Below are 144,179 nucleotides of genomic sequence, written 5' to 3'. Positions count from 1 at the left end.
GACAAAGCATTTGGATTTTATTCTATTGGGAAAAGAAAATCATCAGAGACAATTGTATCTTTTATACTAGAGTTCTGTAAAGGTCCTAATATTTAATAATTGCTCTTAAATTGTAAATATTAGAATAAGCAATGCTTGTGCAATGAACATGATATAAACTAATTTATATTCAAATAATTTAATTTAATGACCATGTACAGAGTAAATGTCTTAGGAAGACAGAAATTTATAGTGGTTATCTAAAAATATAGAAAATTCTTATGAATAAGAATACCAGAAATTATCAGTCTTAAGCACTAATCTGATGCTTCTGACACTATTCCTGATAACATTGTATTGCTGTTCAAACAATGTAGAATTGAAAACTCCTCATTCAGCACCATGAAGCACCAGGAATAGTAAAAGAAAAGTCAAGAAATACAACTTTATTTTATAGATGGAGCAGAGGTAAGTCCTCAAATATATCAGAATTTTGGACAATCCTGTTAATGGTCACTAAACTATAGAAACCTTTGAATAGAGTAAACTGGGAAAATATTTATGGAAAGAAGGAAAGCATTCCTTTAAGCAGAAATTCAGACACTACAGAATAGAGTAGTAGTAGTTTTAAGCAGAATGAAGAAAGTGAAAATTTGAATCAATTTGACCTCAAAGACAAAGAACTGATTTAAAAGAAATAATACAAGTTCAAGCAGAAATAAACAGATGGGAATATATTAAACTGAGAAGCTTCTGCACCTCAAAGGAAATAGTGACTAGGACAAAAAATCCACCCACAGAATGGGAGAAACCATTCAATACCCATTAGATAAGGGGCTAATATCTAAGATATACAAGGTACTGACAAAACTTAACAAGAAAAAAACATCTAACCCAATCAAAAATGGAGAGAAGAAATGAACAGACACTTCCTCAAAGAATAAATACAAATGTCAAAAAGGCACATGAAAAAATGCTCCACATCACTAAATCACTAGGGAAATGCAAATCAAAACAACTATGAGGCATTATCTCAAGCCACAGCGACTGACAACATCACAAAGAACAAGAACAATAAGTGCTGGTGGGGATGTGGAGAGAAAGGAGCTCTCATTCACTGCTGGTGAGAATGCCATCTAGTTCAGCCTTTATGGAAAACAATATGGAGATTCTCAAAAAGCTGAAAATTGAGCTCCTATATGATCCAGCTACCCCACTGTAAAAAAAAAAAAAAAGGATAAAAACCGGGGCCAGAGAGATAGCATGAGGTAAGGCATTTGCCAAACATACATAAAGACAGTGGTTCGAATTCCGGCATCCCATATGGTCCCCGAGCCTACCTGGAGCGATTTCTGAGCATGGAGCCAGGAGTAACTCCTGAGCAATGCCGGGTGTGACCCAAAAGCCAAAACAAAAAAGAAGAAAAGAAAAGATAAAAAGCATACTATCATATCAATTCATATGCAGAGAAACTTTTGACAAGAGATAACACCCATTTATGATAAAAAGCCCTCAATAACATAGAAGTGAAAGGAACCTTCCTCAAAATGGTAACAGCTATCTATGAAAAGCCCAAGCCCAATTTAAAAAAATTAAAAGCATTCTCACTGAGGTCAGACACAGGAGCTGACTGTCTCTTATTTACACTTTTGTTCATCATTGTATTAGAAGTCAATAAGGTAAGAGATAAAGTAAAAGGAATCCAAAAAGGAAAAGAGGAAGCCAGCTATAGATGACATTATTTTTAGATAATATGATGATATCCATTGAAGATCCTAAATAGTTCACAAAGAAACATAAACTGATACAGTAGTTACTGGTTATGAAGTCAATACCAAAAATTGTATTTCTTTATACAAAATATAATCAGAGGAGAAAGAAATCAGTCTATTCTATTTTAAAAATAAAAGATAAATCCAACAACAACAACAAAAGATTAGAATCTGAAATCATAACCTGGGAATTCTGAGCATCTTTCAAGGTTCATTTGGTATTTCAAGGTTTCATAGGCCTTTGGTCACAAAAATATGTAGTATTTTGGAAAAAATACATTCCAAATAAAAATATTTTTACAGTAAGACAAAAATAGTGTCAAAATTCATTAAATGCTTAGGAATAAACCTAAAAATATAGGTGAAAGACTAAGACCATGAAAAAAAATTTAAATACTTAAAGAAATTAAAGAAGACCTAAAAAAAAGGAAAAAACAGTCCATGCTCCTAGATTAGAGAAAATCAATATTATCAAAATGACCATTTTTCCTATATTATGATGTAGATTTAATGCAATTCCTATCCAAATTTAGGCAACATTCTTCAAGGCCTTAGAACCACTACTATAAAGTTTGCATGGAATCATAAAAGACATTGGATAGCCAAAACCATACTGAAAATCAAGAGACAGGGAAGCATCTCATTATTTAACTTGAAGCTGTACTAAAAATAATACTGATAAAGACAGTGTGATATTTGAACAAGGCAGACTTTTGGACCAGTGTGTCAGAATAGAATATCCAATGACAACTTCTTAGGTATATAGTCAACTAATTTTTGACAAAGGAGCATGAGATCATAAAAGATTATTATAATAAAGACAGCCTCTTCAACAAATGCTACTGGGCCAATCGTATAACCACAGTCAGAAATTAATGTTTCCTACTCAAAAGTTAACATATATATGCATATATAAAGTCAAAATATATATAACATATACACAAACACACATACATGTGTGTTACACAAAAGTCTACTCAAAGTGGATCAAAGACCTTAAGTTAGACCTGAATCTATAAATTAAATTGAGGAAAACATAGCCAGAATGATCCAAGACACAGACCTCAAAAAAGCCTTCAATGACAAAGGCTTCAGAAAGAAAACTGAAAAAAACAGGGCTTCATCAAGCTAAAAAGTTTTGTATGGAAAAAAGTAATTGGGGCTAAAAACTGAAAAACAACTAACTAAATGAGTGGGAAAAAATGTATGCATTCAACACATCAGATAAAAGTTGACATCCAGGACATTGAAAGTACTCATAGAGAGAGTACCCTACCCTACTTCCATCAAAATGGGAGAGAAAATAAAGACATATCTCTAAGGAATACTAACAGATGACCAACAAGCACATGAAAAACAATGCTCATCATCACTTATTAGGGAAATACAAATTAAGATAGCAATGAGATGTTATGTTTCACCAGTGAAAATGGCACATATCAAAAAAACCTGGGAATAGTTTGTTTTGGTGAGGATGTGATGAAAATGAAATTTAATCCACTGCTAGGAAAGTTTTCTTGTTCAACCCCTCTGACAAACAGTATGGAGAACTCTCAATAAACTTATTTGTACATTAAGAGAGGCAAAATGAGTTGGGGGAATAAGTAACGGAGAGAGATAAGTTATGTTTGTCAATTAAAGAAAATATTTTCTATTTTAGTGATAATGCTATCTGGAAATTTGAAATGACAACATATTTAAGGCAGGGATAACAGTAAGTAAAAATTAAAAAAATGGGAGATTAATGTTGGAGTTTTTACTCATTTTTTTCTTCTGAGACAAATTGAAAATAAAAAAGTAAGAATAAGGGAAATTAAAGACATTCCCCATAACATTGGGAGGATAAATGTTCATTTTTTTTCAATGAATTTTCATTTTGCAACTGAATTTTGCTAGGCACTCTTTTGTGTATCCAGTAGTGCCCAAGAATTACAACATATAAACATATACAATTAAAGCAGATAGAAGCTTTAAAAAAGTGATTGCTGTTGAAACCAGCCTTGCAAAAAAAAAAATAACATTGAAAGATTATTTAAAGGGCAAAACCACTTCACTAAATTTGGTATTGAATATGATAGCTGTGATTTTTTATGGTTGCCCTATTGTAGATCAAGAAATATTTATTTAGGGCAGGAGAGATAGCATAGCAGAAAGGGCATTTGCCTTGCGAGTGACTGACCAGGGTTTTAGCCCCAGCATCCCATATCCTTTCCTAAGCACTGCCAGAAATGAATCCTGAGCTCAAAGCCAGAGGTGACCTTGAGCACCAACAAAAACAAGAGTTGTTTATTCTTATCCTTCTAATGGATTTTACACACTTGTAATAAGAAGTCACCATTAATTAATAATGAACAGTTTATATATGATAAGGTGGTGTTTTTATACATAAATTTATTACAATCTTTTATAGATTAATCAAACACTATAATATAATGTTTTTATAACATTATGTTAATATTCACTTATTTTGGATAAAGTACAATTGTATAATTTTATAGCCCAATTCAGACTTTCTCCTTAAATTTTGCTTAATTTGGGGCCAGAGAGATAGCATGGAGGTAAGATATTTGCCTTGCATGCAGAAGGACTGTGGTTAGAATCCAGACATCACTTATGGTCCTCCGAGCCAGCCAGTAGAGATTCTGAGCATAGAGCCAGGAGAAATCCCTGAGCACTGCTGGGTGTGATCCAAAAACAAAAACAAAAACAAAATTTGCTTAATTCTCTTCACTATTAATATAATATACATTTTAATGCAGTTTTTCTATTTTTGTACCTTTCAAAGTACCATTATCAAAAAATTAATTATTATATTAATTTTAAAGTTAATATAATGAAGAAAGTTTTTGAAAAATTACTATATTCATTTTTATTGATTTAAAATATTATGGAGGTTCTGCCAGCATGGCGTTTGGCTGCCCTCTGCCATGCCAAAAGCCACTTTAACCAGGCATAGGAAGGGGTGTGGGACATGGGTCACCCCAGCACCCCTCTACCTCCTTCCTCCGGTACTCCAGGGCTTTTCCTGGCCACATGGCTGGTCAAGTCAGCGAGGTGGGTCCCTTGGAGGAGCTGATTGGTTTTCCTAGGCATTCCCCATTTCCTTCCCGGCTCCAAAGGGAGGGTCTGAGGGTGGGGGCTCTGACCTTTCGGCCTTCTAGCTCAGGAAGGATCTCCTTCCATCCTGGGAGCCAGGAGGTTCTGCCAGCATGGCGTTTGGCAGCCCTCCGCCATGCCAAAGACCTCTTTAACCAGGCCTAGAAAAGGGTGCGGGATATGGGTCACCCCAGCACCCCTCTACCTCCTTCCTCCAGTACTCCAGGGCTTTTCATGGCCACATGGTTGAGCAAGCCAGCGAGGTGGGAATAGCAACACAATAAGTTCTGGCATTAGGACTTACAGGGAAGTTTCCTTATTAAACCTTTGCATTGGAACTTTATGACAAATATATGGATATCATTGTTTCATCTGTGTGTCATTATCTGAATGCCATCCAGGAGCTCGTTTTATTCCTTTACTCCCTCACTCCCATCTCTTGTTACCCCACATTTAACCATTTTTCTGTACTAATGATTTTTGTTTTGGCCAAGGTGGATTACATATCTTTCACAGTAATTTTTTGGGTGGAGTCTGAAGCTTCAGCAGGCAACGCGTCATGGCAAGGTTTCATGCTGTAGGTTTTTTGGCCAAGATAAGGTGAAGATGCAGCCTCAGCTGCCCCCCATAGCCTTCTCTCTCCTTCCTCCCCTTCCCCAATGTTATTTCTGGACACCTGCTCAGGATCCCAGCAAGTGGGTTTTGGTGAGGTGCAATTTAAAAAAGACCCCAGGCTTCCTTGCTTCTGCAAGGGGCTGGGAGGGGACTGGTGAACTTTCAACTTCCAGCAATTAGGAAGCAAACGCCTCACCTCTCGGGAAATCGGAAGCTTGAGCAGGCAACAAGGGGAGGACATGGCTTCATGTTCTCTTCGCTTGTCCAAATCACAGACCAAAGTGGTGTCTTGGAAACACCCCCCTCCCTCTTGACTATTTCTAAAACATAAAAGGGACACGTGTATCTCCTTTGTATATGTCATATGTATTCCCTTAACATCTATAACTCTTTTTGAACATCCTCATATAGTGACAATTTTGCCCACTGGATTTGTTATTTGATTGTTTGATTTTCCTCCTTTGAGATCCGTTTTATAAGCAATACTGGTAGAAGAGTATCTCTGTATAGATTTCATGTTTGAACCAAGTTACGGGGAATGTTGAACTTTATTCGTCAGCCCCCAGATGCACCAACAATATCTTGTGGCATTGCTTCTCTTTTGCATAGGCACATTAAAGTGGGAAAATAATACATATGCAAACAAGTTCTTATCTAATAGAGATGGGAACACAAATTTGGTAATGTAATTAGGCCTTTTACCCTGAACATTGGCATAATGATTTGGCTTAGGCCTCAGAAGAATGGGCATCACCCACACACACCTGAACAATGGTACCATCTATGGAAACAACCACAATTGTCTATATAGACTCTATAACATTACCAGGATCCAAGCCCCTACCAGGGAAGTCCTACCACTGCTTTGGCATTGACTTACTCCAAAGAGTGCTCCCAACACCCAGACGACTCAGCAACAGTCTGCATGAGGCAAATTGCACTGTATTTAATGGTATGCTGAAACTAGAGGATGCTCCACATCAGCCTGACATCGATGAAAAAAATGCACAGAATCCAGAGTATTTAAATATAAGAATCTGATACCAACAATAGCTAAAGTGTAAAAAAGTTTCACCGGGACCTTGAGAACGACTTGAGTTGGATGGACTGGTATGCCTGGAACCCAGAGTCGGTCTTATGCCAATAAACTTCTGGGGTGAGGCCTTTTTGTAATCAGGTCAAGGATTTTTTTCCATTTTCCCAATATTCTGGACCTATGCAAACAATGGCGATTGCCACTATCACACCTTTAGTATATTTTTTTACTCTTATCCTTTAAGAAAAAAAAAAAACAACTTACTGAACTTAAAAAAATATAACTGTAGTAGAATGCCTGTCTGGAATATAGGCAGGGGATGGGAAGGGGGAGGGGGTAATGTTACACTGGTGAAGGGGGGTGTCCTGGTTATGACTGTAACCCAACTATGATCATGTTACTTAAAAAATATATTTAAAAATATAAAAATAAAATATTATGGAGTTTCAGGAGTTTAGCACTATTTATTTATATGTATAACTGTTACCACTTCCATAAAGAAACAGTAAGGAAACATAAAATGGTCAGTCATCAGAACAGAAGATTTTATATACAGAACTGTGCTTACATGAAATATGAGGGGGGAACAGGTAGGAGTTCTTGGGACACTGGTGGAGGGAAATGGGTGTTTATTGGTGTATGTGATGTTAGGATAAAGTATTCATAAAAAGTATGATTAAGAATATTGTAAATTCAGATCTCTCAGAAACAGTTAAAAATTACACCCAAAATATCTGTAGGTCATACAAAATTAGAAATAAATTATATTTGACTGAATTTGGGATCTAACTTCTTAAAATAAATGATATCCCAATATGAAATAACTTATCTTTCACTGATTAGGCTTAGAAATTTGCAAAGAAGAGAAATTTAGATCATTTAGTGTTAAAGATAAGATAGTACTTGACATGTTTGAGCACTAAGTTTAGTTTGGAATAGAAAGCACACCCAAAATGGCGGTTCAGCTTGAGCTACTCGGAAGAGGTGAAGGAAGATGGGTGTGATTAATGTGGGAAGCAGGCTGAGTGGGAGTGAGAGTGGGAAAGATAGAAATAAGGTGATTCAGAAACAGAGCATTAAATTTTGCATATGGGGCGGAGGATTTGTATGTGATGATGTGGGCAAGGATGTAACTATGATGCTAAGTAAAAAGTTCCAACAAGAAGCTAAATGACAATTACCCATAAATTTGTTAATAAAATGCTATAGGGCAGCAATCCCGTTGCCTTATAGAATTTTTATAATATTTATACAATTATCAATGATACATAAATTAGCTAGATTATTTCTAAGGATACAAAATATGCATACAAATAGAGATTCAGAATACTTTTAGAGGTTTTTTTCTTACAGATCTGGTTGAACCATATGGCATGTAAGGGTAAATTTTCAATTATTTGTAAGTCTTTATCATATTGAATAACTCATTTACTAAGAAGATTTCAATGTAATGAAATTGCTTTCTTTAGAATTACTCTCAGGTTTTTAGTTTTTGTAAATGTGCTAACCCTAATTAAAAATCAGTCCAACAATTAGGGCTAGCACACTAGACCATATCTCTCAGGCATACATGCCATGTGCTAGAGTTCTCAGATTTCAAAGATCATTTTCCTTTCTTTGATTTCCTTCTCAATTGAACTTCCTGTTTGAAATATTGATTGACTCATTTCTTCTCACTATTGCATCTCAGGAAACTGTCACCCACATTACACCTGATAGTCCCAGCTGCTTTCTTCCCACTCAGTTATTCTGGATAGTTCCATAAATAACTCCTGTTATCTAGCCTTTCTGTTTTCCTCCTGACACAAGTAAACCTTATCATATAAAACAAATAGATATGTACTTTACTTTCAAAATACTTCCATAATTACTTTTTAAAAATATCCAATAATGTGCTAAAGCTGAAATGTTTTAATTTATGTACAGATAAGAGAGATCAAATGACTTTCCCAAGATTGTCTATCTTTTCCAGAAAATAAAAGTGACCAATGTGAAAATTTAAGGCTCTGATGTCAATTATCATTTCCAAGACCAATATGCTTTTATAAAAAATATGGTGCCTTTGAATTGAAAGAAAAATATTGTAACCATCGTCCATTGCAACTTTCCATTTATTGCTAATATCTCATGCTTAATATCTTTAATTGGAAGAGTGGGTGATGATTGGGCCACATTCAGCTGTACTCAGTTCTTCCTCCTGGTGATAAATGTAAGACCATATGATGTGAAGGATCAAAGTAGGATCAGCTGCAAACAAGGCACAGATTTTTACCCTGGTCTTCTACTATCCATATATTTGAAGTGGTGGATCATAAATATTTATGGCATTATCTCCTCTGTTAGTCTGCCTTGAAGTTGGCCTTCTCATCATTTCTACTCAGAAGTCTCAGTTCACTTTTTGTAGCCATTTAGACCAAAGGAATCCGCATCTGATATCCTAGTCAATTTTGCAGGACTTTGAAGTACTCCTTTCTGTGTATAATTTTGTTTTTTTTTTTTATTTTCTCTATTACATATTTCTTAGATCCTTTTGTGAAAATTACTCCCGCCTAGATATATGTCTTATTTCATTCAGTAACCAATCTATAAAGTAGGTACCCTTTTCACAATTTTAAGCACAACACTATAAATATTTCCTATTATGTGGATTTAGAGGAGGATTCTTTAAACTTTTCTGGCCAGAGTCCCTTTCAGACCTTGTCACCTTCCTGTGACCCTCTTTTCTACTTGTTATTCTATAGTCTTGTGTTTGTCCCCATTTATATTAATTTTACCTATGGTCACTTCAGAGTATTCTGGGGACCCACAGGAGGCCAATGGCTCCCTTTAGAGAAACCCATATTTAGAGGACATTGAAGCTATCACGATGTGCTTCTATAAAAGTCTCAATTTCATGTTAACTTTTTAAGGTAGAAAATGATGACTCACTTAGATTCTATTTGATATTTTGATGAATGAGCTTGTTGTAGTCTATAGTAATTGCATAGATCTTATAGAATTTATAGAGAAACATGTAGTAGAAACTAGCAAACTGGGGTCAATGCCAGTAAAAGATTCCTTGAAATTTAAGAATTAGATCTTTACTATGTAAGATAAACTACAGTAGTTTTAGATGCTAAATTAATTGTTTATAAAATTAATTTGACATTTAATTTGTAAACAATGCTTTATACTTCGATGTTTATTTTTACTTTAAATTATAAAATAAAATTACCTTGTTTTTAAAGTAAAACTAGATTTTGTTTGTCATTTACTTTAAGAATTATTCTTGATTTAGTTATTTAGAGCCATTCTTTATAATGTGAGAGCTAATATTATCAATAATTAATATAAAATTATCATCAAATTAATATTTAAATGCTTTATTGTTTTGTTACATACATGTAATGTTTGTATATAGCTTTAAAATTATTTCCCCAAATAAACCTGTTTAAACAATACTTCATTTTATGGGGGAGCACAAATCTACATTTACTTTCCAATATAAAAATTAAGCAAATGTATTGTTTTATTCTATTAATATATATTATTCATAGATTTTAGTTTACTTTATACTTCAAAATTAGTTAAGATCTTGGAGCCGGTGAGGTAGAGGTAAGGTGTCTGCCTTGTAAGCACTAGCCAAAGAAGGACCGCGATTCGATCTCCAGCATCCCATATGGTCCCCCCAAGCCAGGGGCAATTTCTGAGCGCTTAGCCAGGAGTAACCCCTGAGCATCAAATGGGTGTGGCTCAAAAAAACAAAAAGAAAATAGTTAATATCTTGAGTTTTTTCCCCCTCAGTGGAAAACATTAGTATTACATAAAGAAAAAAAGATAGAAAGTATGTATACTGTTTTAAATATAATTAGCTAACATAGAAATTAATGTTTTTAATAATCATATATTACCCTTAAAGCTCATATATCCCTATTTTTCCTGAACTCACTGATTATCGACTTGCTAACAGAATGTATTTTTATCTGAATTTCTAAAACCAATATATAGAATCCCCAAGGTACACCTATAAATTAGTCTCACCACTATCATTTATATTAACTTTTCAGGTATGAGATTTAAAAGTAGCAAATCATCTACACTATGAGCATGTTTTCAAAACAACCTAGTTCATAAATATTGAATGTGTGTATAAATAATATGTATACAATGAATAAGGGCATAAGAGAAAAATAAAATCAGCACATGGATTCTTTCCCAAATTTTCTATGAAGATCATGATTTAAAGTATCCAGTTATGTCCATTAAAAATATAAAGACTAGGGACCTGCAAGGTGGCACTAGAGGTAAGGTGTCTGCCTTGCAAGTGCTAGCCAAGGAAGGACCGCGGTTCGATCCCCCAGCATCCCATATGGTTCCCCCCAAGCCAGAGAAAATTTCTGAGCGCCTAGCCAGGAGTAATCCCTGAGCATCAAACGGGTGTGGCTCGAAAAAAAAAAACCCAAATATATATATATATATATAAAGACTAGGGGCTGGCGTGGTGGCGCTAGAGGTAAGATGTCTGCCTTGCTTGCGCTAGCCTAGGACAGACCGCGGTTCAATCCCCCTTTGTTCCATATGGTCCCCAAGCCAGGACCGATTTCTGAGCATATAGCCAGGAGTAACCCCTGAGTGTTACCAAGTGTGGCCCAAAAATCAAAAATATAAAGACTGGGAGCTGGAGAGAGAGCATGGAGGTAAGGCATTTGCCTTGCATGCAGAAAGTCAGTGGTTGAATCCCTGCTTCCCATATGGTCCCCTGACACTGCCAGGAGTGATTTCTGAGCATAGAGCCAGGAGTAACCTCTGAGCGCTGCCGAGTGTGACCCAAAAACCAAAAATAATAAATAAATAAAAACTAAAATTTTTCTAAGATTAACTTAAAAGATGAACTAATCTATACCAAGCATTCAAATAATTCAAGATTAAATAGATTTAATATTTATGTATGGTAAATAAAGGTGTTCCTGTATGTATGACAGTATTGAACAAATTAAGTTGTCTAGATATTTAAAGCACTATTACTGATATTAGGACTTTTATGGGCATGCACTCAGCTGCCAGGTTTTCTGGACTAAGGAAGATATGTGGGAGGTTGCCTGCACTAACTTCAAAAAGCCCTGGTGCTATCAGTCTCAAAATCAGTGTACTTATAGTGTGATTAAATTGGTGTCCCTGTAGGAATCCTAGAAGGTCAGTGATGAGGCAGGGCCATCGGGGAAATGGTGAGGCAGTGCCATGAGAGAAATGGTGATTGTGAAAGAAGGCAGAAAGCATGGCTGTTGCAGGGCTGGAGCTTGGCCCACCCTCTCCTCCTGAATAACAGGACTTCTGTTGCATGGACCAGTGTAGCCATAATCTTTCATGGTTTGGTTTACATCTCATTTGAGAAGAGTGAGTTGGCCCAGTTTGAACATAGTGACCCACATTTGCAACTTTATGTGTAATTCTGTTTGCTCTATTTTTTAGCTTCATTTTTTAGTCAATAAAAAATGAGATAGTATATAGGTAGTTATATTTTCAGATAGGATTTACAACATTAAATGAGAAAAACCTTAATTTGATGTATTTTATGTATATGTTTTATAAACTATCACTCAAATAAAAATATAAATAAATTTTGTCTTATAAGTTTGCTTGAGTCCTTGCATAAGTGATGCCCTTTCATTCTGCACCCTGCCTTATGTCAGAATTTACTGTTTATATTATTAAAAATGTGTTTTATCTATCTAAACTTGATATAGATTTATATACCAGAATGTTCCATGCTTAGTAGGCTTAATTCATTTTGGCATTATTTTGTACAAAAATTTTACATTGTAGACTAGGTAATGTTTTTTGTTTCTTTCACTCCACATAATTCCTCCAAGATTCATCCAAGGAGCTACCTCTTATCTAAAGTCAATAGAGACTTAGTTCATTGGGTTGAGCTACATGAACTCATTCTGATTTCTGACCATATGGGAAAACTATTTCCACATGTTTGTAAAAATTAAAATGCAGGAATTCTGACCTACATTCTGACTTTCTGTTGCCATGATACCATAACAATACTGGGGAATGATAGTTTTGAATATGTAATCCAGTGAGAGCATAGACATACCATATTAAGGATGGATACTTTTTTATGCACTTGGATTACATAAGGCAGATTCCCTACCCATTTCAGGATGCCCTCACTGACTTATGAGCTCTCACATACCCAACATTTTTCCTGTGTGACTTACTAAGTTTAAATATCCACATTACAATTTAAAAGTCACTAATAAACAGGGCTCTGTGACAAAACTCTCCCCTATTGTTAATTAACAATCCATTTACTCCATTTAAAGGGCAGTTACTGGCATTGGGGAATCTTGTATACAAGTCCTCCTGCTGCTTCCTTCTTGTCCCTGTGTAACCCTGGACAAGTCTTGAGCTGTGTGAGCCTGTACTTCCTTATCTGAAAATAGAAATAATGATAGTTACCTTTCAGGTTTGTTATGAAGAATAAGATGAGCAGATGCAAAGTGCTCACTACCCTGGATTATGTGTAATAATTCTCCATAGCTATTAGTGCCAGTGCTGTTCCTTACTACTGTTCCTTATTTGTTCTCTGGTGACTCTAATTTCTCACCTAAGTTCTCTTCTATGCCAGTTCTTGCTTGCTCATATATCTTGGGACAAAGGTGAATGCATTTGGTAAGTGGTGAACAGTCTCAGAATTTTTAAGCAATACTATGGAGATGAAAGCTTTTGATAGAGAAGAGACAGTTAAATGAGCAGAAGTTTAGCCTAACAGATGGGAATCAAGTTCTAACAACTTTGTTGTTGTTGTTGTATGCTTATTTTGGAGCCAAGGATTACTCTGGCTCTGCACTCAGAAATCTCTCTGGCAGGCTCAGAGAACCATATGAGATGCCAGCGATTGAACCAGGGTCTGTCCATGGTGGACCACATGCAAGGCAAAAAAGCCCTACCCCTATCACTCCAGCTTCTAACAACTGTTGTAGTTATAAAACTTTCTGTGACATAACTGAATGAGGAGAAAGTAGAAAGTCTAAACAGGCCAATCAAAACTTTCTGTAATCTATCTTGACTGTGGCATTAAATATCTTTTTAATTAATAATTATTTAATAATTAAGACAGAATTATTTAATGCTATAGACCACTTTTTAAAAAGTGGCATTCCCATTGAATTTATTACTTAAACTCAAATGTTTTAAACTCTCCCAAAGGAAATTTTTTCATATTTAAAAAGAAAATATTTAAAGTATCATATAGAAGCTAAAAACTGATTGGAGTTCAGTGCATGACATTTGAATCTTCACATTGCTATTAATGTCTATAAATTATAAGGCAAGTGAATTTTCCTGTCCTTTTTCTTTTAAATCTGTAATTTATAGTTTATACTGTTTCTGTGTTATAATAACATAAATTATAGTATATTATCATTTGTAGAATTGGTATAATGGTGCTCACTTCACTGGATTATTGAAGGCATTTTATTTTATTTTATTTTATTTTTATGCATTCATTTTGGAATTTTTTTTTTTTTTGGACAACTCTAACCTGTGCTCAGGACTGACTCCAGAATCTGTGATCATAAATCACTTCAACTGATACTGTGAAACCATATACAGTACTGAGGAGCAAAACAAAAGTTGACCATCTACAAGATGTTCATATGTAAGTCCATATGTGAGCTCTCTGGTCCACTTTTGAGGGTATTTAAAAAGATGAGGTAGGTTTAAACATAAAATAGATAAAACTAGATACCATAAAGAAACATAATTAAAATAGAGTGGCATTATAATAAAATTGAGGAAAATATAAACCACAAATATCAAATCAGCAGTTTACTGCTTTATAGGTTAAAGTATAAGAAAAATTATTAAAATATATTTAAAGTTTATGAAATCTATTTAAAAGAATGCTTATTTTTTCTCCCTAAAATAAGGAAAATGAGAAATTCTCAAGTCAGACAACAAAATAGAAAATAACAATATTCAAAAAATTCATGAGGTCTTAGTGAAAACTCTTGATTTATGGACCTTGCTGTCTATTAAGACAGTAATAAAAATGAAAGATTAATAATGATATGATTCCAGATCTATGGAATAAAATTAATTATTACAGAAAAATGTCTGTGGTTAGGGAGTTATGTTCTTCTTTTTTGGGCCACACTTGCTCACACTCAGGGGTTACTCCTGGCTATGCACTAAGAAATCGCTCCTGGCTTGGGGGACCATAGGGGACACAGGGGGATGGAACCACAGTCCGTCCTAGGCTAGCATGGGCAAGGTATACGCCTTAACTCTAGCACCACCTCTCTGGCCCCGGGAGTTATGTTCTTTAAGACAGATTGGTAAAAATATTTTAAAGAAAAATTGTAAAGAAAGGTCTGAGAAAAAAATGCCTTAAATTAAACTTTATGTAGGAATTATTTACTCACAAACTAGGTTAAACAGCATAAAGATTCTCAGCTAGAAAAATATTGGCATGTTAGAGAAATAGAAAAAAGGTCCTTAGTACTGGAATATTTGAGGGGAAGATTAAGTACAAGAAGAAGGTAGCATTGGAAAGATTCATTAGACCTTAGACCACATCTGGAAGTTTGTATCTAATCCCTAATGTGAGCATTGATAGAAAATAATCATAATTTTTATATAGGTAGTTTAATTTATTTAATTAATATTTTTCAAAGTTAGCTCCAACTACTTTGTGAAAAAGTTGACATGGCATGAGAATGAAAGCAAGGAAACTGATGAAGAGTGGAGCACCAATCACCTTTAGTAATGACCTAGTTCGGTTGGTAGTGGTAAAGAAATGGTCTAGAGGGAAAATTGGAAGAACTAATTAAATGATTAGAAAGAAGTCAGATAAGAAGTGTTGACTCTGGAGCAGAGAAACTTAATTTAAACTAGAGACATTTACTAGGATAGGCTATAGTGATAGAGAATTAGAATTCCTGGATGGAAAGTCTAAAAGCTGCACTGTGAATATTCTTTCTTGGTTAATTTACTTTTACTTTTAGTATATGCTTACATTGTTCTTTCTTTTATAGTTATGCAATTTCCAATCTTATATGATAATGTTAGTACATTTGATCTATAATTTATTGGCATAAAGAATTAAAATTACAGATTAAAGATAAATATTTCTAAGCTATTAGTAAGCTTTGCATATTGCGTTTTGAAATGGTCATACCAATTCACACTTTTGTTGTAATGTATAAACCATGATGATTTCTATATCATGTTATTGACAGCTATCTCTCTTTTAAAGCCTTTCAATCCAAATTGACTCTATTTCCTGTCATTAAATATCTAGGTACTGCTCTTTAGCCAGTTCTCAGTATTTCATATGGGAGAAAGAAGTTGATAGAGGGTTAGCATAGATAGAAAAAAGATTCAGTAATATAATAACTGGTATTTATTGAAGCTTAACATTGCCAAAGCCAATTAAGTAATTTATATATTAACTTATCTGATATTTGTTATTTAATTGATAAATATCTATTCAGAATTTCTATGTGAGTAAATTGAGGAAACAAAAAATACAATAAATTTCTAGAGTTTATAACTGGTGGAAGATAAGCATTTCTTTTCAAAATCCTTACAATCATTCTATTCTAATGAGCAAATAAAAGGCATCTGATTGGTGAATGTCTTATTTATATAAAGATAGAATATATGAATCAGATATAAGGTAACATGGCATTTAAGGACAAATGTAGTTTTTTTTGGGGGGGGTTGGGTTGTGGGTTTGTTTTTTTTTTTTTTTTTTTGGTTTTTGGGACACCCAGTGATGCTCAGGGATTACTCCTGGCTAGGCACTCAGAAATTGCTCCTTGCTTGGAGACCATATGGGACATAGAATCCAGGTCTGTCCTGGGTCACTGCATGCAAGGCAAACGCCCTGCCACTTCACTATCACTCTGGCCCCTTTAAGGACAAATGTGATTTGTATAAGTCAGTGTTGATTTAATTAGCACTTGGTTGAAAGAAACTTTTCTGTAAGTTAGTCAGAAAGCCACTCTCATTATCATTGTTACCAGCAGCTATCAAATTCCTGTGTTAAGCTCTGTAGGTATCACCAGCAATCTTTATGTTACAGTCGCTCTTAATTGTTGGAATTAGGTAAAGTAAAACCTATGGAGTGGCAGACTAAAGTAGAATTATTTGCTTCTTCACAGCTTTAAAATCCTCATTCTTTTTATAGTGACTAATGGAGGAACCAAAAATAAAAATCCAGGATGCTAAATATATAAGGACTCTTAGAACTTGATAATGTATATACATACATACCTATATAACTAATGACTATAGCTAGCTACATGTAGCTATTACTTACTATTGACCAAATTATGTGGACTCTGAAAAGCAGGTGTAAGCATAAAGAATTTTTTCTTCACTTTTGTTTCTTCATTTTTATTTTTTTCACCAACGTGTCAGTAGCTAAAAGTATTTTAAAATTTCAGGAGTCTGGCTCCTAAACTTGTATGTGTGAAGTTGTCACTCCTCACATCACCAACATTTTAGTACCACCCCACCATTAAAAAGACATCATTGTTTTTAATTCTTACCTCGTCTCCCTTTTCCCTATGACAATCTTTATAGCATACACCAAGTCTAAGATTAAGTGTGGTTCCTTGTAGCTTTGTTTGCTTTATTTAAAAGGTGCATAAGTACGCACAGTTTCATAATTTAATCTTATACCTTTATTAAAATTATACTCCCATCCTAGGTTTCAATTGTTTTATTCATGCTTTTCATGACTGCACCTTAATTTATTTTCTTAAAAAAATTTTTTGTGAAGAAATATAGATTTTTTTTTTATTAAACCAAACTTAGAAAGATGTCCCTGTAGAGAATGAGCAGAAAAGGATCAAAGGAGAAGAAAGACTTGAGAGAGAAAGACTAGAATGACTTACAGGAGAAGGTTTGTACAGTTTCTCCAAAGTATTGACAGATTTTCTTTGCATATAACCATCCTGAGGAAAGTCTTGCTTTGTTGATCATGTCTTTATAATGTCATCGATTCCACTGTAGTGCCACATTTTTTTTTGTTTGTTTGTTTTTGGGCCACACCCGGTGACGCTCAGGGTTTACTCCTGGCTATGCGCTCAGAAGTCGCTCCTGTCTTGGGGGACCATATGGGACGCCGGGGTATCGAACCGCGGTCCATCCTAGGCTAGCGCTTACCTCTAGCACTACCATGCCGGCCTCAGTGTCTCATTTTCTGAAGGGTCCACTTGTCTCTGTGTGAGGCTCTGGACTTCTGCAGCTGGGGAGTGCTTCCGTTTCTTTTCTCCAAAGAGCTAAGAATTTTTTTCTTTTCTTTTTAAATTGTTTATGTTTACTATTTTTATTGCAACCATTGTGATTTATGAAGCTCTTCATAGCTGGGCTTCGTATATGCAAAGTCTCAGAGCCAATCCTAACTACATCCCTCCACCAATGTTCCCAGAGTGCATCTCATACCACCAGTCCCGCCTCCTCCAAGCTTGCCCGTTTTAAAGTTTAATTGTCATAGTTTGAATTTCTTGATTTCATTGTTGTTGACTTTGCCTTGGATATTTAGTTATGCCCTTTTTAAACCCCATCAATGCACCTAAGACCATTTGACCCCTGGCCCCATCCTTTCATATTTGTGTTTCTCCTCTATTCCATTTCTTTCCTCTCCTCACTATACTCTGGGGCCAAGGGTGTTTTGAGACAACTCTCATTTAGACCATTACATTTCATCATGCAGTTATTCTCAATACCAGACATAAGTGATATCATTCTATATCCTTCTTCTTCTGGCTTGTTATTTAACATAATATCTAATAGTTTCCTCCATGTTGCGGAAAATTCATGATTTAATCAATTCCTTACAACTATGTATTATTCCATTTAAAATATGTTCCATATCTTTGTGATCCACTAGTCCTCGGGTTGGACATCTAGGTTGATTTGAACTCTTATGTATTGTACTTACTGCAGCAGTGTGTTATTTGGTCTTTTGGATGAATGTTTTCCTATCTGGAAATAGATACCCCAAAGTGGTACTGCTAGGTCATACGGCAGCTCAATTTTTAGTTTACTGAGAACCCTCCATACTGTTTTCTATAGGATATTTATGTGTAAGAGGCATAGTCTTCTTGTATTTAAGTTTCTTCAGAGATAGACAATCTGTTCTTACGGTTTATTATTTTCCCAAAGTACTTTACCATGAACCCCTTTCTTACTTCAACATTTCCCTCTAGGACTTCACCTCTTAAATATTTAAGAAGTACATAAATATTTGGTAAATAATGGTGAAAGTTTGTCTTCTGTTAATTTTCATGTTGATAAAAAAGCACAGACCCTGACTATGTAATGAGTTCTTGTTCCATATCCTTGTCAGTATTTGGTACTTTTCTGTATTTTTGGTCATTGTAATAATTATACGAGGGCACTTTATTGTTATAATTAACATTTTCTGATAAGATATGATGTGCATCATCTCTTCAGATTATTATTTATCATTTACATATATTTTTGATACGGTGTCAAGGTTTTTGTTACACTTTCTTTTAATTTTCTTAAGTTTATATTTACTTTTTTCCTTTATTTTAATAATATATTTATTTAAACACCGTGATTACAAACATGATTGTAGATGGGTTTCAGTCATAAAAAGAACACCACCCTTCACTAGTGGAACTTTTCCATCACGAATGACCCATCTCCTCCCTTCATCACCCCCGCCTGTATTCGAAACAGGCTTTCCACATTTTTTAATTAAATTCCTTTTTTTTGAATTTTAAGAATTCTTGTATTTTTGAATAACTGTCTTTTTAATGTAAATGGTTTTATTTAGAAACAGATAGGTAGGGCCGGAGAGATAGCATGGTGGTAAAGGCATTTGCCTTGCATGCAGAAGGACTGTGGTTCGAATCCCGGCATCCCATATGGTCCCCCGAGCCTGCCAGGAGCCATTTCTGAGCATAGAGCCAGGAGTAACCCCTAAGTGCTGCCAGGTGTGACCCAAAAACCAAAGAAACAGATAGGCATTTGTTTGCATTATAGAACATAAAACTTGGTTTACACTCCATAAAAAATAACCAATATCCAACCGAATTCAAGAAAGCTCTTCTTCACAAGACACAGTGTGGGTGTGTGGCTATTGTTGACCAGTTCAGTCTTAACTGAACCTAAGCACCATATATAGGGGCACCAATAGAGGTTGGCTGTCTTTTTCTTTCAGCAGTATACAATTTTTTCTCCCAATCTGAACCATCTATTCTAATTCTCTTTCAATTGTCTTTTGAAAAGGAGAAAAATCTAAGTTTTAATTAAATTTATAATTTATGTGTTTCATACCTTTAGTAGTTTTGTCTAAAATGACTTCTCTATATTCCAAATCATCTAGGTTTTCTTTTAGAAATTTTATATTTTTGCATACACATTAAATCCTATGGTCTATTAAAATTATTGAGGCTGTAATATCTGTCTAAAATCATTTTTGCATGTGACAACTTATTGGCAACAAATGTGTCCTAGGATTTTTCAAATATTATATAATCAATTCTCATAAGACCTCTATAAAATAGCTTACTCTCAAGTCAAGTTTCAAGCATTTAGCAATTTCTCTTGCTTTTATGACTAAATAATGGTGAGTCTAGGATCCAGAACTTGGTATAATGTCTAATTTTAAACTACCAATCTTCTTTACTTGCCATGCTTTTCTTAAATGGTAAAGGAATGTAGATATGCATATATTAGATACTTACCTAAGATTTTAACTGATGTAAATAATTGTAATTAAAATGTTTTATAAAAGCCAGAATGAACATCTATAACATAAGTTTCTTTGCAATATTATTGTTAAATGTAAAGGTTTTCAAATTATTATCCCTTAAGAGAAAAAATGAAAAGTTCACTTTATCATAACTATAATTGTGCTATAAGCACTTTACTTTATTAGTAGATACTGTAAAGAGTACAAAATGTTGATTCTTTGTTACATGCACAACCATAAAAGCAACACAATCAATAGCTCAATTTAATTATTATAATTGTGTCAATAAAGCCAAATAAATAAAGCAAATAAATCCATACTCTCTATGTAGTACAGACTATGAATAGAAAAATGTATGCTGAAAGAATTTAAGTGGAGACTGACAAGTCCTATATGTTAAAATAATTTCTAAGCCACATTTATTGTATAATGGATGATGTATGTGTATTTTATATGAGTTATGTAGCTGGGTATGTATAGCTAATATGTGGTACATTTGGAAAATTAACCTAGTAAAGTATTAAGAAAAATATTTTAAATGACATTATAAAATTAATGTGTGCAAATAAATGTTCAAAATTTAAGTAATAACATATTAATTGCAACCATAATAACGTTAAATGGGATTTCTAGTATGTGTGCTTGAAGAGGTGAGAGGGAGTAATAGTTCCTGAATTCTTTGAAGCATCTGGAACTCTCTTCTGTTTAGATTTTAATGATGGGAAGATTAGCTCCTATGAATAACATTTAATCATAAATTAGGAAGAAACTTATGGATCAGTTTATTATACTTCCTCCTTTCATAGCAGTGTAAACAGACACTGTGAGGAAAATTTTCTTAGATTAGATTTTTTGATGATGGAAGTACACTATTCAGTTCTAAACACACCTGGCATGTACCTTGTACTTAATTTCGTTTTCATAAGTAATTGTTTCTTTGGAGGAATGCTGAAAGAGTTAGCTTCATGTTTATGTCACTATTTGTATTCAGGCAATTTGATTTAAGAGTTGAATTGTCTGCCTCAAATGCATTTTAGAATAAGACGGGATGGGAACAAATTATTAACTAAGTATAAATAAACATGAGTAGTCATGGATAAAATGACACTCTTAAAAATCTAAGGAAATTCTATATGATGTGTTATACTTAATGAATTCACATTATAACTTGGCTTTGGTGAGTCTGAGTGATATTCAGAGCTCTATGGTTTAATTCTCAAAAATAACAAAAGAGTGCTGGTGAACTATGGATTATAAGAGGAAGGAAATAATTTATTGGCTATCTTATACCAATTTTTGGTATGATTTCATTTAACTCTATTTCTCAGTGTATTCAATGACAAAAAATGTCATTTCTTCTTTTTTTTTTTAAGTTTTTGGGTCACACCCCGTGATGCTCAGGGGTTACTCCTGGCTATGCTCTCAGAAATCGCTCCTGGCTCGGGGGACCATATGGGACACTGGGGATCTCACCAATGTCTGTCCTGGGTTAGCCACGTGCAAGGCAAATGCCCTACTGCTGTGCCATCACTAGGGCCCCTCTTTTCTTTTAAATGATGTGTTGATGTTGAGATATGTAGCTAGTGGGGGAGTTAGTTAGAAGTTAGTTAATGAAAGCATGTCTAATTTCCCTCTGTAGTTATAACATTTAGAGTGGGCAGAATTTAGGCTTACTTGCCTACAAAGTGAGAATATTATTACCTTATTAATGGTACAAGTAAATAATAAGTAGTATTTCTCCTTATTTAAATAAATAAAATATATTTTTTAAAATGTGCACTTATTTTAGATATATTTATGGGGTCATAGGCTGCTGGGACTTTAAAGACAAGAGCCAGTATAGCAGAGTCTCAAATATCATTATTTTGTTCAGCACAGTCTCATTATAACAACAGTAAGAACAAAAATTTACTATGCTATATATATATGTTTTTGTAACCACAATAAAATAATAAAAATTACAAAGAAGAAGAAAGGAGATCCTTAGAGGAAACCCCCCAAAAACTGGTCCAAAAACAAGAACATTTTAAATAGATGGTCCACTTGGATACTGATAATGTGCTAACAAACTTAAAAGCCAAAGCACTAGAATGTTATTTTGTTTTCTAAGGTCTTGATATTTCATTATAATTAGTCAAAAAGTCACAAAGTCTCAAAGGAAAAAGGAAAACTGAAGTGCATTAGACACTATTTTTGCTTTGTTCATTAAGTTCACGATTTTGAATGTCATATTTTGTAGAAAGGTATTTCAATTTGAGCACAATATTTGGAAATCATACCTTTACCTCTGGAAACTATATTTACTACTAGTTATTCTGACTCCATATTTTCCTGGCCTTAGCTACTTCTTTTACTTCTTTTCCACGACATGTATGTTCCTTCTCTCTGTAATAAATTTACTAAATTCTAATAAAGGGGTTGTTTAACCAATATAATATAGATTGCTCCTATTTGGCAGAAGTACTTGTGCATGGAATCTTCAGCCTATATGTTGACTGTTCATGGGCTATAAAAACATTTCTCTGCAACAGTAAGAACAACCAAAAGCTATTTTCTCTCAAAAAAGTTGGGAAGGCAACTTAAAATAGACTTTCCAGGCAACCTTAAAGGCAAAATATAATTGGCATTATTTGAAATTATAAAAGTCATTAATCTTTTGTTCATATTGGACTTATATAAAAGATCTCTGTTCTAAGAGGCATAATATTTGTTTCATAAATTATTTAATTCCTAAAAGTAAGTCAGGTGTTTAATTCTACCTGCTTAAATTTGTCCTTAGTCAAAAACATTCAAAACAAAATAGTTGCTAATTATTATCATTGCATATAGTCCTAATTATTATAAATATTAATTTTAATAGTAAACAATATTTAATTTATGTATTAATTTAATTCAATTACAATAAATAACATATATTAATATGTTGAATAAAGTTCTGATCTAGTAGACAGACTTCCTATTTTTGGTATTTAAAAGTCATGAAATAAAGAAAAATAAGTTTGATGATCCAGGGTGTTTTTTACATTTTGGATCTCAGTTTTCCTTTCTCATCGCATTGATAATTATTTGCATTTAGCTTTTGATTCAATGCGATAACATTGTTTAATATTTTTTCTCCAGGCCCACTTATGTGGACCCTAATTTCTATATCTATCCAGGTGTTCAGACCATTTCTCTTAAAATGTGTCAAATGTTCTATCCTCTTCTCTGACTATTTCAGTTGGTAATTAATTTGATTCAGTTCAAACTCCCAGCAACTTTTAATTTCAAAGCAGAGCTATATTGAGTTATGTTTCATTTAAATTATGATTCTTGGCATTTCATTGTCATTAGTTTCCATAAACTTTGACATCGATACTTCTTAATGATTTAGTGAATTGATGAATGAGATATTTTGATGACAGATATGAAAAGTAGACTTTAAAAATAAAGAATGAATCCTTGGGGGAAATTAAATATATGTCTAACAGGTGGAATCTCTGTTTTTGATATCATAATCCCCCAAACACCACTAGATGCTTCACTTGAACAGTACTGAGCTGAGTATCAGTTTTAGTGGGCCCTGGGCTTCCTGATCATTGCTTGGATTACTCAAAATAAATAAAAATTAAGATGGTTCTTTGGAGAAAGTGGGTTTAGTAGTAGAATACTCACCTTGTGACCCTAGTGTATGTGTTATAGCCTCTGGACACCAAAAGGTCTGATGCAGGTGCTCCCTGAACATCGTTGGGCTTGAATATTACTGGAAGTGATAATAAAAAAGTAGAGTAGCAAATCGAAGTAGTTTAGTCCGTAAGAAAAATTACTAATCTTCATAATATGACTATATCTTACACTAGATTCAACAACCTTAGAGCAGTTCAATATAGGAGTAAATAGATCAGTAAGAAAAGACCCACTCTTGGCATTATTATGAACTTTAAGAATAAAATGCCTTTTTTATTTGTATTTGATAATATATATATATATATAACATACACAGTTACTTTTTCCATGTATCCCCTGTGCATAATTCTAAAATTATTATACTTATGATTACAAAATTATGATCTTTTCATGTAACAAAAGGGTTTCTGATTGAGAAAAACTGGTCTTTATATCTCTATCTTAAAACGAGCACTTCTCTTCACATATGTTATGGTCATATTTAAGATTTTACTGGGAGGAAAAGATTTTATTTGAACAAAACTTATTGCTTGGAAATTGATTGATACAAAATTAATACAAATACAAAATATAGCTCCCAGAGAAATAAATGTAAAATTATGTTTCAAATTAATTATGTTTAATTTAAATTTAAATAATGCTGAAAGAAAGACATTCAGAATTGGGGAGGGGGGATTGGGCCACACCCGGTGAGGCCCCAGGGTCACTCCTGGCTATGTGTTCAGAAATCATCCCTGGCTTGGGGGACCATATGGGACTCCAGGGGATCAAACCAAGGTCTGCCCCACTGCCTGTGCTGCCACTCCAGCCCTCATTTAGAAATATTTTAAAGAAAAAAGTAACCTTAAAATTTAGAAAGCAGTCTTTAAAGTGTAAATTTGAGGCAGTCTATAATTATGATAGTGAATATAGCCAGAAATATAAATAGATCTTTAGAATACAATTCAAACTTAAATCCCGCAGTAGCTTGGCAAATTTTCCACAAAGGTAGGAGACAACTGAAAAAGAGACCTTGGGAAAGAAAGGGTTTTAAACTTGGGTATCAAAATTTGACCATTATGGGGCCGGAGAGATAGCATGGAGGCAGTGTTTGCCTTGCATGCAGGACAGTGGTTTGAATCCCAGCATCCCATGTAGTTCCCTGAGCCTGCCAGGAGTGATTTCTGAGCTAAGAGCCAGGAGTAACTCCTGAATGCTGCTGGGTGTGACACAAAACAAAACAAAACAAAACAAAAAAACAACAAACATAATTTAACCATTGAGATATGGAAAAAATTATGTCTGAAACCATGTAGAGAGGGGAATAGAAAAAATATTCAAAATTCAATATTTCACTTGAAAGTGATCCCATCTCTAGTCAAAATGATTATTGATTATTTTAAGATTATTTTATTAATTTCATACCCAGGTAAATATTTGATATTTAAAATTAGAAAATAAACGGGCTGAAGAAATAACATTACTTGGTCTGGCCCAAATTACTCCCCTCAAAAATATTAGAAGTGGGGGGGAATATATTAGAAGTAAAGAAATGTCAGATTATTTACAAAATTATTGATTATTTTCTCTGGAATATAGTAGAGTCCATATTCTATTATCAACTATCTTACCAGAAAATAATTAATGAATAGTTTACATCAGTTCTACTGATCAGCTTACAGCAGAATTTCTGAACTTATTCTTGTCATATTGGACTGGATAAGTATTTACTGTAAAGTGGTGAATGTGTTGTCTTAGGCATTGCAATATTTTTAACAGTATTTACTAGATGACATAACACATCCCAAATTTTGGCTGAAAAATATTTTCAGACATTGTTAAATGTCCCACTGAATAAGAAATAAAATGTCTATAGTTGAGATAGTAAGAGTTAATAAATGTATAAGCTAAAGAATCAAGTGTATGAACTTCGATTGAAATGGTAAAACCCAATTCTTTACCTCTCTTCCCAGAAACTAAAGTCAGAGGACATTCAGAATATCTGACATAAATAGGCTGCGTTTTTTCCATTGCACCAAGACTCTAAGATGAGTGATTGCTCTAACTCCCAAGAATTGTTTTCCAGTTCATCTTAGCCAACCAGTTTGTTTGGGTAACTAGACAAGGTGGAGTGTATTTCCACACCCACAATGAATCTGACCTGATGCTGGAAGCCACTCTCAGCATAGTGGCATTTTCGATGCAGACCACACCCAGATGACCAGAACAAGTATTTGAAATACTAATTTTACTAAACATTTCCTGTATTAAATAATTTGGAGGAAAAGATAGGCATAATACTTTTTCTTACTCCCCACTCAACTCACTATTTTTGTGTTTTAGTTTTCAACATGTAATGAGATGAGTTTGCCTGATAAAGACAGAGCTGAGACAGCTTGAGGCAGACAGTACACCAACCTGGACCAAAAGCAGAAACCAGCTCTTGCTTAAGTAACTTTCAGCTTAAGGAAACCTGTTACTTCTATTGTTTAATATATCTTTATAACAAGAATGCTATGTAGATGAGTTTATTATTTATATTTTGTAGGTTATTTTGTAAGTTATGAAATGGGTTTAGAGATATAAATAAAATGGTTAATATCTTTACATAGTGCATTGAATTTATATTTTTATTTATATTTGGGGGCATACTGGGTGACACTCAGGAATTACTCCTGGCTATGCGCTCAGAAATTGGTTCTGGCTTGGGAGACCATATGGGACGCAGGGGTATAGAACCATGGTCCCTCCTAGGTTAGCCGTGTGCAAGGCTAACACCCTATCACTTGCACCAATGCTCCGGCCCTGAGTTCATATTTTATAGAACCTAAATCTTACTCCTTTCTCTTCTTTCTTTTTCTTTCTATCTTTCTTCTTACTTTCTTCTTTTCTTTCTTTCATCTTACTTTCTCTTTTTTCTTTCTTTTCTTTCTTTATCTCTTTTTATTTCTTTTTCATTTTATTTTTCTTTCTTCTTTTTTTCCTTTTTTTCCTTTCTCCCTTTCTTTCTTATCTTTTTCCTTTCTTTTTTCTTTCCTTTTCTTTCTTTCCTTTCTTATTCTTTTGGAACCATTCCTGGCAATGTTCAGGATTTACTTCTGGTTTTATACTCACTCCTGGCCAGTGTTGAAGAGACCCTGAATAAAACCTTTCAGCATCATGCAATACCAATCCCCTGCCTACTACCCTATCTCTCCAGTTCCTTATTACTGATTAATAAGTGAATTAGAGGTCAATAATTCTGGTCTGAAACCACATCAATCCAATAAATACAGAGTATAATCATGTTCTGGATATTATAGACTTTTTTTTTGTTTTTCAGGCCACACCCATTTGATGCTCAGGGGTTACTCCTGGCTAAGCACTCAGAAATTGCCCCTGGCTGGGAGGACCATATGGGACCCCCCGAGATTGAACCGCAGTCCTTCCTTGGCTAGCACTTGCAAGGCAGACACCTTACCTCTAGCGCCACTTCGCCAGCCCCAAAACTTTTAAGATAATATAATACATATTCTGACATGTATATGTACATGCATGTGTGTATAAAATAGCAGAATTAATTTTAGTAAAATTTTATATTTAGAAAAAAATTTGAAGGTACCAAGATTTACCATATGTCCCTTTTCATATACATACATTTTTCTTTGTCAATATTTCAAACATTAGAAATAAGAATATTTAAGACATCAGAAATAATCATTATAATGCTAAAATCTTTATCATTGATATAATTGATAAACTTACATTTGCACTTTATTACAGACTCCATAGTTCATAGTTACATCTATTCTTGATATTTTATATTCTACATAGGTTTAGTATAATATTCTATTCTATACTTAATTATCATACAGAGCTGTCTCTTTTTAAAATCCTCTGTGAAAGGGCCAGAGTGATGGAGCAGTAGTAGGGTGTTTGCTGTTTGCTGACCTTGGCTGACCTAGGATGGACCGTGGTTTGATTCCCCAGTGTCCCATATGGTCTCCCAAGCCACAAGCAATTTCTGAGCTCATTAGCCAGAAGTAACTTCTGAGTGACACCAGTGTGCCTTAAAAACAAATAAACAAAAATTCTCTGTATGGCAATACTTTTATTACATTGGTTATGAGCTTGATGAAATCATTTATTTGTTTTACCTTCTTTTTATCTTCTTTTCCATTTTGTTTCACCTCCTGAGTAGTTTAGGAATTCAGTCCATGTTCATAGTTTGGAATCAGCTACACTTGAGAACTGAAATTAAAACACAGACTCCCTGGTCTCAAGTCAAATACTATGTTGACTACATTCATGAACATGCTACTGAGTTTAAGGCATAACAGGGACTGATAAAATAAGCAAAGGTAGTTCTAGTCAATCTAGTTTTCATTCTCAGATAGACAAAGTATTTTCTCTTTTAAAGAGGATAACTGTTTTACAGTGTAAGACCTTAGAATGAACTATTTTATTTTATGACCTATTTAAAAAGGTGTCATGTTTTCATGGCTCAAATGACCTCTCATGTGTGGCTATTGTTTATTAAAGTTGACCTAATTCTTTACAAAAGTCTCACTGCCTGGGGATAATAGCTCCTAAAGGAATTTTGGATGTTTTACTAGAGTGAATAAAAGATTCTATCTTTATCGTACAGTTTATTTCTAATGTAGCTATTAGATGCTAATGTTTGTCACTCCTAATAGCAAACACTTGAAAAGATATTAAAAAGGGTTTCTCCACTTTGATCTCTAATAAATAGATAGGGAAGACTAATAATAGGTCAATACTGTACTCTTCTTGCTCTAATGACCATCTGATTATCTTAAACTAATTACTTATCTCATGGCAACCACTATTACAATTTTGTTTAGTGGTCAACAAATCAAGACAGAGAGTCTGGGTATAAATTGTCATAGTAGCAAAGCAAAGGTCCAGCTTTAATGTCAAATAATATTAATTTAAAAGTCAGGCCAGAGCAATAATAGCACAGTGGGCAGGGTGTTTGACTTGCATGTGGTTGACCCTGTACTGACCCAGGTTTGATCCCTGGCATCCCATAGGTCCCCAGAGCCTGCCAGGAGCGATTTCTGAGAGCAAAGCAGCACTTTATATATAAATAAGTATATTATTTATTAAGCAACACTTTATTTCTAAGTAATATCTACTTTATGCTTCTCAAATTAACTTTATTTTGTATGGCTTGAATTGTTACTAATAGTTGCTGCTTTAGTTTTTATTCAATCTTTTTAATATGTTCAATAACCCTGTTAAGTATCTGATAGCTTTGTTACTTTCATGAAGTAAAAATGCTCAGTTTACATATTTCTGAAAAAAAACATAAATGTTGTATGAAGCTGATCAGAGAACTGATTTTCTCTGATCTTAATAAATGTTTCAGAACAAGATCTAGAGAAAACAAAAATTTTAAAACAAGTTTAAATGAGAACTTTTGGAAAATAAAAATCACTCCAATTTCCAATCAATATAAATCACTGAATCTGTAGTTAGATCATATAGCTCATAGAAAGGACTGTTGAAGGAGTATAGTTTATTTTTAAATTACAGTTCTTTTTCAGAAAACTTAAAAATTAGTTTTTTGGAAAAATTGCTGTTTTAGTTTTTTTGAAAAAGGCAGGTAGATAGTGGGTTTTATAATAAAGACAATATGGGATTTGAAGAAGTGACTCTACCATTAACTCTAAAATCACCTAAAAGCATTATTGCTAGACTCACCTTGTGGGCACAAGAGCTGAATGAAGTCTTATAAGATTCTCTCTGATGCCAGCACAAACCTAGCAAAGACTGGATATGACTTCCCAGAGAGAATCTCCAAGAAGAACAAAAGTTTTTGGTAAGGGCGTAAAGGTAGAGCACCAAAAGTTTTCATGTCATTCTCTTGATAACTAATTCTTTTCTAGGGAGAAAACCCAACATGGGAACAGCTTGGGAGAAAACTCTATAAAAGCAACTTTGCAAAGAGCAATTGAATTATAGATGCAGCTTGGTGACTACCTGGTGGGGCTAATGATATATGAAGTCTGTACCTGCAGGTTCAGCCAGCGTTTCCCAGTTACCTTCTGTGAGACCGTGGTGAGTTCAGGAGAAGTGTTAGATTCTTCTTCCTTTATCACTTCACAGAAATTACCTGTAGCACCTCATCTGAAACTATTGACTTTCGTTATCCTTTCTAACACTAAATCATATCACTATCTTTGTGCTAGAATATTGAACTCCAGGACCTCAGACCCTGTAAACTATGCACCCTTGGGCCTTCACTCAGTTTTAAATTGTTTTAAGTTTTATTTGTGCAAAAAAAAAATCTTAGCAGATTAGAAAAATAAAAATGAAAAATAAGAAATTAAATTAAATATAAAAATGCTCATATTTTTGTAGTTCTATTTATATTAATATATAAACCAAAAATACTTTTAAACACATTTTAATGATACACTCTATTCAGCAACCAATCCTAGTTTGCAAGCATGACTTGAAAATCTCTTTCCCCTCTTCCCCAGACCCAATTCTCTCTGATACTGTAAATAAAACTACTTTCTCTAAAGAAATAAAATGACATGATATTGAATGGATTTTTTGTCTAAAGTAAATTTATATCAAAGTAAAATTTATAATGAACAAAATTACACTATGAAGACTTATAAGTGTTTTTACAATTGCTTACATAATTACTAGCACAATTGAAACACAGAATGGTTCCATTGCCCCAGATCCTTCTATTTTCACATTTTCAGTAAACCCTACTCCTTAATTTCCTGTTCTTGGTAACCTATGATATGATTTTGGCACTCACAATTTTTCATTTAAAAAAAATCAAGTGACACCCACAAATGAAGTCACCATGTTCAAACTGGGCCAGCTCCATAGATTTACTCTTTTCTTGAACAAGATGTTAACCAAGCCGTGAAAGATACTCTGTCCCACGCAGCAAAAAGCAGCTCATCTCTAGAGAAGAGGATGGGCCAAGACCCCACCGTTCTGAAGTCACATCTGTTTCCACCATCACCCAGAAGTACTGTTTCCCTGATGGCCTGCCACATCACTGATCCTCTATGATTCCCTGCAAAGACACCCATATGACCACACGTTATGTACACCGGTTGTGGGCTCATATAACCAGGACTTTTGTGCGAGCAGTGTGGACATCCTCCCCTTTATCTTTCTTCTTTGGGAAAGTCTGGCAGCTGTAACTATGCCCACAAATGTAGTTGCCATGTTCAAACTGGACCTTCTACCAGGAGACCCTGCCGGCTAGTATATACCCCTAAAATTCATAGTATCAAAGCTTTGCTTTCTGGACAAATTCATTTGTTTTATGCTGTCATCCCTAAAGGAGCTCCCTAATTTAACAGATGACATATAACAAGATCTTACTAAACCTGTCATTGAATTAATAGTGATACAATAATTTTCACAAATGAGCTTGCTACTGTAATTTTTCTTCCTTCCTTCCCTCTTTCCTTTCTTTCTTTCTTTCTTCCTTCTTTCTTTCCTTCCTTCCTTTCTTCCATTCCTTCCTTCTTTCCTTCCTTTTTCTTCTCTTCTATTGTATATTTTATTTTTCTTTCCATTTTTTCAATAACTTTGCTTTAACTTATTTGGAAACATATATTATGATCAACTAGGTCAACTATATGGTGCATTTTCTTTAGATAAATAAAAAATCGAGTGGGGTTGGAATACAGTGGGATAGGGCATTTGCCATGCATGCAGTCAATCTGGTCTTTATTCCCCAGAATTCCATATGGCTCCCTGTGTGCTTCCAAGAGTAGTTTGTTAGGGCAGAATCAGGAATAGCCCCTGAAACTTTCTGTATGTGGTCAAAAATCTCCAAACCAAAGTATCATGTCAGCAACTGACCAGATTTGATCTCTGGCATCACAATATGTTCTTTAAATCCCCAGCAGGATTAATCTCTGGGAACAGAGACAAGAGTAAGAATCCCTGAGCACAGACAAAGTAATATATATATAGCTGAGCAAGTCAGGTTTGTTCCCAAAGAGCAAAAATAACCCCATAAACAATAAAAAAAATACATAGTCATGTAAATGAACAAATAAAATATGTAGGAATTTGTGTCTAACTTATTTCACTTAGAATAATGTATTTTATTTGCTGACAAAATAGAAGAAAGATGTAGCTTTGCATGGAAATAAAGTACATTTTTCATGTTATTAAAAAAAAGAATAATGTATTTTGTTGTCTATCAGAGTAGCAGGTGTTTGTTTTTTCTATTCTTATGTAGAAAATAAATTCATGTGGTATATGTATGAAACTTTTTTATTAATTCACATTTGTCTTGATATTTTAAATATAATTTTAATTAGTTATAGTTAAATTTATTTGTAAGTTTTTAGAACACATTTTAATTTCTTTCAGCTAAGTAGATGAAGTTTAGATCAAATGACGTATCATTTACTTTATTTAAAAAAAATCAAGAGTTCACCATCTATAATTTAAAATATTTTAAGAATTTTAATAAAAGCACCATGATTTATAAAGTTGTTCATAGTTGAATTTTAGAATACAATGTTCTAGCACCAATCCCACCATCAGTGTCAACCTCCCTCCACCTAGATTCCTAGATTCCTTCTCAGGCCTCCCTTCCCAGCCTGCTATCTTGATAGTCTCCGTTTTAAGTTTGTTTATTAAAATTTGGGTCTATGATTATAGAGTTGTTAACTCATGGTTTGGGTATTTAGCTTTGTCCTTCCTTAAAAAAAAAATCAATGTACCTTCTTGAACCCTGCCCCCTTTAGTTTAAATACTCTTTTTTCCCACTTCACATAATTTCTTTCTTTCTCTTCACTTTGGGGACAAGGTGAAGAGGTGAACCCCTTTTAAACCATTGCATTGCCTCATGCATTTATGTTTGCCTTGCATGTTTCCAATGCGGGTTCAAATACCAGCATCCCATATGGTCCCTCGGTGCTGTCTGAAATAACTATTGAGTGCTGTGGCTAAAACTAAAAAGGAAAAAGGAGCCTGCATTTTATTCAGTTCAATATTATAATTTTTAGATATATATTTCTCCTATGTAGGAGACTACCCTATGTAGTATTGTCCACTACAGCTTATGTATTGAAGTTCCTTTCCTAAAGAGAAAATAACAATGTGGGTTTTATTTGACATATATTGAATTGATTATAATGAAGAGGAAGAGGAAGAGGAAGAAAAAGAAAGGCAAAAAGGAAAGAAGTAGGGAAAAGAGAGAGAAAGGAAATGGTAACTTGCAAGAACGTGTTCAATGAATAGGTCCTATTGTTTGCAGTTGACTGTTTTAGTGCTCTGAATGCTCTTATGTTTTAGGTCCTAATAGAGAACATAAACCAAAGGAAAGGGGTAAACAACAAATTCTAGGCCAACACCTAGGCTAGAGTCTTTCTTATTGGTCCAAGGATAAGTTCTGCCCAATCATGGTTGTCAAAGTCAATCTTCTGTAGTTAGATATCTTGGTTTTTGCACAGATCAAAGGACAACATGTCTTCTGATTTCATCTTACCTGTAGGTGATGAGATAGAACAACTTGCTCTTAGCTCAAGTTATTGCCTTTTCCTTGTTGTCAGGATGTCATATCAAAACTGGTACAAGATTAAGGCATTAAAGCATATTGTTAGGAATCACTGTAGCTTCCAGTCACTCTGGCTTCCAATCATATTCTTCGCCTGTATCTGTGTATAAGTACCCTAAGACATTATAATAGGCTTTTGTAGCTAGAGGCTGATTACATACCTGTTCACTCTAAACCACTGTTTCCATTGTTGCTGGTTTCTTTATGGTATAATGGATAGTTGAGGCTTTGTGTTGCTCCTCTTCCACTTGATTTGAACACTTCTCCTCTCTAAATGCTGACAACTATGGTGCTTGGAATTTCTACCTTGTTAGACCATTGTATTTGTTCTTAGAGTATTATTTATATATGGTGTATATTCTAAATACCTCAGAGAAGTGCTATCATTCTATATTTATTCTTCTGGCTTACTTCATTTAACATATTTTAGATATTATAATTTATATATTATAATTAATATTATATTATATATTATTATCTATATATTATAGATTCTCTTTACTTACTTAATACCCAGGATGTCAGTTAAACTTCCCAGGGCATGTCAGGATTTTCTCAATGTATCTTGTGAAAATTTGTTAAATAAGAAACATTAAAAATCTCTCAGTTTTGGGCCCGGAGAGATAGCACAGTGGTGTTTGCCTTGCAAGCAGCCGATCCAGGACCAAAGGTGGTTGGTTCAAATCCCGGTGTCCCATATGGTCCCCCGTGCCTGCCAAGAGCTATTTCTGAGCAGACAGCCAGGAGTAACCCCTGAGCACCGCCGGGCGTGACCCAAAAACAAAAAAAAACAAAAAACTCTTAGTTTTATATCAGTGCTCATTTTGTAAATAAAGAGACTGATAGCGTTAACTGCTACTGCTTCTGTTGCTGAAACTGCCCTCTACCACAGTGTCCAATCTGTCCATTTCATTGAGAATTGCTGCAAAAATGCTAGTTTATTATGACACAGTCAACCAAAATTAAGTAAAAATTATTACACAAATAGCAGATCTGCAAAAAAAAAAAAAAAAAAAAAAGCAGTGGGTCTCTTGGGGGAAGAAATAAAAGAGCTACAAATCAAAGCTTGATTAAAATGAGATGAAAATTTTACTCAGTTTTGTGAGACTACCAAAATAAATAAGAAAATACAGCAGTCTTGAATCTAATTACAAAACATTTACTTGGGGCCACAGTAATAGCACAGTGGTAGAGCATTTGTATTGCACATGGTAAACGGGATCAACCAGAGTTCAATCCCCGGCATTCCATATGATCCCCCAAGCCGGTCTGCTCTGATCGACTTCTGAGCACATAACCAGGAATAACCACTGAGTACCACCAGGTGTGACCCAAAACCAAAAAATAAATAACAAAAAAGGAAACATTTAATTAATTGTTACCCCACCCCTTATTCTTCCTGTGTAACCTTACCTGCTAGTAAGACTTGCCCATTTCTGGGAGGGGTCTTTGGGAGGTTTCAAAAGGTTTGCCTCGGGAGCAGGAGGGGGATTTGGAGGATTGGGAGATTGGGAGAGATTCAGTAAGGAAGAAGGAGCAGGAGAGGAGATGGCTGAAAGAGATTGAGATGTCAGGGTTGACTATGAACCCAGTGTAAAAGGTTTAAGCTTAGGAGCCACATGTGTTAGCTTGGGCCTGAATAAAGCCGATGTCTCCTGAAACCTGTCTGTGGCTCATTTCCTCACTACTATCCTGAACCTTCCGGCCCACCAGCTGAAGGGGTTGCAGACGTGTGGCCTGGGCTGGCAGAGAAACGCCTCTCACCCTCCATCACCATCCATCATCAACCAGGGCTGTTGTTCAACACTTAATCAAGGAAATATTTTTTCTTGATAACCAGAAATATTTGATACTTTTTTCATAAGTTAAAAGTTTTTTTGGTAGCAACCTATATGAATGATACTCTAGTTTCAATAAACTAAAGTAACTAACTCTTGAAGTTTTTCTTTCTAATTTTAATTATCACTATTTAATTTCATTTGTGGGGAGGCACACCGGTGACACTCAGGAGTTATTTCTGTCTATGAGCTCAGAAATCGCCCCTGATTTGGGGGACCATATGGGATGCAGGGGATTGAACCGCTGTCCCTCCTAGGTTAGCCGCTTGCCAGGCAAGCACCAGTGCTAGGTGTCACTGCTCCAGCCCCCCCACCCCAGTTGAATTTATTTTAATTTATTTTCATTTTGATTACCACTATTCCATGTATTGTGGAAGAGACATCAGAAGACTCCATGCCCCTGAAAGGTCTGGAAATCAAGTACCACCAGCAGGACTCAGAAATCGACCATTATGGAGCTACTATTCCAAAAAGAACATAAAAGAAAGGGAGATATGTTGGATATACAGACATCCAGGAAACAAATATGCATCATTAGAAAGATGATAGTATGTGGTGAGGGTATGAAAAGGTGATTTAGGGACCTATAATTGCTAGAACTTCAGCACACTTAGGAAATGCCCTACAGGTGCCACCTCTCCCAGAAGACATTCAGAGCCTACATCAGCTACTTCATATCACTTTGCTATGTAAAGGCCTACCTAAATTAGATTGTCATAGATAGGCAACTGTTAATGTTTGCCCTTCTTCCTTCCTTCCTTTACTTTTTTTAAACAATAAATAAAGTTGGTAAAGTACAGTCTTAGTCCAAGAGACTTAATGCTCCCTGACCCTCTGCTTTTTATTCTTATGTCTGTTTTGTTTTCTTGATCTTCTAAGTATTTTGTTGATCACTCATTGAGTGTATATGTGTTTAGGAGTGTGATTTTTTTCCCTGTTGTATAAATCCCTTGATTATTAAAAATGACAATCTCTATCTATTCTAACCCTTTTAATTCTGTTGCCTATGTTGTATGGCCACCTCAGCATTTTTAAGGGAGTTGTTTGATTGAAGGATTGTCTTCCAGTCTTTTCCTTGGATGTATAAAAGCCCATTGAATAGTTACTTTTGAATTTTATTTTGGTTTTTCGGCCACACCCAGTTACTCTCAGGGGTTACTCCTGGCTATGCACTCAGAAATCACCTGGCTTGGGGGACCGTATGGGACACCTGGGGATCGAAGCACAGTTCATCCTAGGCTGGCATGCACAAGGCAGACACCTTACTGCTTGCGCCACCACTCCAGCCCTTACTTTTATATCTTACTCAACTTTCCCCCTCCTGGGATTGAGAGTTGGTTTGAATAAAGAGAGAGTTCTGGCTTTTGGTGGGACCAGAGAGAGACCATGAAGCAAAAAAGCAGACCAACTCTGATAAATCTGATCCTAAATGCTTTGTGTATTATTTTTCAGCTGCTATCCTACTTCATCAGACCTGTCCACCTAAGGGGCTAGAAACACAGTGCCTGGGGTGAGCTCAAACTTGTGTATTTTTATTCAAAAGCTGGTGCCCAAACAGTGACACAGGATTCAGAAACCCAATAAGACCCACAATGATGGTGAGAGCCTTGACCCTCGGTGACTAACCACAGACTTCTTAAACTGCATTGAATATACAGAATACATCACTGGAACATTGGTGCACATGGTGCCTGTTCTGAATGCAGCAGAGACCCCTTCCAGTGGGACAGAAGAAGGCAGGGAAGGAAAGAGACCTTAAGACTCTGAGCAGCATCCATGGCCTTTCTTCCACCAAAGGTGCTTTGTGGGAGATTCTTGACCCGCCAACCTGCAGAAGCTTATAAAGATCACTGATGGGGAAGAAATTAAAAGAAATCTCCATTGGAGGGGAACCAGCAGCACGCAGATGAGCAGATCCCCCAAACCAGATTCTGGCTCAGGAACCAGAGGCCCTTCCATCCCATACAACCTCAGCACCCCAAAATAGAAGAAGATGGAGATGGAGAACCCAAGCACTGCTGAAGCTCAACTGAGGAAAAGCAGTTTTTCAGAACTTTCCAAACCTGGGTTATCTCTAAAAATAACTTTGCTTTAGGCAATCTCCTGACCCTAATTGCATCAGTCACTATAATGCAGGTTAAAATGTGTTTTATCTGTGTGGATCTTATTTTTTTGTTCTATGCCCCACTGAAAACTGAAAAATTTGTATACTACTTTAGTGGTTTAATATTAGTTTGCACAATTCTGGGAAAATGCATAATGTTGTTAGAGTTTTAAAAGTTCTTTTTTGCATATCCTACTCAATGTTTCTCAATTGCTATGATGTTTGATTGTGTATATTATGTAGCAACTTATTTTCAAATTATGTCTGCAAAAAATCCTAATCCATGTCCACAGAAATTTATGAAAAAGAAACTTTGATACTGTAGATCTTAATACAGTGTTCATTATAAGAATGCTTAGCAAACTTTTTTAAAACTATATATATATTTGCAGAAATGTTCTTGTACTTTTGTTTATAGAGAAGATAATATAAAGAAACTCAGATTTCCTAGAAGTATATTACAGTGCCTTGTTTAAAACTTCTCACAGTAAGTGAGAACAGAACTTATATAATTTTCCTCACTTTTTTGTTTTGTTTTGTTTTGTTTTGTTTTAAAAAGAAAGGGTGGAAATGAAAGGTCAGACTAGCTGCGACCCTAAACAAAGTGCTTCTCCAACTTCCTTCTTCCTTTGATATGTAAAAGCCCACTGGATAGTTACTTTTGTATCTTACTCTATCTTCTGCCATCCTGGTATTAGGAGTGAGTTTGAGTAAAGAGAGCAGTTCTGGCTTTTGGCTGGGGCAGAGGGAGCACATTATAGAGAGAGGCTATGAAGCAAAAAGCTGACTGACTCTGAGAAATCAGACCTAAATGCTTGGTGTATTATTTCTCTGCCATTACCCTGCTTCATAGGACCCGTCTGTCTAAGAGACTAGAAATGCAGTGCCTGGGGTGAGCTCACACTTGTGTATTTTTATTTTACACTTAAGGTTTACTCATGTTTCTGTGTTGAAGGATCACTTCTTTTTTTTTTAATATAATTTTTATTTTAACCATAGTGGCTTAAATATCATTGAGAATAATATTTTAGGTACATATTAAAATAAAATCAGAGGAATTCCCATTACCGAATTGTACTCCCTCCATCTCTGTTCCTGTCCTACCTCCCATATCCTCCTCCCTCACCCCCGGGGCTGCTAGAATAAGTGGTCCTCTCTGTGCCTAGCTTACTACTTAGTGGTCTTATACCTGTTTGGTCTTGATACCTCCATTATTTCCCCCTCTAATTGGGAGGCAGGACTAGATAGTTCAAGTTATGTATTTGAAGAAAAGTAGTAAATTGGGGAAAAATCAAATATGCCGAAAATGAGTGGAGTCCTTCTAGAGGAAGAGACTGAGATCCCCCCCCATACCAGACTGGCGGTCATGGCCAGGCCTGGCAACTCGGGCCCTGAGGGATGGGGGAGGAGGGAGACTCCTCCCCTATGCATTTTCAAACTGGAGAGGGAGGCTGCAGTTGGACCCAGAAGAGCACACATGCCAGAAATTCTGTCCCTCTTTTTCTGGTATGTCAGGGTCTCTGGGAAGACAGCTGACCATAGGCCTCCTAGATTGACCACATAGTCCAGGAGACTGAGATCCCCCCACGCCAGACTGGCCTTCACGGCTGGGCCTGGCAACTCAGGCCCTGGGGATCAGGGGGAGGAGGGAAAAGCCTCCCCTACACATACTGGACCCCCTGTATTATTCCTTACTAATACTAATTTTCAAAACCCCTTGGGCATTTTTTAAGCATTATCCAAAATGTTCCTTATCCTAGACTGTTCCTAAGAATGGAAACAGGATGCCTGTCACCACCTGCAAAAGGAAGCATGCATCAGACATGGCTTTTGACCTTCCTGGTGCAGTGCCTAATTTTCCTCCCAAGAAATATCTGCTAGAAGGCCTGTTTGGAGAACTCAATCACTGGCCCTTGCGTGGATTGCTGGCTATATTTCTGACATGGCTGTGACATTATATATCTCTTTACTTTTATTTATTTGATTTTTGTCTCCTTTTCTACTATAGAAATTTAGCCTTAACTATCCTGCAGACAAAGGAATTTCAGTACCAAGAAAGCCCACCAAAAGCTCCCCTGCTGGCTAGTCTATTTGTGACTCTGACTTCTAGTATAACATGGCACCAGCAGCTTGTTTTTTCTGAGTCTAGCTCCATGATGGTAAACAATTATTTCCATCCCCCAAAAAAATCTATTTTCTGGCAACTACATAAATATCATAAATATCTCTGTCTCTCTCCTCCTGGTTTCTTGTAAAACCTGTTCTTTGCTTACCCAAAAACACCTCCATCTCACTTTTTTGCCCAGCCCTCTAGCAGGGCTCTTTCTCACCTACGTTGAATAGTTATTTGATATGTAAATTCTAGGGCCTGGTCTCATTGGGAAAATCCTCTGCTCTTTGTTTTCCCTGAAAATACCTTGCATACCAGAGTTTGTGCTTAAAAATGTCATCGGCTGAACAGTAAATTTGTCTCTCGTCCCATGAACATGGGTCCCCATACAATGCATTTTGTGTGGTCTCATTTATTTCATTTTCATATTTCATATTCGTCTGCTTCGTGTTTCCCACTTTCTCCCCATAAAGGTTCTCGAACCCCATGAAGGTTTTGCTTAAGGACACGTCCGCAGCAGATGCCCAAGATTTGGATGATAACACTCAAATAGACCATTAATGTCTAGTCTTTTTGTGGACATGACTTTCCATACTGACTCCAATACTGAACCATAAACAGTTCATCTATATATTGTATATAGTCTCTATCATGTATTGCCTCTCCCTCACCTTTGTGTCTCTCCTACCCCCTCATATACCAAACCTGATCCATTATCTTCCCCTTATTTAACCCTCTTACCCTCAGTTCCTAACTGGGTAGACACCAAGACTGACCTTCTGCCCCAACAAACCATCATCCAGCTCCCCAGTGAAAGACACCTTCTTGGTTCGCCTCTCGTGCGTTGACAAAAAACTACAACCAACACCCCCACTGACTCATGCTTGGTGGCCCCTCTCGCCCCCATTAAACTGTGGACTGTTGCATGATACCGGAATCAGCTTCAGCAAAGCCCCTAGTTCAAGGACAATGTACGGTTCCGTAATGCCGCAAAACATGTCTCAAACTCAACTCAACTATCACTTGTTTTCTTCAAATACCTTTCTTTTTTTTTTAAACCCAGTTTTATTTATTTGTTCTATTTTAATGCATACATATTTTCACTATCCTTACCATTTTTTGGTGCTGCTTGGTAAAAAAAGCCTTGACTTGGATAAAAGGGCAGATCAAAAACAGATCACAGAGACTATGAGTATAACCTGTCATCCTTACCCAGAATAGCACCAGCAATCCAATATGAAACCATACATTTTGGTATGTGCACAGTAAATACAGGGAAACCTTAGACACAGAAATAAGATCTTATCTTCTAGGGATAAGACCTCACATTTTTTATAGCACAAGGATGCCTCTTATCCTGGACATGTGTCATGTGGATACAACCCAGTCTCCAGGAGATTGGACAGTGTTAGTTCAACCCCAAACCCCAGATCCCAGATATAGAACTGATACAGCTCCGGGCAACAATACCAGGAACCAACTCCATTGGGAGAATTATAACACAGCTTTGGCACCAACTTGTACCAGTTATGATATGACAATGAGGAAATGACAATTTCACCCAAGACCAGGTTGTCCCGTCACTTCACCCAACACTGGATGGAAATCAGAAGATGTACTGTCCTTTGAACTGCGAAAAATAAGAGCACCATGTACAGAAAACTGACTTTGACAGCTGTGACTGGGCAGAACTTTCCTTGGGACCAATAAGGAAAACCCTGCCCTAAACTGTAGACCAAGACTCTTATTAAAAAAAATAAAAATAAAAATAAAAAGGATTTCTTATTGCAAAGGCCCAACTTGGACAACAGAGACTGAGCAGAACACTTAGATCCATAATAGCCCATACTTCGGCTTGGGGACTAAATGAAAACAGGGAGCATCTGTTATAGAAGACTGAACACAACAACAATGATAGAACAGAACCTCTAGAACCGTAAAGACTCTAACCTAGACCCTGTCCTAGGACCTGCGCAAATGCTAAGGCCGTTGGCTACAGTGGCCTCATTTTCTCACCCACAACTGAGAGGGAAGTTTCCTGACACCATGTAAAAAGCCCTTGGGATGATGTAATGAGTATCTATGGAGCCAGGGTTTGATTCCATGATGGTATGCTTGAAGGATGGAGAAGCCCTGAATCTCTTAGGCCATGGAAATTCCTATTCTCCCCCAATGCTTACTGTGCCTATGCAAAAAAATAAAATAAAAGTGGAGGGAATGCCAAACCCTGCCACTCCAGCACCCCTTTTTTTTTCTTGTTTTGTTTTGATTTGTTAGTTTTTTTGGTTTGTTTTTTTGTTTTGTTTTGTTTTGTTTTTTGGTTTTTGGGCTACACCCATGTGATGCTCAGGGGTTACTCCTGGCTATGTGCTCAGAAATCGCCCCTGGCTTGGGGGACCATATGGGACGCCGGGGGGATCGAACTGCGTTCCGTCCTACGCTAGCGCTTGCAAGGCAGACACCTTACTTCTAGTGCCACCTTCCCGGCCCCTGATTTGTTAGTTTTTAACTTTATTTTCCTTCTCTTTTTTACTCCACTTTTCTCTTTTCTTTTCACTCCCATGGTTATTATTTGGTGATTCTTTTTCTTTTCTTATTAGCCGGGTGCATTCTTTTTTCTTTTTTTTTTGGTAGTTGCAGCCAAATTTTTTCCTTCCTTTTTTTCTTATCCTTCTTATCTCAAACGACAACAGAACAGATAATCTACAACAAAATGTAAAGTGGAGACCAATTGCACTAGTATTCTGGGGGGAAAGGAAGGGAGATAAGAGATGCATGCTGGGAAAGGGGATGGAGGGAGGACAGCACTGGGGATGGGAGTGCCCCTCATTCGTTGTCACTATGTACCATAAATAATTCCGTGAACACTCCGACAGACTCATGCAGTGTGGCCCCCCTAATCACCTCTCCCTAATGTGGACTGTGGCTTGATACCAAAACTAGCTCCAAAGGACCCCCACTGCAAGAACTCTACCCAAGACCTCCCTGCCTGGACCCTACACCACAAAAGAAAATCTCAAAAGACAAGGGGAAACCCTTTTCTTTCATTGTAAGTATAGACCTATATAAAACTACCTCTTATCCTGTTTCTCCCCAAATGTAAAGTGATCTCCTGTATCACGTTCTCCCCTTTTTCTTTTTCTTTTTTCTTTTCTTTTTTATTCTTGTTAGTTTTTTTTATTTGTGTGTTTTGTCTTGTTTTAGGTTTTTTATTTGATTTGATTTGTTTTTGCTTCTTTTGGGTCACTCCTGGCAGCACTCGGAGGGTTCTCCTGGCTCTATGCTTGGTGAACGTCCCTGGAGGGCACCGGGACCATATGGGATGCTGGGTTCTGAGCCACCGCCCTTCTACAGGAAGGACAGATGCCTGGTCTCCATGCTATCTCTCCTGGCCCCACTTTATCCCTTTAATTACGTCTTTTATTTAATCTTTTTTTTTTTTTTAAAGAAACCTTTTTTCCTTTAGATATGTGTGAGCATATATATTCTTAGTTTTTGTCAGGAGTCTGTTTTCTTTTATCTCCACCCCCAAATCCACCAGCAATATAATGTAGCACCACTTCCTCCTGCAAAGACATATTAAACAAAGGGGAAATTGTACGTATAAAAACAAGATCTTATCTACTAGGGATAAGAACTCATACTTGTTTACAACATAGGGACATCTCCCACCCTGAATGTATGTCATGTGGAAACAACCTAGGCTCCAGAGAACTAGACACTGACCATTCAGCCTTAACTCCTGGATCCCAGACATAGAAACAACAGAGTTCTCCACAACAGCTCCAGGAACCAAATCCCCTCCAGGGCATTTACAATGCTGCTCTGACACCAACAAGTGCCAGTTCTAAATTAATAACCTGACAATGAGGATATGGGAACAACTTGATCTAAGAGCAAGTTGTCCTTCCTCATCAGCTATCGATAAGACAAAATCAGAAAACATGTCACCCTTTGATCTTGCAAAAGCCAAGATCGCTATATACAGACGACTGGTTGTTGCAACCAAGACTGGACAGTATGCATCCAGGGACAAACAACAACAACAATAGCAACAAAAAGCTCTAGCCTAGCTTTTGGTCTACAATCTGTTCAACAAACAAGAGCTCCAATTCCAGAAGTGTGACTGAGACAATCGCAACTGAATGGGTCTTCCAGAAACATAACGAAAGACTTTATCCCAGGTTCCATTGTAGGAGCAACATAACGACCAAGACCACCAACTACAGAAGATGGATTAAAATGACACTGAATTAACATAACTGCTAGAACCACAAAGAAAGACTTCATAAACTCCATTCCCTGAGCTGCACAGCCACCAAGATCTCTAGAAACAGAGGTCAGATTTTACCACCCAAGACAAAGCAGAAGTCTTCCACACACCACAAAAGCAGCAAGGGGAGAGTAAATGATCATGCAAGGAATCTAGAGTTAATCCCATGACAGTATACTTCAGGGGTGGAGAAACCCTGTATCTCCTAGGTCAAGGGAATTCCCTCTACAATATCCCCAATAGTTACTGTGCTTATGCAGGGGGATAAAAGAAGGAGGGGGAAAAAGCATAAAACAATCATTTTCCACATGTTTATTTATCAATTGATCTATTTTTGACTCTTTATTTTGGTGTGGAGATTAAGGTTGATGTCTCCAATATTATTTTATATTATTTTGTCTTGTCTTTCTCTTTCTTTTTGCACTGGAGCATGATTTGATTTCAGAACCGAGACTGTGTGTGGTGCCTGTCTTTATTGCTGTAGTGCTCACTGGTTATTTAATTCGATATTTCTTTCTGTATTGTTGTGGTGTTTCAATTACCTTTTTCACATCCTCTCTCAAACGGAGGTTGGAAACCTCTCGCAGTGGTCCTCAAACTATGGTCCGTGGGCCACATATTGTATTTGTATCTGTTTTGTTTCTTCATTGCAAAAGAAGATATATGCAGTGTGCATAAGAATTCGTTCATAAGTTTTGTTTTTACTATAATCAGACCCTGCAATGGTCTGAGGGACAGTGAACTGGCCCCCTGTGAGACCTGTGAGAGTCTAGAGGGACTCCGCCCATTTTCAGTGTATTTGACTTTTGACTTCTTTTTTTTTCCTCTTATTTTGTACCCCAATCTATTGCTTTTCTTTCCTTCAAACAAAACCACATACCTCAATTTATCTAGCTCTGCCTCTTAAATAGAGGGGTAAACAAGGGAGGGTTCCAGGACTGAACAGATCTGTGATCACTAATAGTAAGCCAGACAAAGATGGGTCTACCTACTCTAGCAGTCCGGGGGGTGATGGTGGGGTATATCGGTTGTAGAAAGGGAACTGGAATGGGGGGTGGACATAATTGGTGATGGGTATTCCCCTGATTCAACGTTAATATGTACCTAAAATACTACTGTGAAAGATATGTAAGCCATTTTGGAAAAAAGAATTGTGTTTTTAATCAGAAACTTTCTTTGACTTACATGTTTTATTATTATATCAACTATATTATATGTTATGCTATGTTACTATATTATGTTGTTAGTTTACCTTATCATGTTAATCAATTTTGTCTCTTGAATAAATTCTTACAAAAACTAAAAAAAATGCTAAAAATAATAATTCTGTGAAAAAATAATTAAAAAACATAGCAGAGCACATAAAGGAAGAAAAAAAGAAAAAATAAATAAATATAAATGGAGACAACAACTTCAATAACCACACCAAAACAAAGAAATTGACAAAAACTAGATAAATAAATAATTAAAAAATTGTTTTGTGCTTTTTGCCTTTTTTTTTTCTTTTTTCTTCCCTCCTGCACAGGCACAGTAAAAAAGCATCAAAGGGAGAGTAAATGAACCTGAAAGAAGTCTATAGTTAATCCCATGACAATATACTTCAAGGCTGGAGAAATCCTGTATCTCTTAGGCTGGGGAATTCCTTTTCGAAGGATCACTTCTGATGGTACTTGTAAAACCACATATGGTCACCAGGGTTTCAAAGTGAGAATTGGATGCATGCTTTTTATTTTTAGCGACGTATTCTTTGTAAAGGCCACTTCTAAAAAGGTACATGATCTAGGGAAAGTCATAAAATTTTATCAATCTTCAATTTCTTTATCTGGACAAAATAATAGTTGTTCTTTAGACTTATTTGTATACCTTTCTTTTTATTATTTGTTTTGGACCAAACTTGATGGTGCTCAGTGATTACTCCTGCTCTGCACTCAGAAATTACTCCTGGTAGACTCATAGGACCCTCTGGTAGGCCAGGGATCAAACCCAGGTTGCCATAAGCAAGAAAATACCCTATCTACTGTGCATTTCCTGCCCAAAACTTATTATTATACCCATCACTTTGTGATACACAATGAATGCTATCAAACTTTCTATTTCTTTAAAAATACTTTATCTTTTCCTTTGTTCATCAATCCAATAGTTTTCTTCTTCTAAACATACAGAAATAATAAATAAAATATATATTGCTCTGCCAGAATTCAGTATACTAGTAAATTTATAATTAATTTGTATAATTGCTGTGATTAAACAAACTTCAAATCCACAAGACTTTTTCCTATAATTAGAATTGGCCAGAGAATTTTAGAGTTCAGTAAATTTTTAGGCATTAGTATTGGGATTCAAAAAATATCAACTGTCAGGAAAAGATAGATATTCTACTAAAGAATAAAATCTATCCTAAGATATAACTTAATATTATTAAAAACTAAACATTGAAACTTGTTTTGTCTAAATCCTAATCTGATATATGTAATGATATATGACCTTTATAGATAGTAGGGTCTGTGTATTTAGTATTCAAATAATGCCCTTCCCATCCTGTTTTTAAATAAAATGAGATGCTTATCTCTACACTTGTCATTTGCCTCAGGAAGAAATTCTCAGAGGAGTTTTTGGAACAGTCTTTGTAGAAAGGTAAGTAAAAGTTGTTTTCAAGTTGTGTGTTTCAAAATAAAGAATACAGACATTTTAAATCAATGAGCAAAAATAAAAAAATTATTGAAAAGGGAAATAAAAATTTAATTTATCTTCTGAACATTAATGGGTCACATCATTATTTTTCAAATTTTATTGCGACCAATGTGGAGGTCGGAAAGGTGGTGCAAGCCTTTTCCCACTAGCCTAGGAAGTACCACAGTTAGATCCCCCAGTGTGCCATATGGTCTCCCCAAGCCATATTACTCCCCAAGGAGCAATTTCTGAGTGCAAAGCCAGGAGTAACCCCTGAGCGTCATCAGGTGTGGCCCCAAAACAAACACACAAGGACCAATGTAAATTTTACAGTTATATTTATATATATGTATATTTTATATATTTATATATATTATATATTATATAACATTATATGTCATATGATATATTATATACCAAATATATTTTATAATTTTATACATTATAATATATTATAAATAAATATTATATATTTATTATATTAATATATTACAAATTAAATATATAAATATATTATATCTAAATATATAATATATTATTTAATATAACATAATATATAAATGTAAGTATGACATATAAATATATATTAATATATTATAAATATTATTTATTATTTATATATAAATATAAATAATTATATCTATTTAATATATATTATATTTATATATTTTTATTTTTATAGTATATATTTATTAATATAATAAGTACATTATATTATATATTATATTTATTATATTATATATTATGATTTATAATTTCACAGTTATATTTAAGATACATAGAGACAGTGAATTAGGGCCATCCCCATCATCAGTGTTGACCCCCCTCTGCCACTGTTCCCAGCACACATCTCATCCACCTTTGCCTCCTGGACTGCTAGTGTAACAGGTCCCTTTTGTTTATTGCTCTTGATTCATTGTCATTTTCCTTGGTTTGAATATTTAAGATCTGATAATTTTTTATTTCCACTCAATGCTCATGAGACTGCTTTGCCCCTGGTACAATCCACTATTTCTTCTCCTCAATTTTTAGAAAGACAGAAATAGGAGTCAGAACAAGATGATTCATGTTCTATGGCTCCATTATAAAAAAAAAATATAGGGGCCGGAGAGATAGCATGGAGGTAAGGTGTTTGCCTTTCATGCAGAAGGTCATCGGTTTGAATCCCGGCGTCCCATATGGTCCCCTGTGCCTGCCAGGAGCAATTTCTGAGCATGGAGCCAGGAGTAACCCCTGAGCACTGCCGGGTGTGACCCAAAAACCACAAAAAAAAAAAAAATATATAAAAAGGAAAATGGGCGGGAGCCCTAGTCTAGAAACTGTAAATATAAATTAAAAAGGGGGGCTGGTGTGTTGAAGTTTTGGGTTTTTTTGTTTGTTTGTTTGCAGAGTAAGTATTGGGGAAATTAGAAAGGAATTTCCCTTGGCCTAAGAGATACAGGGTGTCTCCACCATTGAAGCATACTGTCATGGGACCAACTACAGACTCCGAACCTGTTCGTTGTCGAACCCTAAGGTCTTTCTTTATGGTGCAGGAAATATTCTGCTCAGTTGTGTTTGTCAAAGTCAGTCCTCTGTAATTAGAGATCTTGATTTTTGCTCTGATCCTAGGAGGATGTTTAGGATAGAGTTGTTCGTTATGTTTCCAGATCTTTTGCTCAGTTATGGTTGTTGTAGCTTGGGCAAATTGGTGCCAGAGCAGTATTAGGGACTCCCCTGGTGGGAGTTTAATTTCTGGTGCTGCTGAAGGGAACTGTACTATTTCTAAGGTTGGGATCTGGGGTTTGATGTTGGACGGTTGATGTTTGTTCATATAAGGTCTAAGTAGAGTTCCTATGACATATTTTCAGGGTGGAAGGCGCCCCTGTATTATAAAATTTATGGGTTCTTATCTCTAGCAGACAGGAACTTGTTTCTATACATAAGATTTCCCAATTTTAATGTGCCTATGCAAAAAGGAATGATGCCATATTATATTGTTGGTGCATTTGTGGGTAAAGATGACAAGCTATAAAATCTCTGTGCCCTGGTTTTGACTTGAGTTTTTATCCAAGAACGTCTTTTCTACTAGAGTTTTGTACTAAGCGGAATCAAAACAAACAAAACAGCAGTAAGGGATCAGGTAGAGATCACATCATTTTTAATCATGGTCATGAATTACGTCTAATTTTTTTTGAGCCCCACCTGAAAATGTGCAGGGGTTATACCTGGCTCTGCACTTATGAATAACTCCTGGTGGGCTTTGGGGACTATATAGGATACTGGGAATCAAACCTGTGTTGGCCTAATCTGGTATATCAAACCTGATAGAGCAAGTCAAATGCTCTACCCACTGTACTATCATGCCAGCTCAAAAACTTAATTAATTTTGACTAAGATATTACTGTGTGTGTGTGTGTGTAAGAGCAATGGCTACAGGAAAAAATTGCATTACCAGTAGAATACTATATCTATTTCAGAGTACTATAAGGTCCAGTTTCCTTTTTAACTGTATGTCTCTAATAGAGACTCAGGGACCTAGAGAAGCTAATGGTGTGCCAGTGGTCGTCAAACTATGGCCCACGGGCCACATATTGTATTTGTATCTGTTTTGTTTCTTCATTGCAAACTAAGATATATGCAGTGTGCATAAGAATTCGTTCATAAGTTTTGTTTTTACTATAGTCAGACCCTCCAATGGTCTGAGGGACAGTGAACTGGCCCCCTGTTTAAAAAGTTTGAGGACCCCTGGGAGAAAGTGACAAAGTTGGGGTTCTTTCTGATCAGGAGCTTGCCCATTAATGGTACTAATTTGGCAAGAACAACATCGAATTTGCTACTTCACAGTATTGCAAGATCAAATCAAGAAAGCACATGTGGCAGATTATTGTGAAAGATGCAGAAGGTGACTTAACTCTAAAGGATTATAGATATTTAGTAAACTGTTATCATCATCCAGCATAGAAAATGAGAATACTTTAGGGATGAAATTATAGTAGGGTGGGTAGGACACTTTCCCTCATGCTGCCCAACCAGGTTCTATTCTTGACATCACACATGGGCTCCCATGTTCACCAGGAGTAGTATTTCTTATTTGTTTGCTTTTCTTTTTTTTTTTGGGGGGGAGGCAGCACACCTGGTGAGGCTCTCTCGGGGGTTGTTCCTGGCTATGTGTTCAGAAATCGCTCCTGGCTGGGACTGGAGCAGTGGCGCAGCGGTAGGTAGGGTATAAGCCTTGAATGCACCTGACCTAGGATGGACCACAGTTCTATCCCCCAGAGTCCCATGTGGTCCCCTAAGCCAAGAGTGATTTCTGAGCACATAGCTAGGAGTAACCCCTAAGCGTCACCTGGTGTGACCCTGAAACAAACAAACAAACAAACAAAATAAATCACTCCTGGTTTGGAGGACCATTATGGGACCTCCGGGGATGGAACCAAGGTCTCTCCTGGGTCAGCCAGGTGCAAGGCAAATGCTCTACCACTGCGCTATCACTCAGGCCCCCACCAAGAGTAATATCTGAGCACAGAGACAGATGTAAACCCTGAGCATCACCAGGTGTGGTCTCAAAGATCCCTATTCCAAAAGAAAATGAAAATACTTTTAAAAAAAACATTCAACTACAAATTTGAGAAATTAACATTTTCTTTAATAAAGTTATTAGTCTGAAAAGCCATGTTTACTTAATTTGTTCATCCTTTTTGTGCAAACATCTTGATGTGAATTCAGCTCCTAGGCTTCTTGATACATGTCAGATTGTGGAGTTTATATAACCCAGCTTTACTCCTTTTTGTTTGTTTGTTATGGGGACTTACCTGCAATGCCCAGGGCTTACTCCTGGTTCTGTGCTCAGCAATCACTTCTGAATAGGTTCAGGGGATAATATAAGGATGAAATTCAAAGCATCTACTAGCAAAGCAAGTGGCCTACCTACTCTACTATCTCTTTGGTCACATCCATTACTCTATTCATGAAACATGGTACTTCAATTTTGATGATAATTTAAAGAACTTAAAAAAAGTAAGAACTTGGAATTCCCTAAAACTTCAAACTTATTTATGTTATTATTTTTATTCTATTACAATTTTTAGCCTCACCCATTTTAATACAAAATCTGTGATTTTAAGAAATAAAAGAAGTTTATTATAAGCATATTTGTGAATGCCTCTTGATTTACAGCACTTCTGAAATGGAATGGAGAAAATGTTCTGATGTAAGGAATAGGTTGATATTGATTTCTAATGTGGGTGCTAACTACATTATTTTAGTTTATTTTTCTCTTGAAAGGTTTCTCTTCCAAATGTTATATGTATCATTTCAGAAGGTGCTGGGTGTCAACGAGAAACTCTTTCCTGTAAGAAGGAAACTGGTTCCTTTAGTCTTTCCTCATAGCAGAGATTCTTATGAGACGCAATCATCTTTTGTTCCACCCGCGCCCCACATCTACTCCAGGTAATGCTTCCATTGAGCTACATAGTGATGCATCAGAGTTTATTATGACTTGATTCTATTGTAAGACATTGCACTTTCTTTCCTACCTCAAATCATGCATGTTTAGCACATATTTAATATGATCATACAAAATAAAGGAAAAAGCATTTGTACGCCAATATTTAGAAATTGTTAAAGAAAGATACAAGATTCAATATCTATTGAAACTCTAGTAATGATTTTGAAAAGTTATAAGTGGCTAATACTTTGATTATTAGGAACATTTCAGAATACAAAACACATTTAGAAGAACATAAACATACTGATTGTACAATGTCACCTGAGATTGATAGGGTACCATTCTTTGCTCAGTTAAATTAAAATTGCTTTAACATGTTTGTACAAGATTTTCTTACTTTCATAGAATTTTATAAATTACTTACTATAGTCACATTGTTGTACAGCATAAGAATGTAAGACAAACTATTGATAACTATAGGGCATATCACATTTACTTGTATTTGTATAACACATATGCACATGTATTATCACTAAATCACTAAATATAACAATAGTATATATACTTATTATAATTATTATAATAATGCAATATATTTATATATTATATAATATAATTATAACATGTATTCATATACATTATGTAATTATTATATTATATATCTTATCTTATATTTAATTTAATATACCAATATATTACATATCAATGTATTATAATTAATACAGTATTAATATGTTAATATATGTGATTTAATAAATTAGCATATTATTTGATACATTATAATTTAATATAATAATATAGCATACTTATTAATAGTTCCTATTTTGTAGTTAGGAAACAGATTCAAAGAAAAATGTCACTTTTCAAAAGCAACATTACTAGTAATTTGTGAGCCAATGCTTGGATCAAAGTCTACTTTGTACTAAAATCAGATTTGCTTCATTAAATTGTATAGATGAATAATTTGTACTAGAAATAAACTTTCTGATTTTTTATACCATTCTCTTTCTATTATATTATTTATTTATATTATAAGAAATGTAAATGTTAAGGTAATGCAATTTTAACTTGACTCTTATGAACATATATTTTACAAAACCAGTGATAAAAACAAAGATAATATCACAGACTTGAGACTACTAACTACACTTTTATAAAAAAAATTTAACTATTTTATGGGAAAAGGAAGTATTTTGATAACTGATCTTAGATCCATCTTTTGTAGTAATCTTAAAGAGAGGCATATGATCCTATAACTAACCAACTTTTTATTTAAATATTGTGAAACCTTTTGTGGACTCAAACCATTTAGGTCTGTCATCTTTGCATGTTTCATTGTGAGGTCTCAAGCTAATAAATTAATTCAAGATTCTAAAAAAAAATCTTATGGAGCAGAAAAAGGACCTATGGAAAAGTACATTTATCTAGTATATGTTTATATTTTTTGTTTTGTCAGACACATGCTGCTGTGTTCAGAGCTTACTTCTGAATCACTCCTGCCAGTGATCAGGGCTCCATATGAGGTGGTGGAGAATGAAACCATATTGGCAATATGCAATGCGGGCACCCTACCCATTGTACTATCTCTCCAGCCCTACACAGTTTAAATATTTGATTTCTTCTGTTCTTGGGAGACTCATCATTTTCTTTAGTAACTAATTAGTGAAACAATATAGGTGTAAATTAAATTTAGGGAAAAATCACTGAACCAATATTTGGAGAGTCCACACCTCACTCACTATGCTCAGGATAACTTATTACTACATATATGGTCAGGAATCACTCCTGGAGGGGGACCTCAGGAAACCATTTGTTAAACAGAAAATAAAAGTGGGGTCTTCTGTGTACAAGATAGAAGCTTTACTTACTTGCTAAACCATTGCTCTGGTTCCAACAAGCTAATTTAAAAAAATAGGGATTTATGTGATGTGGAATGTCAAACTTTGTTCTGTTTATGACTCTGGGGTTGGTGTAAACTGTATGCATTTGGCTCTAAAATATAAGATGTCCTACAGAGTGAGATTAAAAAAAAATAAAAGACATTTTTGCAATAATTCTCAGAGACAAAAGAGAAGAGGGCTGGAAGGTTCAGCTCACGACATGAAACTCACCACAAAGAGTGATGAGCGCAGTTAGAGAAATAACTATATTGAGAACTACCATACAATGTGAATGAATGAGGGAAGTAGAAAGCCTGTCTAGAGTACAGGTAGGGGGTGGGGTGGGGTGGTGAGGAGGGAGATTTGGGATATTGGTGATGGGAATGTTGCACTGGTGAAGGTGGATGTTCTTTACATGTCTGAAATCCAACTACAATCATATTTGTAATCAAGGTGTTTAAATAAAGATAGTAATAAAAATAAACTATTTGAGAAATAAAAAAAGAATTTAATTGTCTTAAAACTTTGCTTACATAGTTTCTGCCTTGTAATGGGGAAGGATTGCATGGAGAATAATATTCTAAACTGTGGGTTTATTTCAAGAACCATCTCTGACTTTTCTAACTTGTGTACTCTTGGGAACATTAATGATTCTCTAAGATTTCATTCCCTGTGTATCTAATGGTAAAGTTTTGCAAGGTTGTTTCTTAGATATTCTAACTGATCTTTGAGCTGTGATACATTTCAGAAGATGCAGACAAAAGAACAACAGGAATTCCAATTATTGATTCCTCATTATAAGCAACTTTCTCCAACTATGAATATTTTTCAATCTTTATCTTACTTGTAGGGCAGTCCATCTCTCTTCTTCCTTCCTCCTACTTAGAAATGGAATTCAGTTACATATGTTTGTCTATGAGGCAATACATCTGATGTTACTGAGGAATTCACTTTTAACATAGCACTATGGGGAGTAGGGTTTTAAATAAAGTCAATCCATTACTTTATGTGATTAATTCGATAAAAATACATGAGAAGTATCTTAGAAATAGACTTTGTTCTACTTTGTTCAACTTTAACAGGAAGAATGATAGAATCAGACCTGACCAACTGGTTCTATGTGTTGGTCATAGACAAATGTGTGGGTTGAGGGTGAAGATATAAAAAAGTGAGCTGCCTCACTATGAGTTTAGTCTTAGAGCACCAGTTGGTGAGCAATGCAAGAAGCAGACTTATAACCAACTTACATCATCTTCGATATGAAGATAACCACAGTTCCAATGATTCTGACCCTGGCTCTTTGCCTCATACAAGGTGAGCAATTTACATGTAATCTAAAACTTTTACCACACATGACAAATCTCAGGACATGGATTTGTCTTCCTCTTCTCTTGCCTTCTCCATATAAATAGTGTATATGTGTATAGGTATATATGTGTATACATTTTCATGAAAGATCTTGACAGACACAAATTTTTAAAGAATTTTATGTGAGATTTTATGACTGTGTTGTAATCTTCAGAAATTGTATGTATTTAGAGATCATCTGGATTTTTAAAACATTAATTTAATTAACTTTTTACAGCTATATATAGGCTTCAGTTATACAGCATTAGAGTTGGGTACCTGAAAATCTTACATTTTGATCCATACAAATAATCTGGATCATATATACCACCATAGTAATAATCTAAATTTTATCTGAGAAATTATTCTTTTAATTTCTCTCAGAAATTCAAGTATTAATTCTACATTAGTTCAAAAAGAGTTATGGATTCTTCTTTATAGTCTCCTCATCCAATATCAAATAGACTGAGATGAGTTACATATTTAATATATGTGATAAAACATAATTTTATACTGACAATTAGATATATTTGTATATTTCAAACATATGTATGCTATACATGTGTATAAATAATGTTTATCAATAAAATATTTTTAAATAAAATTTAGTAATATACCTTTGTCTTATAATAGTAGTACCACTCTAATAATTTTATTTTTGTGCTTTCAGTCATCAAATGAGTAGAAAGCATTTTCTTATGTAAGGGACTTTCAGGAGAATAGGAAGTAGATTTGACTTCTAAATTTGTTCTGATTTTGAAAGAGATAAATTGCCTAGACTTGCCTTATTCTGAAATATCTGTATTTAAAAAAGGAAACCTCAGGGATGAGAACTAAGAGCTCATTGGACACAAATAATTTTCACTTTCCAAAAATAATTATGTAAGTAACAAAAAAATCAATGTTAATGAAAGTCTGTGATTTTAATTAAGCTTAATTATTATTTGATCTTTACAGCTGCAGTAAAAATTTAAATTACCAGATTTCAGATTATTTTACAATATGCATGCATAAATGTTATAGTATGCTTTAAAATATTATAATTTTGTGTATATTTTACAAGGATTCTAGATTATGATTTTAAGAATATATGACAGCATGTCCTGAAAGAATATTTAGAAGTTTTTATTGACTAGAAAGCATTTGAGTGTTTTTGTTTGTTTGTTTTGAGGGCACATGTATCTCTCTAGCCCTACATAAGTATGATTTTCCAAAGTAATTGAACCTTTAATTGATTAGGCCATTTTAAATGTGTATACTAATCTGATGATAACCCTCATTTTATTTGTCATAATAATTTTTATTGTGTTCAAAAGCAATCGGTGATTTTACAATATGTGGTTATAAAAGAAGGCAGGAATTCACTGTAATTAGTGAATTATTCATTTCATTTCTTAAATAATTTGCATTCTCTTAAATTTGGTCTCTGTATTTTAGTCCTAGGTGCTGTCGGTGGGAATGGAAATCAGGTTAGTCCTGCTTTTTCTGTTCTTCCCATTCAAAGATCCCTAAAGAAAAATGATTTGTGGTCAACACCTCTATGTTATAATACAGATATATTGTACTGATAGATACTTTTGTTGAAAGAGCTGAAACAGGTCTGTATGAATCAGGACATGAGTCACAGACACACACACACACACACACACACGAAGTATTAATGGATGTTTTCAGGAGATAATCTATGTGGTAAAGGAGTGCTTTAAAAGAATTACTGTTGTTCAATGAAACACCTGAAAATGTTATGACGAATTGTAAGCTCAAATAAGTTAATCAATATCACATCTAAAGGAGTCACTGCATTCTGTACACTGTGTATCTATTCTATTCAATAGGTGTGTATTGAGCTTTTGTGATATTATAGAAGTGTTGTAATAAACTAAAGTAACAAAAGCAAACAGTAACCCAGTTATCATAAAGATTGGATTTTAGTGGAAAAAGAAGGCAATTCAAGATCTTTTAATAAAATATACAGATCATATAAATATGAAACACATTCATAACAGTTAAGAAAAATTAATTGATGTAATAAAAGAATTATTGGTGGAGGCAATATAAATACTTCTTAGGATAATTAAAGTTAATTCTCTCTAGAAAAGTATTAGAACATGTTCTGAAGTTAATATTGAAGCTGAGTTGTAAGCATATTTTCAATTTAGAACAAATTAGAACACCTCTGATAGGAGATAAATAAAATAAATGACATATTATTTCCATAGAAGTTAAATTTTTAACTATTTGACACACAAGCTGAATGGAATAAACACAAGCACACATGCACACACTCGCATGAACATACAATCACTCATATCTGTAACTATGCCATTATTCTTGAACTAAAAATAGTGCTGTATATAGAAAAAAAGTTATGGCTTTCAAAAACAGTAGTTTTTTCCCCTCATATTGCAGGAATGTCCTGATGTGTTATGACAAGGTCTATTATTTCATATAAGCCGGGTAATTAAAGAAAAGTTAACAAGCTATTATATATGTAAAGAAAAGAAAATAAAGAGTTTGGATTTTGGTGTCTTAAAGAAATACATGAATGTTTCATATTGACAACAAAATAATAGGTAAATAGTGTAAATTTTATATGCACAAAACTGTAATTTTCTTTTCTGTTTTATTTGATAATGGTGGTGCTTTTCAGTGCATATTTATTTTTAAAAGCCCCAATTTTAATGTCATTAATTTTAATTTAATGATTTTTCAAGTGCAAAGCACTTGAAAATTATATACTTAACTTTTCCTGATTCAGAAGTATGAATAACACAAGGGAGTAATCATTTATCTGGAAATCATAGTCTTGGGTATTTTGTCAGAAATAAAAACTCTTGATTTTGTCTTTCTATACATGCTAGAAATTTTATTTCCCCCAAAATTTAGTGAGTTCTTTTTGTTAATGAAATGTATTAAATTGAACATTGTAAACATAAGCCAGAACAGCAGGGAGAAGCACTATTTTAATATGCAAGGAACTTCACCATAGGCTTTACTTTATACTCATGGAAGGGGCTATCTCTAAAGCTTAAAGGAACCTCATTAGTGCTTTAAAGAGATGGGTCAAGGATTTTATTTTGAAGTCTGGGGAGGAATAATATGACTGAAACTCAACTATAATCTTGTTTGTAACCATGATGCTTAAATAAAGAAAATAGAAAGGAAAAAAAGACAAAAAGCTCTATCACAGCCAGTAAAGAAAACAGAAAAATAAAAGGTGTATACCTGAGCTAGGTGAAGAAAATTCAAACACAAATTAAATGTAACAAGCCAAAGACTAGCAGTGAAATTGCAACTAAATGGTTGCTGAAAAGTCATCTTCATAGTCTGGGAGATGCCTTTCTGAACTTGACATACTACTTTTTGATTATTCTTTATAATGCTAATTAGAATGATCTTCCTATTTTCCCCTCCTCAAGAGAGAGGCCAATGACTACTTTCAAATTTTGTGCTCTTTTCCAGTTTCTTTTCATTGGTTAATTTAATAACTTGGGAAAATAGCATTGAGTTTCATCTTAACCAATCAAACACAGATTAACTTCTTAATTATTTTCAGGTTTAGGTTGTCCATTTGTAAAAGAAGTGAATCTTTCTAGAAATTAGGTGTTCATCTAATTGTGACATTGGAGAAGTTTACTTCCTAAGTTATCCTGACTAATATATTTTTGGCCATTTAGATTTCTTAAAGCTTTGTTCTAGTTTTGTCATAAATTTTTGTTTTAAATAAGTTATGTTCTACCTCACAAGGATTATATTTTGGTTACAATGGTACCAGGATTTTCTAAGCTTATATAACACAAAATATTTGCTTACACTTTCCACAATCAATATATCAAGAAAACTAAGCAGTTCTTACAATTTCGTCTGAGTATAGAATTAGAGATCAAAGACATTGTAAGAAGCTATTGCCATTTTGTTGCAATAAATTATTACTGTGATACTCAGATAAGATCATTGGGTAGTGATAATAATCTTAGAGAGATTTCAGTAGATAATTATTTATTTAAAAAATCCCAGCACTGGTCTCAAGTGTAGTTGCTTTATTTTTCATTATTAATCATTCTGAAAGTGCTTCCAACTATTTTCTGGGTTTAATAATCTGTTAGAATCACTTTAACATTTGATGGCAGGCAACATTTAGGTAATGATCCTCTGCTGGCTTACTACTGTATCGTGGAACTTATTAAAGCATAGTAACTTAAAATTTTTCTATCAAATGGGGGACATTGGTAGTGGGAAATGTGCACTGATGAAGGCTGGTGTACATTGTATGACTGAAACTTAATCAACTTTATGAACAATCTTATAATTGTGAGAAAAAAACTCAACTGTATTATGAACAACCTTGTAACCATGGTTCTTAACTAAAGTAATTAAAAAAGAAAAAAAATTCTATCAATGAGCCAGAACAATAGTATAGTGAGTAGGATGCTTGGTTTGGCTTGCATGCTGCTGAATCCGGTTCAATCCACTGCAGTCATATCTAACTCTGCCAGAAGTGATCCCTGAGCACCAAACCAAAATAAACAAATAACTTTAATTTTTTCTGCTAAAAGGATCTTTATTCTTTTTTTTTTTTTTTTTTTTTTTTTTTTTTGGTAAAAACCCAAAAACAAGCGGCCGGAACAGTGAGTGGCAAGCGGTAGGGCGTTTACCTTCCATGTGGCTCACCTAGGACTGATGGCAGTTCGATCCCCCTGCAACCCATATGGTCCCCCAAGCCAGAGGTGATTTCTGAGCTATAGCCAGGAGTATCCCCTGAGCGTCACCGGGTGTGGCCCCCCAAGAAAAACAAGAAACAAAAGACTTGCTTTAGAGACACAGTGGCTATTTAAGGTTCTGATATTCTAAATCAGAGTTTGCAAACTCATGATTTGTTTTAAACTCCTGGAAAAAAATGTGAATGGTATGGAACAGATCTTCAATAAAATATATATAATGAGCAAATAAAAAAATTCTCATTTTCAAGGAATTTTCCTTATTTCTATTTTATTAGTCAATTTGTGTTTTCTCTTTTCCTTAGACTTAACACATTGATATCATTGGAATTTATAAAAACAAATAAACAAAATCAAAATTAAGTATAGTATACCATGTAATCTTATTTTGTGTTGTGCTTCCCACAGATTGTTTAAAGGGACTTGTAGGCTACGCCTGGTGATTCTTGGTTAACTGAGATTATGTTTCAGTGCTTGAGCCTGAGGATACTGAGGATCACCAGGATTATATTTCAATATTGCTCCAAACTCTCCAGGGGTTTCCCCGTGAATGCTTTGGAGACTCTATGGTGCTAGAGACAAGCCCCAATGGACGTTATGAATAGCATGAAACTTAAATTGCTGGTGTCAACTTCAGACTTGAAGTTATCTTGTCTTGAAGTATTTCATGCAGAATAATAAAATAAAGGTCAAATTGAATATGTTCCCAAACAATAAAATAACAAATGAAACAAAAAGGAAAGAAATTTAACCAAATTTTAGGAAAAGTTGGCTATATTTCCACAGATTCCTAAGACTTTATTATAATACTTGTATTGGTATTGGTAGAGACTGAGTTGGAGACTGGAGCCCTTTTTAAGAAAAGAAAGAATACAAATTTAAAAATAAAAGTGGGCCTCTCCCAGGAATTGAGGAATCGGGACATACTAGTGAAGGGCTAGGAAACTTAAGCTTCATAACTTTATTGTATGTTTGCTTCTGTTCATTATTCATATTAACATGTCAGATGTTTATTTCAGAAAAGGGCCTATCCAGAAATATATATTCTTAACTTAGATGACTGAGGAATTTACTTTTGTAAATGAACATCAGTATTACTATTTCTAATGTATCATTAGTATTTCAAAAACTATTAGTATTTCTGGAAGTTGATATCCTTATAGAGGTAATCCTTTGAGCAGTAAGAACAGAGGCACTTCTGTTGTTTGGTTTTCTTTTTGGGGATACACCCAGAGGTGATCAGGAGGTCCTAGTAGTGGGGCCACACCAGGCTCCTTTAAGCTAGTGCACCTTGGCCCTTTGAGTTCTCTATGACCTTACAGGACCCTTTCCGAATGCTCACATACTTTATTTTTATCCTTTAGCACCTTTTCTACAGTTCATTTTGCAGCGATTATGATGTGCTGTTGCATGCTAAATATTTTGTATGCATCATATTCTACTAAAAACATAAAAGAGCAGGAAGAGAAGAATAAAATGTATGTCAAATATAAATGATATATTTGACTTTATTTGAAAGTTTTATATACTTAATATTTAATTCTCACAAAGTATGTGAAATATATATATACATATATATATTTATATCTCCGAATTTTTAGTTAGGACAAATGAACCTTTGAGAAGCTAATTTGATAAGATTTGTGAATGTGAACATTGATATGTGCACTCAGGTCTTTTGACTTTGAGTCACTCAAGTTAAATTCATTTTAATTGTGTCAGATGAGTATTTATTACATAATTTGAAATATCTAAGAGAATTCTGAGTGCTTTGTATCAATTGAATGAAAGTTTTGTGTTCAAAGAAGCTAGTGTGTCATTGGTAAAATTACTCAAGTAAGTTACTCTATATTAGTTTCTTTTTGTTCAATTTTAGAGTCACACTGGGTGGTGCTCGGGATTTACTCCTAACTCTGCTCAAGGATCATTTTTGGTGAATTTGGAGGACCATACAGGGGTTTAGCTAGGGTCTGCCTTGCATAAAGCAAGTGTTTAACCTTGTAATACCACTTCAGTCCATCTGAGAAGTTATTTTTAATTTTGTTAGTTTATTGAAGTAATATTGGTTTACAAGACTATATAAATTTTAGGGAAAATGTTTAATAATACAATTTTTATTTTGATCATAGTGGCTTACATATTGTTGACAATAATATTTTAGGTACATGTTAACACTATCAGGGGGATTCCCATCACCGAATTGTTCTCCCTACACCTCCGTTCCCATCCTACCTCCCATATCTTCCTCTCTCACCCCCCCAGGCTGCAAGAAAACGTGGTCTCCTCTGTGCCTAACTTGCTACTTAGTGGTCTTACACCTGTTTGGTCTTGGTAGCTCCCTTATTTCCTCCTGTAACTGGGAGGCGGGACTAGATAGATAAAGTTACATGGTTTTGTTTGAAGAAGAGAAAAGTAATAAACTGGGGTAAAAATCAAATATGCAGAAAATGGGCGGTGTCCTTCTAGAGGCTCTCATCATCGGTTTGAGAGATGAAGGGGAAAAAGGTGAATCACCCCACAGTACAAAAAGAAGTGTCAAATAAAATATCCAGTGAGCACTCCAACAATAAAGGTAAGCACCACATAAAAGCCATGATCTTGAGATAAAAACATGGCAGAGCACATAAAGAAAGGAAAGAAAGGAAGAAAATAAATATATAATTATAAATGAAGACAACAACTTCAATAACTACATCAAAACAATGAAATCGACAAAAACTAGATAGATAAATTTAAAAAAGAAGAAAAATTGTGGGAACAACTTGACCTAAGAGCAGGTTATCCTACCCTACCAGCTAATGATAAGACAAAATCAGAAGACTTGTCACCCTTTGGTCTGTCCAAAAGCCAAGATTGCGATCTACAGATGACTGGCTGATAGAACCATTACCGGTCTATATGTATCCTGGGACCAATAAAAAAGCCCTAGTTTAGAGTTTGAGCTATGGCCTGCACAACAACCATGATCTCCAGTTCCAAAGGTCTGTCTGAGACAATTGCAATGGAATGGGTATTCTGGAAACATCCTAGGATCAACGCAAAGACCAAGACCACCAACCACAGAAGACGGATTAAAATGACACTGAGGGAGCAGAACTTCTAGAACCACAAAGAAAGACTTCATTATAAGTCCCACCCCTTGACTTGTGTAGATACTGAGATCTTTAGATACAGAGTCTGACTTTATAACCCAGGACGGAGCAGAAGTCTTCCAAACAGCACGAAAGCACCAAGGGGAGAGTAAATGAACCTGTACGGAGTCTATAGTTAATCCCATGACAATATACTCCAAGGGTGGAGAAACCCTGTTTTTTTCTTAGGCCAAGGGAATTCCTTTTCAAATGACCCCAATATTTACGGTGCCTGTGCAGGAGGGGGGAAAAAGCACAAAATTTTAGGGAAAAATTTTTACACTAAAGATGTGTGTTTCCACAGCACATATATCGACATTATTCTATTATCATGGAAAAGAATGTTTCAGATAAGATTTTAGTAAATGCTACCTTTTTCTTAGGAAACTTGCAATGAATTTCGGGCATTGATGAAAAATGGAAAATTGTTATGTTCCCAAGATCAAACATTTTTTCAAAGTCCTGATCAACTAACATTCATCAATAAATGTACCTCATGTAAAGTAATACTGTAAGTAAAATTTCTCCTTATTTCTGGTGTATGTATTAGCTGACATTCTGTAAATTGCTAAATGTATTTTTGTTTTTCTGTCAGGTATATTTTTCTAATTAAAAGTAGTTAGAATAATAGTGTTCAGCAGGTTGCTCTGACACCTAACATCAGATACAATAGAATGTGTCACCTACCTGAAAAGATTTTATCACTTAAATGATATTTCAAAATATTCAGAGTATAATAAGAAGACCTTATATAGAACTTTGCATCTTTCATATGACATCATTTTTTGAGGAATAGTTCCACTTTAGTCCTTACCTGTAGGAAAAAAAATTTAAAAAGTCAGATTTCCTAGGCCTGTTAAGACCTGACTCTATTCTCTAAGACACTGAGAAAAACCAGTTGGGCATTATGCCAATCTCTCAGTGGTAACAATCCAGCAGAAAGACGTAGTTGATTCTATTCAAGACTTTGAGCTGCCAGAATATTTACATGTGTAAGATTATGCTAGATGAGATGAATTCATCTAGAGTTGAATACAGCTTCTAGCTCCTTGCTCTCAAAAAAAAAAGTGTCAAAAAAGTTCTGACATATCTGCAATGCTCGTGAACATTATTTTCTTTTCTCCAAGTATAAAAAGGCTTGAATTTTTGGTTGCAAATTCACTATATTTATCACTCTTAATATGTCTTTGAACAAGGAGATTATTCTTACATTTTGACAGCCATTCAAACCTCAACACTGGTACCATGCTAATGTTAAGCTTACCCATTTAGGATAATTGTTTTATCATAAATCTTTTAAATGTCAGGATAGTGAGTGTCTGAAAATTTAATTTTACATGGTCAAAAATATTAAAATAATAAAGCTTTGATCACATGCTTTGCTTCTAGTGAAGTGATCTAAAAGATATAATTAACAGGATAGGAGAGGCTCAGAGAAAAGTGAATGACCTTGTCTTATCCCCTGTAAAGTAAAATGCAAATGAGCTAATATGTATGAAAGAATTCAAAATATCCTTAAATTGATTATTTTCTCTCGTGGGTCCTTGGAAGGTGAAACAGAAAGGAAGACTTTGTTCCAATGTAAATATGGAATTTCAAAGAGAACAGTCCATCAATCATACAGTTGGCACTCAGAGTTGTTGACTGCCTAGGTTTTAGATGTATACTAAAAATATCTATTATATAATTAAATGTAGAACTGCGTTACCATCAGCAAAACTATATTTATAATAATTTTTAGAATAATGGAAAGACGTTTGATACCTGTACTCATTGCTGGACATACCCCTGTTATTCAGATTGGGCTAAAAAGAACAATAAAAACTTTTATGATATTATTCCTAAGAGTTGGTCAAGCATAGTTTATATATACTAATTCTTTATTTCAGAGAAAGAGAAGCAAAAGGCCAGAAAAAAGCCAGACATTTAGCAAGAGACACTGACCCAGCAAAGGTGAGACTATTTAGAGTCACCTTGTCATATTTGCTATCAAGATTATGTTTGACTGTATTTAGAACTATGTACTTATTTCCTAATTACTAGGTCATACTCATTGTGGAGCCAACTACTTAGAAGGGAGGGAACAGGCTTAGTCCAGGGGTGGGCTGGTACAGCTTGTCCATAGGCCCAACCCCATGACCTAACTCTTGAAAACACTTTAGGCATTGACAGAGGTTGAGAAATGGATAAGCCAGTGTGACATCTGGCTTCCATGATCATTTGAATCTTTTCCTTGCCCTGTCTTAATCCAACAAGAGCCTTTACAGATTGTAGAACTATGTTTAAATTTGAATTCTTATTTTCTACATTACTTGAAAAACGTATGGTCCTCTAGGACTCAAATTCTTCCATCTTTAAAGTGGAATCTTGATCAATTAAGAAAATTCACTTAAAGAACCAGTTACATGTCAGCTGGCACTCAGTTCATTTTATTTATTTTCTCTTGTCTTCCTTTACTTTCTAGTGTAACATTTTTAGTAGCTGACAATTTCCCTATTTTAGCTAGAATGTTCTGTTTTAATTTATAAAATAAAATTAACTTATTATTTTATAAGTAATTTTTGCATGCAAAAATTAAGAATTCTAGATTCACTTGGGAGTAGTCTTCATCTACAATATGTCGCAGTAAGTTATTGATAAAATAGAGCTAACACCAAATATTCTAACTACTCATCACTTAGAGTCTCTTATGTAGCTTTTTATTTAGTAGTTTCTTTTGTTCTCTCTTGTTCCTGACACATAATTAAAATAATTGTCAAGCCAGGCACACCCAAATTTCTTCAACATCACTGGTCTAATCAAGCTAGTATCTTCCTTGTCAGTGTAAGGCAGGAATGTGTGAGACCTTCAGGTCTCCATTGTAAACCAAATCAATCATTTACTTTGCTTGTGTTCAACCAGTCTCACTTTTAAAACATAGTTAACTATGTTTAAACTATGCTTAACTATGTTTTAATATAGTTAGCAAGCAGTATATTTAGTTAATAGAAAATCCTTGATTTGAGCAAAAGGAATTTACTTCTATGCTCTACAAACCTGTGTGGCTCAAGTAACATAAATTTGCTTTATTTTCCACATACAACATCAGACATTCTGTAAGGCCCAATCTCATTCTCCTTTTTTCCTTCATGTAAAACTAACACATAAATAGCATAAAAATATTGTAAAATAAATAAAATTTTAAAAAGACACAAACAAAATGTATTCACACAAAGTACTCTTAACAAATCTATTTATACATTTTACTAGTCAGGTGTTTTTAAAAAGAACTTTCATGAGACTTAAACTTTAAAAGGTGCCTACTATGAAGGCAGGCTGTGATGGAGAATGGTGGCATGGGATGATCTCTGGGAAAATTGGCGGAGGAAGGTTGATATTGGTGGTGAGATTCATTTTGAAACATCCTATGTCTAAATTATTATCATATGCATAATTGGGTTAATTATAAATAACTTTTTAAATCACAAAAAAAGAAATTTAAGACATATTATTCTGATAATGTTTTATACCTGAGTTATAATTTTACCTCTAAATTTCATAGTTCATTCATATTGTGTTTCTAATCAAGAATTTATTTATAAATTAAGGTAATTAATTTTTTTATTTTTGTTTTTGTTTTTGTTTTTTTGACCCCAGCCAGTGACATTCAGGTGACACTTCGAGCTATGTGTTCAGAAATAGTTCCTGGCTTGGGGGACCTATGGGAAATCAGGGGATCGAACCTCGGTTTGTCTTAGGTTAGCACAAGCAAGGCAAATGCCCTACCACTTGCGCCACAACTCTGGCCACAAGGCAATTAAGTTTTCACTGTCTTTTAAATGCTTTTTAGTACATTTTACTTCTTTGTATACATATGAATTTAATCAATTACAATGGTTTTTTGTTCTTAATTTACTCTGCAAGAGTAAAAAAGAAAAAGAACAATTATCTTCTTTCTCTGCTTAGATTTCTCTCACCAAAATTTATCCCTGACTCTTTTTATCACCCATTGATAGTTACACCATCAATTTTCCCCTATAGTTGCATTTTTCTTGCATCATCAATTTCTTCACTAATATGGTTCTTCTGTAGACATTCTCAGAATAAAATTCTCCACCTATTCAAGAAATTTCCCCTGTAGTCATCAATTCTCTATTCTTGTTCACAATTATTCCTCATATTCTTTCATAGTATATGACTAAATGTCTATCAATATTTGATATGGTCATGAAGTTATATCTTTTGGTCACCTCCATTTTTTATTATCCTTTCCAAATCTCCATAATTTCTTATCTTTATATATTTAGTCCATATAGAAATTTTTATTTTTAATTGAATCATTCAATGAATTATAATTAATTTAAGTTGCCAATTTTTAGTATATTAGTTCATACATATGCCTGTGATTTTTAATCCTCTCTGATCAGATTATCTCATTGCTTTAATAACTAATAAAGCAGTCTCATTCCAGGTTTTCTTTTTTATCAGAATTGACTTAGTAATTAATGTGCTTTATTCATCTTAGTATAAATAAAAAGTTTGCAGAATTTGGGCCAGAGTGGTAATGTAGTGCTATGGCACTTGCCTTGCATGCGGCTGATCCAGGATGGATCTCGAAATGATCGCCCGGCAACCCATATTTCTAAGTGCACAGCCAGGAGTAACCCCTGAGTGTCACTGGGTGTGGCCCAAAAAAACAAAACAAAAAAAGTTTGCTGAATTTATGAAAAGATCAATTTGACTATAGAAAATCAACATATATTAAATTGAGTAGAATTTGCTTTTCTTAATAATAACTTGATCGATTCAAGGGCACTGAATGCCTTGTTATTAATACATATAGTCTATAGAAACTCTTAAACATACTTAATGTGTATTTTATAATTATTTATAATCTAGAAAAATTGCAGTTAAACTGTTTATTGAGTAGTATTTTTATTGTACTTCCATCTTATTTAGAAATAGTCCATTAGGGGCCGGGCGGTGGCGCTCGAGGTAAGGTGCCTGCCTTACCTGCGCTAGCCTAGGAGACGGACCGCAGTTCGATCCCCCGGCTATGGTCCCCCAAGCCAGGAGCGACTTCTGAGCGCATAGCCAGGAGTAACCCCTGAGCGTCACCGGGTGTGGCCCAAAAACCAAAAAAAAAAAAAAAAAAAAAAAAAAGAAATAGTCCATTAATATTTAGAGGTTATATTAAAATTTTTATCATCTATAAATTATGATATATTAGAAATTTTATTTTTCTTGGTAATTGACATCACCACATATATTAGGAACTTTATAATTCATCTTTTCAATCACATCATTTAAATTTATTTTAATATATTGGAATGAATGTAGTGTTTAATAGTTGATTGTTATAATAATAAACATCAAACTAGACTCATATTTATATTATGATCGTGACTTCTGAATGTACCCCCGGTCTGATTATTGGCTTTTACTGCAACTTAGGTAAGTCTGCCCTGTTTAGTAGAGCTTTATCCAGCCAAATAATGGAATTGAGATGGAACAACAAATACAACCCCTTACTGTCTTTATACAAATTATGTTTTTGCTTTTGGGCCACACCCAGTGACACTCAGGAGTTACTCCTGGTTTTGCTCAGAAATCGTTCCTGGCTTGGGGGACCATATGGGAGGCCAGGGATTGAACCCAGGTCCGTCCTTGGCCAGCCGCATGCAAGGCAAATGCCCTACCGCTGCGCTATCACGCTGACCCCATATGTGTGTGTGTGTGTGTGTGTGTGTGTGTGTATATATATATATATATATATATCTTAAGCTTAACCACTAAATATAATTCTTACTATATGTGAGTCTTTCATAACCTTTCACAATATAAGATATTTCTACTCTTAGTATTCTAAAATGCCTTTTGTGCAACTTTTAAAATAATTTCATGATTTTTCTCTTTTAAAATACTAATGTAATAAATTTTAGATAAATTTACTAATGCTGACAAAGTCATTTATGCGTAATATTCTTAACTGCAGGTACCTAATTTATATGCTATTGGATTTGAATCATTAATTTTTATTTGGAAAAATTTAAACATATGTAAATTATTATACTTTTTATTTTTAACATTTCTTATCTAATTTGGAAATCAGTGTAAACTTACATTAAGGACAAGGTGTCTGCCTTGCAAGCGCTAGCCAAGGATTGACCGAGGTTCGATCCCCTGGCGTCCCATATGGTCCCCCCAAGCCACGGGCAATTTCTGAGTGCTTAGCCAGGAATAAACCCTGAGCATCAAACGGGTGTGGCCCGAAAAACAAACAAACAAAAAACAACTTACATTAAGGAGTATCACCTTAGACTGTGGTTTAATGAGGAAGCCAACGAAACCTCTCTCCCTAAAGCAACTATTTAAAAAAGTCTTTTAATCCTCTGGATTTTCACCTGAGTCTATGTAATGAAAAAATAACTCATAAAATTCTTGGACATAATTTGTATATAGACAGTAAGGCGTGGTATTTGTTGTGGTTTCATCTCACCTCCATTATTTGGTTGGATAAAATCTCTTCTAAACAGGGCATACTTACCTAATTTGGAGTAAAAGCCAATAATCAGACAGGGAGATTCATTCAGAAGTCATGATCATTATCAAGAATAAAGAGGATGACTTGAGGTTGTAACAAGGTTAGGGCAGTCATATTTCTGGCTTACTACATGTCTTAATACATGGTCTTAATACATAGTCTTAATGATGGTCTTAATACATGGCAGGAGAAGCTGAAGAGAAACTAGACAATTTACAAAGTCCCACATAACCACATTATTGTATTTAAACAAGTAGACACACAACAAAATCAAAGGGTAAAGTAAATGTTATGGGTAAACATGAGATGAGTTTCCTCCCTGATACACACAGTTCCATTTTTAGAGCTCAGAAGACTTACTGCCTTGAGGTATTTGAGCATAAAATGTGTTAAATCATTGGCTGACTGCTAAGCAATACAGTTGCAAGAAGAGAAATCTAGAATTCCAAGTTTAAAAACTTAAAAACTATAAATATTTAATCAAGCATAACAACAGTTTCACACAAAGATTTAGTCAACGCAAAATAAGAAAAATGAAATAAAAGTCATGTTTAATGCAGTCATAATCCTGAGTAGGTATAAAATATTATGTAAAGGAATGGAGAAAAGTAACTTACAAAGGTTAATGTACTTGCCTTGTATGTAACCCAACCCGATTTAATTTCCAACCAAGATTATAGAAGATAAAATGATTTGTATATATTATCCATACTCAAGGGAAAAGGAGGAGTTTGTCAAATGAAAAATGTCTGTCTCTAACATGTTAGAAGTGGTAAAGATACAAAATAGTCATTTAAAAAGTTTTCAAGCACTAAAAATTCTGTATTTGAAAAACGATAGTAAAGTATGAGAGCAATAAATATATATTTTCTTAAGTGAGGAAATAGCAATATTTATTACAACTGAAAACTCTGAATTTGAGAAATACAGTAACTTGAACTTTTCAGTAAAGGACTGGAAGGCAGTACAAAGTTTAGGGTGAAGACCTAGGATATGTTCCAGCTTGCTTTGACTACCTGCAGAGTATTGCTGGGGGGAGCCCTGAAGGCCCTGAACCACCAGAATGGTTCATACATTCCCAGCACTCCAGGGAGAGAGCATCACAGCATCCTTGCATAAAACTGCTGATCTGTTTGATCAAGAATCACTTGTGAAGCCTCCTGGCCTACTGAGACCTATTCTAGTATCCTCCTCTTCTCACAAATAGAAAAGTTTAGTAGAAAGTCTAAAAATAAGTGTTACAGCTTTTATTAGAATTTGTCCAGCAGACCTTCTGGTCTCCACCGGAAGGCCAAAAAAAAAAAAAAAAAAGAAAGAAAGTCTAAAATAAACCCTGAGATTACATAAAGCCCAATAATAGTAAATTTTGTGTTAAATCTATAAAAACTAACAATGGTGGTTCACAGAAATAGTACAATGAGTGGAGAACATGCTTTTCATGCAACTAAACTAGGTTTTATCTCCATCATGCGATACAATCCCAGAGTCTGCATGATTCCTCAGCCTGGAGCCAGGAGTACTCTCCGAATACTGTGAGGTGTGGCCCAAAAACAAACAAAATAAAATTGTTTATAAATTATAGAGAAATTATTAATTAAAATTAAATAGAGAAACCTTGAGTTAACAAGTATGTTAATACATGGGAATTCTAGAAGACAAATTTATTTGTAGTAACTTTAATTCACAGTAGAGATTTTCCAAAGTAAAAAGTATAAGAGAATAGAAAAAAACAAATAGAAATTCAGTAAGTATGGACATAGCCATATTATTTGTTTATTAGATGTCAATTTCAAACATCCCAATCAAAAGACAGATTGCCACATAATAAAAAATCTTTGAACTATTGTAGATTCTACTTAGATTCAAAGATACAGAAAGAACCCTTTACATTTTTTAAAGTTTCTTTTTTTTTTTTTTTGTCCCCCAATTCACAATACATACCCGGCAAGGGGCCTGTGTTGAGGTGTATATGGGGTACCTTTACTGTACCTCCTCTTTCTATACAGCCAGTGTAAAGAACACAGCCTGTGGTAAGATTTGGGAGGCCTTATCTTATCTTTTATTTATTTTATTTTTTTTTTCTTCAGAGCAAACTAAAGTTGTTTTTTTTTGTTTGTTTTTTTAAAGTAAGAATTCTTTTAAAGGACAAAATTGATTAACATAATGAGGTAAACTAATATAACATAATATAGTGACATAACATAACATATAATATAATTGATATAATAATAATACATGTAAGTCAAAGAAAATTTCTGATTAAAAACACAATTTTTTTTTCATAATGGCTTACATATCTTTCACTGTAGTATTTTGGGTACATATTCACATTGAATCAGGGGAATACCCATCACCTAATATGTCCTCTTCTCAATCAAAAATCAAATATGCTGAAAATAGGCAGAGTCCTGTCTAGAGGCTTCCAACCTCAGTTTGAGAGAGGATGTGAAAAAAAGTAATTAAAATACCACACCCTACAGTATTCAGGGGTTACTCCTGGTTCTGTGCTCAGGAATCACTCATGGCTGGCTAGAGGGACCAAATAGAAGGCCTGAGATCGAATCCGAGTCAGCCTCATAGAAGCCAAGCACCCTGCTCTCTATGCTATCATTCTGACCTTAAAGATACAAAGTCTTAAAATGACACTGAGATAATATGCTGAATATATTATAAAAGAGAAAAATAATCCCTATTTATATGAAAAATTAAGACATATATTATTAGACATATGGCAATTTAAGAATTATCAATTTAGCAAAATATAAGACAATAAATAATAACTACCTTATATCAACTAATCATATATATCATATGACATATGATATATGATATCATATAACCATATATATCAACTAAGAAACAATTAAAACCTATGAAAAATAAAAATTGCTGGGGCCAGAGCTATGGTGCAAGGGGTAAGGCATCTGCCATGCCTGCACTATCATAGGACAAACCACGGTTCCATCCCCAGCGTCCCACATAGTCCCTCAAGCCAGGAGCAATTTCTAAGTGCATAGCCAGGAGTAACCCCTGAGTGTCACCCGGTGTGGCCCAAAAACAAAAACAAAAACAAAAAAAAAAAAGAAAAAGAAAAATTGCAAGTCAATTCTATAATAAGCATATGTCCCAAAATTTAATAAGTAATGTTTTAAGAAGATGAGGGGCCAGAGATAATATACCAGGTTAGGCATTTGCTTAAAACTTTAGCTAACCCTCATTGAAACCTCATGTGTTTCCTCATGCACCACATGTGTTACCCAAATCCTGCCAGAAAAGGCCCTGAACACAAAGCCAGGAGTAAGCCCTGAGCATAGCCTATGTGGCTCCAAAACCAAAATTAAAAATAAAGAGAAAACAAAATAAAACAAAACAAGAAACAAGTAACAAACAGTTCAGATTTAAATACTTTTAAAAACTGTAGACAACTTATAAAATATCAAAGATATTTTCATACATGCCACTCTAATCAAAATATAGAGATGATTATAAAAGGTAAATTATTTTCTATTTTTAATTAATTTTTTTATTTAAGCACCATGGTTACAGAGTTGTTCATAATACAACATTTTTACAGATAAATTGTTCATGATTGCGTTATAGTCATCAATAAAGTACATTCCTTTCAATAAACAGAACATTCTTCAAGATATAAACACCTATTAAATTTAAATCATACAAAAGATTCAAATCAGATAATGAATGTTATCTAGTGAAGTAATAAACATAAAAACAATTTAAGACTTATGAGATTCAAATAAAATAGTGTACAGAATTGTAAATGTCTAAGAGGTAGGCTAGAGTGGTGCCACAGCGGTAGGGTGATTGCGATTGCCTTGCACGAGGCTGACACAGGAAGGACGCGGGTTCGATCCTGGCATCCTATGTAGTCCACGTAGCCAGGAGTGATTTCTCAGGAGTAACCCCTGAGAGATACTGGGTGTGGCCCCCCCAAAAAAAAGTCTTAAGAGGCAAAAATTTCTTAAGTTTATTATTTAAAATTATCTCAAGAAATTTGGAAAATATGAGCAACCAAGCAGAGGAAATATACTAAATATTACTAAATACACTATATATCAGATATCTAAAAATACAAATGGGGCTGGAGTGATAGTATAGTGTGTAGGGTTGGTTGGTAGGCTGTTTGTCTTCCACATGGCCAATCTGGGTTATATCTACAGAACCATATGCTGACCCCTGAACAACACCAGGATTAATTCCTTAATGCAGAGCCAAGGGTAAGTAAGTCTTGTACATCCCTAGGTATAATCCAAAAACAAAATCAGAAAAAAAAATTGTGAAAGCAGACAGGCTGGGGCTCGAGTGAGTGAGGCTTCAATGGGCACTGTTCAATGTACTATGTACAGTGGATACTGCCTGCCTATTATGCAGTCGACCCAGGTTCAATCCCCAGAATTCCATATGATCCCCTGAACACTGCTGATGTGACCCAAAACATACCCTTCCAAAAGCAGATGACATATAGATAAATTGAACAAGAAAACAATAACAAAACTAGGAATAAATCACATGATACCAATATGAACCCTAAAAAATTTACAGATAAAATTCAATCTCCTGCACCAAGTTTAAAAAAAAGAAGGGGCCGGAGAGATAGCAAGGAGGTAAGGCGTTTGCCTTTCATGCAGAAGGTCATCAGTTTGAATCCCAGCGTCCCATATGGTTCCCCGTGCCTGCCAGGAGCAATTTCTGAGCATGAAGCCAGGAGTAACCCCTGAGCACTGCCGGGTGTGACCCAAAAACCACACACACAAAAAAAAAAAAAAAAAGAAGAAAAGAAAAGAAAATGAAAAACCATAGAAAGAAGTTACTGAAAAGTAATAAAACACAAAACAAACAAAAACAAAGGACAAAAATAAAGGAGGGTGAGATAAAAGTATAAATGAAGGGGCGGAGTTATAGCATAGCTGGTAGGCTTTTGCATTGCATGCGGCTAATCCGGGTTCCAACTCAGGCAAATGGCATCCCATATGAAACCCTGAGACTGCCAGGAGCAATGCCTGAGCATCATCAGATGTGGCACTAAGAAAATAAATAAATAAAAACTGAGTAAGAATATTAAATCTTAAAAAAATATTCCAGATTCACGCTTGCTTTTTTGGACACTGTTCTCCTTTGAACACATTTCTATCTTTGCTTGCTTGCTTTTCCACAGTCCTCTTCCTCTTTTTCCCTCTCTCCTTTCCTCCATCTTCCTCCCTCCCTCCCTTTCTCTTCCTCCCTTTCCTGCCATCTCTCTCTCCCCACTTACGTTTTTGACTTAAATTTCGCTGGTATTCCATATGATCCTCAAGCCTCAAGGAGTAAATTCTGAGCATAAAGCCAGTAGTAACACCTGGAAGTCACCAGGTGTGGCCCCAATACAAAAAAACAGAAAAACAATATGACCTTAGGTTATGACCCTTAAATATGACGCTCAGCTAAGAAAGGATAAACTAGGCACTGTCTTATGGAATATTGTTTAATTGATTAAAAGTAATTTGAATTAAAGTAAAACAACTGTAATTAATTTCAAGAATATCTATACATATCAAGTTTTAAGTTTTCCCAATTAAAATTATTAGAATTAAATAATATACTTATAAAGTCTCAGCAGACATGATCAACAGACTAAATTGTATTTCTACATACTAATAATGAATAATGAGAAAATTAATTTACTAATTACATTCACAATACAATAAAAACAATTTGTACTAGAGGTACAAATCACCCTTGCGTGTGAATCATCCAGTTGGATTCATAGCTACTTAGCACCAGAGGAGTCAGTGATATTTGGGTTCAGAATCAGGTGCCCTAAGCAGCATAGGATGTGCTCCAGAATGAATCAATCAATAAATTTAAATAAATAAATGAACCAGAATCAGGCACACACTAAGTACTTTTAAATTGCAAAGACAGAAAATAAAAATATTAAAATCATGGAGAAAACAGAATGTTTACATGTTCCAAAATATTGGAATAACACTTAGGAAGAACATCTTTTATCTTAGTCTTTGACAAAGACTCAAAGAAAGGTCTTAGAGTCTTTAACTTTCAACACAACACAAATACACATGTATATTACAATATGTACACTGGCTTTTACAAATTTGGTCAGTTTCATGTTTTTAGATTATTAAGTTAAACTATAAATTGAATATATTAAAATAAAATTAAAAGCCAGGTCTGTCTGGCCCCTGTGAATCTTTATATGAATATTGTTCTCAGTAATTTCAAATGGGTTCAAAATAAGTATTTAAATTTCCTGCACAGTATGAATAAAGATGAACTTAATTTATGTAATAAAACATACCATAGATATGAGAGATGAGCCTCAAAACCATTAGGCAAAGTGAAGGAATCCATAGTAAAATGATAAAATATTTATTATTCCATGAATCAGAGAGCAAGTTTTTTAAGTTAGGAGTTTAGTAGTTATCTAAGACTAGAGCTGAGTTCTGGGAGTAATTAAGAAAAATAAACATTAATAATATATTAAGTGGGCTAGAGTGATGTGGAGCCAGTAGAGTACATGCCTTGCATACAGCTGACCCAGGTTTGATTCCTGGCACTCCATAGGCCCTCCGAGGCTTGCCAGGAGAGTTCTTTGAGTGCAGAACCAGAAATAAGTCCTGTGCACCACCAAGTGTGATCCCATAACAAAATTTATCCGGATGATGGGAGGATTAGGAAAGTTTTGCCACTTCATAAATCTAAAAATCATTAAATTGCATGATTTAAAATTTAAAATCTAAAAACCATTAAATTTAATGAATTTTATGGCATGTGTATGAAGCCTATTTTTTCTCCTTTTATTTTTCCTTAATTCTACAAAGTTTTCTTCTTTACTTTATTGAATGTTTTCTTATTCATATTTAATTCCTTTTTGAAACTTCACAATTTTATTTTATTTTGTATTTATTCATTGCTTTATTAAAGCACCATGGTTACAATATTATTCACTGTTGGGTTTCACTCATATAATGTACACTATCCTTCACCCATGCACCCTTCCCACCAATGTCTCCCATTTCCCTCCCATTCTCTCTCCTGTCTGTCTCTAGGGCAGACAATTTGCTACTCTCTCCCCTATGCTCTCACTCTCCCCTTCTCTCTCTTTCATCTCATTTTGACACTGTGTTTTACATTATTTTTAATGGAGGAGTGGTGCCTTGCATATTGCTTTTAGCACCAAGTTCTTGTTCAGAGTCATCACTTTCAACTCATATTTTCCTAGAAGATCCTTCTGTATTCTAACTCTTTGTGGTGAGTTTCCTACTCTGGGATGAATCTCCTGACTCATCTCTATTATCTCTGGTTATTAAATACCATATCTCTTCTTTTTCTATATATCACAAATTTGTGAGATTATTCTATGTCTATCCCTTTTCCTCTAGCTAATTTAACTCCGCATAATGATCTTCATTTTGTATACACTATGTGTAAACAAATTTCATGACTTAATTTTTCTCCTAACAGCTGCATAGTATTCTATTGTGTAGATATACCACAGTATCTTTAGCCACTCATCTTTTGTCAGGCACCTAGGTTGTTTCCAGATTTTGGCTATTGTGAATAATTCTGTGATAAACATAGGAGTGCAGAGGTCATTTTGTATTTTTTTGTGTTCTTGGGATATAATTGATTTAGCAGTATTGCTGGAACTTATGGAAGCTCAATTTATAGCGTTTTGAGGAATGTTCATATTGTTTTCCAAAATGAATGGATCAATATGCATTCCCACCAGTCTCCTTCTCACCACTCTATCTAACATAGTACTGGAAGTACTTGCCATAGCAATTAGACAAGAAAAAAGGACATCAAGGGCATCCACATAGAAAAGGAAGAGTGAAGATTTTAACATTTTAAATTAGTTTCCATTAAAATTAAGTTTCTTTCTTTAGCTATTCTTCACTATTTTATTTATTACCCTGATGAACATTTCTTTATGATTTTTTAGTTTCAAAAATAATTTCACAACAAATCTATGAAGGTTAAAGTGTAAAACAAAGTATTTTATTTGCAGCTATTGTGACATGATTAGCACAATAAACTAGCATTTATCTTATCATAATGACAAATTACAAAGAAACAAGAAAAGAAAAAAGTCAAGATTTTCTATCTTGACAATTCTTTTTAATCATAAATCAGTGAATTATATAAAGCTTCATTATATGGAGTTTCATGACCTGATTTTCTTGTTCACAAATTAATTGCATATTTTAATTTGTAGCTATCCCACTTTTACTCTTTATTTTTTAGTTTATTGTAATAAAGTATTTCCATAGCTAAACTTCTACATTTTCCTCCTTTGCAATTATAGCTTCTCTTTTCTTTCCTTCTGTACATAGCAAGCCTTCTCAAAACAATGTTATTGTCTTAATGAAATGTTTTCTTATGCATTCAAACAATTCTACTTCAGTATTTCATTTTGCTATATATATTTTCAGTTGTTTTAGTATTCATATATAAAAATGCTTTACTGTGAGATTTCATGGTGTTTTTTTAATTACACAACTAGATTAAAGTAGATAAAGTACAATTAAAGTTCAAGGGTAAAATTAAGTATGGTCTTCTAGTGAGTGCAAAAGTGACCAAAAGGATCAAACCCAGACCTGAAAGTTCTGGAATTATAATTACCCACACCGGTTAGTTGCCACTCCAACAGCGCAGGAGTCTACCTGTCAGCTCGCAGAACTAGTCACACTTAGGGAAAGAGTTTCTTTGTAGGTAAATGTCCAGCCCTTGAGGTTTGGAGGAGTAGGAGGAGGGGGAGGAATAGAAAATGACACACCTGTTCTCATCACCTCCCAGCTGGGCTTTCCTTCTGCCCTGCCATCACCTCGACAACACCCATGTCCTGGTATGCTACTATTGATTTTGTTGGTACAGTGGACAGCAGTGAGAATGCCAAGCACCAAAGTCTGATATGTATTGTTATGTATCTGTGTGTTTTTGAGAGAAATTATTTTTAGAGAAAAATAGAAACTCTTCTGCACTTTTCTTAAATTCCTTTAAGGACTTTCTGCCTTTTCAGTAACACATTACAGTTTCTTTCTGGAATAAAGTTTCCCTTATATCTCTAATGGCCAACTCCCTATTCTGATCTCACCTCTACAGTTACTTTTATAGAGAAATCTTTTTTATACTAGATTAAATAGCCACTATTGCATTCCAGTTTATTTTTCATAGTGCTTTTTATAATTTCAATTTATTGTATTGCTTATATACATAAGTAAGCAAATTCTTCAGTCTATTTCTTTTTGCTATTAGAATGTCACAGTTTAGTTTAATAATTAGAACCTAGTATGGTGTCATAAACAACTGTGTGAATGAAACATCTGTATAACATTTAACTTATTTTCACTATAGTTTTATTATTCCAAAAAGCATATGACATGAATATGGTCTACAGCTTGTAGCATTTTTACTATTTTAATTTATTTTTCTTTGAACTGTCTCAAGGGAGTTCCCCAATACAATTTTTTGATTTATAAATACTTCATAGATTTGTACTTATCCTACTTTTTTCTTTAGTTTGCATAAAAATTAGATCACAGATATATATTATTAGTGTTCCATTTCTATAATTAAATGATTTTTCCTATTACAATAACTTCAATTTTTTATTTTGTAGTGTGCCAAGAAAAAGTATCTTCTAGTTTTATTCTTAAATTTTAGGATAAATTCAATCCTCTGTATTATATATGAGTATATATACTCATATATATAAAGGTCTCTATATAATATGTAATATATAATATATCAACTAATTTCCAAAAATGAGATGTCAAATAATGTTTTAATCATTTATAGTATCACAAATTCACAATGTGTATATAGTATGAATACCCATTTACAGATAAGAAGAGCATAATTTGAAGATGTGAATTCACATCATAGGGTTGTATTCAACCCTATTCTTCGAACACAACTTTCCTACTGCAGATTTTCTACCTATATGGGTATTAGTATATTTCAAATGATTAGTGCGATGATTTGTAATTTTGCCAATATCCCCAAAAACTGTTTAGTTTCAACTTGAATGTCAATAGGAAAAAAGTCTACAACTAAAACCAATGGAAGTTTATGTTTTTATATTATGTTTTAGGCCCATCTCATAACACTGTGTGTCTATTAATACACTTAAATATCTAGTATTCTTAAAGGTTAGTAATATTACAATTTTGCAAATGGGCACACTAAAAAACAGAGGGGTTAAATAATTTCCAAAATCACATAGCAACTAAGTGATAAATTAAGACTTTTATACCCAGCCATTTTTCTCTTAATCACAATCCTATTTATAACAATTGCAAGTTTTGGGCCCGGAGAGATAGCACAGCGGTATTTGCCTTGCAAGCAGCCGATCCAGGACTAAAGGTGGTTGGTTCAAATCCCGGTGTCCTATATGGTCCCCCGTGCCTGCCAGGAGCTATTTCTGAGCAGACAGCCAGGAGTAACCCCTGAACGCTGCCGGTGTGGCCCAAAAACCAAAAAAACAAACAAACAAACAAACAAAAAAAAAACAATTGCAAGTTTACTGTGATTTATATAGTTTATGAAAAGATTTTTTTACCCATATCTACCAAATCTATCTCATCAACACTGTTGAGAAAATGGTAGTTTAATAAACAACTAGTATGACTGTTTTGTATTAAAGGTTTTCCCTAGTTTACTCATGCATAGAACAAGTGACTAAAATCATGTTTAAATTCCTGCTTCTAAAATCTAAATATATTTCTAATTATAGTTATATCTTTAAAATAAATATATTTCTTAAATAATATTTTATTGTATATTATTTTATTAGTATACTGTGCCCTTATAATGTTTCACTTCTTAAGTAATTTAAATGGTTTATTTCATTGCTTAACTTTGATGTTCCTTGAAACTTTTCCTTGCAGTTGAATTGTGATGATTTCCAGAAAGGAGAAAAAGATAAGGATTATTTCTGTGCCTTTGATAATGCAGCTGTTTGTGGCACAAATGGGAAAACATACAGTAACAGATGTGTACTCTGTGCTGAGAATCTGTGAGTATTCTCTGAAACGTGCTTCCTCCATAAGACTCTTTAGAATGACATGGATTCTGTATATGAGACAATTTTACTATAGTTTTTAAGATAACAATCCATTAAGTAGAGACAGTCATTCATGAACTTTCCTAACCACTTCTCTTAAGTAAAAAATATATATCTAGAGACCAGAGCAGTAGCGCAACCAATAGGGCATTTGCCTTGCATGTGCCTAATCTGGGATGGAAGGTGGTCTGATGCCCCAGTGTCCCATATAATCTCCAATGCCAGGAGCGATTTCTGAGCACATAGCCAGGAGTAACCTCTGAACGTCACCAGATGTGGTCCAAACCCCCAAAATATATCTAGTAAAGCTTTATAATTCTGCAAGGAATTCCTTGATGTTATTTTTATTAGATGTATGAATGTTTTTCACTATAAAAGCATGATTCCCTCAACACAAAAATGCATCAGATCCACACAGACACTTGCATACATATTTGTATATTGCCATCTATTTAGCTTCTACTTTATATTTAGAAGTAGATCTTTTTTCACAAAGAATTAATAATCAAATAATAGTATGATTAACATTTATATGTTAGAATAGGTAATTGAAACTTTTAATATTGAACATCTTCCCATCTACTCAATCTTTGTCACATAGTTAGATATTTCTCTGTCCTATATTTTGTCACCATGAGTTCCTTCTCCACCCTCAGTTGAAGGTTTGGTTATCAATTGTCCTCAACCAACAAGATGATAGACCTGTTTTTCAGGTTCTAGCTTGTGACTTCAATCCTAAATTCTACTCTTCAGTTTTTTAGAAACTGAGAAAATCAACCAGTTTTTCTCAGCCAATTTTTGAGAAAGTTTGTAGTAATCTGATGAAATACATTCAAATTATGCCTTTATTCTTCACAAGAAGAAAAAAATAGACATAGGAAATTAAGATTTTTCTATTAGATGTTTATTCTGTAATAGTGATAGGAAAACATTGCATACTTACTTTATATTGTTGCTTAATTGGGAGAGTCCTGTGATTGATTCCTTAAATCTAGTTCAGAGGTACTATCTTTCCCCTAATCTGGTTCATACTTTTTTAACTTTAACTTATTTTTGTTTGTGGGGTCATACTAGCTTTTCTCATGCTTACTCCTATCTCTGTGCTCAGGGTTCACTCATGGTGGGGCACCATACGAGTGCAGAGATCAAACCCAAGTCATCTTAAGCAAAAAATGAGAAAGCCACCATATCATCTCTCTAGCCTTTAGCCTACAAATTGTAACAATAGGAGTCAATTTGCTGGTGCCTTTTAGCACTGCTTACTAGGAAATTTTATAATAATACTGAAATTTAATATTAATAGTTTACCTCCATTAAGTAATTTTGATATAATAAACTCATCTTTATTTTAGCTACTTGTTTTTATTGTTATAGTTATATAGACACTATAACAGAAAACTTCCTTATCTTTATAGAAAGTAGAAAATGTATCTTACATTTATTTATTTATTTTTATTATTTATTTATTATTATATTATTTATTTGTATCTATCTTCAAATATAGTAAAAATTCTTCTTAAATTAAAATTTCATAGACATTTACTCACCTACATAAAAATAAAATATTATCCAGCATAATTAAAATAAATAAAAGTATAATACAATGCTAAATACTATGAATTTGAATTTGCTTACTTGCAACACCAACATAGACAATGAATCCCTTGGAAGACACCTAATATCTAGTAACAAGCCTTACCACCTTTCACTTTCATGATATATATTTTCTCTGGAAAAGGGCTGACATTTTTTTTAAGAATGAGTCCGAATCATATTGTTCTTTGATTCTATTTCTTTGTGTCAAGTTATAAACACAGACTGATTAGAAAATAAAAATGAAAATAGAGGTCAGAGAGATAGTGCAGTAGGCAAGATTCAATCCCTGACACCACATGTGCTCCCCCAAACCCCACCTGGAGTTATTCCTGAGCACTGAAGAGTGTGGCCCAAAAACAAACCAAGAAAAAAAATGAATACAATGTGATAATTGTTTTCAGGAACAAAGGAGAATCACTGTAAAGGTAAGTTACCTTTGAATGAGAAATCAGTGTTAAAAAAATCAAATGAGAAATCCATGTTATTGAACTGCTATATCTCTCCCTTTCAATTCTAGTAAAACCGGGTCTCAAGTTGACATAAAAAGTGAAGGGAAATGTGAGAGCAGTGACCCAGAACAGGTGAGAATGAAAATCACACTGGTGCAAACACTGGGAGAAAGAGAAAGAAGACTTTTATCTGTAACCTTTAGTTCAGGGAGGAGAATCTGGGAGGAAGTAATATTTGCTGTACTTGAATTGGGAAAATCCTTCTTTGGATTAAAGAGAATAGTAAGTGAAATTCAAGCAGATTATTTTGATAATTAGACAGTCTAGCTTTATTATTTCTATGAAAAATAATAAAGAGAATATTAAAATTATTGTATGTGTAATAGAAAGATACCAAACCTGAGTTGAAACTCCAGCACATTGTCAGGTGACCTTGGGTAAAATAATTAACTACATGGTGCTAGTCTTTCCACAGTAAAGAGTAAGACTTGAGAAATTTAAACCAGCTTATTTTTATGATAAAATGCTTTGGACCTATATGGTAGGGGAAACGAGTGTTTTATACATAGCACACTCAACTTTTTCTAGGTGAGTGATTTTCCTAAATTCAGTATCCTTGTTATGTATGTTCCTAGAACGTTCACCTGAAGTTATCAATATATAGAATTTTTTTAGTGATTTGCCATTACATTTACTTATTTTTATTGATTTTATTAAAATATGGTGTATAACAGCATAAAATATTTTAGTTACAATGGCACTGTTTCATCTACCTTGAGATCAATTATTTTTCCACTACCCCAAGTTACTTATCCCTCCCTTCTACTTAATAGCCCGTTTTCAGTTCTGAAACATGACATGCTGCAAGATAAAAACCTGATTGTATTTTAAATGTCTCTTCATTTGAAGATTTTGAGCAAGCTGAGGGCATTCTGACATGGAATAGGTTATCAGTAATAAACAAGTGAGTAAATAGGTTAAGGACTTCTAGACTGAACCACTAACTATAGTTAGTACACTAGATATTGTTTTCGTGACTATTTCTGCTCTCGGGAGCCTAAAACAGGGAAACGGTATAATTTCTGGTATGATATATGAAAGCAGTGTTATAAGCATTTCAAAAAAAATAACTCTAAATTCCTTTCCCTGTCTTTCAGGATATGTGTAGTGCTTTTCGACCATACGTAAAAAATGGAATACTAGGATGCACAAGGGAGCATGATCCAGTTCTTGGTCCTGATGGGAGAACCCATGGAAATAAGTGTGCAATGTGTGCTGAGTTATTGTAAGTACAATTATATATAGTGGGCTTAGGAGGAGGATAAACTTGATTCTTATAAATTCTTTTTTCAGGAAGCATGCAATTGCTTGTCTTTATAATATGAAATATTCTTTGTTCCCAGAGGCTCTAATTTTTTCCTAACTCGCAGAATCAATTAAAGTTTCTTAAATGCAGATATGTTATTAAATTCCAGATTATAATTCTAATTACTTAATAATACACAATATTTTAAAATTTTTAATTGCACTTTCACATGGAAGAATCTAGTTCAGTCATTGGACATGTAATTTTTAGGTAAACAGACAACATGAAATTTTCATTTAAATTCATAATAATTTTATGTTTCTTAATAACTATTAGTTTGAAAGGCAGAACTTTATAAAAGGACAAAATATTGGGTAAATTTTTCTCTGTGTATCACAGCTCTGATCACTGAAATCCAGATATTATTAATATCTAAAAATTATTTATATTCTGACTCTTAAACAATGTAAAAGAGGCTGGAGTGGGTAAGGTGCTTGCTTTGTGTCCCTTCGATTTTGGTTCTATTCTTGGCATCACATATGGTCCTCTGAGCACTGCTGGGTGTAGCATTCAAATAAACAAAAACAGCAATGAATAGGCTCATGAGTCTGTATGCTAGCATTTTGTAAAGTTATCTGTAACATGGAATTTTAGAAATCCAGATAGAGATTTAATTAATCAATTAACTTCACACCTGCCTATGAAAATTCTAATGCACTACTAAATTAATTCAAGAACATCTTGCCAGGTTTTCAAAATAGTGTTTCTAACTAATCTCCGAAGAGAAACTCCATCCAACTTCTAATTTCTTATCTAAAACATATTCAAATTTGAGTATTCATGCCTGTACAGTTATTTTATGCACTACTTTAAACATTTGTTACCTCCCTAATTCCTAGAACTAAGGTGTTTCTCCTTTCTGGATGATACTGAAATTGGTTAATTGGCATTAAAGCACTTAAACGTTCAATGTGGCTTTTATTAATGAAAGTGCTTTCATGTGAAGGCAAACAAATACCTTACAAAGTATGAAAAGCTATTTAGAATCTGATGACATACCCAAAAATACAAGGTTTTTGGTTTCACTCTGCTCTCTGCATTGTTTTAAAGTTCTTGTTTCTGCAAGTTAAAGGGAATTTTCCTGACAGTTTTGTCAGTCAAGAAGTCACACCCATTTGGTCTTACAGAACAAAGCTTCTAATTGACTGTCAGTGAGTCAGTTTCATGTCCTTCCATATTCTTGGTTTGTACTTTCAAAACAGAGAAATGTTTGTCTCCTATAGGTAAATAAGTTTAACATTCGCCAGCATAAGAGATGAAAGTTCACAGAACTGAAACATAGAACTGAATACTGAAATTGTGATCTGACCATAAACTTACCAACTATTTTCTAATCTTAATAGTTTAAAAGAAGCTAAAGAAAACAACAAGAAAGAAAATGAAACCAGAAGTCAGAGAAATGTTGAAAAGGTAAATTACTCACTAGCTCAATTTAGCTCTTATGATCATAAGATCAGAGTTAAAAATCAACATTGAGCTTTTGAGGTTATAGTAGTTATTAAATTTCTCCCCTTAATTAAAAATCTCCCAACTTCACTAACATTAATATTAGTGGATTCAAATTTAAAATAGCACTTGTCATTTAAAGGTAAAGTTTGTGTGTTCTCTTCTTGCTTAAAAAATGAGGGAAAATAAAAGAGTTTATACATATTATATTCTGCTTAATTCTCATCAGACTTGCCCTGGCCTTGACATTAACTCATTTTTCTTTGAATAAATTATTTAAAAATACAACATAATAATTTAGACAGAAATTATCTGAGAGCATCCAACTCTTAAACAATCCTAACTGGTACATGATATGTTTAATTCCATTAACACATATTGAATCTATTAATTTTTTTCATTATGGTTTTATTGGAATACATACATTTAAATAGATCCAGCTTCTGTTTAATTGAAAACGTCAAACAAGAGTCCGAAGTAAAAGTGTAATTAGTAGGTACATTGCTTGCTGTGCATGTAGTCAACCCAAATTCAATCCCCAGCACCATGAGTCTTGCCATAACTAATCCTCGATAGCAGAACCAGGAGTAAACCTTGAGCACCACCAGGCACAATCCCTCATTTCAAAAAAAAGTAAAATGTTAAATATACTTAAATGTTTTAAAATATCTTTAAATTAAGTTTTTTAATCTTTTTAATGATGTAATTTCGCATCCAGTATAAAAATCAATCCTTTTGTTAAAGAGGCATTACTGCCAAGATATTCTAAATTACAAACAATTAAATCTTAGTCTCAGTGCAAGTAATTGTAATTATTTTGCTAAATGACTAACCTTTTGCTAAGAAGTCAGAGCATTGAGTTTTAACTTTAGTTTTGTGAAGTTCTGGGTGTGGAAAATAGCATGTCATTCTCTTTAATTTTCTTAGCAGCAAAATAAGGATTGGAAAATTTTTTTGAATTTATTAAAACTTAGCCTCCTAGTGAAATGGTTTTTCTTCCAATATATGAACTTTGAACAAAGTATATGTCATGTTTATAGATTAAGTAGGACACATTTTTTAGTGGAAGACACAGGTATACTTTTTGTTTAGCTATGAGCTATACTTCCATTTCATAGTTGTATTTCATAAAGAAAATTTCTACCCAAAATAAAATGTTTAAAATTTAAATTTAAAGCACTATGAGATAGTCAGCATTACTATAATTTTTAATTGATGAAAAATAGTTTTGTGGTAGCTGTTAAGTTTCAGTCTGAAATGCTGATACTTGTATATATTGTATTAATGTCACCATTTAAATTTAAAGGTTAATTCTATATTTCACTGTGCAGTTGGCTCCTTTTATTCAAAGTGCAGATGTTCCTTTATGATTAGGCATACCTGAAACTTCTAGGATGCTATAATTAAATGTTATTACCATTAAAAGTATTAAAAGTAAAATATTATTAAAACAAAACAGGTCATCTTGTGACATTTTCTTTTCGCAATAAACAGAGTTCTTTCCCCTTGTCTTTCATCAGTTCTTTTCTCCTGTAGCTGGGATAATTGTTTTTGTGGGATTATTGACCTGGTTATGTTGAATAGGAGGACTGACTTAAGCGTGATGGCTCAATGTCTAATTAATAATTAGGCTATCAGTGGATTGCCCACAAGACTATTTCATCAGAATTTCTTTGGATGAATCACAACTTATAAACTGAAATTATCATTGTTTCTTTTATGAGAATCATTGAGTCCTAATTTTATTACAATGCTATGATCATCAGATGACTGATGTCTGTGTTTGTATTCCTAGATTTTTATACTCAGAGAGTTTGCAGCACACCCATTGTTCTTACTGAACAAACATCTTTTTATTTAGCATTTTCTTTTAAAGTACTCCAATAAAATGTAAGAATTTAAAATACCAGAGAATATTCAACCAAGAAAGTCCTAAATATCATCAATTCCCAAAACATTATGTAAAATAAGGTTATTTTTATGTATTTTTAAACATTTATTTAGGCACTCAGGGGTCTCTCTTGGCTTTGCGCTCAGAAATAGCTCCTTAGCAGGCTCAGGGGATCATGTGGGATGCCAGGAACCAAACCGGGTCCAGCCCAGCTTGGCCACGTGCAAGGCAAATTACCTCCCCCTGTGCTATTGCTCCATCCCCCTATTTTTATGTATTTTAATGTAATAAGGTTATAATGTAAAACAAGAAAATGTTATTTTTAGTCTCCAAGAGAGTTAGAGACAGTCTAGCCATTCAGGTTTTCTGACACTAAATTCATTCTTGATGCTCATGTTTGCCTGAGTAAGGGGGCAGATGAGGGCTATTCAGTTGTAAAAAAGAAAAAAAAAAGGCTGAATAAACATTTTATCAAAAACAGCACACTAAAGTAGTATAATAAATGCTATTATAGTAACAAACCGTCATAAGATGAGTTGATAGATTAAAAATTCCCAAATTTGGGGCCAGAGCGATAGCACAGCAGTAGGGTGTTTGCCTTGCAAGTGGCCAACACAGGACAGCCCTTGGTTCCAATTTTGGCATCCCATCTGGCCCCTACCTGTCAGAGTGATTTCTGAGCTCAAAGCCAGAAGTAAACCCTGAGCATCTCCAGGTGTGACTCAAATGCCTCCCCCCCCCCAAAAAAAAAAACCCAAATTAACCAAACATTTGGTATTTATTACTATATAAAAACATAAATATATTGAAAATATGGGTCTTTATATAATCCAATAATATAATAAAAATGATGCATGGTATAATACCTAACTATATTTTATTTATTTAAATTTAGACCTCATCAGGACTTGCCGTCTGCAGTGGCAGCAGCAAAAAAAAAATTTAGATCACATCAAATAATAGAACTTTCAAAATCTAGAGATAAACTGAAGGTTTTGAACACAAATCAAAGTGTCAGGGAATCTAGATATGAATCTCTCTTGGATTTTTATATAATTTTTATATAAATTTTGATATATATTCATATTTTAGGCTATCTAAAAATATATCCGCCTTAGTTTTTTGTGCCTCTTCTTAAATTTTGTTTGGGTCATACCCTAGTGGTGCTTAGCTTACTCCTGGTTTTGCGCTCAGGTATCACTCTTGGTAGTGCTCAGAGATTACTGAGGGGATTACTGCTTCACTGGGGGATCAAACTAGTTTTTATTGTGCCTTTTCTAGTACATCTAGAGCAAGACAAGCCAGTAACCCCTGTTCAATCTCCCTACCCCAGAATTTCAATCTTGAAGACCTGTTTATTTAAGGTGCCAAATGAAGGAAATTTAGCATCACTCTGTCTGAGATTTACACCTACAAATTTATATGAATTATCAATAACAAAGTAAATTATTAACAAAGTAAATAAAAATTACCCAAAAGGGAAGCATGCAGAAGTAAAGCATGATTCTACTTGATACAAATCAAGATCAAGAGACTTTCAAATATTAAGCTTCACAGATTCCATCTTTCTCACTGGTAACATAGGAAAGAGATCTTGGCTACTACGTTTTATTTAGCTTTTGTTGAAGCTCAATCTTATTTAAGTGAAAATTTCATAGATTTAGAAGTAATAAGGAATTACTTTTAGGAAATACTTCTTTAATCTTATTCTTATTTTAGAGTCTTTCCCCTTTACTAAGTGTCCCCACTAACCAAATTCATTCACATTATTGTGCACTTTATAAATATCATTTAAATATGATGTTCTCTGACTATAAATTCTTGATTAGATTACAAAAAGGCACTCAGTATAATTATTTCTATTTTTAAAGGCTCTTTGCAAAGAATATGAAAATCAGGTGAGAAATGGAAAACTGTTCTGTACACGGGAGAGTGAACCAATCCGTGGCCCTGATGGCAGGATGCATGGCAACAAATGTGCCCTGTGTGCTGAAGTTTTGTGAGTACAGATAAGTTTTGCTCATAGTGACACTACAAGTAGAAAGAGGTGGAGTGGGATAATAAGTGAGAACAGTATTGAGGGAGACCTTTATTGATAATTTTAGTTTATTCCAATTTAAAAAGGGACTTAAAGTTGATTTCTACTAGGCCTCTGGAAGCCTTCCTAATTTTTCCACCTATCTCTCTATAACTCTATTTTAATGTTGCAATTTGAAACATCTATAGTTATCTGTTTCTTTCCCCTTTTCCTCTAGCCAAAAAAATTTTTTCAGAGAAAAAAGGAAGAAATCTCTGAGAGCAGTTGATGGTAGAAGAAAAACCAACGTAAGGATTTGTTTAATGACTTGTATAATTTGTGGTATGTGTGTGCATGGTATTCTAGAATGCATTACCAATAATGGTTCATTTCTTTCCATCAATGGTAGATTTTATGGAAAAAATATATAGTAATAAATTTATAACATTGAAAAATAATGGTGCACTATAATATTTACAGCTATGTAAGTTAATTAAGTACAGATTAGAAAAATGTATTCTACTTTTTAAAACAAAGATTATATGTAAAAATACTGTCTTCTAATTTAAAAGTTGATATGTATTCTTCAAATATATGGCAATGGGTCATTTTGAGTCAGCTTTTTATTAAAAGCAATGCAAATATAAAAGTTTAATATGTATCTTCAAAATAATATGATGTTCTACCTTTTAAACATCTGCGAACTAGTCATATGAACTAACCATTTATCTGTTTTCACTCTCTTAGTTTAGATGTAAATAAATTTTCATTTTTTTGCATTGATGTATTTGCATCATTCTTCCTGGCATATCTTTTCCTAGTTAACATCATTCTCAATCTTTAAGTTCCTATTAATCACCCATAGTATTTTCAGTTATGTAGGAGGTATGTCCATAAACCAAAAACACTGATAATTCTTTATTTGAAGAACCTATATTGACATTCTATAGAATAGTTAGACCTTTATACTACCTGAAGAAACCTTATGTAATACAATCTTTACAGAGAGTTTTCCTGTATTTTGAATTATATAGATCAGTTTCATAAAATGTATCTCTCCATTATACCACCTTCTGCCTTCATGAAATTCTTATTGACTAGAATTCATTTCAATTGCCTTATTCCTTTTTATTCTAGTTTTACAGTAAGTATTTTTATTTTTAATTCTTAAGTGAACCTTACATATACTTTTATTTCCAAATATTTAGTTACTACATTTTCATGCCTCTCTTCATTTGTTAAATTTTCATTAGTTTTGTTAGTTTTGTTGAAATCTTCTACACCATTGAATGGACAATATTTTTCAAATTATTATGCCTTTTTCTACCAGAAATGTCCATTTTCTCACTTTCTAAGAATATATTACTATCTTCAAAATGCTTTTTGATCCTTTCTAAACCTTATTTTTATGGACACATCTTCAAGAAAAACTCAAACAAAAGCCCATCACTGACCTACCACATACTGTTCTTTCCTTTGTGTGTATAAAAACTTACTCAAGATCAGTTATATCCTTTAACTTTTAACATTGAAATTAGTTATCTTTTCCATTTGACTGATAAAATATTTAAATTATATTATATTTATACCCTCTTAAGTTATTAAATAGGTAAATGGAGGAATATGACTAAGAGTAAAATATTACAACACTTTTAAATGGCCCTAAATTCTTGGAGTTTTATTATCCTTAATGAATCTTTTAAAATATCTTTTATAAAGATTATAAAATTTATAAATTTAAGTAAATTTACAGAGTCAACAGCTATAAATTATCTTATTTCCAAAGTTCAAGGACCTCTGTGCTGACTATGAGAATCATGAACATTGTACGAAAGAAAGAGACCCTGTGCGTGGTCCAGATGGGAGATTGTTTGGCAACTTGTGTTATATGTGTCGAGATTTCTTGTAAGTATAGGAGGAAAACCATATAGAAAACTATAATAAAGCCTGTTTTTATAGCTATAATAATTATGACTTGAAAAAAGGAAAGTAAATTGTACTGGGAATGTTAGTGATGTAATTAGTAACAAAGCCTGAGTCTTTTTGTACTAAATATCTGGTTTCCCTGTTATGCATTCTCTTAGCAATGGTACATTCTGACACATTCCAGTTTGTACAAATATAAATATATCCCTCACTGCTATGACCATACATACAAATTTACTCTATTAGTTATAGTCACTTCAATTTTATCAGGGATTTATTATATGTTAGTCTAATGGAAAAATTAATAAATTAAAACAATAGCTGCTGATAAAATTACTGAAAACCTTTATAAAATTATAAGCAAATATTATAGAATATGATTTTTATCAGGTTAGAGCTGAAAACTTTAAATTTGGAGCTGCATTAGTGTTTTTCGTGCTGAACTCAGATTTAGTATTTAACTATAGAATCAGTGGTCAGTTGAAGCTGTAGAGGGTTCAAATATCAATTAACTGATATACCAAATAATTCTATTATACAAAGCAAATGTAGGCTGACTTAGGTATTAGTATATGCAAATCATTGTCTCTTTTCCATCTACCCTGCAGTTTGCCTTTTTATATAATGAAAGTAAATGTAAGCAATGTGTTTACAATGAGATTTAAAAACTATGGTATACATTATGGTTCAGATTATGCACTTTCAAGAAAAGAACTGGATTAATTGTAATCAGATTCTGAACATTCAAAACTACTCTTGGTCTTTTTTTTTCTTTCTGGGAGAATTAGTGTGCTTTGTTAAACAATTAGTGTGCTTTCTTAAAACCACTGTCTGCCTTGAGGCATTTCTATTCTAGTTTTGGCTCATCTTCCATGTGCTTTAAGATTGTTAATAACGGCCCGAAGAGATAGCACAGCGGCATTTGCCTTGCAAGCAGCCGATCCAGGACCAAAGGTGGTTGGTTCAAATCCCGGTGTCCCATATGGTCCCCCGTGCCTGCCAGGAGCTATTTCTGAGCAGACAGCCAGGAGTCACCCCTGAGCACCGTCGGGTGTGGCCCAAAACCAAAAAAAAAAAAAAAAAAAAAAAAAGATTGTTAATAACTCATTTCTGACTTGTTAAGATTTGGTATATGTGGCAATGGAAGAGTTACAGTATTAAAATATCTAAATTCGGAGCCAGAGATAGTAATAGTGCCAAGGGTAAGATGATAGCCTTTCTTGCAGTTACTAATCTAGGTTTGATTCCAAGATCCTCATATGGCCTGCCATGGACCTACCAGGAGAAATTCCTGAGTCAGGAGTAAGTTCTGAACACAGACAGGTGTGGCCTCCAAAATCAAAGAAAATATATATTTTATATAATAAAACTAGTTAATAAGCAGAGATGCATTGCGGCTATTGGGAGATTATAAAAATTACATCTCGATCTGGTACTTAAAGTAGGAAAAAACTACTTCAAAATGTTGATTTGTTTATGCATGATTTCAATAACAAAATAATATATCTGTCTTCCTAAACAAGAGTACTAAAAAGGTACTCCATGTCTTTTGACCTTTGTTTCAAAGGATGCTTCTATTTTTATATATGCCCAAAGTCTCTGAAAGTGATTTAGTCTGATAGAAAACCATTTAACATAATCCATTTGTCCATGGGATTGACCTTAGAAGCAGTGAAACATTTAGTAAGTGAAAGTCAAGATGACAATCAAGGAATCTGCATAATAAAAGTTAAAATGAGCATAATATGAAAAGATAAATGTGCTAAGAGATTTTCTATTTTTTCTTTATGCCACTCATAAGAATGGTTTATCATAATTTGAAAAAAATCCATATTTATTGAAAAGAAGAACATAAATATCAGCATTGGAAATACAGACAATGGGTTTGAGAGGTCACAGGAGGAGAGATTTAAGAGCAAAGGTAGAAGCAGTCTGCCAAATAATTTTGGGGTTGTGTTTTGCTTTAACCAATGTGTGCCTAACACCTTGCACTAATTTTCTTCTGTGGGGGACAGGTCTTTATCTGGGGGAAACCTGCTCGTGATCCCCCTCATCCTTCCATGGGAGACTTCATGGTCACCGCCCTAGAGGCTTTTAGTCAGCGGTCCTATGTCTGAGGGAATATTCAGATTGCTCCAATGAAAAGAGATTTAGAGATATAGAGAGCCGGAGGAGAAGGAAAGGCAGGAAAGTGAGTTAAGAGTCCCAGTTGCCCACCACCCCAAAACCCAGAGAGAGAGATTGCTAATTGGTAATGCAAAAGCAAATTGGATTTATTACCTGAGCGCCAACAATTCCTACAGTCTACAGTCTCCCGATGACGCAGGCTGGTCTGTGGACCCCGAAATGAGGAAGCACAGAGTTTATAAAGGATTCCATAGGCTTAGCAACACAAGAATCTCATGTTGCACACAGATGCATTAGTTCAAAAGTGACAAATAGCAAAGAGAGCTTGTCAGAGGAAAAAAGGTGCCAACCTTGTGACAATCTAGGGTCCTCATTGTCCGAGATCTGATCTAGATATCAATTTTGCTGCTAACAGATATTCTGAGAGGAGACCTTGAAAGGCCGCTATCTTGCCCTTGAATTCCCGCAGAAAGGATACAGTCTTATATCCCCATTTAAACATTCAAAAGATACCATTCCCCCAAGAAGGAGGATTATCGAGCAGAACAAGTGATTGTCCTGCCTGTCATGCGCTGTGCTGTGTCAGGCTGCAATTCTGGTGTTCAATGCTCTCTAACGGAACCTTGTTTGGCCACCATGCAAGTCAAACACCCTACCTGCTGTGATACCCAAATATTGCTTTGCAAATATTTGTGTTAATTTAAACATATGTTTAAACTTAGATCAATTTTCTCACAAAATATGGAATCTCACAATTTCAGTTTCTCCTATCAACAGTAAGTTATCTTATTTCAATAGTTATCTCTGATTTTATCACTTATATTATGGGTTTGTCAGCAAAGACAATTGAATCTGAAAAATTATTTTTCTTTCATAGACAATTTGTGCACAATTTATAACATATGCAAACAATATTTTCAAAATTTAAATTTTTAATTTGATCAAGAAATAAATTCACAAATACATTTTTCTATTTAATACAATTTAATGTTTTGTATCATAGATGCTATTATTCAATAGGTCTAGCCCACTGAATTCAATTTCAAATGGCATTTTATCTAATTTGCTTTCAATAATCACTTTCATGTCATTTACATCACACACCTATTAATTTTGGTGCCTAGGATATCATCCAGGCCCTTATACATATGAGGCACTTGTTCCACCTCTGAGCCAAGCCATACTTTTGACCTATTTTGGAGATCTATTTTCAATTATGATTGCAATTTTGATGATAGCAGTCACTGCAATAACTTTTATCAATAGTTTTATTATGTACTAGATAGTTGATCTAATTGGTCTACACATACGGTATTTTTTAATGTTTGTAACAGTCCTATGCAAAAAGTATCCTTATAATCCTAATCTTTCCCCATTTAAAGATGAGAAATATATGAAAAAATTAAGATAGAAAAGATAGTATAGGGAGTAAGACACTTGCTTTGCAATTGGCTGATCCTGGTTTAATACCTAGAGGAGCAGAACTACAAGGATTTCTGAAGAAAGAGCCAGGAGTAAATGCAGGGCAATGCTGGTGTTGGCCCACTCTCCCACGCCAAACTCATGTTCTTCAGACAAACTGAATGGAGAATACTTTCTTTTCTTTTAACCACCATATGGCAGTGCCTTACAGAAGCTAAATATTACCATCATATTGTAATTGAGGATGCAAAAGAACCAGCAAATTATTTTTATTGTACTCAAATTACTGACAGTTTAAGTAGGTATACTCATTAAACAAGATACTTTTTCTTGAGTCAGTGCTCATGAACTGAGATGAGCTATAGAATTTTATTTTCCAGTAAAACTACAAAGTATAGTTACTTGAGAAAAGTAAAACTAATAAAATGATCAGTCAATGAATGTTACTTACTGAATGTTAATCTTACTGAATTAAGATCCTTTTTTTTTCTTCCATTTTCACCCATTTCTTCTAGTCTACAAGAAAGAAAAAGATCAATTGCTAAAAGAAAAGCAGCAGAGGTAATTTTCATCACATGATGATAGCCACATTCTGACATTTTTCTAGCATAAATATTTTCCTGTTTGACTTAGTTGCTAGAAATAAAGGAAAGTTTTAATGTGAAAATATCATCTTAATAGTAAGAATTTTGCTGTTTAAATTTTTATGTTTACTTCACAAATATGAGTGTTAACTTACTATGTATAAGGTTCTCCCTTATTTTACTCTTGTTGGATTTCTGATATCAGGCATAGAATGACAAAATCAACTTTTGAATTAAATAATATCACTGACATATTTATATCTCTGTTACAAATAGAATACAAAACTGAAATTAGTTTAATTCATAAAATACAAATAATAAGATAATACATATTATTATATGTATATGTATTATTATAACATATATACATATAATACCACATTTTATCTTTATCACCAACTAAATAATGAGGATATACTAATATTATCTCTCTTGATTAACATTATTATGCAAATTTTTGGCTTTCTAGTTATTTCTTTTCCTTTCTTTTTCCTTCTTTTCTTTTCTTTCTTTTTTCTATTTTTTTTTTTTGTGGGGCCACAACTGGTAATGCTCAGGGGTTACTCCTGGCTATATGCTCAGAAATCACCCCTGGCTTGGTGGACCATATGGGATGCTGGGGGATAGAACCGCAATCTGTCCTGGGCTAGCACGTGCAAGGCAGACGCCTTACACCCTGCCCTACCACTTCGTCCTAGCTTTCTAGTTATTTCTAATATACTAACTCAATAGATTCTGGTACTTCTCATATAATAACTATATATAAAATTTATTTTCATTTATTTTATTTTCCTAAAAATAATTGCAAAAATATCAGCCTGTCAATATGGGATATGTTTGGCACAAGTTAAATTGTTATTCTAGAGATATTATTAGCATAAATGTTTTCCTAATTAACTTCAATGCCATAAATAGAGAAATTAAATGGTATTAAGGTAATAATATAAAGTATCAAATGCTTTAGCTTTAAATGATGCACCTGCTCAGCAGCTTTTTTTCTTTTCTAATACTGTTCTTTTTAATCATTAGAAACAGCGTTGTTATATTTTTGTCCAACATATTAATTTTCTCCTAACTCTATCTAGATATTATTTAAATTGAAACATACCATAATATAAATTTAAAGTACGCCACATAGATATTTGTTACACTATATTCCAAAATAATTATTACCATAGTAACAAAATGACAAATTATACAATAGCCATTTTTTCTGTGCAGTGAGATTATTTAAATTTTACTTAGCAATTTCCAAATACACAGGTATAATTTTATTAAATCTCAAAACCACTCATCTTAAAAGTAGAAGTTGTACTCTTTTACCAGATGTTCCTGACTTTTCCTTCCTCACTCCCATTTCTACTAGACATCATTCTCAATTCTTTTATTCTAATTTGGGATTTTTTACAAGATTGTACATGTGGGATAATTTAGTATTTTCTTTTTTTTTTTTTCACTGAGAATCAAGCTCCTTGGTTCATCCATGTAGAGATGGTGGGGGGGAATTCTTCTCTCATGATAACAGCAATATAATTATTTTATTCAGGAAGAGTCCCTAACCTAAAATACTAAAAGTTTTGGCTTTCATAGCTCTTAGAGTCTTTGATATTTAACAGATATATATCTTATACTAGATTTTACAAATTTTGTCAGTCTTCTGTATTTAGATTATAAAAACCTCAAAGACATTTTTTAATTTTTTGATGTTTTTAATTTTTTAATTTTTATATTATTTTTATTTAAGTGCCTTGTTTACAAACATGATTGTAGTTAGGTTTCAGTCCTAAAAAGAACACCCCGCTTCACCAGTGCAACATATCCATCACCAATGTCCCCATTTTAAAGAAAAATGCATAACATAGCTGACATAACTGATCTTAATACATTTGTTTTAAGATGATAGAAAGCAAAGTTATTAAAAATAGAAATAAAAACTAAAATTATAAAATGTAAAAGAAGGAAAAAGAAAGAGGAAAAAGTTCAGTAGCAAGTATATTTTTGAAAATTATTGTAACTCCAATAAAGTCATTAATACGATAGCAGAAGGCTTAGTAAGCTCTTTTTAAAAAAAAAAAAGAGATTTAAAAATGCAATAAAAAGGTGTGGGGGGCAGTTGTTCTTATCATAGGTACAGCAAAGTATGAGGTAAATAGAAAGGAAAAACTGGGAGACCTTACCCATGTATTACCAGTATTCTGGCATAAGGCTAACTCCAGGCTCCAGAAATACTAGGTTGTTCAACCCCAAAGTCATTCTTTGTGGTCCCAGTAAAAGCTCTTCACAATCAGAAGATTGTTGCTGTCAGGTTTCCGTAGTTAGATATCCTGATTTCTGTACAGATCCTATGTCGAAGTCAGGGTGACATGGAGAGTCTTCTGGTTTGATGATGATAAATATAAACAGAAATACATTTAACCAGTTCTTAGTTCATAACTTTTGATTTGCTGCTGAATGTAATAATCTTTCTTCTTCTCACCCTATCATTTATCTTATTATTCATGATAAATCAAGCTGAAGTGCACATAGAAAACTGCTTTGAGAAAATATTGTCTTCATTTGTCAGGAACTTTGCAGTGAATTTCGCAGCCACGTACGAAATGGAACACTCATGTGCACAAGGGAGAATGACCCTGTTCTTGGTCCAGATGGCATAAAGCATGGAAATAAGTGTGCCATGTGTGCAAGTGTATTGTGAGTACCTTCTTCATCGCCTCCTGAATCTCTTTTTCATTGAACACTCAGTCTCACCTCTTAAGAAATGTATATATTTTTGGTTTTAAGCCAGGTATTTCTATAAGCACAAGAACAAGACAGTAAATGACATTAACTCATGTATAACTTTTTATTCTTTACTCAAATACCTCTCCTACTTGCCATGAGAAAAATACTTGTATTCAAAATCTTAGATGCTTTTAAGCCTTGTTAGTCATCATTATAATTGACAGCAGAAAATTGATGTAAATGAGATTATGTCTTTTTTTTTTTTTTTTTTTTTTTTGGTTTTTGGGCCACACCCGGTAACGCTCAGGGGTTACTCCTGGCTATGCGCTCAGAAGTCGCTCCTGGCTTGGGGGACCATATGGGACGCCGGGGGATCGAACCGCGGTCCGTCTCCTAGGCTAGCGCAGGTAAGGCAGGCACCTTACCTCGAGCGCCACCGCCCGGCCCCGAGATTATGTCTTAATTATCTTTCCTGCCTCTGACATTTTAAAATTAAATTATTATATATAGATATTGGTTGAGGGAAAGTCAATTTGACAAAGGTCTTTGGGTAACACATGAATGTGTTCTGAAAAAAAAGAATAGAAGGTATTATATTTATTCTTTCAATAATATTATGTATGCAAGTTAAATAAATATTTTATGGGTCTCTTAATGTAGCAGATAAAACCCTGGGCTGCAGGCTTTGTAATTAATGTTTTTTAAAATGCCATATTTTAAAAAGAGATTCAGACCTTCAAGCCCATTATCTCTGCTGATTGGGCCTTAAGTAAAGGAAATATGTGCACCCAGTAAGGGACCAGAAAAATATTGAATACAATTTTTGACAAAGCTGAAAAAAGCAATCAATAGCAAGACAATAGTGGTATATCTCAACACTGCCTTGACACCACTTGATAGGTCAACCAGACTGAAACCCAACAAGAATATACTAGCTCTGGATATAATAGCTCTGAAAAAATATAGTAGCTCTCTTTTCATATATATATGTATATGTATCTGCATATACATACATATATATATATAGCACTGCATCCCCAGAAAACTGGATACACATTCTTCTCCAATGCACATGGGTTATTTTTTTATCACGTGCTGGCCTATAAAATGTATCTCCATAAAGTCAAGAGGATAGAAATTGTACAGACTACCTCCTCAGATCACAAGGCACTGAAATTAGAAGTGAACTACAAAGACACACAGAAGAAAAAAAGGTAATACCTGGGTCAGAGGTAAAATCAAAGAGAAAATCAAAACATTCCTAGAAACAAATGACAATGAAGACACAAAGCCTCAGAATGTATGGGCCACAGACGTACTTATAAAATTAGAAAATGGTCAACAACAACAACAAAACAGAGAGAAGGAAATAAAAAGCTTAGAGCAGAAATCAATGAAGTGGAAATTCAAAAACAATCTGAAAGATCAATGAAAGCTAAAGTTGGTTCTTTGAAAAATTTAACAAGATTGATAAACCACTAGCAAAACTCACAAAGAAAAGAAGAGAGAGAAATGTAATAAACTGGATTAAAAATGAAAATGGGGGAAATCACTTCAAATACATCACAGATTCAAAGGGTAATCAAAGAAGACTTCGAGAAACTGTGCCATAAAACATGAGAACCTGGAAAAATAGATAAATTCTTGGACTTTTATACTCTTCCACTGTTAAATCAGATTTATCTAGCATATCTAAATAGACCCATTACTACTGAGGAAATTAAAATGGTTATCAAAAAGTCTTCCACAAAAAAAAAAATCCCAGGCCCAAATGGCTTTACTACCAAATTATTTTAAACTTTTTTTTGAGGCGCTACTACCAATTCATCTCAGGCTCTTTCATGAAATAGAAGAAACAGGAACAATCCCAAATAATTTTTATGAAGCCATTATCAACCTGATATCAAAACCAGACAGATATTCTGCAAATATATACTACAGACCAATATTCCTGATGAACACAGATGCATAGATCTACAACAACATTCTTGCAAATAATATCCAGCACTTCATCAAGAAGGTAATACACCATGACAAAGAGATTTTATTTCAGGAATACAAGAATGGTTTAACATTCATAAATCAATCAACATATACATCATATCAAGAAAAAATAAAAATGATATGATCATATCAATAGATGCAGAGAAAGCATTTAATAAGGCCCAATACCTATTCTTGATTAAAAAAAAAACTGTCATCAAGATTGAAATGGAAGAAACTTTTCTCAATATAGCCAAGGCCATTTACCACAAGCCAATGGCAGATATAATTAGAAACCTTTCATCTAAAATCTGGCCTAAAACAAGGCTGCCCTCTCTCATCACTCCTATTCAGCACAGTGCTAGAAGTTCTTGCCATAGTGATTAGGCAAGAAAAAGATATCAAGAGCACACAGATTTGAAAGGAAGAAAACAAGCTTTTACTGTTTGAAGATGGCATGATACTATATTTAGAAAAACCCAAATATTCTACCAAAACATTTCTAGAAACAGTATATACATATAGCAAAGTGGCAGGCTACAAAATTAGCATGTAAAAATCAATGGCCTTTTTGTACACCAATAATGATATAGAATAAATGGTCATTAAAAACAACCCCATTCTCATTAGTTCACACAAACTCAAATATCTTGGAGTCAACTTAACTAAAGAGGTGAAGGTCCTATACATAGAAAACTTAAAAACTCTGCTTCAAGAAATAAAAGAAGACATAAGGAAATGGATACACATACCCTGCTCATAGATTGGCAGGAGTATCATCATTAAAATGGCAATACTCCCCAAAGACTTGCATAGATTTAATGCAATCCCTCTAAAGATACCCATGACATTCTTCAAAGAATTGGATCAAACACTCCTGAAATTCATCTGAAATAATAAACACCAAAGAATTGCTGAAGTGATCCTTTGGGAAAGGCATTACTTTCCCCAATTTTAAATTGTATTACAAAGCAATAGTTATTACAACATTATGATATTGAAATAAAGACAGATTTTCAGATAAGTAGAATAGACTTGAGTGTTCAGAGAATGTTCCCCAGACATACAATCAATTAATCTTTGATAAAGGGGCATGAAATGCAAAAATGGAACAAGGAAAGCCTCTTTGACAAGTGGTGTTGGCCCAACTGGTTAGCCACTTGCATAAAAGTGAACCCATGCACAAAGGTAAAGTTCAAATGGATTAAAGACATTAAAAAACAATCTCCCATTCACATTAGTGTCACACAATCTCAAATACCTTGGAGTCAACTTAACTAAAGTAAAGAGGTGAAGGACCTATAGAAAGAAAACTACAAAACACTGCTTCAAAATAAAAGAGGACACAAGGAGATGGAGACACATACCCTGCTCCTGGGTTAGGAGGATTAACATTATTAAAATGGCAATACTCCCCCAAAGCCTTGTACAGTTTTAATGCCATCCCTCTAAAGATACCCATAACATTCTCAAAGAAGTAAATCAAACACTCCTGATATTTATTTGGAACAATAAACACCCATGAATAGCTGGAGAAACCCCTGGGAAAGGTTTTACAGGAGGCATTACTCTCTCCAACTTTAAATTTTATTGCAAGGCACTAGTCAAAAAAAACAGCATGGTATTAAATTAAAGACAGAACCTCAGATCAGTAGAATAGACTTGAATATTCAGAGAATGTTCCCCAGACATACAATCAATTAATCTTTGATAAAGGGGCATGAAATGCAAAAATGGAGCAAGGAAAGCCTCTTTGACAAGTGGTGTTGGGACATCTGGTCAGCTACATGCAAAAAAGCAAATACACCTCTATTTAACACCATGCACAAAAGTCAAATCCGAATGAATATATAGAACAACACAGAGGTAAAACACTCCATGACATCTCCAAGGAGAAAATAGCACTCTCCAAACAAGTGGAAGTGGAGATAAACATATGGGATTATATTATGCTGAGAACCTTCTGCACCTCAAAGGAATTAGTGACTAGGTTACAAAAGCAGCCCACATAATGAGAGAAACTATTCACCCAATATTCGTAGAATAAGGGGCTAATATCTAAGTTATACAAGGTACTGGCTGAATTTAACAAGGAAAAAACTTCTAACACCATCAAAAAATGGGGAGAAGAAATAAACAGAAACTTCCTCAAAAAAGAAATACATATGTCCAAAAGGCACATAAAAAATGCTCTTCATCACTTATCCTCAGGGGAATGCAAATCAAAACAGTGAGATACCATCTCACACCACAGAGACTGCCACACATCACAAAAAACAAGAACTATCAGTGCTGGTGGAGATGTGGGGAGAAAGTAACTTTCATTCACTGCTGGTGAGAATGCTGCCTGATCCAGCCTTTATGGAATACAATATAGAAATTCCTCAAAAAACTGGAAATTGAACTCCCGGGTAGACAACTCCTAGAGATATACCCTAGGAACACAAATTTACAATACAAAAATGCCTTCCTCACACCTATATTCATTGCAGCGCTACTTACAATTGCCAGAATCTGGAAACAACCAAGATACCCTTCAACAGATGAATAGCTAAAGAAACTGTGGTACATATACACAATGGACAGCCGTCAGGAGAGATTAAGTCATGAAATTTTCCTTTACGTAGATAGACATGGAAACTATTGTGCTGCGTGAAATAAGTCAGAGGTAGAAAAATAGATACAGAATAGTATCTCTCATCTATGGTTTTTAAGAAAAATTAGAGTCATTATTGTAATAATACCCAGCGACAATTAAGATGAGGGCTCGAAGGACCAGCTCATGATACGAAGCTCACCACAAAGAGTGGTGAGTACAGTTAAAGAAGTAACTACACTAACAACTATTATGACAATGGTTATTATTATTATTATTATTATTATTATTATTATTATTATTTTGATTTGGGGGCCACACTTGGTGATGCTCAGGGTTACTCCTGGCTATGCGCTGAGAAATCGCTCCTGACTCAGGGGACTATATGGGACTTGGGGGATCAAATCCAGGTCCATTCTGGGTCAGCCACGTGCAAGGCAAATGCCCTACCTCTGTCCTATCAATCCTGCCCCTGTCATGACAATATTAATGAGTGAGAGAAGTAGAATGCCTGCCTCAATACAGGCAGGAAGTGGGAGAGGAGGATGAAGAGAGGCATTGCTGGTGATAATGCTACACTGGCGAGGGGGGTGTTTTTTCTTATGACTGAAACCTAATTACAATCACATTTGTAATCATGGTGCTTAAAGATATTATTTTAAAAATAAAATAAAAAATAAAATTAAAAGTGATAATAAAAATATAAAATAATAAATAAATAAATAAATAAAATCAGGCTTTTCTCTTACATCTCAAAGCTATGCTAATTTTTAGATAAGATGGAATATATGCTATGGATATTTCCAGGTTAAATAACAAGAAAAAGAAGATTGTAAGTCTCTTATTTTTGTTGGACTACTTCATACTTTTTGCACTGCTTGAGAAACAACACTTCAAAAGAAAAAAATGAAAAATTATATTTTATATGTATCTTTTATCTATTGCAGCAAACTTGAAGAAAAGAATAAAAACAATGGCAAGGAAGAAAGGGAGAAAGTTGAGGCTGATAAAATTAAGAGAGAAGTACAGGTAGGTATTTTAGACTGACAGTACCATGTAAGTTTATTTCTCTAGGTGAGAAGAAACCCACCTAGAGTTTTTTCTCTAGCCCAACCTGCAATCCCAGCACCCTAAGCAATTGTGAATTGAGAAATATTTGAATCCTCTTATAAACCAAGATCCCTTCTGTAATAATTTAATTTATGCATGCCAAATCTGACCCAGTTGTTTATGCATTTTAGGGGCAGTCAATCTCTCTTTACCCACTAGTCTGAAAATTATATTTTTACATATTATTATATATTTCCAAGAAACAGGTATATGCTTATGGTTATCTTGATTAAGTAAAAACCATTCAAGACATATTTCAATATTTTGTCTATACATATATATACATCTATATATATACATATATATGGGTGTTTATTTAAAAAAAAAACTTAACAAAAGGACCTAAGGGAGAGCAAAAGAGCATGTACGGAGACTGTAGTTATACCCATGACAGTATACTTCAAGGGAGAAAAAACCCTGTATCCCTTAAGCCAGGGGAATTCCCTTTCTAATCTCCCCAATTTTTACTGTGCCTATGCAAAAAAAAAAAAAATAGCACAAATTAAAATTTTTTGTAAATGTTGTTGCTTGTTTTATTTTATTTTATTTGTTTGTTTGTTTGTTGGCTTGTTTTTTTCTTTTTCTTTGCCTTTTTTTTCGTTTCCCTGTGCTTTAATTCGTCTTTATTTCAGAACCATGGTTAGTGTTTGGTTGTTGTCTTTATTGCTGTGGTGCTTTTCAGGTCTTTCGTTTGTTTGTTTTTGTTTTGTTTGTGGGGGTTGATTTTTCTTGTATTATTTTTATGTTTTTCTTTCTTTTCCTTTTATTTTCTTAAACTGATATTTATAGTCTCTAGAAGGACTCCTCCCGTTTTTAGCTTGTTTGAATTTTTGGCCCCCTTTTTCTTTTTTCTTTTTTTTTTTTTTTCCTTACTTTCAAACAGAACCACATAACTTGAACCATCTTGTTCTGCCTCACAAATTGAGTGGGAAATAATGGAGGGCACCAAGACCAAACAGTCATATGAACATTGAGTAGAAATAAAAAATGATCAGACTTGAACACCAAAACCAAAGCCAACTACAACAGAATCGATACTCAATCTACTACAGGCTAGACACAGAAGGGACCTAGCAGCCTGGGGGTCAAAGAAGGGGCAATATGGGATGCAAGCTGGGAACAGGAGTGGAGGGAGAACAACATTGGTGTTGGGAATTCCCCTGGTTCAGTGTCACTGTGTACCTGAAATACTACTGTGAATGATTTGTAATCCACTTTGGTCAAAATAAAAATTATTAATATAAAAAAAAAACCTTAATATCAACAACTACTAGATCTTAAGGCAAGGAGTCCTCCCAAAGGAGTGCTGAACAGATCCAGTAGCAGTACTGAAAATAATTTGCCTTGCTGTTCAAGGTCTGAAGTTTTAATGTTTAAGTTAAAGATGCTATATTCCAATATTGGGTACTATTAAGTTTAACCCAGCAGTTCTTGGGAACCAATGAATTAGGGTCTTTACATACAAGGCATGTGCTCAAATCCTTTGAGATTTCTATCTAGCCCCAAATACTAGTTTTTAGACACATTTTATCTATGAGATTTTGAAGAACTAATTAACAGAATCTTTAAATGTTGTCTTTGCATTCTTAACACATGACAATGATGAAATCTTTGTAACTTAGTTTTCTCATTTATAAGAATGTTATTACTTAGTTTTCTCATTTATAAAATTTGAGCTATCACTATATGTAATTTATGTCTGTATAATATAATACATTTTTATTCTTTTAGGACATCCAAAGGAACTCAGCCATGTATGATAGCAAAGTGTCATATGTGTTAAGTCCTTAACAATATACATGAATTTTACCATTATTACAATATTGTTTATGCTCATCAATAAAAATTCATTCCTGGGCCCGGAGAGATAGCACAGTGGTGTTTGCCTTGCAAGCAGCCGATCCAGGACCAAAGGTGGTTGGTTCGAATCCCAGTGTCTCATATGGTCCCCCATGCCTGCCAGGAGCTATTTCTGAGCAGACAGCCAGGAGTAACCCCTGAGCATCGCCGGGTGTGGCCCAAACACAAAACAAAACAAAACAAAATTCATTCCTTACCTGTCAAAAACATGCTACTTTTAAATTTTGTTTTGATTTGTTTTTAATTTTGGGCCACACCTGCGGTTGGTCAGGGGTTATTTCTGGTTCAACACTCAGAAATTTCTTCTGGCAGGCTCAGTGAACCTTATGGAATGCTGAAGATCAAACCCCAGTAGGCCACATGCGAGGCAAACACCCTACCCGCTATTGCTGCGACCCATTTCTAAAGTTTTCATTAACATTTTTAAAATGTATTATGGTTTGGGTCCACACCCAGTGATACTCAGGGTTTAATCCTGATTGTTCAAGAGATCACTTCTGGTATCAAAGAACCACATTGAGTACTGGGAATTGCAGTCAGGTTAGGGGTATACAAACCAGCCCATAACGTGCTATAATATACTTTTTAAATCATAAAATCCTATAAGCTAATTCCTAAATATTTATCCATTTGTAAAATGTACATATACTATATTATCTAAAAACAGAAATTTTTATATATTTCTCAATTATGCCATTGGCTTTATTTTATTGTATTTTCTTTAAATAAAAACTATTAAATTGTTACCATTGCCTTAACGTATTACCACAGTTTGGTGCCTTAAAATTACACAAATTAGGGGCCCGGAGAGATAGCACAGCGGTGTTTGCCTTGCAAGCAGCCTGTCCAGGACCAAAGGTGGTTGGTTCGAATCCCGGTGTCCATATGGTCCCCCATGCCTGCCAGGAGCTATTTCTGAGCAGACAGCCATGATAACCCCTGAGCAAAGCCGGGTGTGGCCCAAAAACCAAAAAAAAAAAAATTACACAAATTATCTTACTGTTCTTACACTTAGAAGTCAGATATTGATTTTACTAAGATCAAAGGACTGGTGGGGCTACATTTCTGAAATTTGTGGAAGGAAAAATTGCCTTTGAGATTTTTCCAGTTATTTTTTTAGAAGCCATTAATGTTTCTTAACTCTTGGATTTCTTTCTTCTTTATCATAGAAGTTTATATCTGCTCTTTTTCTAGTATTTCCTTCTTCTCATGCTCCTTTTTTGCCTTCTTCGTCCAGTTTTCAAGAACAACCTTGAATTACTATTAAGTACATTAATATAATCTTATATAATTTGCTACCTCAAGATACTTAACTGAATCATGCCTACAGTGTCCATTTTTGTCATATACAGTCATAGTCACAAGTCCAGGACTTAGGTACATTTGAAGGTTGTGGTTCATATTCTGTCTACTACAAAGTCTTTTAGAAAAGGTACAACAAATCCATTTTCTTTATATTTCCCACAGTGTCTAACTTAGAATAGCATTTGAATTGAATGGAAATTTCTCTAATGAGAAGCAGCAGCACTATTATATTCCAAATAATGTGTGATCTGGACTTCTGAAAGGCACCTTGTTTAATATAAAGCTTCTGCATCATGAGTCATAAAGTATTTTTCAAAGTGATAATATATTTTTTTAATATTTAGTAATCTGATTCTTAACTCCTTCCTCATTTGGCAGGAGTTGTGCAGTAAATACCGCGATTATGTCAGGAATGGTCAACTTGCCTGTACCCGAGAGAGTGATCTAATTGAAGGTCCAGATGGGAAAACTCATGACAATACCTGCTCCATGTGTGCGGCCTTCTTGTGAGTAGAGCCAATGCCCCTGCTGATGCTGAGGGTAGGAGATAACAGCCAGGGGTGGTAAGAAAGGTAATATTAAAGGCTTTGTTTGGGAACTTGATGATTAAAAAAAAGCTGTATTTGCATTAGGTTTGGAATATATTACCATAAAACATATGTAGCACATTTATTGGTAATTTTCTCAGTGTTCTGAAATGTGCTTGAATCACCATCAAAGGAGGATCATGTGTCAGACTCCTCTAGAAATAGTAACACACAAGACTGACTTCTATTCTCTACATATATCATATATGTTGTCATGAATAACCAAACACATCACCATTGTGTGTTAACCACGTAAAATGTGTTAACATTTAGTCAGTGTTTTTCTTTTTCTTTTTGTTTTTTTTGGTCATACCCAGCGATGCTCAGGGATTACTCCTGGTTCTGCACTCAGGATTTCCTGGCAGGACTCGGGGAACCATGAGGGATGCCGAGGACTAAACCTCGGTTAGCTGTGTGCAAGGCAAACACTCTAACTACTATTCTATTTCTCTGGCTCTCCTTAAATCAATGTTTTTAATTATCATTATTTTCTGGACAGAGACACGATATCTATTTTCTAAAAGAAGTAAAGCAGTGACATGTTATTTACTGGTTTTCTATGGCATGTATTTCTTATTCTTTAAGCAATGTTAAAACCATGAACAATATGGAGAAATGTTTATCTTTCCATTTTCAAGTTAAATGATCACAGGTGTCAAGTCTGAGATTTCTAGGCTGACCCTTAATCATACATAATACATACCACAAATGATTCTTCCCTATCCTGTTCCCTTTCACAGTCAGCAAGAAGCAAAGGGGAAAAAAGAAGCTGAATCCAGAGCAAAAACTAAAAGAGAAAGTGAAAAGGTAACACTTTAAAGATCAGTTATCCTACCATTAAAGAATATGATTTATTTTTAGTTTTTTGTAAATGTAATTCATACTATTACTTAAAACTTGTATGAGAGAATATGAAGCGCAGTTAGCTCACATGTTGACAATTTTTTATTAAAGAATCAAATAATAAATATTTTAAGTGATCACTCAGTCCTGATAGCAACTACTGCATTATGCTAGAGATTATAGTTCTAAAGCAGCTTTTGGTTCTATGAAAACAAAAGACACAGCTGTCTTTCAATAAAACTTTCTAAAGTGGGTGTTAGGTCATATTCTTCCACGAACCATGTTTTGTAAACACCTCATCTACTCTAGACTCATGCTCCAGTCTCAATGAAGACTTAAAAGGTAGAGACAATAATCTTTTTCGTTTGTTAGTTTGTTTTGTTCTTGGGCCATGCCCAGTGATGCTCAGGGGTTACTCCTGGCTATACCCTCAAAAATCACTCCTGGCTTAGGGGACCATATGGGATGCTGGGGATCGAACCCAGGTTCGCCCTGGGCTAGCCACGAGCAAGGCAAAGGCCCTACTGCTGCGCCACAGCTCCAGCCCCTACACAAAGAATTTTATATATATATATTTTTTTTGTTTTTTGGTCACACCCTGCAGCGCTCAGGGATTACTCTTGGCTCTACCCTCAGAAATTGCTCCTGGCAGAGTTGGGGACCATATAGGTTGCTGGAATTCGAACCACCAGCCTTCTGCATTCAAGGCAAAGGTCCTACTTCCATGCTATCTCTCCAGCCCCTACACAGAGAATTTTAAGAGACAGCTCTATGACAATTAAATATGAGTAGTAAATACATTACTCAAATAAAAACATTACTCAAAATGTGAAACATTATTTCCTGTAAAATAATATCTAATATTATATTTAATTGGGGGGTCATATCTGGAAGCGCTCAGAGGTTACTTCTGGCCCTACATTCAGAAATCGCTCCTGGGAGGCATGGGGGACCATATGTGATGCCGGGATTTGAACCACCATCCCTCTGTATGCAAGGCAAACCTTCAGCATGCAAGGCCTTACCTCCATGCTATCTCCTATATTGAATTTTTATATCATTTTGATATATATAAAATATGTATATATAAAACTTGTTTTTCTGTGATTTTTAGAAATTATGAGCATATTAAGATATCTGGCAATGAACCTTGAAGCAGAGGTAGAGTAAAATTGACTCTTAGAGTCCTCGTCATTGATACTAAACTTTAAATTTCAGGAAAAAAATTCAATTTTAATTGCCACAAGTAAATCATTCCATAATGTTAAATGATTTAATTTTCTTCCTCAAAAATTTTATGGAACATGAAGTTACTGTTTACTGAGTATGTTTTATATTATTGCATAACATAAAATATATAATAGATATAAGATATAACATTATATATGTATATATTATCTGATGTTAGCATCACAATAATACAGATATGTAATATTTATTGCATATTGCCCATTATGATTCAAAAATCATACAGTAATATGTTATATTCTCTTTTAGATAAGGCAACAGAGGCCCAGAAAAGTAAGATTTCCTCATTTAGAACCTTTTATTAGAATATAGGAGGTTTAATTAGCAACATCTTTATGTTAGTACTTATTTAGCAAGCCAAATGTGAAACAAGTTCTTAATTTATTTGGGAAAGAGGGAATACCCAGAATAAGAAATGATGGAAACATTTGAAACAGAAAGACTGTAGCTCATGAGAATATATATTGTTTGGATGAGAGCTCAGCTAGATGTGGGACTACATCCCTAAGTGTATGATTCCAGTAGGATTTATTAAAAAATTTTCCTAAGTGACAGTAACATTATGGCTAATTTATGTGAAATATCTAGTGAAGTTTTAGAACGAATGTTCTGGAGATAACGGCCTCCTTATTTCTGCAGGTTTATTTTTAATTAGAAAGCTATGTAAAAAGCATCTTAGAAAGGGAATTGAGATACAGTATGGAGAGTTGGATAAGATGAACTTTGAAATCTTATCACAGAAGGTTTTAGTTTTATGACATGCAATGATCTCTATTATAATTGATAAAACCTAATAGATATGGACATAATAAAAGCCAAAGTAAAAATCTATGACATCAGGATCTATTGCTAAGGCTTTTTATAAGTCTGTCTGGATTTGAGGCTGTCTCAAGGAAAAATAAAAACAAAATCTGCTTCTAAACTGGTTTGCATAATAGAAATTAAATATATTAATCTAATTCAAAGTCATTTTTCTCTTCTTTCCAAGAAGTGCATCACTGAAATCCAATGAAGTAATTTTCAAGACAATACCCAAATGCTTGCATTTTTTCTTCCTTTAGGATGCATGTAGTGAATTTCGGGGCCTTTTGCAAAATGGAGATCTTTTCTGCACAAGAGAAAATGATCCTGTGCGTGGTCCTGATGGCCACACCCATGGAAACAAATGTGCCATGTGCAAAGAAGTCTTGTAAGTAGAATGACTTGGTTATTAGCTTTCTCCACTATCTTGGATTCTATCAACAGATCACAGTGTCTTAAAATTCTAACTCTGCAGTGAATAGAAATCCTGTATTTATCCTTCTTCTGGCTTACATGGTTTATCCTAATATCTTCAGTTCCGTTCATGTTTCAGCAAATTGCATGATTGTGTCATTCCTTACAGCTATGTAGTATTCCATTATGTATATGTATCACATCTTCATGATCCATTCATGTGTTGTTGGACATCTAGGTTGATTCGAACTCTTAACTATTGTTCTGAGTGCTACAATAAATAATTGTATGCATACATCTTTTTGGATGAATGTTTTTGGGTCCAGTGGATAAATACCTCAAAAGTGGAATTGATGAGTCATATAGCAGCTCTATTCTGAGTTTGCTGATAACCCTCCATACAGTTTTTTATAGGGATTGGACCAGGCAGCATTCCCACCTGCAATGGATGGGAGTTCTTTTCTTCCCCACATCCATGCCAACACAAGTCGCTCACAATATTTTTGATATGTGCCATCCTCACTGGTGTAAGATGATATTTCATTGTCTTGATTTGGATTTCCAATAAGTGATAATGAACATTTTTACCTATGCCTGTTGGCCATTGTTGGTATTTCTCAGAGAAATGTCTGAGAAACATTTTCTCTCCCCATTTTTTTTGTTTGTTTGCTTGTTTGTTTTTGGGCCACACCCGGTAATGCTCAGGGGTTACTCCTGGCTATGCGCTCAGAAGTTGCTCCTGGCTTGGGGGACCATATGGGACGCCGGGGGATCGAACCGCGGTCCGTCCAAGGCTAGCGCAGGCAAGGCAGGCACCTTACCTCTAGCGCCACCGCCCAGCCCCTCCTCTCCCCATTTTAATGGGGGTTTTATATTTTATTTTGTTAGCCTTTGTGAGTACTTTTGTTTTTTTGTTTGGTTTTGTTTTTTGTTTTTGGGCTACACCAGGTGATGCTCAGTGGTTACTCCTGGCTACGCGCTCAGAAATCGTTCCTGGCTTGAGGGACCATATGGGACGCCAGGGGATCAAACCGCAGTCCATCCTAGGTTAGGCTTGTGCAAGGCAAACATCCTACCGCTTGCTCTAATGCTCCAGCCCTGTGAGTACTTTTTATAACCTAGATGTCAACCATCGATCTGAAGTATTGAGTGAAAATATTTTCTCCCACTAGTCAGCTGTATTTTATTTTATTGGAGGGGCATTGCTAGCTTTTTCTTCATTTTTTTATTGTGGGAAAAGTGAATTACAAATCTTTTACAGTGACATTTAAGGCACATAGTAATAGTGAATGAGGGGCATTCCCACCACAAGTGTTGTCCTCCCTTCACCCCTGTTCCCACCTCTCCCTCCTCTACCCCTCGTAATGCTAGTGCAACTGTTCCCCCCATGTACAGCTTGATGTAGATTGGGTATCACTTCTGTTGTTGTTGACTTTAAATTTCATATTCAAGTCTGATCATTTTTTATTTCAACCAAATGGGCATACGACTGTCTGGTCTTGTACCATCCATTTTCCACAGTCACAAAAGTCTTAGAGAACAATTGCCTACATTTTACAAATTCTTGCTTTGAAAATATTTGTGGGGAGGGATACTGGGACAATTGTGGAGGGAAGCAAGAAATGGTGGATAGTGTAGTTCTTGAGTAATTTATATATAAAAACCTATTAATAACCAGTTGTAAACCATGGTACAAGAAAAAAGGAAAAAAACAGGCGAACACTCCAAGACATGATGCCAAGGGCAAAGACTAAGAATCAAATCTTTAACAAATAAGGACTACACTAAACTAAAAAATTTCTGTACTACAAAAGAAACAAAGCCTCATATAAAATACAGCTGATAGATGGTATGCTGATTTTCTTCTTTTATCTTTTAGTTAAAGGGCTTGTAATTATTTTTAATTTTTATAGATAGGGCTTACAACACAGTAAAGGTTCAATAAATGCTAGTATATTTTATAAAAATCTAATTTTATAATGAACTGAGAAATTCAGTAATACACTAAACTCTTGTAATCTTTTGTTCCCTTTTCAATTTTTAGCAGGAAAGAAGGTGAAGAAAAAAAGAGAAAAGAAGAGGAAGATAAGAGAATTGCTGCAGGGCACAGTTCCAATGGTGGTGGAGGAGGGAAGGCAAAGGTAAGAGCAACCTTGAATTTCCACAGGATAGATTTAACCTTTTTAGTGGTTTGGTCTAGGGGTCAGCCTGTAGTAAAGGCACATTCATTAAATTCAAAATATCCTTAGAGAATCTTGGAAGCCTCTTTCAAACGGGGCCTTTGTACTCAAATGAACAATTTTTAGACTCACCGTACTTCAATTTATTTTATCTGCTAGTATAATTTCAGGGATAAAATTATTCAATTTTTAAATTTTTCTGAGACATTTTTGGTGGGGGGGAGTGAATCATAGGGCAGTTCTGTGGGGCTATTCCCATGATACTGGCAGACCCAGTTTTGCTAAGGTATACACTGGTTATGTTCTGAGACTGAACTCAGATCCTAATCCATACTAAGCATCTTCTCACAACATTTCAGGTATTTTCCAATAGCTGAGAGGTATTTCAGTGTTGGTGAAAAGTGTCTATGGTCTTGTTAATACAAATTCAAAGCCATTTATTTCTCATCTTTGTATATTTTATTTATTTTATTTTATTTTATTTTATTTTATTATTTTTGGTTTTTGGATTACACCCAGCAGCACTCAGGAATTACTCCTAGCTCTACACTCAGAAATCGCTCCTGGCAGGTTCAGGGGACCATATGGAATGCCAAGATTTGAACCACTGTCATTCTGCATCTAAGGCAAATGTTCTACCACTGTGCTTTCTCTCCGGCCCTCATCTTTGTATATTTTAAAATATGAATTGGCACTAAAGTATGTGGGTGCCAAATTCAGCAGTGCTCAGCTCTAAAATGTGTGCTTAATGGTTCAATGATTGAGCCTGGTTTTTAGGTCTTGAGACCCATGCAGTTCTAGGGGCTCAATTTAGGACCTTGCACAAATTATATATATATATATATATATATATATATATATATATATATATATATATATAATACTGATATATATATATCAGTAACTTTGAGCTATATACGTTTCTGATTTTTCTTCTTAGTTTCTTGGGATGTCAAGACTATCTTCTGACTTCTAATCTAACATAGATCTAATAATTGACTTTGATAAATTCTGGTCTTTATGTTTTTCCTTCTTTATTCTTCAAATTATTGAGTTCTCTCTTTTAAATGATAGATTGCATATTAAGATCCTGACTCCGTTAATTGTTCAAGGAGTAGTTTTGGCATTTGGCACAATGCTGTGCTTAATTGTAGCATTTTTACTCCCTTCTGTCTACAACAGAGGTCAGGATTTTTTTTTCTATAAAAAGTCACATGGGGGTCAGTGCTGACCCCAATACCATTTTTGGCATCCCTTTTGATTCCCCATGCACTGCTAGGAATAATTCCTTAATGTAGAGTCAATAATGATCCCTGACTTAAACTTGACTTCAAGAAAAAAAAAAGTCACGTATGAGCAGAACACAATTGTACTTGACTTATGATTACTGATGCCTTACAATGGAAAGCACACATGAATATGTCAAGATACATAGAAAAAATGAAGAGGCTCAAGGAAAGGAGAAATTAGAGAGACCTGTATCATTAAAGGCAAGGAAGTCATGTTACTGAAAATTCCAAATTAAGCATACACAAAACAAGAAACCCTGGGTTGCTGTTATAATTTTTAAGAAATGTCATAGTATAGCGGGCCACAAGCCTGTAAGCAAAGGTGGAAATGATTGTCCAATAAAAAATAAAAGGTTAAAAAAGATATTCTCAGGGGGTCAATGTTCATGAAATAGTAAGCAAAATATGTATCTAAACTTGCTTGGATATATATATATATATATATATATATATATATATATATATATAATGTGTCTGAATTAGTCTAAATGTTTTGGCATTTGTTATATTTCAATTTAATAAAATGGTTAAGAGGAAAAAGAATCAGATTAAGAGTATTGTATGCACATGAGTCATATAGTCTCTTCTTCACTACTAAATTGTATCACATTGTATAAAATAGTTATTAAAACCTAAATTAATTAGTATTTTATATATTTATAAATATTTTTATCAGAAAAAGCATAATATAGGTAGGTTATATATCTCTTACTCTTGGAATTTAATGCTATTAATGCCAGATAGTTTTTGGGTAATCTTGTGTGAATCCTGAAAAGAACTTTATTAGCTATGGCAACTGATTTCCTAGTATAAAAATAATAAGAAAAGGGTTCTTCTTGGTACTAAATTCTAGAAGAAAAAGTCTTGCTTGGGATAAAAAAAAGTCTCAGGTCAACAAACAAATAGATGATCACTATGTAGTAAGCTAGACACAGAGGGGACCACTTACTCTAGCAGCCCGAGGGGTGAGGATGGGGGAAATGAGATGCAGGGTGGGAATAGGGGTGGAGGAAGGACAAATTTGGTGATGGCAATTCCCCTGAATCAATGTTAATATGTACCTAAAATACTACTGTGAAAGATATGTAAGCCAATATGCTCAAAATAAAAATTATATATAATAAAAAAAGAAAAAAATCAGGTCAAAACAGAGATTGTATAGCTTGTCATTTTTACCCCCACATGCATCAGCAATATAATATGGCACTGTTTTCTTTTGTATAGGTATACTTAAAAAGGGAAAATCTTATGTATAGAAACCAGCTCTTATTTACTAGGGATAAGAACCCATAATTTTTATAATATAGGGGTGCCTCCCACCCTGAGCATTTGTCATGGAGACTCGACTTAAGACTCCATGTGGTTGGACAGCCATCCTCCAACCCCGAACCCCAGATCGCAACTGTAGAACCAACACAATTCCCTGCAACAACACCAGGTATCAAACACCCTCTGGGGCGCGACTAATACCACCCTGGCACCAACTTGTGCCAGGTTGATACAACTTCCTGACGAGGAGGAAATAGCAACAACTAGATCTAAGAGCAGGTTGCCCTACTTCATCACCTAATGGTAAAAATGAAACCAGAATCCTTGATATTTGCGAAATCAAGTTCACTAATTACACAAGTCTGACTTTGACAACCGCGACTGAGCAGAACTTTTCCTGGGTACAATAAGAAAGACCCTAGCATAGGCTTCAGCCTGGGATTTGAACAAAAACCAAGACCTCTAACTCCAGAGGTCTGGCTTTGACAACTACAACTGAGCAGAAGTTCTGGAACCATAAGGAAAGGCTATTTCCTAGGCTTCACCCTAAAATCTGTGCAAAATCTAAGATCACTAATTACAGAAGACTGACTATAACAACAGTAACAGAGTAGAACTTCTAGAACCATAAAAAAGACTCTCTCCTAGTCTGTGTCCTATGACCTGTGCAAATACCAAGATCTCTAATTACAGAGGACTGACTTTGTCAGCCACAATTTAGCAGAACGTTTCCTGGCACCATAAAAAAGACTTTGGGGTTTGATAATGAGCATATCTGGAACCTGTAGCTGTTCCAATGAGAGTACGCTTCAAAGGTGTAGAAACCCTGTATCTCTTAGGCCAAGGAAATTCCCTTTTAAATTTCACCAATACTGTGCCTATGCAAAAAAAAAAAAAAAAAAAAAAAAAAAAAAACCCTCAGCACAGCAGCCTTCCTCTTTTTTCCTTTTTTTCATTTCTGTATTGTTTAGTAGTTCTTTATTGTGGTTGTTGTGTATTTTGTCTTTGCTTCTTCATTTCTTCTCTTTTTCTCCCTTTTTTTCTTCTTTTAAATTGATATTGATAGCTCCTAGATGGATTCCTCCCAGCATTTTTTTCCCCAACAGAACCACAGAACTTGAGTCACTTTGTTCTGCCTCATAAATTAAGGGGAGGGGGTAAAGAAAGTGGATGGTACCAAGGACAAACAGTTATATGAATATTGGGTGCATATAAATAATGATCAGGGCTAAACACCAAACCCAAAGTCAATGACAACAGAATCAAGATCTACAACGTTATATGCAAAGGAGACTGGTTACACTAGCAGTCCAGGGGGCAAAGAGGGATAGTATGGGATACATGCTGGGAACAGGGGCAAAGAAAGGTCAACAGTGGTGGTGAGAATTGCCCTAATTTACTGTCACTATGTGCCTTAAAAATAACTGTCAAAGATTTGTAACTCACATGGGTCTCAATAAAAATTATTAAAAAAATAAAAGTAACCATTCAAGGGAAAATTTTAGTAAGTAAAATAAAAAAAATAAGGGGCCGGAGCGATGACTCAGTGTAGGGCATTTGCCTTGCACACGGCTGACTCAGGACGGACCTCAGTTCGAACCCCCGGTATCCCATATGGTTCCCCAAGCCATGAGCAATTTCTGAGCACAAAGCCAGGAGTAACCCCTGAGTGTCACTGGGTGTGGCCAAAAAAAGAAACAAAATAAAATAAAATATAAAAATAAATAAATAAAATAATTATAAATAAAATCACATATATAAATAATAGTATATAAATATTAATATAAACAAATAGTTTCTCTATTTGTTGTAGATAAAAATCTTGAAATATTATACTTTTATAAGAAAAAACAAGGATTTTATCACCATACATATTTAACAAACCTAATAACAATCCAATCCCAACAAAAAATTATGGGGACATACGTCTCTCCTTTTCATTTTCAGGACCCATGTGCTGAATATCGTGAAAGAGTGAAAAATGGGCAAATTAGTTGTACTCGGGAGAGCGACCCTGTACGTGATGCTGATGGCAAATCATATGACAATAAATGTGCCATGTGTAAAGAAATACTGTAAGTACTTTTCTCACCAGACATTAATAGAGATAGCTTTAGATAGATAGATAGATAGATAGATAGATAGATAGATAGATAGATAGATAGATAGACAGACAGACAGATGATAGATAGATCCTGAATTGCTGTTGTTCAATTTTCCACTTATGAAAATTATTATTATTGTTAATTCCAAAATTAGTCTTATTGTGTTTTCTGCAAATAATATGATCTAACAAGGCGGCTAATAAATTACTACTTCCTATTTTATTTTTCCTCATATGTGTGTGATCTTTAAATGCCTTACCAATAGATAAATGCTCTTAGGATCTATAAAACTTAGTTACTAAAGGTGCTTTGTGGTGGTCATTAGCATAGTTGGTTTTCACAGCTCAAAAAGACATTTTGTGCATTTGTATGTGTGTATGGCATATTTTATTGAATAATCCAGAATGCATGTTTTTCTAAATGGTGATGAATTGGAATGATTTATAACCCAAATGAAAAACATTATTTTATTACATGGGAATGTAACAAAACCATTATTAGTTATGTATGTTAAGGGCATTTTATGAATTTTATGAATAATTTCAGCTCTAATACATGATGATGCATATATCACAATAATTGTATTCATATCATTTAATTAATAGATAACAAGTAATCACTTGGTACTATTCTACATATATATGTTCTTCAACTTTCTTCTTGAAAAATAAAGCATGTGGGGCCGGAGAGATAGCACAGCAGTAAGGCATTTGTCTTGCATGCGAAAGGACGGTGGTTCAAATCCCAGCATCCCATATGGTCCCCAGAGTCTGCTGGGGGCAATTCCTGAGCATAGAGCCAGAAGTAGCCCCTGAGCACTGCTGAGTGTGACCCTCAAAAAAAAGAAAAAGAAAACATGTAAGGGTAGTGACAATAAACACTATAAATAAAAAATAAAATAAATAAAATAAAATAAAAAAAATAAAAAATAAACACTATAACCACATTGTTTTTTTCCAAATTAATTAAGAAAACCCAAATAAAACACCTGATATAAAGAATGCATGCAAAAATGTGAATTATCACTATGAACAATGTCATTAGCAGTATATAATAGTAACTTGTATGATTATTAATAATTATTAAGTAATGATAATATTTTTATCTTTCTTCTGATATCATGTTGCCTATTTAAAAACTTCCACTTGCACATATAATAAATGTAAACATGATATTCTTACTTATTAGTTGCCTCATCAAGTGACAATAGCAGTTAATTTCATGAATGAGCAAATTATAATGCCCAGATGCAGAAAATTATTGAGGTAAACCAAATAAATGTTCATGTACTCAATGTCACCTATGCTGATACTGATAGCATATACTGGACTGGAGAATTTAAAAAATCAAGATCAATAAAATAAGTTTTATATTTAAAAATCAATTTTTATAATTAAATAAATTGGGAACTATTCATTTAACAAATGGCCTTGACTATCTATGATATACAATATGTCATATATTCTTCATGGACAAGTGCTTTTCAAGAGAAGACAAAGTTCTTATGATGAAATATAAAAGAATAAGAAAATAACTGTATAGTACAAGTCCAGATGTTGATTTAAAAATAAAGCTTTGTAAGACAATAAAAATAAATGACTGTTACTAAGTTCAGGGAAACACTAACATATGTACAAGGCCTATAAAAAGTGAATGTGGCAGGGGTCACATGCTTGATTGGTATGCAGCCTACTGTAGTTGGATCATAGGCACAGCCTGATTCACCATGCATTGCCAGGTGTGCCCCAGACCATTACACCCCTTTTTAAAAAGAAGTGAGTAAAACAAACTGTTTGGATAACCAGAATAATAAAGGTTTGATAAAAGTCTAAATATTATGTATTATGTTAACAATCTCAAAAAAAATAACACAGAAAGAGTCATCATGTTTCAAGATTCTTGAACAAAAAGCTTCAGGAAAGGGGTTGGAGAAAATCATATTAAATTTTTAGGAATATAATATTAGATGGTAGTCCATGTGTAACCAGAGACCACTAGAGATTTTTAGTAGAGCAAAGACTGTAACTGTAATTTCACCAAACAGAATCATTAAAGGCACCTTCTTTCTCCAAAAATATTTTTGAAGAAAATTCAAGTTAAAGGACAGAATCTTGAATAAACTATTACATATGTACATACATACATATATGCATATATTTGCTCATATGTATTTATAATATAAAATATCATATCTATTTCTATATTTATAAATATATAATATACATATAAATACATACAAACATATATATTTATATATGCATATATATTATTCAGATGTAAGTAAAGTCTAAAACAGTTCACTGTTCTGTGGATGAAATTAAAGTGTCATGCAATATGAAGTTAGTCAGAAGAATATCGATACAGATTGTTCTCTCACATGTCGGATATAAAGAGGCATTGTAAGGAAATAACAAATGCCCAAAACAGAATCTGAGACCTGGTCTAAAGGGTTGTTTAGTAGGCCCTTTGGTGGAAGGTGTGGTACTGAAACATTGTACCCATATTTAGAATTGGGACACTGGTGATGGGAATGCTGCACTGATGATGGGGGGTGTTCTTTACATGACAGAAACCCAACCACAATCATGTCTGTAATCAATGTGTTTAAATAAAATATTATAAAAAATTTAGAATTTGTATCTGAAGACTCAGAAATAGGAAAGAAAATTAATTCAGCATACTGTTCTAAGTTGTCTTGAGAATGTATGATCTAAGATTAAACAAGTAACAAAAATTATAAAAAGATCAATTTGGACACAGATAAAGGAGATTATAATTCCTTGAGTTGATATACCTAGAATAGCTACTTTTTGTTTTTGTTTTTGTTTTTTAAATTTTTAAAGTATGTGTCTCCGTTTCCTTGTGTCCTTTTATTTCTTAAAGCATATTTTGTAGTTTTATTGTATAGGTCCTTTACATCTTTAGTTAAATTGACTCTACGATATTTGAGTTTGTGTGACGCTATGAATGGGGTTGTTTTTTAATGTCCATTTCTTTTCTATCATTATTGATGCATAAGAAACCATTGGTTTTTGTGCTTTAATTTTGTAGCCTGCCACATTGCTATCTGAATCTATTATTTCTAGAAGCTTTTTGGTAGAGTCTTTAGGGTTTTCTAAATATAGCATCATGTCATCTGCAAACACTGAGAGATTGACTTCTTCCTTTCTTGTCTGGATGTCCTTGATGTCTTCTTCTTGCCTCATTGCTATGGCAAGAACTTCCAGCACTATATTGAACAGGAGTGGTGAGAGAGGGCATCCTTGTCTTAAACTAGATTTAAGCTTTTGATTTATCACCATTGATAATAATATTTGCCATTGGCTTGTGGTAGATGGCCTTGACTATATTAAGAAAAGTTCCTCCCATTCCCATCTTGATGAGAGGTTTTTTTTTTTTTCATCAAAATGGGTGTTGGACCTTATCAAATGATCATATAGTTTTTATATTTCTTTTTGTTGATATGGTGTATTATGTTGATTGATTTGTGTATGTTAAGCCACTCTTGCATTCTTGGAATGAATCCTACTTGGTCGTGGTATATGACCTTCTTGATGATACATTGGCTCCTACTTGTCAGAATGTTGTTGAGGATCTTTGCATCTGTGTTTATCAGGGATATTTGTCTGTAGTTTTCTTGCAACATCTCTGTCTGGGTTTGGTATCAGGGTGATGTTAGCTTCATTAAAACTATTTGGGAGTGTTCCTGATTTTTTGATTTCATGAAAAGCCTGAAAAGGGTTGGAAGTAGTTCATCTAGAAAGGTTTGAAATGATTCGTTAGTGAATCCATCAGGGCCTGGGCTTTTAAGTTTGAGAAGACTTTTGATTACTCTTTTAATTTCCGCAATAGTAATGGGTCTATATAGATATGCTAGATCATCCTGCTTTAACTATGGAAGATTGTAGGAGTCCAAGACTTTATCCATTTCTTCCAGGTTCTCATGTTTTGTGGTATAGAGTTTCTCAAAGTAGTCTCTGATTACCTTTTGAATCTCTGCAGAATTTATAGTGATCTCACACTTTTCATTTCCAAACCAGATTATTAAGATTCTCTTTCTCTGTTTCTTTTGGGAGTTTTGCTAGTGGTTTATTAATCTTATTTATTTTTTCAAAGAACCTACTTTTGCTTTTGTTGATCTTTCTAATTGTTTTTTTTTTATATACATTGTATTGATTCTGCTCTAAGCATTGTTCTTTCCTTCTGCCTACCTATTTTAGGTTCCTTTTGTTGATCATTTTCTAGTTTTAAAAGTCGTGTCATTAAACTATTTATGTAGGCCCCTTCTTCCTTTCTGATGTGTGCTTGCAAAGCTATAAATTTTCCTCTTAGTACAGCTTTTGTTGTGTTCCATAAATTATGATAGTTTGTATCTTGTCATTTGTTGCTAAAAATGTTTTTAGCTCTTTTTTTATTTCATCTGACCCACTAGATGCTCTGCAGTGCGCAGGTGTTAAAGTTTTTCTTCTGTGGTCCTTTGTAGTTCACTTCAAATTTTAGTGCCTTGTGATCTGAATATAGTCTGTACAATTTCTATCCTTTTGATTTTATGGAGATATGTTTTATGGGCCAGCATGTGGTCTAGCCTGGAATATGACTCATGTGCATTGTAGAAAAATGTGTATCCAGTTTTCTGGGGATGGAGTGCCATACATATCTACTAGTCCAATTTATTCCATTTCTCTTTTCAGAGTTAGTATATTCTTGTTGGGTTTCAGCCTGGTTGACCAATCAAGGGGTGACAGGGCAGTGTTGAGGTCTCCTAATATTATTATGTTGCTATTGGTGTCTTCTTTCAGGTTTGTCAGCAAATGTATTCAATATTTTGCTGGTCCCCCATTAGGTGCATATATGTTTAGGAGATTGATTTCTTCCAGCTGTATATATCCTTTGAGTAGTATGAAATGACCATCTTTGTCCATTACAATTTTTCTAAGATTAAAGTTTGTGTCATCTGATATTTTATGGCCACTCAGCTTTTTTAAGGGATTTGTTTGCTTCGATACTTTTCCTCCAGCCTTTTATTTTGAGTATATGTTTGTTGTCTATTTAGATATGTTTTTTGTAGGCAACAAAATGTTGGATTCATTTTTTTGATCCATTTTGCTACTCTGTGTCTCTTAATTGGTGCATTTAGTCTATTGATATTGAAAGATATAATTATCACGGGATTTAGTGCCATCTTTGTGTAGAATTTTGTTGTCTGTTGGTCTGTCTTATCTTAAAGTAGACCTTTTAGTTTTTCATTTGAGGCTGGTTTTGAATCATTAAAGTTTCTGAGCTGCTGTTTATTTGTGAAGCTATGTATACCTTATTCAAACCTGAACGTGAGACTGGCTGGGTGCAGTATTCTACGTGAAACATTTTATTGAGTTTTGTCACTTTGTTCCACCACTGCCTTTGGGCCTTGAGGGTTTCTTGTGACAGATATGCTGTAAATCTTAAGGATGCTCCTTTGAATGCAATTTCTGTTTTTGATGTTGCTGCTTTCAGTATTCTGTCCCTATCTGTGTATTTATCATTGTGATTAGGGTGTGTCTTGGGGTGCTTTTCTTCTGTGTCTCTTTTAGCTGGTACTCTACAGGCATGCAGGATTTGGTTGTATGCAGTCTTTAGCTCTGAGAGTTTCTCTGTAATGATGTCCTTGACTATTGATTCTTCCTGGGGATTTTCTTCCTTGGTCTGGGTCTCCAATGATTCTTATGTTGTTTCTGATGAATTTTTCAAGGACTTGTATTTTTATCTGTTCACATTCTTTGAGTATTTTATCCATTGTATGATTGTTTGCTTTAAGGCTCTTCTCCAGTCTCTTCTGCTGTATGGAGTTGTTCTGCATTTCATCTTCCAGCTCACTGATTCTGTTCTCGGCTGCTGTTACTCTGAGAGGCTTTCCATTGAGTTTTTAATTTTATCTACTGAGTTTTTCAGGCCTGTTATTTCAGTTTGGAGTTTCTGATTGTATTCTCTTCAGCTTGATCTATTCTTCCTTTGAGTTCTATGAGTATCCTCCATATTACTACTCTAATCTCCTTATCTGAGAGGTTGACTATGTAGTTGGTACTTTCTGAGTCATCAGAGCTGCCATCTTCATTCTCTATGCATGCTGCTGTCCTATGTTGTTTCCCAATTTACACACTTGTAGCGGAGCTTTTACTGCATGTCATGGTAGAATTTATAGACTAGGAGATGTGTATGGCCATGCTTCTCCATTTCCTGACTGTTGAACCTTAATAGGACTAAGTTCCATGGAGTCTTTCTCAGCAGTCTCCCACAAGGATCAGGAAGCCAAAAATGGAGAGATGCAGAGGCTTTTAAAGGCACCAAGCAGGAGATGGTACCTGCCTTGTGGGCTGGGCCCTCCTACCTGTAGGCAAACCTTGATGGGATTAAGTTTGCTGGGGTCTTCTTCAGCAGTCTCCCGCAGGGATCAGGAAGCCCATAGATACTTTGTGATGTGAAAATGTCTTTGTAACAGGTAGTTCTTCACTTTAAAGAGTTCAGGAACTTTGAAGATGTTCTCTATAAAGAGGTACTTTAAATAGATAAGCCCTACATCTTATTCTAAATCTCAATATGTCTTACTAAAATGACTCTGACCCTTTTCTTTCAGACAAAGAGAAGCAAAAGAAAAAGATAAACATTCTGGCAACAGGTCAAATGGAACTGAATCAGCATCAGGAAAGGTGAGGCATTAACTAGGTTTAGGTAATATGGTCTTTCTGTAAGAAAACAGTTAAATATCTTAAGCATGGAAAAATGCCTTTATCTGGTCAACCATGATCTTTCCCTTACAAGATCAGAAATCATAAGTAGTGTGACTATCACTGCAGGTAATTGATCAGTGTAGAAATTTTATGCCAAGGGGTAAACTTCCACTTACAACATTCTCAAAAATAGTTTGTTACTGAAATTTCTCTGGTGAACCTCGTTAAATAAGTTTTTCTAACTTTAAGTTACAGATGGATAAAATGAGATTCAGCATATTTAAGAAATCACCATCAATCCTTATTAAAACTATATACACATATATTTGTAAAGTTCAGAACTACTGAATGGGTAGTACTGTGCCAAGAACAAGTGTAAGAAAAAATTATTTGTAAAAGATGTAACACAGGACATGTCATCTCTTTTTCCTTGGCTTGTGGTCTTCTTTAAAATTAAAAATAGAATGGGCCTCAAGTGATAAAGTACATATCTATTATATGCAAGGATGTATGTTTAATCCAATTATAGTCATGTCTGTAATTACTGTGTTTAAATAAAAATATTTAAAAATAAAAAATAAAGAAATAATTTCTGGCACCAATGGCCTCTATAAATAAAAACTAAAAGTAATTAAATATAATTAGAAATTGCCTATTCAATCCTTTTCACAATACTTTATTTTGAAACTGACCAAGCTGCCTCTATATTTTTCATAAGAACCTTTAAACATACATTCAGATAAACCAGAATAATTTTGATTCCATCTTGATTTTATCTTCTACCTTAATTCTTCCTTCTTGTAAGGCAGCATATTTCAAAACTCTAAGAATTAAAGTTTTTACTACCTTCTACAGGAAGATTTAATTACCTAACTTGAATTAAAAATGTTGATATTTGCAAGCCAAATTTAAAGACATATAAAAAAATTATTTCCAGCATACATTTTCTTACTTTTTAGGATGAATGTGATGAATTTAGAGGCCAAATGAAAAATGGACAACTTATCTGTACTCGAGAAAGTGAACCTGTACGGGGACCAAATGGCAAGACACATGGCAATAAATGTGCCATGTGTAAGGAAAAACTGTGAGTACTTTTTCAGAAACAGGCTTTTAGTTCTGAGAATCAAAGTTAAATAATAGCTTCTCACAAGTTTGAGAAGATAACATTAAAACACAGATTCAGGGGCCGGAGCTGTGGTGCAAGATGTAAGGCATCTGCCTTGTGCTCTCTAGCAGTTTGATTCCCTGGCGTCCAATATGGTCTCCCAAGCCAGGAGCCATTTCTGAGCACATAGTCAGAAATGCTCAGGAGTAAACACTGAGCATCACTAGGTGTGGCCCAGAAACCAAAAACAAAGCAAACAACAACAACAACAAAAAAAAACACAGATTTTAGTGATTAATGAGGAATTTGTTTAGTTTAACTAAAATATCTCCATCTTTTCTTTCAGGGAAAGGGAAGCTGCTGAGAAAAAAAAGAAAGAGGATGGCATGAGAAATACTGGAGAAAAGAAAAATGTAATACAATGTTGAAAATGCCAACATTTAGTTTTCATTCACCAAATATTCACAAATTTCCCATTTTGTTTATTGTGAATATAATGGTTAACGAAAGACATGGCTAGACCTTGCAGAAAAATAACATTTTATTCTATGTGTTAAGAGCAAGTTTGAGGCACAATTATTGCTGAATTAGAGGACATTTATTTTGTGAAGCTTTTTAAATTATTAATGGCTACATCTGGTGGTATTCAGGTCTACTCCCTAACTGGTTCATGAGAGTCACTTCCCATATACAAAGAATGCAATCAGCCATTCAGTTATCCCTCTGAACCTCATTTTAAAGTTTTTTTTTCTTTTTGGTTTTTCATGCTACACTCATTTGATGCTCAGGGGTTACTCCTGGCTAAGCACTCAGAAATTGACCCTGGCTTGGGGGGAACTATATGGGACATCAGGGGATCGAACTGCGGTCCTTCCTTGGCTAGCGCTTACAAGGCAGACACCTTACCTCTATCGCCACCTCGCTGGCCCCTCAATTTAAAGTTTTAAAAGAAACAAATCATTACATTTAAAATTGAAAACAATTTTAAAATCATTGAAAACAATTTTAAAATTATTAAAACAATTTTGAAATAATTGAGTCAACCAGCACATTGAATGACATATCATAATCTTATCTAAGCTATGTATGGACTCCACTAAGTAATCAATGAAATTTTGTTAAGATTTTCCTATTAATGAGGCAATCTTTCATTAGGACTATGTTGATAACACATAAATAATTACTGATAGTAATTGTAATTTTTTAAAAACCTTTTTTGAAACATCTTTTGTATAGTTTGGTGGGTATGTGAATGACTTTGAGAAAATACTTGTACAACTTCAAGTGATATATATTGGTTATTTTATGTTTAATATTTCTTAATTTTTCTTCCTATATTTTTATTTTAGAAAGAAATGACACTTTTTCTGTTCTTTTGAATACAGAATATATCTCTATGTTTTGTGAACACATAGCAAGGAAATCACCACAACATTTTTTAATACTTACAAAGTAAAGTAAAGTAAGACATTCATGAATATGCATTATCATCCAAAGTTATGCAATGGTTGAATTGTTTCCATTTTACAGTTCATAAAATTTAATTTAACTGTACACAAATACAATTAATGGCTTGAGACTGAATTAATAATGCAAATGCCTTGCAAGCTGTAGGGCGTTTGCCTTTTACATGCTAACCTAGGACAGAACGCAGTTTGATCCATACCATATGATCCCCCAACCCAGTGGTGATTTCTGAGCACATAGCCAGGAGTAACCCTTGAGCATCACCGAGTGTGGCCCAAAAACTAAAAATAAATAAATAAATGAATGAATAAATAAATAAAGCAAGCAAATGCCTTAAGTCAATGGATACAATTATAAAATTATATGTACTTGGTATTTGAAGTACCAGAAAAATAAAACAATTGGAGTTAGTTACAAAAATATTGGTTCTAGGGGCCGGAGAGATAGCATGGAGGTAGGACATTTGTCTTGCATGCAGAAGGATAGTGGTTGGAATCCTGGCATCTTATATGGTCCCCCAAGCGTGCCAGGAGTGATTTTTGAGCCTAGAGCAAGAAGTAACCCCTGAGAGCTGCTGGGTGTGACCCCCCCAAAAAATTAATAATAGTTCTAATATGCTTAAGATGCTAACCAGGAATTTATTTCATTTCAAATAACTTTAACAATGATGCAAATAAAAATAGCTCTAGGTGCTGCTTATGTGTGTCACAATATAAATAAAATGGTACATCCACACTGTACACTAAGCTGCATGGGGTTTTTTAATTAATTATTTTATTTAAACATCATAGTTACACAGTTGTTTATAATACAGTGCTTTTTTTCACAGATACAAAGTAGTTTCTGTTTGAATTTCAGTCAATGTACAACACCCTTCACCAGTGCACGTTTTCTGCCACCAGTGTCCCCACTTTCCATCCCAGTGCCCCCTCCTCCTTCGGCCTCTGAGCTAGACAATTTTCTACACTCTCTGTCTCTCTCTCTCCTCTCTCTTTTCCAGTTTTCCCCCTTTTAGACATCATTCTTTCAATACCCCTTATTGCTGAAGGGGTATCATGCCTAGCACTTCAATTACTTTCAGCACCCAACTTTTATCCAGAATGGGCATTTCCTACTATCATTCTCAGTATCTCTATTTTGTGAAAATTCAAGATCAATTTCTACATATGTCTCAAGATTTCAAAGATGCCATATCTGGTGGATTTAGTTTAAGTGCCAGATTAAGTCCCAGTTTAAGTGCCAAGATTTCACAGATGCCATATATGGTGGAGTTCGTCTCAAGATTTCACAGATTCTATATCTGGTGGATTAGTTTAAATTCCTTCTTTTGTGATTCTTATGTCTTTTTAGCGCGCAAACCTAGTGAATATTATTTCTCTACTAATAAATGTAGAGAAACAAAAACAAAATGACAGTCTGTTAGCAGGATTTGTATCTACATTAATTACAATTATATTTTTCATATCTATAATTAGTGTTATTCTATAGGCATTTTAAAAACTATGATATTAGAGCATACAATAAAATATACATGTAAGACAGCTATGATAAAAATTATTTATGAAGAAATAAATGATTTTATGTTTGTATGTCTTGTCAAAAGCATTTGTTCATTTGGGGACTTTTTATATGTATAGTAGTGAGAATAGTAATTGGGATACAGGGGTCCATAAAATAGAAAGTTTTATTTAAATTTTATGGACTTTCCTAGTTCTAATGTGGCAAAAAATTATAATGAGACAAGAAGTTATTTGGGAAGGATATAAAGAGGAATCAAGCTTCAAAATAAGAGATTAAATAAATTACCTTTGAACTATCCAGAGTCTAACAATATATAGCTCAGTGGCAGAGCATTTATTTGCCTTGCAAATGCCCTGGGTTTAATTCCCAATGTCGTGATTTTGAACAGTACCAAGAATAATACCTAAGTTATGACTGTGGTTTAACATTGCTACCCATGAATAAAAGGAAAAAATTAAAAATACACATTCCAAAGTAAATTTTGCTGTTTTTTTACTACTTCCAAACTATTAAGTTTATCCCTTAGCAACCCTTAGCAAAAATTTAAATGTTTAAATTTCTAAAGCTGTATTGCATTGTAATATTTTAACTTTGCTTTAAATGCAGGATCAGTGTCATGAATTCCGAAGCCTCGTGAAAGAGGGAAGACTTATCTGCACCAGAGAAAATAATCCTGTTCGAGATCCATATGGAAAAATGCATGTCAACAAATGTGCCATGTGTCAGAGCATTTTGTATGTGAAAGTGTTTATTAATTATTTTCACTTTTTTAACAGAAAGTATTTCCTTTTAATTTAAAATGAAGGGCTTTTGCTGCCAAATGTTAAGACTATAGCAATAGCTCCTCACTGTAAGTTTTCAAGGCATCTACTAAGAAATGTTTATATTGATGATCTGATACATAACTAGGGCTGACCATCTAGAGTATAAAGAGCTATTTAGTAAGGTCCAATCATTTATAGATTCTCAAAGGGCTAGTAATCAGCTAATAATCTGGGTCAGCTCAGTTCATTTTGCTGAACTCCAGTTCTCTGTGCATATTGTTTATGGGGAAAGAAGACGAAAGATAATAACTTGGTAGAGACTAAAGGAGATATATATATATATATATATATAAAGTTTAAACTTTAGAAGCTTTTAATTTAATAATATTGGACTTTGTTTTACATTAATAATAAGGGGGAAATGAAAACAAAAACAAAAGTGCTAATATTATTCTAAATTCTTGATGATATAGAAGCTTAATATTTGAAAGTTTATAATATAGTCACAAATATATTATGACAGAGGAGGAAAATAACATTTTAATATAAGAAAACTGTTGAAAATTGGAAAATACTTGATTTTCTAATACTTAAAATTGTAAAATACTTGATTTAAAACAACTCTCAATAATAATTTCTGAAAAACTACACTCTTTTATTCTGCAGTGAGAGAGAGGCTAGTGAAAGAAAACTGGATGAAGAAAAATCAAGCACCAAGCCAACAAATGATGCAAAGGTCATATCCCTTTTTTTCCCAACAGTTATATTTTAAAGATGTCAGAATAGTTCTCTTTCTCACCCTCAGGAAATTGCATTTTCCTCCAGATTTTTCAGCATTTGATAATTATTTAATTTTATTTTGCTTTGGGGGACACTCTTGGCAGTGCTCAGGGCTTATTCCTGACATCTCTTGGAGTCTCACCTGGTAGGAATTTGGGTAACCAAAGAAAACACTAGTCTATCCCTAGTAAGGTACACACCTTATCTGCTATACTATCTCTCCAGCCTCTTTTTTTTTTCTTAATTCTGTAGAGAATTAACTTATAATACGTGTGCCAGTTATTGCTTCAGTTCTCTTCTTTGGGAAAAGTGTAGGTTGAAAATGGTGCAGTTCTTTACCACTTCAATTACATGTTTCTTTTTGTCATCTTTAATTGTGAAACGTGACTTCAAGTAGCTTGTTCACATTGGTTTTACTCAGTTAGTACAATCCAATCTCAAAGTCTTCCCTTTAGTTTCTATCCTTGATTTTTTTTTTTTGACTGGAAGCTGTTTCCCAAAGATTCTCATGAAGTCCAGGGGTTTTCACTGGAGATTCCCAGACAATCTAGACAGAATTTCAGTACAATTACCCAACAATGATTTCCTGATGTTGCTTAGATACTGTCATGCTCCTGGTCTCCAGGTTTGCATCTCAAGATGCTTGGAGAATTATGTAGGGCTGAAAATCCAACCCAGATACTGCATGCCTATGTGCCCTGATCAATTCTTGATATTTTACTTTTCTGTTTTATTCAGATAGTTTTCTTAATGAATCAATAGTGTATATATATAAATATATATATAATGCTACCCTTTATTTTTGTTTGTTTTTTGTTTGTTTGTTTTGAGGTCACACCTGGCAGTGTTCTGGGGTTACTCCTGGCTTTGTGATCAGAAATCACTCCTGGAAGGCTGGGGGATACTTACAGGATCCCAATCAATCCCAGGGACGCTCTCCATTTTTACCTTTTAAGGCTGCGGAGATGTTTGCATTCAGTCTTTCAATGGTGATAACAATTTTAGTTTTAGTTCCTGTTAGATTGTTCTTTGGTCCAAATTACACCTCCTGTGAAAAAGACAGGGAAGTAGATATTGTGAGGAAAGACTGAAGAAGGAATAAGACTAGAAGTCTATTTTTCACTATTTATGTCCACATTTTTAGAAGCTTTGTAGAGATGCTCAGAACTAAACAGGATGGGAAGTTTAGACAGTCTGGGCCTTCACTGTCCTTCTTTGCCAGGGTTAAGTCCAGAGTGTGTGAACCCAGAATCAAGAGAAGACCCCCTAAAACAAAATTTGGGAGTGCTACTAAGCTGAGAAGAAAAAACCATGTTCACTTTCCCTTTTTACTTTTCTAGGATGAATGCAATAACTTTAAAACATACATGAGGAATGATCAACTCTTGTGCACTAAAGAAAATCACCCAGTACGTGGTGCTGATGGAAAATGGTACAAAAACAGGTGCTACATGTGCAGAAATATCCTGTAAGTTAGAGGATACTGTTTGTGTATAAACATCAAAAATAACCTACATTTGGGAAGTAACTGTTAAGTAAGTGTTATTGAGATAGAACTGCATTTCATGATAACACTGCAAATGTTTTAGGTATGCTTTGTTAGAAGTCAACATGTGACTTGTCTTCTACATTAGCTTCTTCCTTAAAATTGTCTTTCTCTGGGCAATTGATTTATTTTGCCTGATTTTGAGGAAATAGTATAAGACATATAGAAAACCTAAATCCTTTGCAGTCTTTTGCAACTTAGAAAACAATATCTTTTTAAACTAAGGGGCAAGGGAAGAGGGAACAGAATTTTAGAAACTTCCAGGTTCACATAAATCGATGATATATTTAATCAAGGCCTTAGTGTCCTTAAATCGGGATACCTGATATTAAGGAAGGCATGATAAGTTTTGGCAATGAAAATTCAGATGTAAATCTAATCATTATTTGACTTACATATTTTAATTGCTAGATCTCAGGAATATAGTTACAGGAAAGTATTCTACAATGTGAATTCTCAGACTTTTTCATTTACAACTCCTTTTCACCCAGGGATTGCAACATGGTCAAGTACTGACATAAATACCTTGGATTCATTGCATATTTGTTTTTGAATTAATTCTTGTGAGTTTCACATTTGGAAAACTTTTGCAGTTGCCAAATTTTTTGCCACCCTACAGAGTTGTGACTCACCATTTAAGAAGTGTGTTCTAGATCTTTTTTTCTCTACATTAGAATCAATAAAGAGGTTTTATTGGGGAAAGGGACAAAAATTCTCTGTACACCTCTAATCTTTAAATTAGTTCCAGTGCCTAATGTTTTTTAATAGTTTTCAGTTATTCTGATGAACAATGATACATACAGATGATTATCATCATGTGAAAACTACTGTGAACACATAATAAAAATAAGTCATTTTTGCTTTTTCTCTCTCTCTCTCCCTCCCTCCTTCTCTCTCCTTCCTCCCTCTCCCTCTCTCTCCCTCCCTTTCTCCCTCTTTCTTTCTCTCCCTCTCCCTCCTTCCCTTTCTTGCTCCCTCTCTCCCTCCCTCTTACTCCTTTCTCACTCCCTTTTCCTCTCTTCCTCTCCCTTTCTTCCCCTCTCTCCCCTCCTCTCCCCCTCTCCCTCTCACCCTCCTCTCACTTCTTTCTCTCCTTTCCCTCTCTCCCTCTCTATCTCCCTTTCCCTCTCTCCCCGCGCTCTCTCCTCCCCCTTTCCCTCTCCTCTCTCTCCCCCTTTCTCTTCTTCCCCCTCTCCCACCTCTCCCTCACCTCTCTCTCTCCTACTCTCTCTCTCCTCCTTTCCCTGCCTCTCTTCCCCTCTGTCTCCCTCTCCTCTCTCTCCCGCTCTCTCCTTCCCTCTCTGTGTCCCCCTCTCTCTTCCTCTCTCCCTCCCCTCTCTCCCCCTCTCCATATCCTCTCTCTCCTCCCTCTCTCTCCTTCCCTCTCTGTCCCCCTTTCTCTCCCTCCCCTTCTCATTCTCTCTCCTCCCCCCTCACCCTTTTCTCCTTTGCCCCTCTCCCTCAAAAAAAGTCATTTTTTAAGTTCTTCATAATATGTTTCTTGAGGTAGAAATAAGCAATACTCTCTTTTTCCTATTCTTGCAAATTTAATATAAAGGATTATCAACCACTACCCAAAATAAGACATATATTGAACCATGAGTTCTAAATCAACCCCAAATTGTGTTTCTTATTATAGAATTCTTGTAATTCTCCATTGAATGCTTTTTCAACTTTATATTAAAATATTTTATATTAAATTATAGGAGCTATTCTTTGTCATTTTAATTTTGTCTTTTTGTTTCCTTCTTTAGTCAAAAGGCCAGAGATAAACCAGCCGATATTAGGTCTTCAGAAGAGGAAGACGTTCTGGAACCCAGCAGGTCTTCTCTGGTAAAAATAATGTTTTTTTTTTTAATCTTTTACAAGGGTAGGGTGGTCAAAGGGGAGTAGAGGAGGGTGTTTGGGCCACACACAGTGTGATGCTCAAGAACAATTTATGGCTGTGCTCAGGAGTAAACCTTGGTGGTATGCTGCAAGACTTTACACCTCTAGAGACAAAAGATTAATTTAACTATTTCTAAAAAAGTATTTATTAGCTTCATTTGCCAAATGTTGAAATAATTGTGTTATCCTTTGCCTACCACATACCCAATTTCCATAAATAGATATACAAAGGCTTATAGTGTCAGATCTGTAAGCAGTAAATGTAACCTCTGTATAATAAGGGTTCTGATATTACTCATCTGTTCATTATGATGATGATGATTACCATTATTTATTGTTTTTTGAAACTAGCTGCTCTAAATCAATTAGAATCTTTAAAAGAATTCTGAAAAATTCTGTGATTTACATTATATGAAGCCAAATTAAGGATCCTCAATCCTCCGAATAGATCTAAAGGTTTCATTCATATTCATCTTCCGCTCTTTCCCCTTCACAAGGCAAATTCATTCCCCATTAGACTGCAAAACTGCTGAGCTAGCAATAAGCAATATATGATGCTAAAAATCTACCTATCTTCCTATCTATATCTACCTATCATCTATCTAATCTATCTACCTACCTATATAATCTATCTATCTACCTACTTACCTATTTACCTACCTGCCAATCTATGATCTATATCTATCTTATCTATCTATCCATCTATCTATCAATCATCTTTAGCTATTGGTTTGATCACCACCTGGTGGTGCAAAGGATTATTTTCCCATTCTGTGCTCAAGGATCACGAAATCAAGGGACTATATATGTCTCCAGGGATTTAACTTGAGTCAGTTGGTGAAAGGTAAGAGCCCTTTCTGCCGTACAATTGCTCTAAAACTTTTTATTTAAAATGTAGGCTGAAGGATAAAAAAGGAAAGTATAGATATTAAAGTACTAGCCTTGCATGCAACTGATTCTAGTTTAATATTTTGCATGGCATATGATTCCCCGATCACTGCCAGGATTGAGAACTTTTAGCTGTGGCTTCCAGAACAAATATAAATAAATAAAATATAGCTCATTACTGCTAGTAATTTTTATTTTATAGTAACAACCTAATAAGATTGTCCTTTTAAAATTTTGACAAAATCAAGAATTAAAGGAAGGAAGGAGCCTATGAGAGCATGAAATGTATTCAACTTTGACTTTTGGACTGTCCTAAAAGGGAAACTGGCTCCTAGACAGGGAAAAAGAACAATTGTACAGCATAAATTTTTCTTAATTATTTGTCCAATTCAATGTGGCAGATGAGTTGTCTAGTGAAATATGTAAAAATTGCATTCTGTAATTAATTAGATATTGAATTAATAATCTATTAGCATGAAAATGAGCTATCATAAAGCCTATTTTAACCTCTTTGCCAGAATTATTAAGGCATAATTAACTAATATAATGTACATGTAAATACAAAATGTATTTATTTATCTTTATTTATTTATTTATTTGCTTTTTGGGTCACATCCGGCAGTGCTCAGAGGTTACTCCTGGCTCTGCACTCAGAAATCGCCCCTGGCAGTCTCAGGGGACCATATGGACATCGAACCTGGGTTCGTCCCAGAGTGGCAGCTTGCAAAGCAAATTCCCTTTGCCCCTATGTTTCATTTTTAAATTTACTTTATTTAAAGAACATGTATCATATAGTTGACATAGTTCACCATAATATATTTGTTTCCAGATAAGTGAGAGCAAAATTATTTAAGAAAGAAGAGAAAGAAAAAATTTAAAAGTACAGTGACAAGCAAATTTGTGAAAATTCTATCTCCAATGAGGTCATTAAGATTTTGGCAGAAGGTTTAGTCAGCCCTTGTTTCTAGCTGACCATTCTGTTATTTCATTTGTTTCTGAGCATTAAGTGACCTCAGCTACATATTGGCATCTAAATTGGTGTGTTAATATGGGAATGATAGCATGAAATGAAGTGAAATGGTCCAAAAATTTTAAGTATTATTACTGATACTACAGTTTTGTGGGCATGTTCTTAGTTGCCAGGTTTCAGAAGTAGTGCAACATTGGAAAAGGGTTTCTACAATCACTCCAAAACAGTTCTGGTATTATATATACCTGGCATACTTGGATTTTGGTCAGATTGATGTCTCTGCAGAGAACTGTAGAGGAGTCTAAAATCAGGGCTATCGGTAAGGTGGCAATTATAGGTAATACTTTTAGCATCTCAGGGCCTTGATCTGCTTTCTCCTCCCAAGATTGCCAGATTCTAGCTGTGTGGTCAGTATTCCTATGATTTTTCATGGCCTGGTTTGCATCCCTTTTGAGAAAAGAGTAAGTCTGTGGAGCTGGACCAGTGAAAGACAAGGTGACAGCCCACTATGCATTTCTTTGATGCATTTCTATACTGAAAAAGTAGCTAACATTTCATTCACTTCACATAACTACAATATTTTGATAGTCTAAACATTTTAGACTTATATTCTAATTTTTAAATATAGTATAATATTATTTATATGGTATTGTTTTAATATAATACAGCATTCTTATTATTCAGTTTCTATGAGTTTAACTTTTTAAAATTCCACATGTGACACCATTGGTTATCATTTTTCCTACTTATTTAACCTAGCCTTTAAGTTTTTCTTCACTTTTGTAGATGTGTAATATTCCATTGAATATATAATATGAATATATATTTTATTTTCATTCTCAATGCAGCTATTGATGTATAATTTGGGGGGGGCACACCTGGTGATGCTCAGGGGTTCTTCCTGGCTATGCGCTCAGAAATTGCTCCTGTTTTAGAGGACCATATGGAATGCCAGGGGATCAAACCGCAGTCCATTCTAGGCTAGCACAGGCAAGACAGACACCTTACCACTCCAAGCTACCACTATGGCCCCTATTGGTGTATAATTAAGTAGTTTCCATATTGCAGCTTTTGTGAATAATATATATATATATTTAAATATCATTTCATATAAGGGCCAATAAATAGTATAACAGTTATAACCAAGTTACATTCCTGGCACAAAATAGTCCCCTGGTCATTTTCACATGCAGTTGTGGAAGTAGTATTATGAGGACTAGTCTGAGTATCCTGGCACCCTAGGGCTTGATTAATACCATACCTATGGGCCTTTGGATAGAACTTCCTGCCAGTTGGCTCAGAATCAACTGGAATTTCTGATTCTTGAGTAAAATGGAATTATTTGTTTAAGAAAAATCTTGTAAAAGTCTTAAGAAACTGAGATAGACAGAGAGATTGGCAGTTGGGGATCTGCTTTGTAACCCAGATGAACCATTTTCCAATTCAGGTCGGTGTTCCTCTTCTAGTCAATGAGCTACACTAAAATAAACACCACCACATTTCAAAGGTCTCAATGGAAAATAACACAGCACACAAGCATACTAAGTGAATGGTAGTTCTGAAGACTACGCTATTAAGACACCTATATAACCCCTATGACAGGATTTTAGTGAGGAAATGTTGAGGATGTTCAAAGAACTCAAAGAAACCACAAAACAGACAGCTTATAAGACACAAGAGGATATGAAAGTAGAAATGAAAAAACTTCAAACAGAAATGACAGAACTGAAAAACTTTGTTAGTGAAATAAAAAATTCACTGGCAGGTCTCACCACCAGATTAAAAGTTATGAGTACAAAATCAGTGAGCTCAAAGAGTACCTGCATAATACCTCCAGAACAACATAAATTTAAGTGTTTTAAGATAAACAAAGAAAAGGTGAAAAAAATCTCAATAATAAATAAATGACAACAGAAATTTGGGATAAATTCAACAAAACAGTATAAGAATCATTGGGGTCTCGGAGAAGATAACTCCTATGAAGAAGCAATAGGCAAATATATCATTACTGAGAAATTCCAGGGACCAAAGAGACCATGCAATCACATCCTGGATCCTCAAAGAGTATTAGCTAAAAGAGACACAAATAAAAACACCCCCAAGCACATCCTAGTCAGATTTATGAAATATATTGATAGAGATAAAATATTAAAATAGTAAGATCATAAAGAAAATTACATAAAGAGGTGCATCCTTAAGATTTAGAAAAGATTTATCACAGTCAACCCTTCATACATAAAGGCTATGGTGACATATAGTGAAAACCTCAATGAAATGAATGCCTCACCAAGAATACTTCACCTAGCCAATTTCTCATTTAAGTTTGAAAGAAGGATACACAACTTCATGGATAAGCACCAATTCAGGAACATTACAGGCTTAAAACCAACCTTAAAATAACTGGAGTGTCTAAGTTAAAACAAACATTCTCCAAAACATACCAAACTTCTACAAAATGACACTAAAAAATTTCATGACAATAATCTCTCTTAATGTCAAAGATTAAATAAAACAATTAAGAGACACAGAGTGGAAAAACGTATCAGAAAATTGAATCCAACATCTTCTGCCTGCAAGAAACACATTTGAATAATCAGAGCTAACACATACTCAAAGGCAAATGTTGAAAGACAACCCTTCATGAAAAAAAAAAACTCATAAATGCAGAGTAACACAGTTAAAGAATTTGGAAAATGACCAACAAAATGAGTGAAGAACAGGCATGATTAAGTAGTAAAATTTAGAACAGTAAAATAAATAAGAGACCTCAAAAATAATATAAAAGATCAATGAAAACAAGAGTTGGTTCTTTGAAAAATAAACAAATTGATGAAAGACACAAAGAAAAAATACTAATAATATGAATCAGAAATGAAATGAGGAATGTCACTACAGATAATACAGAAATTCAAAAGGTGATCAGAGATCATTTTCAGAATTTTTGTGCCACAAAAATGAGAGAACCTTGAAGAAAGTATTAAATTATTGTATTTCTATAACCTCCCAAGTTTGAGCCAAGATGATGGGGAATGCCAGAATAAACCCTACACTATCAAGGAAATTGAAATAGAAATCAAAAGAAAATAGAATCAAATAGAAATCAAAACAAAAACCCTAGCCCAGACAGATTCAGTAATATACTCTTTGAAACCTTTAGAAAGGACCTACTGCCAATCCTTTTCAGTCTCTTTGAAGAAAATTAAGAAAAAGAAATGCTCCCAGTTTCTATGAATATCACCTTGATACCAAAAGCTGGCAGAAACATCACAATAAAAGAGAATTTTTTTGGCTAATATTCTTTAGGAACACAGATGCAGAGATCCTCAACAAAGTGCAAGCAAAGAATTCATCAATTTATCAAAAAGTTCATAGAGGATTCCTCCCAGAGATTTAAGTATGGTTTAGTATATGAAAGTCAATATCAGTATAAAAGAAACAATAAAAAGTACATGATCAGATCAATAGATGTTAACTAAAGTCAATATAGTCAAATCTACTTACTACAGTGGCAAACATTATTGTCAAAAGGGAAAACCTAAAATCCTTTCACCTAAGACCTAGCACAAGTTTGCCCATTTTTGCCACATCTATTAAAAATATTAATAGGGGCCAGAGCAATAACATAATGGGTAAGGCATTTGTCTTGCATGCAGTGGACCTGGTTCAATCCCCGACATAAGATATCATTCCTGAGCCTGCCAGAAATACTTTCAGAGGACAAAGTCAGGAGTAACCCCTGAGTGCTACTAGGAGTGACCCCCCCCAAAAAAAAAAACACAACAACAGCAAAATAGTGCTGAAAGTACTTGTCATAGCAATAAGGCAATAAAAAGTTATCAAAAACATCCTGATAGGAAAGCAAGAGACAGGCTTGTTAACTATTTGCAGTTGGCATGATACTATATTTAGAAAATACTAAATACTATACAAAAATAGTCTAGAAAAAATAATTTTGAAGAGTAAAGTGGCAAGCTTCAAAATCAATACACACACACACACACACAAAAAAAAAAACCACAGCCTTTCAACTCAGACCTCTTTTTAATGCTATGGATAAAAGTCAAGTCAAAATAGATTAAATAGGGGCCGGAGAGATAGCATGATAGCATGCCTTTCATGCAGAAGGTCAGTGATTCGAATCCCAGCATTCCATATGGTCCCCTGAGCCTGCCAGGAGCAATTTCTGAGCATAGAGCCAGGAGTAACCCCTGAGCGCTGCCGGGTGTAACAAAACAAAACAAAACAAAATAGATTAAATATCATGATATTGTACCTGAAACCATCAGAGAAAAAAAAATAAAGGCAGAACACTCCATAAAATTGAAGTTCAATGGATCTTCAAGGATAAGACACCAATGACCAAGCTAGTAAAAGCAAGATAAAAAAAAAAATGAGACTACATTAAACTAAGAAACTTTGGTACCTCAAAGGAAATGCTGACTTGGATACAAAGACTGCTTGCTCATACATTGGGAGAAACTATTGAAACAGTACCCATCTGAAAAGGGGTTGATACATACGCTATATAAGGCACTGGTAGAGTTTAACAAGAAAAAATCTCACCCCATGGAAAAATAGGAAGAAGTGATGAGAATTAATTTCTTCAAATTGCCAAAGATATAATGAAAAAACGTTCTACACAATTAATCTTCATGAGAAGCAAATAAAAAAAAAACAATGAAATATCATCTCATATCACAAGGACTGAAACTCATCAAACAAGAACAACCAGTGCTAGAACAAATGCAGGGAGAAAGGGACTCTCATTCATTGATTAAGTGAATATTAACTGTTCTAGCCTTTTTGAAAAAAAATTATGGATATTCTTTAAAAAACTAGACTTGAGCTCCCATATGACCCAGCAATATCACTCCTATGAATATGCTATAGGAGCTCAAAATACCACAATGTAGAAAAGTCCTATTACATTTTGAACTGTCCTAATATTGAGAATGTATGAGGGAAATGTAGAGCCTGTTTAGGGTACAGGCGGGGGTTGGGTGGGGAGGAGGGTGATTTGGGACTTGGGTGATGGGAATGTTGCACTGGTGATGGGTGGTGTTCCTTTTATGACTGAAACCCAAACACAATCATGTATGTAATCAAGGTGTTTAAATAAAAAAAAAATTAAAAAAAAAAAAAAGGAAAAAAAAAAAAAAAAAAGAAAAGTCCTATGTACAGCTATGTTCATCGCAGCTCCATTTACAATAACCAGTATCTAAAAATAGCTAGTGTCCAAAAACAGAAGAGTCAATAAAGAAACAGTGGTATATCAACACAATAAAATATTACACGGCTGTTAGAAAAAATAACTCATAAAATTTGTTTATGCATAGATAAATATTAAGAGTGTTATGTTGAACAAAATTAGTCAAAAATCAGAGTGATAGTCATAGAATTATCACACTCATTTGTTGGACATAAAAATATGATATGATGGGCCGGAGAGATAGCATGGAAGTAGAGCATTTGCCTTGCATGCAGAAGGACAGTGGTTTGAATCCTGGCATCCCATATAGTACCCCGAGTCTGCCAGGAGCGATTTCTGAGCATAGAGCCAAGAGTAATCCCTGAGCGCTGCCAGGTGTGACCCAAAAATATTATATGGTAATATTATATGTAATATTATATATGGTGCTTATATAATATGGTAATAATATCCAAATATTATATAATAATATATGGTAAAATATTATATGGTAATATAATGATAATAACCCAAGACAATAGGAATGAGGGACAGAGGTCCAGTTCATGGTAGGAGTGTCTTGAAGAAAAAATCAAAGAAAGAAGAGAGAGAGAGAGAGAGAGAGAGAGAGAGAGAGAGGGAGAGAGGGAGGGAGGGTGGGAGGGGAGGGAGGGAGGGAGGGAGGGAGGGGAGGGGAGGGAGGGAGGGAGGGAGGGAGGGAGGGAGGGAGGGAGGGAGGGAAAGAAGAAAAATGTTTGTCTCAGAGATAGGCAAGGGAGAGAGCAGGGATATGGGTGGGAAAGAAACTGGGGACACTGATGGTAAGAAATGAAGAATATTGGACATTGTATGATTGAAACTCTAACGAGTAACTTTGTAACTATGTATCTCATGGTCGTTCAATTAAAGAACATAATAAATCAAGAGGTATAAAACATAAAAACAAAAAATAAAAATAGTGTTTGAGGGAGATATTCTTTTCTGCAAAATAATTATTCTCATTTTCTTCTTATGGATACTGGTCAGTTTGGCTGTGCTCTTTGCCACATATGTTCTCTGCATTGTGTTCCTTGCTTCTTGGTTTATATATAATATATGTTATATTTTATATTATTACATTACATTATATTATTTATAAACCAAAATATATATTATATGTAATATTGTTATATTACATATAATATATATTTTTTTTTGGTTTGGGGCCTCACCAGGTGACACTCGGGGGTTACTCCTGGCTATGCGCTCAGAAATTGCTCCTGGCTTGGGGACCATATGGGATGCCGGGGGATAGAACTTCGGTTCATCCTAGGTTAGCATGTGCAAGGCAGATGCCCTATCACTTGTGCCATTGCTCCAGCCCCTAGATACCATATTTCTAACCAAAAATATCAAATAAGGAAATTAAGCATCTCTAATAAAAATTGTAATAAATACAAGAGCTCGACCAATGTTACATTTCTTTATTACTAATTTTTTGAAATATAAATAAGAAAATATAAATGTTTTCCCAAATTTATTTATTTTGATTGTCAATGATAATATTTATTTTTTATTTGACTGTTCAGGATTCTGAGATGTGCAAGCAGTATCGAGTATTGCCCAAGATGGGTTACCTTTGCCCAAAGAATTTGCAACCTGTCTGTGGTGATGATGGTCAGACATACAACAATCCCTGCATGCTCTGCCATGAAAATCTGTAAGTATACAAGTCACATCATTGTGTCCTTCAATATAGAGTACTTTCTGCAATTATACACAGTAATGTGTTAAGTTTGACAAATGTTGTGACTATAGTAAACAGAATTTTGATTTTGTAAATAATCTTGAATATTTGTGCTGGAGAGAATATTCAAGTAACTTATTGGAGAAAATTTGTTATGTATTTTACTTAGTGGAAGGAAAACAAAAAATTAATTGGATTGTAACAATTAGAGAAAATATCTGTAAGTCCATGTATACTTATGAGAACATGAATAGCTTTCATCCTTTTATATCAAGGAAAAAGCTGAAAAATCTTTCTGTTCAGAGTCAACTCTCATAAGATTTGGTGGTCCTTATGACTACCTGGTAGTCACAAACTTCCCATCATTTTAAGTTGTCTTCCCATAGCTGAGAAGATCCTGAAAACTGGGAAAATGACTAATCTGGTGTCTTGCCACAACCTGACAGGGTTTTGGGAGGGCTTTATAAATTTATTTTACAGATATGTCTTTTTTAAATTTTTGGTAATTGGTTGTAGCTTCGTTGTTTTCCTACTCAAATGTTGACTTATCCTTCCATATACATCCCTCACCTCTTCCTACTGTTTGTCCAATATTCATTGAAAACATGATTACAAACCCTATTTTAGCCAGCCAACCCTAACTTACACCACGGTCTTAGTATATTATGTAATTCTTAGGGAACTCTAAGCATGGTCTAGAATATAGCAGTGTCTTTTATCCTGATTTAAGTACTGAATAAATGATTAAATTTATCTTGATTTTATTTTAAATCAGTTTTCAAAAGCAAAATACCTTCACAGTTATGTATTGAGACTAAAAGTAACTCAATTCTGAGTGTTAGGATATTAATCTTATGATTATATTAATTTAGGATATTAAGGGTATTAATCTTATTATTTAGGTCTAAATTTTTCCCTCTGTACAGTATTATTTAATTTAACACAGTAGTTCCTTACAATTTGGGCAATGAAATATTTATTTCAGGGTCCTGTGATTCTGTATGGCGAGTGTTTACCTTGGGTAAGCCTTGAAAACCTGTGTTCAGTCCCTAGCACCCCAATACTCCTCTGAGCACAGAGCCAGGAATAAGCCCTGAAAACCACTGAGTATGGCCCCATAAACAAACAAAATATTTATTTCATAAAATAGAGAAAATTTTCTACATCCATAAAAGAAGAGAAAATCTTGTAGTACCAACAGTTTATATACATAATACTTATGGACACATAAAACTTTATTTCTCTCCATGGTTCATACATATATTCAAGAGTTAAGAAATCCCTTTTAGGGCATAAGTAAAATAATTCAGTGACTTATTGCTATATGAGTCTTATCATTCAGCACCAAAAATCTCTCAATTTTTCTTTAATGGAAGTGTGAAAGTCTGAGTTATCCACAAGATGTCCTTCAAGAATACCATTAAGTATATAAATCTATATAACAAGATCTTCCTTCCATTCAAGGAAAAATTTAGTCAGAAACTCATATAATTAAAATATTAATATGGTTTTGCTCATATTAATTGTTCAACCTAAATAAACTAAAATCAGTACCCTAAAGGAAAGATGAAGACTGTCCCAAGCAAGAAAGTGGTTTCTGTGATTTTAGAGGAAACAATAGGTAAAGAGTTTCAATTTGAACAACTATTAAAGCAAACAATTAACTGCCTTAATAGGGCATCTCCAGCAACAACATCTCCAGTAGCAATAAATATTCATCTTATGTAAAATATTTATTAATAGTGAGGCTGGGGAGATAGCATGGAGGTAGGGTATTTGCCTTGCATGCAGAAGGACGGTAGTTCGAATCCCAGAATCCCGTATGGTCCCCCAAGCCTGCCAGGAGTGATTTCTGGGCATAGAGGTAGGAGTAACCCCTGAGTCCTGCTGTGTGTGACCCCCAAAAAACAAAAAATATATATTTATTAATAGAGAAGTATAAAATATCAAATTTCTAAGATCATTTTGAGAAACATTATTATCAAATTCAGACTGCATGTTCAGGTCTTACCATATTTTATAAGATTTACTTATGTGTAAAATATAGAAAATGAGCCAAAAGTATTGAACTAGGCTAAGATACTTTTTTTTTTGGTTTTTCGGGCCACACCCATTTGATGCTCAGGGGTTATTCCTTGCTAAGCACTCAGAAATTGCCCCTGGCTTGTGGGGACCATATGGGATGCTGGGGGATCGAACCACGGTCCTTCCTTGGCTAGCGCTTGCAAGGCAGACACCTTACCTCTAGCGCCACATCGCCGGCCCCAAGGCTAAGGTACTTTTATTGCATGTGGCTGACCCTAGTTTGAATCCTGGCATCACTGAGCAATGCCAACATTGAGAAAAGATCTAGGATACTACCCTGAATAAAGTTGTAATATAAATACAATATATACATATACTATACATATAAGTATACAATATATAAATACAATAATGCTGTATTATGAACACAAGATAGAGAAATGTTCTATATATAATTTTCTATATTACATTATTACTTAATAATACCTAATTTATCCATCCTAATTTTCCCACCTACAAAATAAAGATTTTTTTAGGGGCCGGAGTGGTGGTGCAAGTGATAAAGTGTCCTGCCTTGCCCATGCTAGCCTAGGATGGACCAAGGTTTGATCCCCCTGTGTCCCATATGGTCCCCCAAGCCAGGAGCGAGTTCTGAGCACATAGCCAGGAGTAACCCCTGAGTGTCACTGAGTGTGGCCCCAAAACAAAAATAAATAAATAATTTTTAATATGTGGTTTTCACATATTTTTCAACATGCAGCAATTTGGGGGCTGGGATGTGGTTTGTGAAACACCTGGTATTCCTCATAGGTATTCCCAGCTCTTTGTTCAGGAATCATTCCCAAAGTGAGTGGTTACAGCATGCAAGATGAGAGCCTTAATATCTCTTTCTTTCTAGACCCCCAATTTTTATAAAGAAAAATTGTGGCAATA

The 144,179-nt window shown here is 34.4% G+C and overlaps 1 protein-coding gene and 2 non-coding genes across 3 annotated transcripts; 2 read left to right on the top strand and 1 right to left on the bottom strand.

Moving 5' to 3' along the window:
* Nucleotides 1–53,994: 53,994 nt before the first annotated feature.
* On the top strand, nt 53,995–141,194 carry SPINK5 (serine peptidase inhibitor Kazal type 5; the record flags this gene model as incomplete). Its single annotated transcript, XM_049786525.1, is given in 30 exon segments — nt 53,995–54,049; nt 55,520–55,551; nt 62,315–62,442; nt 63,821–63,884; nt 79,362–79,489; nt 81,651–81,714; nt 82,740–82,867; nt 84,292–84,358; nt 88,157–88,284; nt 89,440–89,446; nt 90,089–90,207; nt 94,293–94,338; nt 96,925–97,052; nt 102,609–102,690; nt 106,315–106,442; nt 107,264–107,330; nt 109,676–109,803; nt 111,874–111,970; nt 116,515–116,642; nt 123,283–123,355; nt 124,336–124,463; nt 124,831–124,897; nt 128,079–128,206; nt 128,903–128,972; nt 130,161–130,183; nt 130,185–130,251; nt 130,357–130,484; nt 131,266–131,280; nt 132,317–132,395; nt 141,064–141,194. Coding segments are annotated over 30 exon segments (2,633 nt in total), but the record flags the coding sequence as incomplete, so codon positions are not given.
* LOC126029297 (U7 small nuclear RNA) lies at nt 69,688–69,750 on the top strand. Its single transcript, XR_007502919.1, has one exon. It is a non-coding gene; the product is annotated as a U7 small nuclear RNA (small nuclear RNA).
* On the bottom strand, nt 70,369–70,501 carry LOC126028761 (small nucleolar RNA SNORA51). Its single transcript, XR_007502476.1, has one exon. It is a non-coding gene; the product is annotated as a small nucleolar RNA SNORA51 (small nucleolar RNA).
* Nucleotides 141,195–144,179: the final 2,985 nt, after the last annotated feature.

Source organism: Suncus etruscus, chromosome 14, assembly GCF_024139225.1.
Source record: "Suncus etruscus isolate mSunEtr1 chromosome 14, mSunEtr1.pri.cur, whole genome shotgun sequence".
In the NCBI taxonomy this organism is placed as follows: Eukaryota; Metazoa; Chordata; class Mammalia; order Eulipotyphla; family Soricidae; genus Suncus; species Suncus etruscus.
The sequence above is the reverse complement of the archived record's forward strand: the minus strand, read 5'-3'. Positions and strand labels throughout refer to the sequence as shown.